The sequence below is a fragment of the Miscanthus floridulus genome, chromosome 4, assembly GCF_019320115.1.
Source record: "Miscanthus floridulus cultivar M001 chromosome 4, ASM1932011v1, whole genome shotgun sequence".
Lineage (NCBI taxonomy): Eukaryota > Viridiplantae > Streptophyta > Magnoliopsida > Poales > Poaceae > Miscanthus > Miscanthus floridulus.
Genome location: NC_089583.1, coordinates 25,705,146 through 25,834,745, shown reverse-complemented (window position 1 = coordinate 25,834,745; position 129,600 = coordinate 25,705,146). Strand labels below are relative to the sequence as shown.

Here is a 129,600-nt window from a genome sequence, read left to right as displayed (position 1 = left end):
AGGGATCAGACCTCACTCGGGGGCCAGCATGAGATCGTAACATATGACATATGTAATACAAGTATTACGCTTGCAAAAAATTCCTATGTTATACTTACAAACATTCTCTAAGTTTTCCATTCACCTCATAAATGAGTCCCAAGGGCTAAGATCTTGGGAACCAATTCTGAATACAACTGGTAGGACTGCGAGACACCCACGCCCCAGTGGCTACAACCTCTTTGCTCACCAGTTCAATCAGAATTAGTTCACCCATGTTCCTAGCTTCTTATGACTTAGACCATGAGAAGGGTTGGAAAGCACTAAAATCATTCCTACAGAAAGGAGGGAAGATAAAAATTGCTTGCCATAAGCAAAGGATGTAATTTTGTTCCTTTTTTGCACAAATTCGTCACTTACAAAGCGATTTCATTACGAAAAGGAACAATATACTTATAAATTCAGAGGACTATTTGCTCGGGGGCTTCCCCACAAAGTTATTTCATTACAGTCTCTGCTTAGCTCTACTACAAGTACAACTGCGGTCGCCGTGCCACGCTCTCCATCGGCGATGCCCAGGGCATGTACACGGGCCAGCTCGTCTACTGCGGTCGCCGCGCCATGCTCTCCATCGGCGATGCCTAGGGCATGTACACGGACCAGCTTGTCTACTGCGGTCGCCGTGCCATGCTCTCCATCGGCGACATCCTAATATCCCGCCGCTTCGCTGGATCCTCGAAGGCGCCACCATCTGCGACGTCTCCGCCGGAGCATCCGGGGACTACGCCATCGTCGTCAGCCGCAACCTCGACAATGACGCCACCGCTAGGGTGTCTGGGGACTACGCCATCATCCCCAGCCATAACCCTGACAATGGCGTATGGGCAGGAAACGCCTCCCGCCAAAGGAGGAGCACAGCGGACGACGGCGCAGTCGACGATGTACGACGCCCACCGGCGCCTCTTCTCCTTCGACAGCAGCGACTCCTCAGCAAGGGCAGTACGCACCATCTCATCTACGTTGGATAACCTCTAGCTCGACATCACACGCCAGACTCGTGAGCAAATTTGTGAGTTCTCTCTCTCTCTCTCTAGCATTACTCTTCCTCACTCAGGAATTGCCGCGATGCACGGACGCGTTCGATGGAAAGGAAGAAGAAGGAGAGATAGCGGCTCGGAGGCAGAAGAGGAGGTGGGATGAGAACTCCTCTCCCCCTCCCTATTTAAAGAGGAGGTGCGGTAGCTAAGGAAAGGCGAAAGGTTGGACGAAAAACCCTCTCCCTTCCCCTCTTTAAATACAGAATCAATGCTGATTGATATCTGAGGGGACGCACCGAAACTAACGGGTTGCACCCTAGTCGACAAGGCGTCCCTCTTTGGTCAAACTGAGCACTACCTAGGTATGGCCCTCTACTGACCCACTCCGGACGTGGCAATTAAGGCGCCCACGTAGGTAGACAACCCTTCACCTCCCCATGTAGGACCACGGACGATCCGATGATAGGACCTTTCGGATCTCCTAGGCCGGTCGTTTGGCCTAGAAGACACGACGAACGAACGTCCAAAGAAAGATAAGCCTCTCAGCTTTCTTACTTTATGCGTTAAAATTCATTCACGAGTTTCCGACCCCGTCAAACGGCGGGGACACAAACATCACTCGGAGGCTACCGAGGATGACTACCAGTCTAGACATCCTCTTCACCCGACCCCTCCGTACGCTTGAAATTGGGAGTACGGGATACGGGCATAGAACTTTGAGTAAAACTGGATGAACTGGAAGACCCTATGCCTCGGTGGCTACGGTGTTTTTGTTCACCAGAAAAACCATGCTCAAACACCCCTCGCGTCTCCGACTTCAACGTCTGCCTTCTCAAGAAGGGTTTGGAGGGGTCCACCTACAGAGTGTCTCCCAAAGGAGAAGCTGTCAGGTTCCCTAAGTTAATTAAATGGCTCGGATCGCCATCGAGACACGAAAAACCAAGAATAGCAATTCTTATGCAGGTAACTCCAACCTCATCGCGAACATCAGGGTTCAAACCCCATGCGGACACATTTGGTAAGAGCCTTTCGTCACTCATACCGCCAAGGTAACGTTGCCGACCCTGCTTTCATTTCAATTATATTATACATAGGCAAAACATCCCAACGCTTTGTGTTGCATCATGAAACGGCCGTCGCCTCATTCGATATAGGTGACCATAGGCCAAGGTTTGAAGGTCGGCCCGCGAAGGGCTTGAGGCCGCCTCATGCCGAATAGAGCCAGGGAGAGATAACTGAGACAAGCCCCAGCGGCCCTGCCTGACCCCGCTCAGAAGCGAACAGGGACGTCTCAACCTTCTCTTGTTCGATTCTAACCCCAAGCCAAACCCACAGAATCTCCATCGAGGAGAGGCCATCGGGCCTCCTGAGCTTATCGAACGACTCAGGCATCTGTCGGGAGGCGGGTTAAGAAGTTGTGGAGTGCCACTAGAGGGCTCTGCCGACCCCATCGGCAAATGATGGACCCGGATTCCACATGAACGTACCCATTAGTGAGCTCATTGAGCACAACACTCGAACCATCGAGGCAAGTGTTGTTCACTCAGCCCCTTCGATTGCGAAAACCGAGGACAGGGTAACATGCAAATAATGGCCGACCCCTATTAGACCCTAACAAGGCTCGGGGGCTCGAGCCAAACAATATAGGGACACATGTTCGAAGGCCCCACCTTGTCGAGCCCATAGAGTCCCCAGTTGGGGATTTCTGTTGGAAGATAGGGCGGGGAATATTGCGATGACATCCATGGACTTCGTCGACCCTGTCACCAAAACCACAGTTCCGATCTCCAGTAACCCCCGACCCCAGCAAATGCAGGGGGTCGGACCTTACTCGAGGGCTGGTTAAGGTACGGCTACCTCCTTTCTTTCTTTTGGAACAATCTCCTCGCATTATAACCAGCGGCATAATTCAGGGGAACAGATTGGTAAGATCGTAAAAAATCAAACAAAACGAAAATTATGACGCAAAATCACGAAAAGCGTCCAGACTCGAAAAAAAACCGACACTTGTCCACATATTACACATAAGTTGTTCTTAAAATTGTTCGACTAACTACTCCCGCGAAGGGAGAACCACCTCTTTCAGATTGTCTGCCAGGTTCTTCGCAAGGGGAGCAACCATCTTCTCCATTTCCTCTAGCTCTTCATCCTCGTAGGTGGATGGGAAGCCTTCGCTCTTCACCTTCAGGTTTATTTCCTTCTCGTAATGGGCGTGGGCGATGGTGAAGGCCTGGGTAATCCCGACGTGAAAGGCACTCTCCTCAAGCTGGCCCACCCGAGCCATGATACCTACGACACGAGCCGCGAGTGGGCTGGTCTCCACCAGCTCCGTCACGTTCAGGGCATTAAGGACCACCCTGACCGCAGCTTGTAGAAGATCGTGCTCATCACTCTCAACCTGAAGGGCCCTTCACGCATAGGCAGCCTCTTTTTCTAGCTTGGTGGAGACGTTCTCAGCTCTCAACCTTCGGTTCACCACGTCACCGAGCTCCGCCCGAAGAGAGCGGACCACCGCGACATCCTCATCCACCTTCTGCTGGAGGGCCATGGCCCTACTCTCAGCCTCCCACCGAGTTCCCGCTCCATCTCTAGCTTCTTCAGGACTTCGCCGGCCTTCTCATTGACCGCGGCATTCCTCTGCAGCAGCTCGTCTCGCTCTTTCGGAAGCCTGGCAATCTCCTCCCCATCCAGCTTAGACCTCGCCGATAGATCCTCAAACATCCCATGAGCCTCCTCCGTGTCCTGACGCGCCTAGGCCTCCCGCTCCTGGGCGGTAGCAAGCTGGGCGGTCATGTCTGCTCATAGTCGGGCCTCCTTGAAAAGGCGATCCCTCTCCGCCTTCTGCTCATGGAGAAATTGGGACTTTTTCCGGCTACGAGCAACAAGAATCTAAAGAGGAAGAAGACCGGTATCAGAAAAACGAAAACACAAAAACATGCGCAGAAAGAAGATAGCCCAGCAAATACCTGAGTAGTAGGAATAACAATCTCATGCAGGGCTCCTCTGGCCTAGTCTAGGGCATTCAGCATGGTTGAGATCCCGATGTCAAGACCCTCCCGCTCCATGCTCTCGGAATGATCATCGAGCGAGAAAAGGGCCGACGTTGGGTCCTGAGCAGCCATCCACTAGAGCGGCGGCTCCCCCCGCATGGGGGAGTGGTCTCCTCCCGACAAAGGGTCTAGGGGCGGCTCCCTCCTGACCCTATGCTGCACCACTGCCGCGCTCGAGGATCCTCCGACTAGATCCTCCTCCATCTAGGCCACTTTGAGCGCCACGGGCGGATCCACCTAGGCCCCCGGTGGCGCGGATTGCACTACGCCCTCGTGCGCTACCATGGCCATACCTGGCTGGTCCAGGCTTGGCACAGTCACGACCGCCTCCACCGGCAGTATACGGCCCTTGGTCGGCTGTACCACGTTCGCCATGAAGGAAGCCGCCTGCTTGGTAACCTCCGCGGGCATGGGTGCCACCATAGACACCGTCGGGTCAGCCAACGCGGCCCCAACGTCAGCATCACTCCTGCCCGAAACAGGGGTGATGGTAGGCGACGCCATCTGTCCCACTTGAATGGCGAGGCTCTTCTTGGGCGCTAGCCCTAGGGGGTGACCCATCTGCAAGAACCTACACAAAGGTAATAACCATTAAGTCAAAATAAAAATGGAAAAAGGATGAAAATAGAGGAATCAGTAGCTTACATTGACGTCCTCGGCCGGCGGAAGCGTTTTGGGGATGGATCCCCAGATCCCTACCCTGACTCATCTAGGCGGGACCGTTTCATGCCTGCCCCCTGCTCCGGGGCAAGGGGGTTCATCTCATCGGGCGCGGCACCAGAGTTGCTCCCCTCCATCGTCTTGTCGGGCGCAGCACCAGAGCCGTCCCCCTCCATCGTCTCACGGGGTGCAGCACTGGAGCTGCTCCCCTCCATTGTCGCCTCGGGGATGGCGGCGGCAAGCCCACCCTCCCCTGTCCACCGGTCCTTAGCCGGCATGCCGTGCGAAGCGGCGGACTCGCCGGCCTCCACTAACCTCATCGATCTACTTCCCTCCGCATGGAAAAGGAAGGGCCCCTGCACGGATGGGTGGCCACTCATCAGCGTGTCCTCGTCCTCCAGGATGCCCCAATCCACGCCGACGGCTACCTCATCATCGTCATCATCATCATTGTCATCGTCGTCGTCCTCACTGCTCACGTCCTCTCCCCGATCCCGTGCCTCCTGCTTCAGTCGTTTCGCCTTCTTCATCTCTTCCCTTGCTTTCTTGTCCCGCTCGGCCATGAGTCGATTCGCCGCCGCCACGACCTTGTCCTTCGGCAGTGGAACCGGGCTGTCCTTAATGACCAGCACCCTCGGCTGGTCCCAACGTCATAAAGCAAGTGTTAAAAATGGAGATCCAGGAAAAAGAAAAGAGCACGGGAGAGGAGGGCTTACGAATTCAAAGAATCTAGGCTCCAGTCGCATTGGGGGGGTGTCCGGGCACCGAATACACAATGTCGAGGACCCTGCCTGCAGAATCCTTCGTCGGCTCTATCACCTCCTTGATGCGCTGCGCCACTTCCGAGTAAGGGAGCGCCTCATCAACAAGCACCGTCCCCTCGAACAATATCCCGGGCATCATCCGATGCAGGGGAAGCACACGCGCCATCAGGGGCGCCACCATCCTAGCATGGTAGGCACCGATAATCCCTGTCCCCTTTACACCCCGACCCTTTAGGGCTTGGAGGGCAGAAAAAAGGTTGGAGATGTGTTTCTTGTCTTTAGACTAGACGCCCCAGCCCCACAACTCCGGAACGTCCACAATAAGACGTCCAGTATACTTCGGTAGGGTGGCACTCGCATCATCCCTAACATAAAACCACTGTGAGTGCCATCCCTTGTTGGATGTCGCCAGATGCATGTATGGGTAACCCTTCAACCGGGTATGGCGTAGATGAATGCTGGCACATCCCATCGGCGCATTCACGTCTTTCCCCCCAATCTTCCTCTTTGACTGACTAATGTTAAAGAAATACCGCCACAGATCAAAATGGGGATCGATCCCCAGGAAACCCTCGCACAGGGCAACAAATGCTTCCATGTGCTAAATCCCATTGGGAGTTAGATGCTGCAGCTCTACCTCATAGTAATCCAACAGCCCTCGAAGGAATCTATGCGCGGGTACCCCGAATCCCCGCTCATGGAAGATGGCAAAAGAGACGACATACCCTTCAGGCGGCACTGGCTCACCCTCGTCGCTAGGTAGCAACCACTCCTGGACGGCGGACAGTGGGCGGAGAAGGCCACGGCGGACGAGGCCCTCCAGACGCCGGGAGGTGATGCTTGATCTGCCCCACAACTCCATTAAAGCAGTAGGAGGGAACGGCAGGCACGAGCTTGACGATGGCTATAACACGAACGCAGGCCAGTCAACAGTGGTGATGCGGGCGCGAGAGGCTGGGATGATTGGCGGCGGATGTTTCAGAACGCAAAGGCAGGGGAGCGAAATATGGAACTTTGGGGGTGAACCCCATGGTTTTATAGGGGGCGACGAACACGAGAAGGGCAACCGTCTGCCTCGATCTACAGGCCTACCATGCGCGCCACCGCGTCACGTCGCGGGACACGCGCCCGCAGTCCCTATCCTCTCACCCCAAAAATCTCGGCGGACGGTTCGCCTTCCCCAGGCAAATCCGGACTCTCTACCCACCTAGGAAATGCAAGCCACGAAGGCTTGTTCTTTTCTCTTTGGCCCACCTAGGGCCCAGAAGCTCGCTGGCCGGCCCAACTAAGGAAGGATCCACGAACGATCTGAAATCAAGGGCAGAAGCACCAGTTAGGTCAGCCCCGAATCAGTTCCCAGCGAACGGGATGCCATGACCCACTCGGAAAAATATCCAGTTGATAAAAAACTCAGTCCTTCAGCCTTACCTACGAAGGGACCGATACAACCCCCCGGGCGACTCTACTCGAATCACCTGGGGGCTCGGGGGCTACACCCATCGGGTGCGCTCGCGCGCACCCTCTGGCGAAGTAACTTCGACGAAGTCAAAAAAACACCCTCCAGGTGGTTCTACTCGAATCACCTAGAGGCTCGGGGGCTACTATCAGGGACCTAATACTAGGGTACCCCAGAAGGTGGAACCAAAAACCGCCAAACGTGAAAAACTTCTGGACGCATAAGGGCGCCGTTTCATCCCTCGTTCGGGTAAATAGGAGTATGGTTCTGCCTCGCCCGACGCCTTTGGGAGATTACTCTGCCTCACCCGAGGGCTCAAGGTTAATCTCTGTCTCGCCCGATGCCCTTGAAGACAGGCTTGGTCTCGCCCGAGGGCCAAGGGATAAACTCCATCTCGCCCGACGCCTTGAAGGCGGGCTTGGTCTCGCCCGAGGGCTGAGGGATAGGTTCCGCCTCGCCCGACCCCAGAGGGGCGAGGTCGGTCTCACCCGAGAGATAGGAATTGGTCTCCGTTTCACCCGACGGCAAGGAACGAGTCTCACCCTGCTCCATATCTAAAGATTGGATTCATCCTCCCTGACAACTTCTCCCCACTCCCTCGAGATGATAAGTACAGGGTAAGACAAGACATTCGGGTCAACCGTGGCTCCAAGGACCATACCCTGCGCCCTGGCAGGAAAAGTACTGCTAGGGGATGACAGGACAGGTGCTTTAGACCCTTCCGGGCACCGCAGAGCCTAAAAGGTTGTACAGGTGCGTGCTCCTCGCCCTTTAGAGTTATAGGCGCCGCCTTCAGCCCTAGGACACGCAACCCGATGAAGATATGCAACAACCGCTATGCTCTAGAAAAGGACTTAATATCTCCACGCACGATGGACATTCCATCATCATACTATGGACCTAAGGGAGCGGAACCCACTTCCCGACCCCTCAGGTCCGCCAAGTCAGAAGGCCTTGACCACGTCGTCGCTCCGGACCCCGACCCCTTGTCCCTCCGACGAAGACTCATAGGAACCAGAAGGCGTGCGGAGCAAGGCTGGGAGAGGCCAATAAGTCAAAACCACAGTACTATAGCCCACACCCTACGCAGGGCAGTATTCTGTAATCAACCTGACATTCTACAGAGACTTCAACAGTATTGTAGGCGCCTATCTTCCTTCGCACTCACCAGAATGAAGGAGGAGGATTGGGTAGACGTGAGCCACAAGACTAAGTAGAATATACATCCTTAACCCTCGCCCTTGTAAAAGCCACCCCCTTCCTCTATAAAAGGGGATGCGCTTCCTCCATCAGAGGGACGGACTCAGAAGACCAAAAATGAGACCACGCACTCATACACACAGTCAAGCGGCTATGAAGCTCTTGACCTCCTTTCAACTCTTCCATCAAAGACTTGGGACCAGTTCCTCTCTCGATGGTTTGTACCCCTTACTACAGACCGTTCACGATGCTAATAACATGAGCAGTAGCAAACTGGACGTAGGGACATTCGGCCCGAACCGGTATAAATCTTGTGTCCTTTAGCGCACCATCTGAGCCTAACGTGTATTACTATAAATTTACTTGCCGGTGCTTGTACGAAACACCAACATAAATTGTTAGGGATTCTGTTAACTATCGGCAAAAGTTTCGCCGATGGCTTCTAGCGTGATTGTTTCAAAACTATCGGCAAAACTTTTTGCGGGAGGTTATCTGTCGGCAAAGGTGCCCTTTGCCTACAATAGAAAGTGTCGGCAAAAGTATGTTATGTTATAGTGAATAACTGCCTTGACCTCTCTTTCTTCCTGTTTGTTGTATGGTATACGACTAATTCCAATGAATCATTATTAGGCTAGGTGAACCTGAATGAATGAGTAAATGAAGGGAGAGTTGCAGTGCAGGTTGTGTGCAGAGTTAGAGTATTTGAAGGAGCAATGACATTAATGTGGTCATGTTTCCAAAATCCAAGTCTACGCTGGAGGGGATCTCAGCACCAGAATTGTTGATGATGCGGTTGTTTCCTACTTATCATATCTCTCTCTGTTTTTCTCATATGATTCTGGATATAAGTAGTCACAGTCGGCGTGTCCTTGATATTGTTTAACCTCTAGATGACCACTTTTGAGCTGTCATAATTTTAGAGCATGCCATTTAGGTGTCGTTCAAATACTATATCATTTGCCTGATCGTAAAGAATATTGGAGCCATTTACAATATGCAAGAATATATGAATTTTGATTTTATGATACATGATATATTATTTGTTATTAGCAGTGTGATTTCCATTGTTACATTGGGCATATTCTCATATCTTAGGCTCTATCATTATATGAGGAAAGCTAATCTCCGTTGTTATTAGTACATATGAATTTTAATTCATACTATGCATGTGGCTTACATTAGTTTTTTCCATGGACATGGATTCATGGGCACCATGGAAGAGACCTCAGGCTCCATTGATGTTCTGAAGCTTGTCTTTGATTCCCTATAACTCTTTCAGCGCATTGCTTTGCATGCCATCTGTCCATGTAACCCCTGCGCATAAAATTGAAGTATCATATATGCAATCTAGAGAAAACCACTTTCTGTTATGATTCAGTATAAACATATAGTATCTAAATGTTTTTCATTTAGAATTGACTGTTGACTAATCACTGACAATGTTCATTCTAATGCAGTATATTACCACAACCACCGAGCTATTGGAATAGTCCGGAGCAATGACTACCAAGATGTACTTTTTAACCTGGAAATTCCATTACTCGTCTGCCATAAGGTCGACAGTGACAAAAACATTTACAGAGTCTAGGATGGAGCTTGAAATCAGCTCTTCCCCTTCAAAACACGCATACCCCAACTCAGCCAAAGCATGAGCAACTCTATTACATTCCATTCACTTGAAAAAACAAACAAAAAGGAAAAATTCATAGAAGCTCACGACTTCAGTTCTTGCACCAGCCCTCCTTTAGGTTTTGCACAGAACGCCTCTGCTGCCAACTCTTGCTAGAGTGTGAGCGCATTGGTCTCCAGGGTTAGTCTGCTAACCCCCAAGTTCAGTGTCGCTTGGACACCTTGTAGAGCTGCTATTACTTTAGCATGGAAAGCACTCAGCAAATGATTGGCGTAGTAGTGAAAGTTTTTTTTGGAGTACTAGAAGATATTGTAATGTGCTTGGCTATTTGTGACAGCTAATGTTTCTCAATGATCCATTATTTTAGGAAAAATAAGAATCATCTTCTATAGTAAATAAAATTGTGGAAGATAGCCAATAGCAAGAGTGGAATGACTCCCTCATCACACTTAGAGAATTGTTTTTTTTATAATAGTCAAACATCAAATATGAAGAAGGGTGGCTTTGGTATACGAAGCAAATTGATAATTCAAAGAGATGGTTAGTTCTAAAAGGTTGAGGAATCACTTAATCTTGTTATGATGATATGAACTTTTATGTGCGTATACACAAATGTACAATACTATAAATGCATATTGCGATGATTGCAAGCCATCACTGAGAATTTTAGCCATGCACAAAATTTAATTTGTAATATTGATATTCCAAACATCACGCTCGCATTATCGTTTTTTGTAACAATACAACACGTTCATGCTCAAATTATCAGGGCATTATTTGTTCCTGTTGCAACGCACGAAAAGGTCTATATGGTAGAGTTGGTGAGCCTACGAGGCTGCGCTCTCCGTGATTGTGTTAATTTCATGAACATTGTTTTTTATTTAAATACCACTTAAGTCGGTATTTAATTTCACTTATTGTTATCTTATCATGCGATCTGTGTGTTTTTAGTACAAAAGTTTAGTTGTCACGTAGCAACGCATGGGCACGCTACCTAGTCTTAGTAAAAATTGTAAAAATGTTGTGGTGCCGGTGTCCTTCCGTTTGGATGCCGCGTTTTTAGGCCTCATGTTATTAGGCCAATAGATCTGCTCCTCTCTACCTTAATTCTTTCATGGTGGTTTCTCTCCAAAAAAGGCAGCGATATTTCCCCACTCGTACGGCCATCATGGCGTTCCCTCGCCTTCTCCCGCCGCTCGTCTTCTCTAGTGGTGACCAGCTCTGCTTCCTTCACCCTAGGGCCCTTGCTTGCCTCAACGACACCAGGCTCCGCTATTGGAGTCGCGCCTGCAGCTTGCCCTTGCCCTTATTGTCGGAGACGGCACTAACGTCCTCCTTGTCACCCCCTCCTGTGGCTGGAGACGACGAGGGCATCGTGGCCATGTCATACTTCATGCCTGTCTCGAGGCTCCTCGTGCCTTGGTGCCCCGGTGCCCCAGAGAAAGAAGCTCGAGGGGCCAAGCCCCTGGTGCTCTTCGCTCTGCCACCAAATAGCCTTGATCTGCCCATCGAAGCGGTTATCGAGTTCCTCAATGCGCCTGACATGGTGGTCGCCGCCCACTAGAGTGTAGCGCATGATATGTTGCAAGCATATGTTTAAAGTGTTTCAGATGTTCCAAAGGTACGTTACAAGTGTTTCATATGAACATTGCAAAAGTAGATCGGGATGTTGCGTAAGTTGTAATGGTTATGCATGTATGTTGTAGCAGTATGTTTCAAATGTTTCATTAATTTTTTCAGACGTAAGTTGCAAGTGTGTTTTTTGGATATTGCATATTTTTCACAGATATGTTTGTAAGTGTTTCATCTGGGTGTTGCATATGTTTGCAATGGCTTTCAAGTGTCTTTCAGGTGTTTTGTAAGTGTTTTAGACATATGTTGCAAATGTTTCATCTATTTTAGACGTATGTTGCAAGTGTTTTATGTGGATGTTGCACAAATAAATTGGGTGTTGAATATGTTAGATATATCATGGGCTTGGCCCATATAATATTTAATAAATCAAATAAAATTCTATGGTCCATAACATTAAGCGTTGTATAGTTTAATACCGTACGGAATTTTGACTAAACGTTGACTCAGCTTATTTGGTTGGAAATTGAAAGGATCAAGATGCCCAAGAGGGGGGGTGAATTGGGCTAATTCTAAATTCTCTTGCAATAATCAAATTCTACGGATAGCCCAATTAACCCCTTGTGCCTAGAAAAGTATTTATATCAAACTAATGCACAACAACCTCGCAACCTAAGTTCCAAACTTACTCTAGCAAGCAATTCTATGGATGTAAAAACTAGTATTGAATTGCTCAAAGTAAATGCTCAAAGTAAGTGCTCAAAGTAAATAGAGAGAGAAAGGAACGTGGTGATGTTTTGCCAAGGTATCGGAGAGTCACCACTCCCCACTAGTCCTCGTTGGAGCACCCGCGCAAGGGTGTAGCTCCCCCTTGATCCGCGCAAGGATCAAGTGCTCTCTACGGGTTGATTCTTCGACACTCCGTCGCGGTGAATCACCCAAAGCCGCTCACAACTTGAGTTGGGTCACCCACAAGCTCCGCCGGGTGAACACCAAACTCCCAATCACCACCAAGCCATCTAGGTGATGGCGATCACCAAGAGTAACAAGCACGAACTCTCACTTGACCACGCGAAGCCTAATGAGAAGATGGATGCACACTTTGCTACTCTTGATTTGCTAGTGAGGCTACTCTCTTGGATTCTCAAATCACAAACACCTCACTAGGACCTTGCTCTTCTTGGCACTCACAAATGTGTTTCTCAGCTATTGGAATGAGCAAAAGATACTCCACTCATGAGTGGAGCTTCTATTTATAAGCCAGCCTAAAAAACGAACCGTTATGAGCTTCTGCGGGACGACCGGACGCTCCGATCGCTATGACCGGACGCTCCGGTCAGTTCAACCCGCGAACAGTTTTCAAGTGATGACTAGACGCTGTCAGGGTCCGGTCAGTACCGACCGGACACGTCCGGTCGCTCTTGGATGCTTACTATAAACGACCGGACGCTGGATACTCAGGGTCCGGTCACACTGACCAGACGCGTCCGGTCACTCTTTCCTAAGTCTGGACCCTTACTGGAGTCGACCGGACGCTGGCCCTCAGCGTCCGGTCACATGACCTCCCAGCGTCCGGTCACACCAGACTTGATCCCCTTGGTCAAATGAACTGACCGGACCCTGCGGCTAGCGTCCGGTCGCACCGAAGCCAGCGTCCGGTCAGTGTTTGACCCTCCATTCACTTCCAACTTCCGAACATATGTGAATGAAGTTTGCTTCAAAAGATCTTAGGCATTCATAGGAGCTACCTAGAGCTAGTTTTAACAAGTGTGCACCACACCTAACTCACTAGACTTAACTAGGTCAAGCTACCCGTTCATACCCCCCTTCATAGTATGGCCAAAGGAAAAACAAAGTCCTAAACTACTCTAAGTGTCTCTCCAACTCCAATTGACACTTAGAACTAGTTATCCTTAACCTTGTCGTCCATCCTTTGAAAACCGAAACGATTTCCATCGTAGGGGCATGACAACCTCGATTGCCCAATCGATCTCCATTACCATGACCTAACTTAATTGCCTCTGCAAAACACACGTTAGTCATAGTAATCTTGTATTGACATTAATCACCGAAATCCAACTAGGGGCCTAGATGCTTTCAATCTCCCCCTTTTTGGTGATTGATGACAATACCACAATACCACCTCGAGTATGTTATGGAGTGAGGTTTTTGACAGGCTTGGTTCATATAAGCTTTTGTCAATAAGAACAAAAGAGTTAGTCAAGCTTATATGACCCAAGCCAACACAATGTACTTAAAGGATATCAATTAAGCATGAGTACAAATAACAAAGCTCATTTGCTTCGAAGTATAAACGCGGAAGCAAAAGCAAATGAGCATTACACAAGTGATATGACATATAGATAAAGCAAAGTAGAAGTCACACATGTCAAATATCACAATCACGTAGATAACACTATCACATATATATAATGGTATGCATGAAAGTAAACACACGAATGCATAAGTAATAGTGTATCACACAAATAAAACTCCAAATGTATATAATAAGCTAATACTAGATAACTAGCTCCCCCTAAAACTCGCTCCCCCTAAGTCTACATACTCAAACCCTCTCCCCCTTTGGCGTCAAACACCAAAACCTAAGGGTCGGACGGCGGGGCTGCAGCGGACGAGTTGGGCGTGGAAGTACGTGGAGCAAGATGGAACTGGGCGCCATCATCATCTGACCCTGAGCTCTGAACTGACTGACCCTCTGAAGCAGGAAGTGTCGCTGAAGCGGTCTGGGTCTGAGCTGGGGCTGGTGCTGCCTGTGAAGCTGCAAGTATGTCTGTCATAGGATCTGACGAGGCGATAGACGAGGGGAGCCTCTGAGAAGTCATGATAGCTGGAGCTGCTGTAGATGGACCGGCAGTATGCATGTAAGGCGGAGTAGGCATGCCGGTCAACTCGCTGAATGATGCTCCAAGACTCCTGGAGACTGACAACTCAGGCACGAATAGTGAGGAAGTCTGCTCTGGTGAGAAACCTATGTGATAAGGAGTGAACTGCGGGGCTACACCAGGTGAGGCTAACCACTAGGACACCTGTACAGGAGGTGAAGGAAACTGAGCTGGAGGCTGTCCCTAACTCTGAAGCCCGACGGGCTGTACTGCTGGAGTCGTCGAAGTGGCAGGGGGCTGTGCAAGCTGGGGCAAAGTCTGTGGCAGTGGGATCCCAATGGCTGTCACTACATGCTGCATGAATCCCAGGAGCTGCTGCTGCATAAGTAACTGCTGGTGCTGAAGAAGCTGCTGCTGCCGCTGAAACTCATCCTGACGAGCCTGAAACTGTGCGAAGTTGGCAGCTATCTCCTGTGCCTGTCGTGTCTGATCCTGCTGCATCTGCTCAAGAATAGCAATGGGAGCAGGGTCTGTCTATGGAGCAGGTGGAGCAGAACTAGAGCTACCTGCCTCTGCATCGTGTCTACGTGGAGGCATCTAAGGTATAGGCTGGTAGTCGTCATCAGAGCTGTCACTGTACTCACTCACCTCCTGTTGTGCCTCTAGCTCCTCCTCCTCAGTGGCTACAATCCCTCTGATGATCTCATCCTGCTGAGCTGCAGACTCTGGCACATTGGGGCAACGGCTAGGCTGACTGGGTGCCTGAGGAGTGGTGTGTCTAATTCTTTGTGACAGGTTGTAAGCCGGGAACTCTGTGGTGGCACCTGTATACTCATCCATCATACCAGGGGGCTTATCAAGCACTATTCTGCGGATGAGGAACGTGATCCAGTGAGCATAGGGAAGCTGCCTGCGACCCTTGAATCCCTCAGCTATGGTATCCTCCATCTCTGAAAGAAGGAGGTCCCAGATGTCAAAGACTGTCCTCTGCATAATGGCATTGAGAAGCCAGAGCTATAAGCGAGTCAGGCCCTCCCTGTATCCCAACCTGGGAAGCAGTGTCCTCCTGATAATGGCCTCAAGTACTCTCACTGTAGGAGTCAAGTCACTGGGGTTCCTGCTCGACCCCTCACCAAAGGGCTCCTTGAAGCAATGGCGCACTAAATCTGTAGGGGGCACCAACCCTCCATGGAGGACGCCTGGGAGGTCCCTGCTGTCCATAACAGACCTCATGCATCTTTATAGGCTGCTCCTGTAGCCTCAGTATCTCTCTGACCCTGCTACTCGTCACTCGATAGTCTTTGCCTCTGAAAGCAAAGTGAATGAATCTGTGATGTGGATCGATGAAGAGTGAGGCATAAAACTGACGGACCCAAGAAGGTACATATATCCCTGTCCGTCTAATCAGATCTGACAGTCCTGGCAAATATGACAAGTATGGCCGAATGCTCTCTCCGGCTACTGCCACAATAGACTCTATCTGACAGACCCTCTGAGATCTGAACACTGCCCCACTGTTAAGATATGCATTGTAGAAATCCTCCTATAGTGGCGTGTAGAACCCCTCAGCTGCTCTCTCATCCCTCCTTGGAGGAAACCAGACCTCAAACTCAACAAACCGTAGCTGTTGAACCTGCCTGGTTATAGCGGCCCTCTAGGTGGAGGGCGTGAACCCCTGCACTGTGTAACTGGCCTCGGTGGAACTACAGCACTGGTATGACTTGAGCGGCGTAGCTGAGGTGCCGGCTCGGTCTCCTAACTCTCCTGAGTCTCCTGGGCTGGCTGAGGCTCTGCTGGTGGGGGCTGCTACTGTGCTGACGGACCCTCCTCAATGGCGACCCGTCGTCCTGCAAACGTGGCAGTCCCAACTGGACTACCGTGACGACGCTCAACCTCCTCAATCGCAGCTTTGACTGCGGGTGAAACTGGCTGATCTGCAATGACAACTCCGCTACGGGTACCACCTCTCTCGGCACGCTCTGCGGCCTCTGCAACAGCTGCTGCTCTCGCTGTCTCTGCATCGGGGTACTTGCGCTTCTTGGATGTCAACTGCTTGGTTGACTTGCCCTTAGATCTGGCTGGCTGGCGAGGCGGAGGCCTCCGATCATCATCACCTGGGCCACCACCAACATTCTTGGTGCGAGCCATCTGAACTGACAAGATGGTGAACTATCGCTGATGAAGATCAACTGTCAAACTACCGCTTTCGAGGCTTGGCCTCGATCCTTACTTGCGAGCTTGGCTCCGAGTTAACTACCAACTGCCAGACGAAACACAACGGAACCGACTCGCTGACGATCAGCGATCCGAGAATAGATAAGATGTCACGTGGGGGATCCTCGGAACCGGGCTAGGGTTAGGGTAAAAGTCCAATCAAGAGGATGGTAGGGCTAGGTCACTCCAGCGTGAAGATCGGGCGCCTTGGCGACGGTGGAGCGGTGAGCTTGGGCGTGAGGTGGCCGACGCAGTGCTGCAGAGGTGAGGCAGGGCTGGAGCTCGGCGGCGCTTGGCTGGCGAGGGGGCCGAGCGCGGTGGCGGCTGTCGAGCGAAGGAGGCGCAGGAGGTGGCGGCTCGGTGAGGCTGCGACGGCATGGCTAGGTAGGGGCACGGAGGCGCGGGCGTGAGGTGAGGTGCGAGGAGGCGGCGGCGAGACAGTGCGGCGGCTCGGGCTAGGGCACGGCGGCGCTGGTTAGGGGAAGAGGAACACGGCTTGGATAAATAATCCCCCAAACGCGACAGAAAAGGAAACCAAAAAGAGTCCTTAAGACGCGCGAGATCCACTGACCGGACGCTCCGGTGGTAGCGACCGGACGCTACCACCCAGCGTCCGGTCGATTCCAGAGAGGTCCAAATCCTCTAGAATCGGGACCGGACGCGTCCGGTGGTCCATGACCGGACGCAGGCAGGGTCTGGTTAGTACAACTTGATCATCCTTCGATCGACCGGACGCTGAACCCTTCCTGACCGGACGCACAGACACAGCGTCCGGTCACTCCTTCAGTAGCAGTTCACCTCCTGTGAACTGACCAGACGCAGAACAGCAGCGTCCGGTGCAGCGTCCGGTGCACCTTTTCTAGCAAACCTTCATCCTTCCTTCGCGCTGCCTCTTCCCAATCAAGTCCCAACTTGAATAAGACCCAAATAAACACCAATTGGGACTGATGTGAGTGACCTCTCTCAAACCCTCATATTTTTCAAAATATTTTGCCTTAGGCTATAATTCTTTTTAAGAAAATAGGCAACAAGAGGGCAAATGGAACAAAACGACAAAAACAACATTCATGCATATGTAATACTTGTAAGTAAATCTAGTTGCTTGTCAAGTTTGATCCAAGGTTAAGCTTCTTCACACGCTTTTCGGCGGTTATCTTAACCATGTTAGACAAGCCCTATATGCATTGCCACAAATTAAACATGTTGTATATTACAATGAATGCAAGGGACAACACAAGCTCAATTTTTAGTGAAGTTACTAAAATCAAGTACATTGAGCTCGTTCCGCAATCTACAAAATGTAGCCTCATCTAGCGGTTTAGTGAAGATATCCGCTAATTGATCTTCGGATCTTACACCTTCTAGTGATATATTATTTTTAGCTACATGATCTCTTAGAAAGTGATGGCGGATATCTATATGCTTGGTGCGAGAGTGTTGAACCGGATTATTTGCAAGTTTTACCGCACTTTCATTGTCGCACAAAAGAGGTACTTTCTCTAGAACTACTCCATAGTCTAGTAAAGTTTGTTTCATGTATAATATTTGTGCACAACAAGCACCCGCGGCAATGTATTCCGCTTCGGCGGTGGACAAAGCCACACTATTTTGTTTCTTGGAGGACCAAGACACAAGTGATCTACCAAGCAAATGGCACCCTCCGGATGTGCTCTTTCTATCAACTTTGCATCCGGCGTAATCCGAATCGGAATAGCCAATTAATTCAAATAAAGCTCCTTTGGGATACCAAAGGCCAATGCTTGGCGTGTGCTTAAGATACCTAAGGATTCTTTTTACGGCAATTAAATGTGTTTCCTTAGGACTAGCTTGAAACCTAGCACACATACACACACTAAACATGATGTCGGGCCTAGATGCGGTTAAATATAACAAGCTACCAATCATAGAACGGTAGAGAGTTTGATCAACCGAGTTACCTCCCTCATCTAGGTCAAGATGTCCATTGGTAGGCATTGGGGTCTTGATTGGCTTACATTCATCCATCTTGAATCTCTTGAGAAGATCTTTTGTGTATTTCTCTTGAGAGATGAAGATGCCTTCTTTCATTTGCTTGACTTGAAAACCAAGAAAGAATGTAAGCTCACCAATCATTGACATCTCGAACTCCTTAGATATCAATTCACCAAATTCTTTGCATGAGTCTTCATTTGATGATCCAAAGATGATATCATCAACATATACTTGACAAATGAAGATATGCCCATCAAGCTTCTTGGTGAATAGTATGGTGTCGACCTTCCCAATGGTGAAGCCCTTCTCAATAAGGAAATCCCGAAGGCGCTCATACCAAGCTCTTGGGGCTTGCTTAAGCCCATATAGTGCCTTGGACAACCTATAAACATGATTAGGATATCTAGGGTCTTCAAACCCGGGAGGTTGATCAACATAGACTAGTTCATTAATAAAGCCATTTAAGAATGCACTTTTCACATCCATTTGATATAGTTTCATTTCATGATGTGATGCATATGCAAGAAGGATACGGATGGCTTCTAATCTTGCAACCGGTGCAAAGGTTTCTCCAAAATCTAAACCTTCAACTTGAGAGAACCCCTTTGCCACTAGTCTTGCCTTGTTCCTCACAATAACACCTTGATCATCTTGCTTGTTGCGGAACACCCACTTTGTTCCAATCACTCTTGCACCTTTTGGTCGCTCTTCAAGATTCCAAACTTCATTGCGAGTGAAGTTGTTCAACTCTTCATGCATGGCATTGATCCAATCCGGATCTTTTAGAGCTTCTTCTACCTTGGTAGTCTCATAGCAAGAGACAAAAGAGTGATGAGCAATAAATGAGGTAAGTTTTTGAGATCGAGTCATCACCCCCTTTGTTGGACTCCCTATGATGAGATCTTGTGGATGATCTTGTAGGAGAGGTGTATTTCTTCTATTGACCACTTGAGGAGGAGGTTGTGGAGCATCAACATCTTGTGCTTGTACCACCATTTGCTCATGGGAGATATGAGTATCTTCATTTTCTACTCTCCCAACTTTTTCACCATCTTGTGGTACATTTGATAAAGAGGGTTGGTTAATGACTTGTACATCATCTTCATCATCTTTTGGCTTGATGTCTCCCACCGGAATATTCTTCATAGCCTCCCTCAATGGTTCATCACCTACATCATCAAGATTCTCATGTGCTCCTTGGGAGCCGTTAGATTCATCAAATTCTACATCATATGTTTCTTCAACCAAGCCGGTGGCATGATTAAATACTCTATATGCTTTGGACTTCAATGAGTAACCAACAAGAAAACCTATATCACAACGCCTTTGAAACTTCCCTAGGTGTTGCCGCTTCTTGTAGATGTAGCACTTGCAACCAAACACCCTAAAGAAGGAGACATCCGGCTTCTTCCCATTGAGCAACTCATATGGTGTCTTGACAAGGAACTTTTGAAGAAATAGGCGGTTGGATGCATAACATGCGGTGTTGATTGCTTCCGCCCATAGAGCTTCGGGGGTGTTGTACTCATCTAGCATTGTCCTTGCAAGAGTGATCAAAGTCCGGTTCTTCCTCTCAACTACACCATTTTGTTGAGGAGTATAGGTTGCGGAGACTTCATGTTTGATTCCAACTTCATCACAATAAGCTTCTATGTTTGTGTTGTCAAACTCTTTGCCATTGTCACTTCTTATCTTCTTGAGCTTCACTTCAAATTCATTTTGAGCTCTCTTGGCAAACTTCTTGAAACAAGATGCAACTTCGGATTTGTCATGAAGGAAGAACACCCATGTATATCTTGAATAGTCATCCACAATCACAAGACAATAGAGATTTCCTCCCAAACTCTTGTATGTTGTTGGTCCAAATAAATCCATGTGTAGGAGTTCTAGCACTCTTGTGGTTGACATGAAAGCTTTGGTTGGATGAGTGTTCGCAACTTGCTTGCCGGCTTGACATGCACTACAAAGCTTGTCCTTCTCAAACTTCACATCCTTCAATCCTCTCACCAAATCATTCTTCATAAGCTTCCTGAGTGAGCTCATCCCAACATGAGCAAGCCTTCTATGCCATAGCCACCCAAGTTTTGTTTTGGTGAATAGGCAAGTCTTCAAGTTTGCATCTTCGGAGGTAAAGTCAACTAGATATAAATTGTTGTATCTAAATCCATTAAATATCACTTGATTGTCATCTACCTTAGATACAACCACCTCCTTCTCGGTGAACAAGCATTGGAAGCCAAGATCACACAATTGTCCAACGGATAGCAAGTTGAAACTCAATGAAGCAACATAGAGCACATTGGAGATGGAATGATCATTTGATATTGCCACTTTGCCCAATCCTTTGACCTTGCCCTTTGAATTATCTCCAAATGTTATTTTCTCTTGTCCATCTACCTCTTCATCTAGTGAGGTGAACATATGAGGATCACCGGTCATATGTTGAGTGCAACCACTATCAATAACCCAATGACTTCCACCGGTCTTGTAGTTCACCTACACACAAGAGATTCAAGCTTTAGGGATCCAAGCTTGTTGAGGGCCCTTCACCTTCTCAACAAGTGACTTAGCCACCCAAATTTTCTTAGGCCTACTCTTATTGGGGGGACCTAAGAACATGACTTTCATCTTTCCACTCGAATCTTTTCTAAGCATGTAGTGAGCATTGAAAGCAAAGGGTCTAGCATGCTTGGGCAAGGGTTGTGGTGGTGGAGTTTGACACTCATGAGCAAAGTGGCCTTCTTGTCCACACTCAAAACATCTCTTTGGCTTTAGCTTTGGCTTTGATTGTTGGTGTTGAGCTTGAGCCTTCTTCTTCTCTACATTTGCCATATATCCAATGCCACTTCTATCCATCTTCATGACGGTATTCATGAGTAGCTCACTTTGGAGATGCTTGCCTCTAGCAAACTTGCTCAATCCCACCTTGAGATGCTCTTTCTCCATCTTGAGCTTCTTGTTCTCTTCCTTGAGAATATCATTGTTCTTCTCCTCCTTGAGTTTCTTGATCTCTTCTTTTAACTTCTCATTCTCAAGGATCACCTCTTTGTCATGATCAAGAGTTTCTAGCACAATGGTGTTGTGACTTTTCATCTCTTCAAGATCTTTCATGAGCTTCTCATTGTTACTCTTGAGCTTGACATACTCATCATAGTCATTGCACTCAACCACTTGCTTGCCCTTGCTACTAGATCCATGCTCAATGCTTTCATCAATTAAATCATCACATGAGGTAGCTATATCAATCTTAACAACATGGTTAGTAGCATCATGTGGCTCATTTGGTAAGAATTCTTGGGCAATAATAAGGGTATCATAATTGATCTTTAGAGTTGTATATTCATCTTTTAGCTTATTGTGACTAGTGATAAGCTCATTGTGCACCCACTCAAGTTTATCATTTTTATCTTTAAGCTCTTTCTTAGAAGATTTGAGCTCCTTGAGTTTGGATGATATAGAATCATTTGTTTCTTTGAGCTCATCATTAGCCTTTTCTAATGTATCACACTTAGCTAAGAGTGAATCATTTTTAGCATCAAGTTTTTCATTTGTAGCTCTACTTTTTCTAATGATCTTAGTATATTTTCTTAGTATTTTGACAAGATCATCATATGTAGGTGAGTCATCATCATTGCTATCACTATCATCATCACTAGCATGTTCATCATCACTACTATCATCACTCTTAGTTACCTTGCGTTCACCTTTGGCCATAAGGCATAGGTGTGTAGAGGATGATGGCGATGGTGGCGGTGAAGATGCAAGATCAATAGCAATGGCGGCCACCTTTTCATCGTCACTATCATCATCGGATGATCCACTTGATGAGTCAATGTCCGTGAGCCAATCACCGACAATATAGGCCTTGCCACTCTTCTTCTTCTTGTAGAACTCCCTCTTTTTGCCATCTCTCTTCTTGTATGGCTTGTTCTTCTTCTTTTCATCTTCATCACTTGAATCATCTTTCTTGCCCTTGTTCTTGAACTTGTCTTTCTTGGGCTTTGTGCATTGATGAGCTAGATGACCAAGTTTGCCACAATTGTGGCAATCCATCTTGGAGATTGGCTTTCTTCTTGAGCTAGTGAAGAACTTCTTCTTGCCATCAAACTTGATGCCACTCTTGTTTAGCCTTTTTAGCATCTTGGTGGTCTTCTTCATCATGAGGGCAAGGCTTTCTTCATCATCTTCATCACTTGAGCTCTCATACTCAAGTCTTGCTTTGCCCTTGTCTTGGCTAGCTTTGAATGCTAAGTCCTTCTCTTTCTTCTTTGTAGAGGATGAGCCATCTTGTGGTGTGATGTGCATGTACATCTCATGAGCATTGATCTTTCCCAAGATTTGTGTCGGTGTAGTGGCGGAAAGATCACCTTGATGTAGCACGGTCACAATGTGCCCATATTTGTCAATGGGGAGGACACTCAAGATTTTTCTCACAACGTCGGATGGTGACATTTGAGTGAGTCCAAGCCCATTGACTTCCTCTACAAGAATATTTAATCGAGAATACATCTCATTAGCACTTTCTTTGGGAAACATCTCAAAAGAATTTAGCTTTTTAATCACAAGATGATAGCGTTCCTCACGCTCACTCTTGGTTCCCTCATGGAGTGCACAAACGTCCGACCATAGTGCATGGGCGTCTTTGTGGTTCCTTACACGATTAAACACATCTTTGCAAAGGCCTCTAAAGATGGTGTTGCGAGCCTTTGCATTCCATTTTTCATAATTCACTTCATCGCCTTGAAGTTGTGCGGCATTCCTAGGTGCTGGGAACCCTTGAGAGGCGGCTTTAAGAATTCCAACATCTAGAGCTTCTAAGTAAGCCTCCATGCGGATTTTCCAATATGGAAAATCATCTCCCTCAAAGATAGGAGGAGGTCCATCCCTGTGAGACATCTTGCTCTAAGCGATTAAGCTTAAAAACGTGAGCACGAGGCTCTGATACCAATTGAAAGGATCAAGATGCCCAAGAGGGGGGTGAATTGGGCTAATTCTAAATTCTCTTGCAATAATCAAATCCTACGGATAGCCCGATTAACCCCTTGTGCCTAGAAAAGTGTTTATATCAAACTAATGCACAACAACCTCGCAACCTAAGTTCCAAACTTACTCTAGCAAGCAATTCTATGGATGTAAAAACAAGTATTGAATTGCTCAAAGTAAATGCTCAAAGTAAGTGCTCAAAGTAAATAGAGAGAGAAAGGAACACGGCGATGTTTTGCCGAGGTATCGGAGAGTCGCCACTCCCCACTAGTCCTCGTTGGAGCACCCACGCAAGGGTGTAGCTCCCCCTTGATCCATGCAAGGATCAAGTGCTCTCTACGTGTTGATTCTTCGACACTCCGTCGCGGCGAATCACCCAAAGCCTCTCACAACTTGAGTTGGGTCACCCACAAGCTCCGCCGGGTGAACACCAAACTCCCAATCACCACCAAGCCGTCTAGGTGATGGCGATCACCAAGAGTAACAAGCACGAACTCTCACTTGACCACGCGAAGCCTAATGAGAAGATGGATGCACACTTTGCTACTCTTGATTTGCTAGTGAGGCTACTCTCTTGGATTCTCAAATCACAAACACCTCACTAGGACCTTGCTCTTCTTGGCACTCACAAACGTGTTTCTCAGCTGTTGGAATGAGCAAAAGATACTCCACTCACGAGTGGAGCTTCTATTTATAAGCCAGCCTGAAAAACGAACCGTTATGAGCTTCTGCGGGACGACCGGACGCTCCGATCGCTATGACCGGACGCTCCGGTTAGTTCAACCCGTGAACAGTTTTCAAGTGATGACCGGACGCTGTCAGGGTCCGGTCAGTACCGACCGGACGCGTCCGGTCGCTCTTGGATGCTTACTATAAACGACCGGACGCTGGATACTCAGGGTCTGGTCACACTGACCGGACGCGTCCGGTCACTCTTTCCCAAGTCTGGACCCTTACTGGAGTCGACCGGACGCTGGCCCTCAGCGTCCGGTCACATGACCTCCCAGCGTCCGGTCACACCAGACTTGATCCCCTTGGTCAAATGAACTGACCGGACCCTGCGGCCAGCGTCCGGTCGCACCGGAGCCAGCGTCCGGTCAGTGTTTGACCCTCCATTCACTTCCAACTTCCGAACATATGTGAATGAAGTTTGCTCCAAAAGATCTTAGGCATTCATAGGAGCTACCTAGAGCTAGTTTTAACAAGTGTGCAGCACACCTAACTCACTAGACTTAACTAGGTCAAGCTACCCGTTCATACCCCCCTTCATAGTACGGCCAAAGGAAAAACAAAGTCCTAAACTACTCTAAGTGTCTCTCCAACTCCAATTGACACTTAGAACTAGTTATCCTTAACCTTGTCGTCCATCCTTTGAAAACCGAAACGATTTCCATCGTAGGGGCATGACAACCTCGATTGCCCAATCGATCTCCATTACCATGACCTAACTTAATTGCCTCTGCAAAACACACGTTAGTCATAGTAATCTTGTATTGACATTAATCACCGAAATCCAACTAGGGGCCTAGATGCTTTCAGAAATTATCCATCTTAATTGAGAAGCTGAGAAAAGAACACATGAGTGCCACATGTGCGCGCACACGCCGCCGCCGTCGCCGGTCGGGCCGGGCCGGGCCGTGGGCGTGGCAGGCACGCAAGCAGGCGGCAAGCGGACGGGCGGGCTTGGCCAGGTTTTGCCACTTAATACACATAATTACGGGAGTTTCTCTCTCTTTTATGATGGAGGCGAGTTGATTGCGCCAGTTACTGTCTCTTCGTGTCTCCGTCTCCTGAGTTCCTCGGCTGGCTTTCTCCCTCCCCGCCGCAGGCATAAAAATAGAAGTCCCCCATCAGTCCAATCTCTCATTTGCTTCCGAGAGACCACATCTCAGCTGCGTGCACGGAGGAACGAAAGAGCAGGTGCCTCTAGAACCCTCGTCCGCCTGTGAACCTTGCACGGGGTGTGTGGCGATTAGGTTTTTGGGAAGCAATTTCGTGACTGCTCATCCACTTAGCATACGTCTTCTTCTTGGTGATCGCTCATGGAACAACAAAGTGTCTTCTTCCTGGTGACCGTTCATGGGACTACACTGCGAACACTTTCCTGCATCGACTGTGATCCATGACTTCGAGCAATGCACTATATCTGGTGTGAATGGAGCCTCCGATGCTCTCGGCATGGGACCCTCCACTGGGTACACTCTTAACTCTCTGATTACCGTACTTTGCGTACTTACTGTATCGATCGATATGTCATACTTGTATGATGTAGTGTTTGTTAGTGATATACACATACACATATATGTCGTCATGAACCTGCTGATGTTTTATTTCTAGATTAAATTGACCATGAAAATGCCTAATTATCTAACAATCCAAAAACCTAATGTTAGGTAATTTTCTGTCAATGGTTTTGCTGGTTTGAAGCCAAATAATTTTGATGGCAAGAATTTCATGATATGACGTGCCAAGATGGTGTTGTGGTTGACTGCTATGAACTGCTATCACACCGCACAGGGGAAGCCTGAATAATTTACTCCTGAGGAGGAGCAAAAGTTCTTGGCTGCCGATAACCGGTTTTGAGGCGTTGTGATTAGTGCACTTCATAGTAAGTTTGAGAAAAACTACATATCTTGCACATCAGGCAAAGAATTATGGGATACTCTTGAGGCAAAGTTTGTAGTTTCTGATGTTGGTAGTGAGCTGTATCTTATGGAGCAGCTATATGACTATAAAATGGTTGAAAATCATTCTGTAGTGGAACAGACTCATGAGATACAGGCGCTAGCAAAGGAACTAGAATATTTTCCATGTTTGTTGCCTAACAAGTTTGTGGCCGGTGGTATAATCGCTAAGCTGCCACCTTCTTGGAGGGATTTTGCTTTTTCTCTAAAACACAAGAGACAAGAGTTTAGCGTGGCTGAGCTTATTGGATCTCTTGATGTTGAGGAGAGGGCGAGAGTAAAAGACAACCGTGGAAAAGGAGTTGAGTCTTCCGCTGCCAATATGGTGCAGAAGAAAAAACTCATTTGCATCCTATAATAAAAAGAAGAACATGCAAGAGAACAACAATACAAAGCCTAAGCAAATTGCTCAGTTTAAGAAGAAGAAAAACAACAAAAAAGGTGGAGGTTGTTTTGTTTGTGGGAGTGATGAGCATTGGGCAAGTGCGTGCCCAGACCGCAAATATAAGCAAGAAAAGAAATCAGCAAACATAGTGATTAGCGAGAATGGAGGAGGAACACCTGGGTATGGTAATTCTTTACCTTTTGTTTTTTTAGTTTGTCTTTCACCTAAGTGGTGGATGGATAGCGGTGCTAATATTCATGTGTGTGCTAATATTTCTTTGTTTACTTTCTATCAGGCCAGCGGGACTAGAGCCTTGCTGATGGAAAACGGTTCTTATGCGCGTGTTCTTGGTGTTGGTACGGTCGTTCTGAAGTTTACTTCGGGAAAGACGGTGCTATTAAAAAACGTGTAGCATGTCCCCTCCATCAAGAAGAATCTTGTTAGGGGTTCTCAAATGTGTCGTGATGGCTTTAAAATTGTGTTTGAGTCCAATTAGTGTGTTGTGTCAAGACATGGAACATTTGTTGGAAAAGGTTATGATTGCGGAGGCTTGTTCCACTTATCTTTGCTTGATGATGTGTGTAATAAAGTAGTGATCAATGTTAATGTTTCGGATGAGTTGAATATATGGCATTCACGACTTTGTCACATTAATTTTAGCTGTCTCACGCAACTTGCAAATTTGAATTTAATCCTGAAATTTAACTTAGTCGAAGATTCTAAGTGCCAAATGTGTGTGCAATCGAAGCAACCGTGCAAGCCTCACAAGGCTGCTGAGGAGAGGAACTTGGCACCATTAGATCTCATTCAGTCTGATTTATGTGAAATGAATGGTGAGTTGACTAAAGACGTTAAACGATACTTCATGACATTTATAGATGATTGTATTAGATTTTGCTACGTGTATTTATTGAAAACTAAAGATGAAGCGTTGCATTATTTTAAAGTCTATAAAGCTGAGGTAGAAAATCAACTTGAGAAGAAAATCAAACGTTTGCGATCTGATCGCGGGGGAGAATATTTCTCAAATAAATTTTCTAAGTTTTGCGCGGTGCATGGAATTATTCATGAGAGGACGCCACCATACTCACCACAGTCCAATGGGATTGCAGAGAGAAAGAACCACACTCTAACTGATTTGGTTAATGCCATGTTAGAGACTGCGGGACTATCTAAGGATTGGTGGGGTGAGGCTATATTGACAGCGTGTCATGTCCTGAATAGGGTGCCCACAAAGAACAAAGAAATTACACCATTCAAGGAATGGAAGAAGAAGAGATTAAATCTCTCTTACCTACGAACTTGGGGTTGTTTGGCAAAGGTGAATGTGCCAATAAATAAAAAGCGAAAGCTTGGACTAAAGACTGTTGATTGTGTTTTTCTTGGTTATGCTATTCATAGCATGGGTTATAGATTTTTGATTATACATTCTAGTGTTCCTGAGATGGCTGTTGATACAATCATGGAATCTAGAGATGCTACATTTTTTAGAATGAATTTTCCATGAAAAATGCACCTAGCACGACTGGTCATGAATTTATAATTCCCCATGAGCATGAAATTTTTACTTTGATAGAACAAATTGAGGAACCCTATATGCAAAATTCTGAGGAGGATGAAACTATAGTCACTAGAAAAAGTAAGAGATAGAGGACTGTAAAGTCTTTTGTTGATGACTATATTGTGTACCTTGTGGATGGCATACCAACGATCATTGAAGAGGCATATTCCTCTCCTGATGCTGACTTATAGAAGAAAGCAGTACGGAGTGAGATGGATTCTATTATGTCTAATGGAACTTGGGAAATAGTTGATCATCCTTATGGGTGCAAGCCTATAGGGTGCAAATGGGTGTTCAAGAAAAAGCTTAGGCCTGATGGTACTATCGAGAGGTACAAGGCAAAACTTGTGGCCAAAGGTTATACTCAAAAGGAAGGTGAGGATTTCTTTGATACTTATTCACCGGTTGCCCGATTGACTACAATTCGAGTTTTGCTTTCCCTGGCAGTCTCTTATGGTCTTATCGTTCATCAAATGGACATTGAGACAGCTTTTCTAAACGAAGAGTTAGAGGATGAGATCTATATGGATCAGCTGGATGGGTTTATAGCAAATGGTCAAGAAGGCAAGGTGTGTAAATTATTAAAGTCATTATATGTCCTAAAACAAGCTCCCAAGCAGTCGAATGAGAAGTTCGACAGAACTCTAACATCTGCTGGCTTTGTTGTGAATGAAGCTAACAAATATGTGTACTATCGGTATGGTGGGGGTGAAGGAGTTATTTTGTGCTTATATGTTGATGACATACTGATCTTTGGATCTAGCCTCAAAGTGATTGAGGAGGTGAAGGAATTTTTATCTAATAATTTTGAAATGAAAGATTTGGAAGAGGCTGATGTTATTCTTAATATCAAGCTTTTGAGAGAAGGTGATGGTGGGGTAACTCTGTTACAATCCCACTATGTGAAAAAGGTGCTGAGTCTCTTTGGGTTTAGTGACTGTGAACATGCTCCTACACCTTATGATCCTAGTGTGCTATTGAGGAAAAATCAAAGAATAGTAAGGGATCAATTGAGATATTCCTAGATCATTGATTCGTTCATGTATCTTGCTAGTGCAACAAGACCTGACATCTCATTTGTTGTGTGCAAGTTGAGCCGGTTTGTGTCAAACCCGGGAGATGATCACTGGTGTGCTCTTAAAAGAGTGATGCGCTATCTAAAAGGCACTATGAGCTATGGTATTCGTTATACCGGACACCCGAAGGTGTTGGAAGGCTATTGTGATGCCAACTGGATCTCTAATGCTGATAAGCTTTATGCCACAAGTAGATATGTGTTTTCACTTGAAGGTGGTGATGTTTCCTAGAAGTCTTGCAAGTAGACTATCTTAACAAAGTCTACAATGGAAGCTGAACTCACAGCATTAGACACCGCAGGCTCTGAGGCCGAGTGGCTTCGTGATCTCCTTATGGATTTACCGGTTGTTGAAAAACCCATACCGACTATTTCTATGAACTGCGATAACCAGATTGTGATTACGAAGGTTAACAGTTCTAAGGATAACATGAAGTCCACAAGGCATGTTAAGAGACGACTAAAATCTATCAAAAAATTGAGAAACTCCGGAGTAACAACGTTGGACTATGTTCACATGTCTAACAAACTGGTAGATCAATTCACTAAAGGTCTATCACGCAATGTGATAGAAAGTGCATCGAGAGAGATGGGTTTGAGACCGACATGGAATTTACTATAGTGGTAACATGTTCTATGTGATCGGAGATCCCGTGAAGTAGGATGGTGAAACAAGCTAGTAGTAAATTATGAGGAAAGATCATTTGGAAGACTCATTTCTGATGCATATCTTTCCTTTCTGTAAGACAGGTTGGTTTTTACCTTAATGTGTTCCAAGTGGCTTGTTAAAGTAAAGATGTTGTCCTACAGAACATCTTTTGAGGAACACACCTATATGAGTCAGACTGCTGGTCACAGTCTATGAGATTTTGGTGATCTCTAAATACTCATAAAAAGGCACTGGAGTATGACTTATATGTTTTAAATAGAGGGGATGCCTTTTGCAGCCTAGTATCAGCTAAGGACTTTAGTGACATTCACCTCACACAAAACTGTCAATTCAAGACTTAGTCCATTGTTCAGTTGTGACTGAGTGAAACTATTGCTCTAGATGGATTTCCAACTTAACAGTCTCCATCGAAACACTGGTATATAAAAGAAATATGGTTCTGAGACTACTTTGTTACAAACCCTAGAGTTTGGTGGAGATTGTTAGATATATTATGGGCTTGGCCCATATAATATTTAATAAATCAAATAAAACTCTATGGTCCGTAACATTAAGCGTTGTATGGTTTAATACCGTATGGGATTTTGACTGAACGTTGACTCAACTTATTTGGTTGGAAATTATCCATCTTAATTGAGAAGCTGAGAAAATGACACATGAGTGCCACACACGCGCGCACCGTGGGCGTGGGCATGGGCGTGGGCCGGGCCGAGGCCGTGGGCATGGCGTGGCAGGCAGGAGGCGAGCGGACGGCCGAGTGTGGCCAGGTTTTGCCACTGAATCCACATAATTACGGGAGTTTCTCTCTCTTTTATGATGGAGGTGAGTTGATTGCGTCAGTTACCGTCTCTTCGTGTCTCCGTCTCCTGAATTCCTCGGCTGGCTTTCTCCCTCCCCACCGCAGGCATAAAAATAGATGTCCTCCGTCAGTCCAATCTCCCCTTCGCTTCCGAGAGACCACATCTCAGCCGCGCGCACGAAGCAACGGGAGAGCAGGTGCCTCTGGAACCGTCGTCCGCCTACGAACCTTGCACGGGTTGTGCGGCGATTAGGTTTTTGGGGAGCGATTCTGCGACTGCTCGTCCACGTAGCTGACGTCTTCTTCCTAGTGATCGCTCGCGGAACAGCAAAGTGTCTTCTTCCTGGTGACCGTTCGTGGGACTGCACTGCGAACACTTTCCTGCATCGACTGTGGTCCACGACTTCGAGCAACGTACTATGTCTGGTGTGAATGGAGCCTCCGATGCCCTCGGCATGGGACCCTCCGCTGGGTACGCTCTTAACTCTCTTATTACTGTACTTTGCGTATTTACGGTATCGATCGATATGTCATACTTGCATGCTGTAGCGTTTGTTAGTGATATACACATACACATATATATCGTTACGAACCCGTTGATGTTTTATTTCTAGATTAAATTGACCATGAAAATGCCTAATTATCTAACAAAATATGTTGCAATGCGCGTGAGAAGCTGAGGGAGCGCGAGCGGTCCCCTCATGCGGTCTGGTGGCGCGGGCGATGTGGACAGTGAGGGCCTCATGGAATGCAGGCGCGAGCGTGGAGTGCTGGCACAAGAGCGGGAAATAGAGTGCAGCTTGAGCATCCGTATGCGGGCGCTGGACGTCCGAGCCCTAGCACTTGCCTAAAAATGTGGTCAGGTACATTTTTTTTGGACGAAGAGGTCAGGTACAAACATGTCAGCTAATAGAGCTGCTAACTGTTAATTAGGTTCCAACTAATGTTAACTCATTAGCTAACCAAGCACAGCTAATATTATCAATATGGACAGCATCAGATTCTCGGTATATTACTAGTCTAATAATCATCACCATATTTAGGGGTGTTTGGACCAGGGGGGCTAATAATTAGCCTCTGATTTTGAATACCAATTAGAAAAGGCTAAACACGAGCCAATTCTAGGCTAATAAGAACTAGGTGGTTAGAGTCCATTATCACTTATTAGCCGATAACTAGCCCATATTTAATTTATTTTAGGATTAAGTCCACTTTTCACCCCTCAACTATTGTGTTGATCTAATTTTAACCCTCAACTACAAAACCATCTAGTACCGGTACCCCAACTGTCAAAATCGTTCACTTTTAGCACCTGGGCGGGGGCAAGGCTGTTTTGACCGACATTGAGCGGTTTTGACCACGCCACGCTAACGTTGACCACCATGTAGGACGCTGGCCTGCATCTCAGCGACATGTGGGGCCCGTGTGTCACCCACTCATTCCCTCCCTCTCCTTCCTCCAGCTCCAGTCAAGCACGGGCGCCTCGCCCTCGCCGCACAGCCGCGTCCTCTCCGCGGTGACGTTCGACCTGACCTTCACCCTGCAAGCCTCGTCGTTCCGCTTCACCGTCTCGCGGTGCTCCAGCGACGATGTCCTCTTTGACACCTCCGCGGCGCTGGTGTTCAAGGACAGGTACCTGCAGCTGACCACGGCGCTGCCGACGGACGACCGGGCGTCGCTGTATGGGCTGGGCGGGCACACCAAGCGCACGTTCCGGCTGCAGCGCAACGACACGTTCATGCTCTGGAACGCCGACATCGCCACCTCCAACGTGGACCTCAACCTCTACGGCTCCTTGACGGTTGGGACGGACATGGTCGTTTCTATCTAAGTTATCCAGATCCCGTGCACTTGCTTGCTTCCGCGCGTGCGCCGTGACCATAGTGTCGCCCTACACCGCCGCCCGCGTCGCGTGCCGCCGCCTAGCACAGCCGCTCGCCACCACCACTCGCGGATCTCGCGCATCGTCGCCATACGCGGACCTCGCTCGGCCCCGCAGAGATCGCCCGCGTCCACCCATCCAGCCCCATAGAGGTCATGGGGAGCTCGCCATCTCGTGCCACCGCCTAGCGGGGAGCTCTTCGTGTCCGCCCGCCCAGCCCCGCGGGGAGCTCTCTGCGTCCGCCCGCCATGGACCTGACTCGCGCGGCCAGCGTGGACCTCGCGCAACCGCCGCGCCCACTCGCCGCTCACGCCACCACATGAGAAGAGAGAATGAAAGGAGCAGCAGCGTGGGCGTCGAGGTCTATGGCATCGATGCCGGGTACCTGGCGGACATACGAACCGCAGCAGCACGATGTTCGGCGCCTTTCTAGCCTTGTCCTCCGCTGTCAACTGCTCGTGAGCTCGCGCCGCCCCTACAAACTTAGCTGCGTTGAGCGACATGCAGGAGTTCGTCGTGCTCCTCGGTGCCGGCCCCACCTCAACCTGTCGCTATGGAGAGGACGCGGCTGTGCGGCGAGGGCGAGGCGCCCGTGCTCAACTGGAGCTGTTGGAGCCGAAGGAAGGAGAGGGAGGGAATGAGTGGGTGACGTGCGGGCCCCACATGTCGCTGAGATGTAGGCCAACGTCCTACGTGGCGGTCAACGCCAGCGTAGCGTGGTCAAAACCGCTCAATGTCGGTCAAAACAGCGGCCCCAGTCTAGGTGCTAAAAGTAAACGGTTTTAACAGTTGAGGTACCGATACTAGATGGTTTTATAGTTAAGGGTTAAAATTAGACCAATACAATAGTTGAGAGATCAAAAGTAGACTTAATCCTTTATTTTAATGTTTAGCTCTAAGATCCAAACATGCCCTTAAAACGCTGAGTTAAAACAAGGATAGTAAGCAAAGCAACCGAATTCCTTGTACTGCTGCAAGATATCAGGATTTGAACCTATGGAAGCTCGTGAAATTTGAAACCAAATCGTAATTTCTTTTCCAACATTATACACTATACCCTACATTGTGCATTTACAACAGCCATAGCTTCTAAAAGAACAAGAGGCAGCCATCTCCTCACCTTTGGAACAACCACAACTCAAAACTGGCATACTAAACAACACGTCGAGCAATCAACATTCAACATGTACATACAAAAGTCACCACAATGAAATATAGAATGCACCCAGAACTCAATCATCCAGCTGATCATTCGTTTGTGCGATCGACCACAAGCCCTTGAAATAACCGGCAGACTGGAGGGAGAAGTCCGACACAGTGCGGAACAGCTCCGGCAGGTTTGACCTGAGAAGATTGAGGGATTTATCCCTTACTACCTTACATTGGGTCTTATAACTATCTTCCAGGTCCTTCAGTGCATTCTCCACTTTATCTACCACGGCTTTCCGTTCAGCTGCTGGATCAGCACGTGCGGGATTGTCGCCATCAGGAATACTTGCTCCCCTGTCCCAATTTTTCTGTGCCCAATCATCGAACTGCCTTCTCTTCTTCTCAAAGTCCCTCCTAGTCTCATCAATTTTCATCCTCAACTTCAGTTCTTCATCCTGGTGAACTAGGATTGTGCTCACAACTTCTGCAAATGTGTGTATAGCCTTTTTCGTTTCATTAACAGGGAGCTTCTCAAGGATATCATGCCAAGCATGCAGCAACCTCTTGATTGGAGGTGTGGTCTCATGTGGCTGTGACGAATTAGGCTTCAGGTTGGAATCAATAGGGATCACATTTAGCTTGATCCAGCTGTAGAGACTTCCTATGTACTCCTTCTGATATGTCATGAACCTGTCAAACTGCACATGCCACTCCTGAACAATCCTCCACAACTGCAAAGTTCGGTCATGGTGTTGCCCACTTGTTTCCCGTGTAGTAACCGAGATATCAGACGCTTTGAGCTCTGTAATGATCCTGAGCTGCGCTTTGTGGTGAGCGTACATGACATCCCACATGTGTGACAATCTGTCAGTGTGAAACAAAATAATTCGTTACTTGCAATATGCAGAAGTGCAACATTCACTTGGTAATCTGGTTCTTCCATTAGATTTAGAAAAATCCCAAAAATGCCAGAGGGACAGGCATAGTTGGCATGGTTTCCATAGTACATAATAGAGTGTTAGACTGATGTTGGGTGACCCAAGTCCTACTTTTCAGTGTCACAACTAGCAGAATATTTCCATAACTAAAATCATGCTGAGAAAATATGTGGAAGGTACACTATGAAAGATGTATAGCACTTCTTCAGATGCTCCCTCCATTTCAAATTACAAGGCTTAATTTGCTTTTTTAGGGCAAGCCTTTCACCAACAATAGTCATACAAATTTTTGAGACACAAAATTGATGTTCTTATATTCGTAATAAAAAACATTTATGACTAATTTTTGCGTCACATGAATGAAGTACCAATAGAGTAATTGTCAATCAAAGCCTTGACCTAACGAAATATAATATGCCTTGTGAAAAAATGGAGGGAATAGTGATTTATGTAAAAGAACATCTTTCTATAATAAAAAAAGATAACAATGTCATTTGATGATATAGATCAAGCTAGCAGGGAATCACTTGTTGTAATCGACTAAACAATGAAAAAAGAAATGAAGGTCCTACATGTAAATAACTAAAACAATGAGATGATAGCTACAAGGAAACCATATAACAAATGGAACAATAGAGGTTGGTGGTTGGTACTTAAAAGTTAAAAGACCTTACCCCTTCACTAGTTCAAGGAGTTTTGGGTAAAGCTGCTGATCTCTTAGGCGGTCAATTTCTGCAACTGTTGACTCCATTGTTTGTAAATCAACTATATATTTTGTGTGCAAGTGACTAACAATGGACTTGGTTTTCTCAATTGATGAAGAACTAATACCACGTTGCTTCTTTTTGTTAAGAACAGCTAGCTTTCGTTGATATGTCACTTTGATAACCTCAAACTCCTGTGCCAAAGGTAAATATGTACCATCAAATGTATGAACAAAACAGGTTAAAGCAATGAAGTACAATGATGAAGCCCGGCACATGGGTAGGAAATGATCATGGACTAGTACAATGGTCCCTGACTTAACAATAATATGACTACAAATGTCCCTGGACCAGTTGAGGAGTGTAATGATGAGAAGGTGACAAACAATTATCAAAGGTAAAATAACTGAGACATTAGTGACACCTTCTTCAATTTTTGTGAAAATGAAACGGCATGTATGCATGGTTCTTGATATCAACGCAGATAAAACTGAAGAGAAAATGTATGAGAAACCAATAAACAACAAAATAAATCATTTTTTTCTTTTTGGTGAAAGAGAACACATTGAAAAATGTGTGCTTCTAAGAGAGAACGATTGAAACAGTTTATGTTCTAAACTACTGAATAAGATCTACATATTTTACCTTCACTTCATGGCATAGTTTTTTCTCCCATGCCAGCAACTTATTGAGCACGGTAGCATGTGTTTCCCATTCATCATCATCCAACTCATTCTTCACATTTTCTGGTTGGGGGATCCCTTTAAATGAGCGATTCCAAGTGATGACTTGCATCACTCTTGTAGAATGATCCACAAATCCTAATAAGACAAAAGACATATGCCATTAACTGAAGTAATATAAACAGATACACCATTCGTATAGACTATTCCACATGCATATAACAACTTTAGCTGTACCCCTCAAAGACAAGCAAGATATAGACTGCTCAACTGAAGTTTAAAAGAAATCATAGAGTGAAGATAATCACCGCCTAAGTGTAGCCCCAACGCCATCTCGGTCCCCAAGAAAACCATACTTAATTTAATAAACATTCCCCTGTGCCTCACTGAACCACATTCCATTAAAAACACAACATCCACCTCAACAAAGGCATAATAGGAACACATAATAGAGCCAGAATACTATCCCTTTTAAATAATTAACAATGCAGTCAAGTAAGGCACTCAAATATTAGACTATCATGTGGAACAGTTGAACTCCTCCAATAAGTATCAAGCAAACCATATGCTATCTATCTTGCACTTCTCCCAAGAATCTTGTGTATCGTGTTTTGAAGTTTATTATGGCTCTATGGTGTATGTACGAGTGTTATGCAATGTTTGTTGAGCATCTTCATCCAAGAAAGAATTTATTAATTATTGAAGAAACTTAAAAAGGATTCGTCTTTCCTGTAATCCAATCGAACAATCGAACTCTAGCTCAGAGGCTGGGAGCAGAGCAGGCATGGAATGGAAGGTACCTCGCTTCTCAGCGAAATTGGAGTGATAATGAAACCTCGCTGCCTCCAACAACTTGGACACCTCGTGCGCGCTCTGGGACGCCTTGAGGAAGTGATCGTCGAGCTTGCGCAGGACGTCGCCCAGCCTCGCCGTCTGCGGCGGCACCATGACGACCCTGCCCTTCTTGCCCTCCGGCTTCCTAGCTGCCTTCTGCGTCGCCGCCCGGCGCGTGACGAGCTCCGCCGCGGGCTTCTTTCCCTCGGCGATCTCCTCGGCAGTCGGCACCGGCTGCGGCTGCTTCGGAGGCTGTTGGTCGGTCTCGGGCGGCGGAGGAGGCGGCGCGGGCATCCTCCGCTCGGCCGCCCACGACGACTCCGCGGCGGCGCTGGCGCTAGGGTCCAGCGTGGGCGGCGGCCCGGGCATGGCGTCGTGGGAGCCGAAGAAGAAGTCGTTCCACGAATCCCCCGCCGCCGTCACCCGCTCGCGGTTCGCCTCCGCGGCGGCAGGGACAGGCGGCGGGGAGCGCGAGGGCGGGGGAACGTTTCCCGGCGGCGGGGGAGGCGGCGGCGGCGGATCGTCGTCCTCCCGGCGCCGCCCCGCGTCGTCCCCGGGAACGTCGCCGCCCTCGCCCTCCTCCTCCTCCATGATGGGCGCCTCCCCGGAGCGGCCCTTCCGGATGGGCTGGATGTCGGGCGCGCTCATGGACCTGTGCAGCGGCGCGACGGGCCCGCCGCCGCCGTCGCCGTCGTCGGCGCCCGGGGGCGGCGGCGGCGGGAGCACGGCGTCGAGCGGGGACGGCAGCGCCTTGACCACCGTGGCCGCCGTCCCCTGTCCGGCGGCGAGCGCGGCCGCGGCGGAGGCGGAGCGCGGCACGACGACGGCGTCGTGGCGGTCGGTCTCGCCCGCGGCGTAGTCGGAGAGCGCGGCGCCGACGTTCTTGAGCGCGGCGGCGTGGCCCGCGTGCGCGCCCGCCAGCGCGTGGCGCGCGTGGACGGCCGCGCTCAGCAGGTGCTTCCGCTCCCGGCACCGCGACACGGCGCCGCCCTCCGCGTCCTCCTTGGACGGCCCGCACCCCATCGGTGGAGGCGGCGCCTGCTCCTCCTCCTATCGCTCACTCTCCCTCTCTCTCTCGCCAGTCGCCAGTTGCAGCGCGCGCGCGTGGACGCTTGGTCGTGGCCCCGGCCGGCGGGGGTTCCTTCGCGCGGGGGGTTTGCGAGGTCGTGCGTGCTGTCGTGTGGTGCGGCCGTGCGGGCGATGGATGGGCGAATGTGGTTTTGATTTGATTTCGACGGGAATCGACTTTCTTTCGGGGTGGAAGGTTGGATGCTTTTGCGCTTTGGAATAAAGCAGGGGGCGCCAAAAGGAAAAGACCCCCGTCCGCCGTGTCGCCGTCGCCCAACCGGCCGGGCCACCGGGCCGGATCGGATCTGTTTTGGTGGTCGTGGAGGTCCACGCCGACAGTCGTCAGACTGTCATTTGCTCTATGATAGTATATGGAATTGAAATTGACTGGTCTAGAAACTTGTGGGATTGAATTTGATTCTTTTTTCCAAAATAAACGAGAGCTGCCGATTAGCGCCACGTTAGGCTTCATTTATAAGTCATACTTTTTCAGCCAATGAATATTATTTTTCTCTCATAATAAATCAACCAACAATATTTTCAGCTATGGTTTATCAGCCAAACGAATAGAGTATAAGAAGAAGGCTCAGAGCATCTCTAAGATTTCCTTAAATCTCTTCCTAATTATTTGTTTTTAGCATTATAAGAAAAAAAATCCTCTTCGATAACTTCTAATCCATTCTCTAATCTTTTAGAACTTAGAAAAAGTCACCCTATTCTACGTAAAGTTACGTGCTTTCGAGTCGCGCATATCTTTTAGAAATTTAGTCGTTGTTCCATCGGATATTTGGACATATGCATGAAATATTAAATATAGACTAATTACGAAACTAAATGTACATATTGAAACTGTGTTGTGAGACGAATTTTTTAAGCCTAATTAGTCCATGATTTGACAATGTGGTGCTATAGTAAACATGTGCTAATAACGGATTAATTAGGCTTAATAAATTCATCTCTTGGATTACTAACGAATTCTGTAATTTATTTTTTATTAGTATACGAACACCTCATACGACACCCCAACGTGACACCTCCTAAACTTTAGTCATCGAATCTAAACACCCTAGGTAAAAAGTACACCTAATAAAAATTAGTGTAAACCGTCAAAATCATAGAGCTGAGAAAGTTTGAGGAAAACTAACTTGAGGTCGAACTTCGTAATTAAAAACTTTTAATTGTATCTCTCTCTTTCCTTAGGCCCTGTTCGGCTTATTTCACATTTAGTTTGTTTTTTTAGTCGAAACAGTATTTTTCTTTCACAATAATTTAGTCATAACCGTATTTTTTAGCCAGTTTAAGTCGAGATTCGGCGAATCCAGCGAGCCTAAAATTCTCGCCGCCAAAGTAGATTATGGCCTTGTTTAGATCCCATCAAAGTTCCAAGTTTTTTCACTCTCTCTCCATCACATCAATTTTTAGCCGCTTGTATGAAGTATTAAATATAGGTAAAAAAAATAACTAATTACATAGTTTAGTTGAAAATCACGAGATGAATTTTTTGAGCCTAGTTGATCCACGATTAGACAATATTTACCAAATAAGACGAAAATAGTACTATTTATCAGGTTGAAAAAAGTTACAATCTAAACGAGGCATATGCCTCAGCTTGGAGACACTAGACAATTCTGGAATAGCGCGTAGCCCTAGACATGTCTACTCGGCAGTCGGCAGACAACCACAGGCTGGTGGAACCTACAAGAAGACAAAAGAGGTTTGCTAGTAGGTGCCTGCTGAGTTGCATGGAGCCATCGCCGTGTTCGGCTGGGGCCGGCGGGCTGGCCAGCCCCCATCACATAAATACTGTTTTAATAAATCAGGCAGCAGTATTTCTCTCTCACATAAATGAATCAGCAATAATACGAACCAGTCAACTGAATAGGTCCTCGTTTTTCCTTTTTTTCGTTTCTTAAAACTGTCTCCAATGACCGTGACCTAAAATATAAGAGTCATTTATTCTTTGGATAGCGCTATAGACAAAGGGTTTAATACCTATTTTTTGTCTTCTCTAATAATAAAATCTAAAAGACAACCCTTTCTGTAAATAGGTTTTTAGGACCGAGGATACTTAGATTTAGGTTATGTCTCTCCCAACATCTAAAATAGATGTTTTATATAGGTACTTTGTTAGAGGTTATATGTATTATATCGAAGACCTATTTTAAATTTGAGTTTAGCAATCGGTCGGCCAAAGTAACACGTCCCCGCTCCCCACTGCCTACCAAGCTACAAAGGTGACTGAAACGTGTTTCGCTGGCCTTGTGGGTCCAATGCTGTCTGCGCTCGCTCGGATTATGCTAAGGGACCGTCCCGTTTGGTTCTAGCATGTTTCATTATATTTTGTGTCCTTATGTTAAAAATCCACAAAAATCTAATATGTTTAGATGAAATTTTAGGATTTTGAGATTTTTTTATGCGGGTTCTAAAAATCATATAAGAAGGTTCCGTTTGGTTTCTAGGAGATTTTTAGAATCTAGATAAGAAAATATAGCGTATTTTATTGGATTCGGTGTTTGTGTGTTAAGATCCACTAAAATCTAAGCGTCTGTTTGAGTCCTCCGGATTCTACTATCCAGATAAACAAAATCCACATAGCTTCCAAACAGAAGAGATAATTTGAGGCATGCAAAAAAATCTGAACCCAAGATTGTAACAATCCCATAGTTCACCCGAGCCTAGATAATATGTGATACTCCTCCCTTCCAACGCATGAAAAGATGTTTTGCCCTCACCTTGTCCTCTTTCTTTCATCATGCTCTGGGTATTATGGACAATATACCCATTCTAACAACCATAATTCCGATCTAGAATCCTAAGATCCAAACATCATATATTTTTATTATCTAAAATCTGGATTCTAGAAATCCTACAAAGAATCTGATTCCTATAATCTCTAGGGGATGTAATCCGGACCTTAGGTACGCAAAAATGATGTTCTATATGTGCAAATCATCTTCACGAGAGGAACACAATGGCGAAGTCTAATTTACAATTTGAGCAAGTTGGAAAACAGACCGGCCCAGATTGATTTATGTTGTTTGAAGTGAAATCTTCCCCAAAATTGACAACACAAGAGACAAGTAATACAAACAGCTTTGTTGTTAGTTTGGCTGTAAAAAATATATCATTATTTAAGTCACTAAAGTGCATCTGGACTTGGTGATCAACACTAAACACATCTTTGTAGCTACTTGTGTTGCTAGTTGCAAGAAAAATTACACAACTAATATTTATGTGCTTGCAACATTTAGGTCAATGGACATATTCACAAATAAATCACAAGGTGTCCACAAGTCGAAGCAAATAAACAATAATATTGCTCGTCAGTAAAATATGATGGCTCTTACAACCAAGTTCACATGTCGTCAGATAGACTAAGGACACACGCAAACTTAAAAGCTTAAAAGGAATAAAACATGGTCTACAATGCAACTAAAACTCCATAAATGAAGGCTACTATCGTGAGCAGCTATTACACTAATGACTTAGAAATAAATCTAGCATCCACAGTTTACTAATTTATTTAGCCACATCTCCTTATAACCAGCAGTTGTCGATGATACTCAGGTCTAGGAAGGCACCTATAAGAAATTGACCAGTATGTTAACAAGTGTGGTACAACCAACAATAATAAGCCTAATGAATTGGGATCGAGCCGTAGCTCGAGCGGTAACGCTCTAGGTGGAGGAGCGGATGGTCGTGGGTTTGAGCTCTGCTTGACTCACAATTTCCACCAGGGTTTTCTCTCATATTAACGGTGTAGCCTCTCTCGTGTGAAGCCACAAAGGGATAGCGGTGCGCCCGTCACCTATGGAGTCTTGGATGGTTTCGGTGATCTCTTTAAGGACGCGATCTTCGAATCTATGTGTAGCTGTAGAATCTGTTTGTGTACATGGGTATGAGTGAGGTGTACATGTGTTGTGTTGGTGTGTCTATTCATGAACAGATACTACAGTTGTACTTAGATGCGAGGCGTAAAAAAAACCCTAATGAATTGTTATATCTTACATGTAAAAGAAAGAGGACATTGCAGGCACACTAATTATTTCTCCTATTAGCAAACTTTTGCCAAATACTCCCTCTCTTCCAAATTATAAGTCACTTTGACTTTTTTGGTACATCCATTTTACTATGTATCTAGATATAATAATAATATATCTAGATACATAGTAAAATGGATGAACCAAAAAAGTTAAAGCGACTTATAATTTAAAATAGAGGGAGTATGTTTAATTAAGTCTTCTTTTTCAGTTGGGTATGCGTTGGTTGATGATGGATATCGGTTCTTCTACGTAAAATTTCAGAGAAATTTGGGCCACCACCCTTTTGTACTTTTGGAGGTAGAGCAATTGATGATCTAATTTTTTTTGAAACGAATTGATGATCCAATTTCACCATCCTTTTCATTTGTGGAGTATGACACAAGCTTTCATTATTCTTCCAATGCTCCTCCTTTTCCACAGTGTGATGGACGATCCCCCACCCAATCCTGCGTGCACCACTCATCACTGCCCGCTCACTCATCTAGTCATCTCTCCTCCCCCGCCACCCCGCCAGCAATGGCCTTGTGCGCCGCCGCGGCCTCCACATCCACGGCCTTCGCGTCGAGCCGTCTGTCGGCCTCCACCACGCGGCCGCGGGGCCCCTCCTCGACGTCGCTGCCGTCCTTCGTCGGCGCGTTCCCGCGCGCTGTCGCCACGAGGAGGAGGCGGCGCGCGGCGGCGCCGGCGGCGGCCCGACGGGCGGGCATCACGGTGCGCGCGGAGGCCAAGAAGAAGAGCGTGCTGATCGTGAACACCAACAGCGGCGGGCACGCCGTCATCGGGTTCTACTTCGCCAAGGAGCTGCTCGCCGCCGGGCACGCCGTCACCGTGCTCACCGTCGGCGACGAGGGATCCGACAAGATGAAGAAGCCCCCGTTCTCTCGCTTCTCGGTAACCTGACCTCTGCGGCGTCGGTGATATGTTTGTCGAGCTTCCGATGGACAACTGTTTGTTCGCGGTGCAGGAGCTGACGAGCGCCGGCGGGAAGACGGTGTGGGGTGACCCGGCGGACGTCGGCGCGGCCGTGGGAGGCGCGTCGTTCGATGTCGTCCTCGACAACAACGGCAAGGACCTCGACGCCGTCAAGTACGTACGACGTTCTCCTCCTGACTCTGCTTTTCCGCCCCGGTGTCATTCGCTTCACGACGCAGACATGGTGACTGTGCGTGCGTGCGTGCGCAGGCCGGTGGCGGACTGGGCGAAGTCGGCCGGCGTGGGGCAGTTCCTGTTCATCAGCAGCGCCGGCATCTACAAGCCGACGGAGGAGCCGCCGCACGTCGAGGGGGTAATGCACGCCCACGCGCTCAGCCTCAGCGTGACACACGAGCAGAGTCAGAATGGATGGACCTTTCGTGACTGACTGACTGACTACCAAATAAACAATGGCGCACGCAGGACGCCGTGAAGGAGAGCGCCGGCCACGTCGGCGTGGAGAAGTACATCGCGGAGCAGTTCGGCAGCTGGGCGTCGTTCCGGCCGCAGTACATGATCGGCTCCGGCAACAACAAGGACTGCGAGGAGTGGTTCTTCGACAGTAATAACAATCAGCAACACGTCACTCGATTCAGTTCAGTTTTTTTTCTCTCTCTTCTCCGACTCCGACGATCTCCAATTGCAGGGATCGTGCGGAATCGGCCGGTGCCGATGCCGGGGAACGGGATGCAGCTGACCAACATCGCGCACGTCCGTGACCTGTCGCGCATGCTGTCGCTGGCCGTGGAGAAGCCCGGCGCGGCGGCCGGCAAGATCTTCAACTGCGTGTCGGACCGCGCCGTGACGCTGAGCGGCATGGCGAAGCTGTGCGCGGCGGCCGCGGGCGTCGCCGCCGTGGAGGTCGTCCTCTACGACCCCGCCGCCGCCGGCGTCGACGCAAAGAAGGCCTTCCCCTTCCGCAACATGGTAACTAATAAGCGATTTCTAGCGTCTATTTTTCACTCACCACGACGGCGTCTGAACTGTTCCGCGCGCGGTAGCATTTCTACTCGGAGCCCCGGGCGGCGAAGGAGGCGCTGGGGTGGAGGAGCAGCACCAACCTGCCGGAGGACCTCAAGGAGCGGTACGCCGAGTACGCCGCCAGCGGCCGCGGGGAGAAGACCATGACCTTCGACCTCGACGACAAGATCCTCGCCGCCGTCGGCAAGGCGCCGGCGAGCGTCGCCGTATGATATAAGCTCCGGCGGGCACCGGCTGCAGCGCCACACCGTACCGTCGTCGTCGTATATAATAAAGGGGCCAAATTTTGTTGATCTACGCCAACACCTCTTCTTGCCATGCACGTCGCAAACGGAGCTACAAAATACGACAAACATTTTTTTGGCCTTGCTTTGCTTTGTACAAGGACGAATGAAGAGAGGGAATATGTTTGTTTGTCCATGACTGTTTGTTTGTGGAATGTGGATGGGCAGATGTCTGCAGATAGATAGGGTCTCGTGCGGGTCCACATACAACAACGGGGTGGTGTCGCAGATGGCTAGCGCGTAGGTCTCATAGCTGAAATGCGACGACCCTCTCTCACCCCAGCCAGAGCGATGACAGATTGATTCCTGCGCTCACCGTGGTTGGTTGGGTCCATCACTACAGACGATATGGCGCGCATCTGAGCTCAGCTTTTTTTTAATTGTTTTTCGTAATTTATATATACACCTATTCAAAAACTTAAAATTTAAATTCGTTACACCACCTCAAAGCTCACAATGTACTTTCTTTCCACATCTATGTTTGTAGAGAAATCTAATTCCGTTGAACTGATTATATGGCAATCTTTTTTTTTTGTGAACAGATTATATGGCAATCTGTGTCTGTGCTTTCCACATTTATGTTTTTAGAGAACTGATTATATGGCAATTCGTGTCAAACATTAGTGCGCTACAGCAGTCCTAATCACAAAACCATCGACTGTTTTCCATAGCCAAGAAGCCATCGAAACTACTTTAGTGCTTCACAAAACCCATAATGTTCTGGCCTCGCTTCGCCACACGAAGCAATTTGCTCCTCGACATAAGAAACTCATCCGGCCCAGGCATCCATCCAATCATCAGCCAATCATTTCTTCCTCTCTTCTCTCGATCCCTCGCTTCATCAGCAAAATCCTCTCCCTCTGTCTGGAAGATAATACAATTATGAGATCCGTACCGATTAAAGTAACTAAAATTTAATCGAGTTTATAGTTAATAATATTAGCATTTATATCTTCAAACAAAATTTATTATAAAAATATATTCTATAACTAATCTAACGATACTTATTTTATATCATAAATGATAGTGGTTTTTTATATAAATTTGATCAAAGTTCAAACCGTTTAACTTATCGAAAAGCGAGAATTGCATTCTTTCCAAGATAAAGGGAGTATATGACAACATCTTTAATGCTATGGAAACAATAGGTTGCGAGTGCCCTTATTACTCCTACATCTAAACTTCGTCATTTCACATCTATACTTTGTTACAAATACATGGACAAAAACTAAATAGAACAAGATACAAACTATAGGCACTTAAACTTCTAATTTCCTACATCAATCCTCCAACTGCATCCACCCTGAAATCTATCCCCAAAGATTTTGGACGGGCATCAAGCTTCAAGCTGTACGACGTAACCCATGCCCATCTCCACTGCAGCATCAATTCCTGCTTCCCAAGCTTTACTTATGTATTTATTTCAAATAAAAGCTTTTACTTATGTAAAACGGCAGTGCAAGCATCCGAACGTCGAACAGATGCCCACACTGCACTCCCATTTCTCGGGCTAACGCGCCCCGCCCAAGCCTGGATTTCGCGCGTCCACACGGAGCCTGCGTCACCCGAAGGACGCTCGGGCTACCTGACCGCACGTAGGGACCGCTGAAAGGTCCTAATATGGCTAGAGGAGGGGTGAATAGCCTATTTAAAAAATCTACAAATCAAGTAAAGCAATTTAATTAGTATGACAAATAGCAAAATACAAACTTGCTCTAGCTCTATAAGGGTTGCAAGCTACCTATCCAATAATTCTAGTTGTAAAGATTACTAGGCACACAATTTACAATGTTACTACTCACTGAGAGCTCTCAATCTTGCTACTCTAAAGAGCTCCACTAGATAAACTTAAAATAACAAAGCAAGCTCTCAATTCTAATTACACTAAAGAGCTTGTCACAACTAGTTTGCAAGAATATAAATGAGTGAGTAGGGTGATTATATCGTCGTGTAGAGAAGTGAACCAATCACAAGATGAATACTAAATCAATCACCGAGAGAATACCAAAGGGCAAGAGACAACCAATTTTTCTCCCGAGGTTCACGTGCTTGCCGGCACGCTAGTCCCCGTTGTGTCGACCAACACTTGGTGGTTCGGCGACTAAGAGGTGTTGCACGAACCTCGTCCACACAATTGGACACCGCAAGAACCTACCCACAAGTGAGGTAACTCAATGACATGAGCAATCCACTAGAGTTACCTTTTGGCTCTCCAACAGAGAAGCCACAAGACCCCTCACAATTACCACGATCGGAGCCGGAGACAATCACCAACCTCCGCTCAACGATCCTCGCTGCTCCAAGCCGTCTAGGTGGTGGCAACCACCAAGAGTAACAAGTGAATCCCGCAGCGAAACACGAATGTCAAGTGCCACTAGATGCAATCACTCAAGCAATGCACTTAGATTCTCTCCCAATCTCACAATAATGATGAAACAATGATAGAGAAGAGTGGGAGGGCTTTGGCTAAGCTCACAAGGTTGCTATGTCAATGCAAATGGCCAAGGGTGTGAGCTTGAACTAGCCATGGGGCTTAAATAGAAGCCCACACGAAATAGATTCGTTGTACCCCTTCACTGGGCACTGATCAGGGTGACCGAACGCTCCGGTCGGATCGACCGGATGCTGGCCCCAGTGTCCGGTCGCCCGATGACAGACACGTGTCCCTCTACGTTCAACCACAGCCAGACGATCTCAACGGTTGAGACATGACCGGACGCTGCGGCAGAAGTGACCGGACGCTGAACCCCCAGCGTCCGGTCGTTTATAGTAAGCTCCTAGAGACGGCAAATCTTGACCGGACGTGTTCGGTCGACCTTGACTGGACGCAGCCAGCGTTCGGTCAGTCTCCTTGATCTCGGTAATGCTACATCGGCTCTGACCGGACGCTGCCTTCTAGCGTCCGGTCAGTCCGAGACCCAGCATCCGGTCACAAGACCGACGCCAGGTCTTCACTGCCACGCCTGACCGGACACGCCGGTCCCCTGAGACCAGCGTCCGGTCACTTTGTGAAACAGCGAGACTGACCTTCTTTTATCTCTATCTTCTTCACCCTTGCTCAAATGTGCCAACCACCAAGTGTATCACCTTGTGCACATGTGTCAGCATATTTTCACAAATATTTTTAAGGGTGTTAGCATTTCACTAGATCCTAAATGCATATACAATGAATTAGAGCATCTAGTGGCACTTTGATAACCGTATTTCGATACGAGTTTCATTCCTCTTAATAGTACGGCTATCAATCCTAAATGTGATCATACTCACTAAGTGTCTTGATCACTAAAACAAAATGGCTCTTATAATTTATACCTTTGCCTTGAGCCTTTTGTTTTTCTCTTTCTTCTTTTCCGAGTTTAAGCATTTGATCATCACCAAGCCATCACCATTGTCATGATCTTCACCTTTGCTTCATCACTTGGAGTAGTGCTACCTATCTCATGATCACCTTGATAAACTAGGTTAGCACTTAAGGTTTCATCAATTAACCAAAACCAAACTAGAGCTTTCAATCTCCCCTTTTTGGTAATTGATGACAACCCTTACACAAAGATATGAATTAAAGTTCAATTGAATCCATGTTGCTTGCCCAAGCATATTTACCATGTGTAAAGGATTATGGAAAAGTTTCATGAATTCCAAATGGTAGCAATTGCTCTCCCTACATATGTGCTAAGAGTTTGAATTGTAGCTTCCACATATGCTTAGATAAGAAATATAGGAGACAATTTCTACCAAATGATGCTAAGGTATAAGAGATGGATCTTTGAAGCGTGATACCAATCGGAGTGCACCAATATACCATCCTTAGCACCATTAGTAACTAGACATACACAAAAACTAGAATACCACGTGAGATCAACATTAGAAGTACGGGTCTAGTTTCCATAAGAAGAGCATAATTCTAGTTACTTTAGCTCAATATCACTTGGAAACTCTTGAGATGAAATCATTAGATAACCTATGCATGCTAGATTTTCATTTCATCATTCCAATCTTACAATTAGCATACACCACACAAGCATGAATATTGAACTTTAAAACTTGTGCCACGTAAGCAAACATATGTAATGCACATTCAAATGCACCATACAAGTTCATGAGCTTGCTCCCCATATTTGTATGCTCAAAATTTTAATTGATCCCCTTCCTTTGTCATATCTTATCTCTCCCCCTTTGTTCCTTTATTGTCTTTTCACTATCTTTGTACACTATTTCTCCCCCTTTATCATCAATGACCATAAAGGCGTAAAGTATAGATAGGTTAGGATTATCAATGTCAACAATTTGCACAAAAGGTGAGCTCAAATTATAGATTGGTTGGGGAGAAACCATGTGAAATGAGGATCATTTTTCTAATTTGGTTCAATCTAGATTACTTGCAAAAGATATTTAGCTCGGTTTGATCCAAGGACAAGCTTCTTCACACCTCTAAATAAGGGTTATCTTGTACCATGTTGAGTTAAACACTTGTAGCTTATTTTCTAGATCAAACACTAGTTTTACAAGCCCACAAACATGTCATATGCTACCACTAGATCATTTCAAACATACAGGCAATAGTGGTACCATACAAGCATCAAATTCATTTGTTTTCATGACTGAGCCTATTCAAATGTGAAATATATCTAGATACACTAAACATGTCCTCAGCAAGGATGTATGCCATGTCAATCAACTTTTACCTTGAATTGCTTGAAGGAGAGGCATGTCATATAAATTGGGGGATGCATCAACACATATTGGAGAAGTCAAGTATGTTCAATTCATTCCTTAGCTTGCAAAACCTCTTTTCATCAAGTGGCTTGGTGAAGATATCGGCAAGTTGATCTTCGGTGCCCACACTCTCAATGCAAATGTCCCCTTTTTGTTGGTGATCTCTTATAAAATGATGGCGGACATCAATATGCTTTGTTTTTGAATGTTGAACCGGGTTATTGGTGAGCTTTACGACACTTTCATTGTCACATAGCAATGGCGTTTGCTTGAATTTGATTCCAAAGTCACTCAAAGTAGCCTTCATCCAAAGTAATTAAGCACAACAACTACTGGATGAAATGTACTCCGCTTCGGTGGTTGAAAGTGCTACACTATTTTGCTTCTTTGATGACCAAGACACAAGTGATCTTTCTAATAGTTGACATGTGCCCGATGTGCTCTTTCTCTCAACTTTGCATCCCGCATAATCGGAGTCCGAATATCCAATTAACTCAAATCTTGCTCCTTTGGGATACCACAATCCAATATTTTGTGTATGCTTTAAGTACCTCAATATTCTCTTTGTTGCCTTCAAATGACTTTCTCTTGGTGAGGCTTAAAATCTAGCACACATACATACACTAAACATCACATTCGGCCTTGATGCGGTCACATAGAGTAGGCTTCCAATCATAGACCAATACATCTTTTGATTCACCATGTTGCCACTAGCATCACTATCCAAGCTTCCACTTGTCCTCATTGGTGTACTAATAGCTTTACTATCATCCATTCCAAACTTCTTGAGCATGTCCTTGATATACTTGCCTTGACTCACAAATGTACCATTCTTCATTTGTATGATTTGAAGACCAAGGAAGTAGCTAAGCTCTCCAATCATGGACATCTCAAACTCACTTGCCATCATCTTGCCAAACTCCTTACAAAAATCTTGATTTGTTGACCCAAATATGATATCATCAACATAGATTTGTATTACAAATAAGTTATTTCTAAGCTTCTTGGTGAATAGAGTGGTGTCAACCTTTTCCATTTTGAATCCCTTAGAGAGTAGGAAATTCCTCAATCTCTCATACCATGCTCTTGATGCTTGTTTCAATCCATACAAAGCCTTTCTCAACTTATACACATGGTTAGGTTTCTTTTCATCCTCAAAACCAGGAGGTTGCTCAACATACACAAGCTCATTGATGTACCTATTGAGAAATACACTCTTCACATCTATTTGGTACAACTTGATGTTGTGGGCATAAGCATAGGCTAACAAGATCCTAATTGCTTCCAATCTTGCAACCGGGGCATATGTTTCTCCAAAGTCAAGACCTTCAACTTGAGTGTAACCTTGAGCCACTAATCTTGCTTTGTTCCTTATTACTATCCCATCTTGATCTTGCTTGTTCTGAAAGACCCACTTGGTTCCAATCACATTATGATCCTTAGGCCTCATAACTAACTCTCATACTTAATTTCTTGTAAAGTTGTTTAGCTCTTCATGCATAGCATTGACCCAATTAATATCCTTCAAAGCTTCATCTATCTTCTTAGGTTCAATGGATGACACAAATAAGAAATGCTCACAAAATGAAGCTAATCTTGATCTAGTTTACACACCTCTTAAAATATCACCAATGATAATGTCCAAGGGATGATCTCTTATAATATTGGTTGGTTGAAGCACTTGCACTTGATTGCTTGCATTTGATAGATCACTTGGTTGAGATGATGAACTAGCCATTTGTTGTTGATCTTGCACTTTGTCATCACTAGTTCTTGCTTGAACTTGATCATGAGAACCACTAGCTTGCATATTTGAGTTAGAGAGCACTTGATTCTTGTCATCTTCAACATCAATCACCTCTCTAGGCCTTATATCACCAATGTTCATGTTCTTCATTGCATTGACCAATTGAGTGCCTCTTATATCATCTAGATTCTCATCTTCCTCTTGGGAACCATTTGTTTCATCAAACTCCACATCATGAACCTCCTCAAAAGTACCACTAGCCAAATTCCAAACTCTATAAGCCTTGCTAGTAGTAGAGTAACCAAGCAAGAAACCTTTATCACATTTCTTTTCAAACTTTCTCAATCTAGTGCCTTTCTTCAATATGTAGCTTTTACAACCAAAAACCCAAAAAGTATGCTATGTTGGGCTTTCTTCCATTCAAAAGCTCATAAGGTGTCTTCTCCATCATGGGGTGACAATAGAGTCGGTTGCTATAATAGCAAGCCATGTTGATTGCTTTGGCCCAAAATGAATGACTCACACTGTACTAACTCAACATTGATCTTTCCATGTCAATCAAGGTTCTATTCTTTCTTTCAACTAAGCCATTTGATTGAGGAGTGTACTTGGCCGAGAATTGATGTCTAATTCCAAATTTATCACATAACTCATCAATTCTAGTGTTCTTGAATTCACTACCATTATCACTTCTAACTTTCTTGATGGTTGTTTCAAACTCATTATGAATGCCCTTGACAAAAGATTTGAATGTTGCAAACACATCACTCTTGTCAACAAGAAAGAATACCCATGTGTATCTAGTGAAATCATCCACAATCATAAATCCATATTTGTTTCCACCAATGCTTATGTATGTGGTTGGTCCAAATAAGTCCATGTGCATCAACTCAAATGCCTTAGATGTGCTCATCATGCTCTTCTTAGAATTTGTGTTACCAACTTGTTTTCTGGCTTGACATGCACTACATAGCTTATCCTTCTCAAATGTGACATCTTTCAAGCCTCTAACTAAGTCATGCTTAGTCAACTTGTTCAATTGTTTCATTCCAACATGACCAAGCCTTCTATGCCATAACCAACCCATGCTAGACTTAGTGATCAAACATGTTGTCAATTGAGCTTCTCTAGCATTGAAATCAACCAAGTATAGATTTTCATATCTAAAACCTTTGAATATCAAGTTAGAGCCATCTACACTTATAATCTCTACATCATCCACACCAAATATGCATTTGAAACCATGATCACACAATTGAGCTACCGACAAAAGGTTGAAGTTCAAGCTCTGTACTAGTAGCACATTGGAAATGCTCAAGTCATTGGATATTGCAATCTTACCAAGCCCTTTGACCTTGCCTTTGCCATTGTCACCAAATGTGATACTATCAATCCCATTGCTCTTGTTTTTATTGATTGAATTAAATATTCTTGGATCACTGGTCATGTGTTGTGTGCACCCACTATCAAGCACCCAATGCCTTCCTCCGGCTTTATAATTGACCTACAAAAGAAGATCAATTCTTTTAGGTACCCAAACTTGCTTGGGTCCTTGAAGGTTAGTTACCAAGGTCTTTGGCACCCAAATGACCTTCTTCTTTGGGCCCACAATTGGTGTACCAATAAACTTAACCTTCACACCATTGGCACCCTTAACAAGCATGTAACAAGAATCAAATTAATCTAATTGAGGATACATTAGGTTGCTTGTTCTTGTTAGTCTTGTAATATTGCTCTATACGCCCAACTTGCTTGCATCTATTGCAAAACCGACCATTGCTCTTCACAAAGCTAACTTTGGGAGTGACAAAGGCCGCCTTGCCTTTCTTGGGGGTATAGCCTAATCCCTTTTTGTTGAGAGAAAACCTTTGGTTACCCAAGCGCTTTAGCAAGCGGGCATCTCCACCATAGGCATTGCCTAAAGCACGAGTGAGCTCATTCACCTCCTTCTTGAGGGTATCATTTTCCACCATTAGTGAGGCATCACAAGTGAGACCATCACTCAAAGGTGAAGTAGAAGTAATAGTGCTACAAGAAGTGTTAGTGGGAGCAACTATAATGGGCTTATAAAAAAAATTATCAATAAGATCACATGTTAGTCCCACATCACATGATACAATCACTTGCTCCTTCTTGACTTGCTCGACGAGAGAGGAGTAAGCTTTTTCAAGCTTAGAGTGAGCTTTACCAAGCTTCTCATGGGCTTCCATTAGCCTCTCATGAGTGGCATTGAGCTCATTAAGAGATTGCTCAAGAAATTTGACTTTCTTGTTCAATTCTTTGCACTTCTTTCTCTTTATCTCAAAGCAAGTGTGCACTTGCTCACATATGTCCATGAGCTCCTCCTTGGAGTACTCTTCGTCATCATCATCACTCCTACAAGCATCACTTTCATATTTATCATCATCACTCACATCATATTTTATGTTGGTAGGCTTTGCCATGAGGCATGTCAATAAAGTGTCGAAGATGGAGGGCTTGTTGTTGATGGCGATGCTTGCTAGTGCTTTCTTGATAGATTTCTTGTCATCATCACTAGAGTCATCGCTATCCGAAGAGCCATCACTATCCCAAGTGACCACATAGCCTCCACCCTTCTTCTTCTTTTGGAAGGTCATTCTCTTCTCCTTCTTCTCCTTCTTTTCTTTCTTATCCTTCTTGTGCTTCTTCTTCTCATCCTCATCATTTTCACTATTGTAGGGATAATTTGCTACAACATGATCGGGACTCTTGTAATTGTAGCATCTTCTCACATATTCTTTGCTTTTGGTGTGATCTCTTCTCTTTCTTGCACTATTGTAGGGACAATTTGCTACAACGTGATCGGGCCGTAGAGCAGGAGCAGCGGGGCGCCCAACGGAGCAGGAGCAGGCGGGGTCACCGTCGACGTGCGGAGTAGAGCGGAGCAAGTCTCTCGTCTCCTTCTCCTTTTCTTATCCAACAGGAGCGCAATAGAAGAGACGGACGCATATACTATAATAAAAAAAACGAGTGGGTGCAAAGCAAAGGTTTATTGGGCTGGTATACATGACCACGAAAGGGGTGTTCGGACGGACGAACGCCCTATACGTAGCATCGTGACCAACTTTAGTTCAGATCACATAATCACATAACCACTACTACAGAATTGGACATTATTGCCGGCCTCGTCACTGCCGGATTTTGACAATTTGATGATTTTTTATATATTTGAATTTTGAATTTTGAATTTCAAAAAATGGCAACTTCAAACGTCATTTTGGAATACTAAATGATTTCAACTGAAAAAGTCACGAGCATAGAAGTTGTAGAACTTATCAAGATTTATAACTTTTTTTTTGATCATTTCTTCATCTGATAAAGTGGTAGTAACAATGTTCATAAATGTTACATATCCCTCTTATAGTTTTATTGTTCACAAAATTTACATATCTCTCTTATAATTTCATAAACTATAAGAAGGATATGTAACATATGTGAACAATGTTACTATCACTATGTCAGATGAGTAAATAATCAAATGACCAAAATAGAAGTTGTAGATCTCGAAAAGTTATAAAACTTTATAGTTGACAACCTTTTAATTTGAAATCATCTGCGTAAGGAAAACTACGTTTGAATTTCTAAAATTTGAGATTCAAATTTTCTAAATGACCTCGGATGGAGAAACTACTAAAATCAAAGTTGTAGATCCCAAAAAGTTACGAAACATTGTAGTTGACAACTTTTTTATTTGAAATCATCTTGTTAAGAAAAACTATGTTTGAATTTTCAAAAATTTGAAATTTGAATTTTTTAAACGACCTCGGATGGACAAACAACAAAAACAAAAGTTATAGATCTCAAAAAGTTATGAAACTTTGTAGTTGACAACTTTTTTTATTTAAAATCATCTTGTCATGGAAAACTACGTTTGAATTTCTTAAATTTGAAATTCAAATTTTATAAACGACCTCAGATGGAGAAACTACCAAAATGAAAGTTGTAAATCTCGAAAAGTATAAAACTTTGTAGTTGACAACTTTTTCATTTGAATTCCTTTAGGGTCCCAAATACTCATTTCAAAATCAGATGAACATAAAATGTCTAGGACAAAATTCTCATTTGGACACAAGCAACTTGTAGGTGGAGTGTTAGGGGCCGAAGAAGCGAAGCAGGAGGTCAGAGGTTCGAGCGTCGGTGGCCACGAAGCGCGCATTTTTTGCACGAAAAATCGAGCGCCGGTGGAACCTCTCCCGGTATTAATTTTTTTTGTATTTTTTCATTGTATTTTTTGGCTTTCCACATCACTGCCGGTTTCACATCAGAGTCGGTTTATAAGAACTGGTAGTGATGTTAACTCCCATCACCGTCGGTATACCACTGTTGGTTCAAAATCCGATAGTGAAGATGTTTTTTCAACTGACAGTGATGTCAAGATCTGGTAGTGAACCCCAAACGCCATAGCCCATATGCAAGGCGCCTTGTGCTCTTGAAAGTACGACTTCAACATGTAAGCACAAAAATACTCCCTTTTCAGCAATGACGCCAGACCCGTTTTGATGCGACCAGACCAATCTATTCTGATACACGTGGATTGACGTGTATATGAATGTATCAAACAAGCCTTTATCTGTGCACAAGTGATTAAGTGATTAGTTAGGTCCACCACATCCGTCTGATTATACAGAAGACAGCACGCACATCTCATCTGAGCTCTGCATAATCTTTTTTCTATTTCAAAAAAAAATCTTTTTTCTATAAAATCAAATTCACCTGCTCATTAAGCACTACTAGTATAATGCTCGTGCTAACGCTATGGCACACTACAAGAGATTGAACCTTCTATGACAATTTTCATATGACAAAGCACTTAATAGTCATAGAAACAATGCATTCATGACAATTTTTCAATGGATGACAAGCGTTTGTGACTAAAATGTGATTTAGTCATAAACAACCGTCACCATGTGCCCTTCCCAACCTTTATGACAATAGCTCATGACGAAAGTGATGGAATGTGATGGTCATAAATTAAAAATCATTTTTTTTGTAAAAAAACACCTTGGTACAACCACGTCGTAGCGTGGGACCCACGTGTAAGTTAAATGTGTCCTAGCTGGACAGGTGGGACCCACGTGTCAGTGGAATGTTAACTACAAAATATTTAGAGTAAATTGCATCCATTATACAACAACTTGTATGGTTGTATCACTTTAGTCCAACAACATGTAAATTGTGCAAACTACTGAATAAACTTGTTAAATGTGTGCGTTTACGATCATATGTATGCCGTGAAGCGTGTTTCCCGGTGGACAAAAAGGGGGCTACGATTTTTGCCGAGGATGGATGGCAATCAGGTGCAAGATCAAACTGTCGAGGCAATTGACATGACACAGAATGCACCAACTAACCTCAGTCAGATAGAACCTCAATAATAATTTCGTGCTTATTCTGTGACTGTAATGAGCTACACACCAGCATGTTACTGGCATAGTATTGTCAATTGTGCCACTGCTACTTTCTAGGAATCATTGAAGTTTGTTCTAAATTTTCGTTTAGATTTGGATTCATCTTAATCTTTGAATTTGTAGGTTCAGTGCTATAATTATTAGTTCAAGTGAATTTAAGCTTTGTTTGATATCTGAATAACCCATAAATAGGATGCCTGAATCTTCAGTTTAAGTGCTCAGAATATTCAGAGGTTTGTTTTCACTTTCCATTTGTGTGTAGTAAGGATTCACTCTGATGATTGGTTTCATTGATTCCGTGGTGATATTAGTAAGTGCTTTATGATCACAAGCATAGCATGTCAGCTCTAAGTCTTTGATTGAGCGCCACAAAGAAAGAGAAGAATGCATCATGAATCTTTCAGGGAAGATAAATAACAGGACTGTGCATGCAAGTTCTGTGGGCTGCAGCGATCCGTGCACAAGCACAAGGAGATGGAACGGCTTCAGTCTTCAGGAATGTCAAATTGTTTAACCCTCTACCTCCTAAAATACGAACACGCTTCAGGAGTTAATGATCGCTACAGTCCACGTAGGTCTCTACCATGGCAAAATACACTCTGTGGCGTACATGACTGTACACGCACACATTTAACAAGTTCATGTATTAGTTTGCACACTTTGCAAGTTGTTGGACTAAAATGATACGACCATACAAGTAGTTGTATGACGAATGCAATTTACTCAAATATTTATAGCCTCTATTGTAAAAAACTTCAAAAAAACCATAAAAAGATTTCAAGGTCTGTCCACTTTTTTTTCAGATTACAAACATCATTTGAAACGATTGTCTTGTTTTTCCCTTTGATTTATGATGATCTGTGACCTGTAATCCTGTATGTGATGACTCAAATTTAACCTATCGCTGCATGTGTTTGCTCAATTACAAATGACAGCTGCGGGCTGACCCGTGTACTGTGCTACTGCAAAGTACTAATTCTTGATTCCCTCCACCACTAACAATTCTTCAGACTGATTAGTGTTAAATGTTAAATGTTCTGCAGTTTCATCACAGTAAAACAGTCTTCTAGTTATCTTTTCTCTCTGTATTGTCTAATTCAGCACTATGACAGAAGCGACAAGTGTTAGATTGATTAGTGTTGTTTCCTGAAATTCTGGATTTGTTATTAGGAGTTGTAGCTTTTTGTGTTCTTTTTTATGCAATAGATCTCCTGAGCTTTCTGTGCAAGGTGACACCATCATGAGCTTTTCGTGTGCGGTTTTATGCAATAGATCTCCTGAAATTGATTGTCCTGAATATGTGAATTATATTTGTGAAACTATGACATCTTATTCTCACTATGAGTTGAAAGTTGCACTTTGTAACTTAGTTATATTTATCATTCTATCATTGTTTTTCAGGAACTTAAAGGTGATACGGGGCAACAACTTGTTAGAAACAAGTCGACCATAATGTTAATGGATATGCAGCAAAAAAAAAAAAAAGTATAGCTAGCTTGGATGGTTGGTGAATGGTCAGATTGATGTATGTCTGCCACTACTAAATGTTGTATGAACCATTAATTATGGAGAAAATGATCTATTTGGATGTCTAATTATCATTGTTATTAAATTGAATGTGTTTTATTATTTGTGACGATTTTGTATATGGGCTTGGGCCATAATATCAGATACAAAGTGGCCTAGAATATTGCTGGGCCTGTACGGCAAAAAACTAAAAAGGCTGAAAACAATTGTGCCCAAAGTGGTCAGTCAGCCCATGGGCTAGTTGGGCTTTATTTGAATTATAATTGTAAAAATTAGCCCATGATATACGGGCTAACTAGGCCAAATTTATTTTTATGACAACTATTTTCGTCATACTACCCATGCCTAGGGATGAAAACGGATCGGATACAGACTGATATCACTGATATTATATTTGTTTCATATTTCTGTCCGGATTTGGATTCGAAGACAGATAGTGTCAACCATGCCAGATAGGATATGATTGAATATCGACATCATAAATATGCAATTTGAGTATTCGGATACGGATACGGTATTGGATGTTAAATATCCGGACTCAGATACAGACATATCAGAACCTCTCTAAACGGATTCGGTCTCGAATACGGTCAGAAAATATCCGTACCGTTTTCACCCCTACCTATGCCACGTCATACACTACGTCAGCACATGGACACTTCATCATCCCATCTAATATATTATGACAAATGTAGTGACAAATACCGTAGTCATAACCTGGTGACAAACGTGCAATGGTCACTAAGATTAGTGACAGTTGGGTCCCTTAGTCACAGAAGGTGTTTTATGACCCACCTTCTATGACCACTGCCATATAGTTACAGAAGGGGTACAATGACAAGAAAAATGCTGTAATTGTCACAATTAGTTAGTCATAGAAGGCCTAACTGTCAAAGGGCCTCTTGTCTAACTGTTTAGAGCATCTCAGCGGCACTCCTCAGGTTCTAGGTTCGACTTTTCGTGGGAGCGAATTTCAGGCTGGGGTTAAAAAATCCCCTCGTGTGTCCCACGCCAAAGCACAGGTCTAAGGAACGGCCCTGTTCTCACAGGGGTACGGTGCCGCTGTGTATCGGTGGGGCAGCCCTGTTCTCACAGGGGTACGGTGCCGCTGTGTATGGGTGGGGCAAGGGTTCGAAGATTTTCTAGACTTGCGTGAGAAGATTATTCTTAATGCAATGTCCGGGGTGGCTTTCCCCCGCTGGTCCATAGAAGGCCTAACCTTTTGTTGTGGCAGCACATAACCATCAAGTACTTATTCTCAACTACGAGACTGCCATTGTACCACATATAAGAAAAAAAAATCACCCAAACAAACTGAAGTAGAGGATTAGGTGCAAATTGCATTCCCATTTGCTGCAACTTAATAACCCACAGTTTGATTGGTGTTTTTATTTCCCAAAGGCAATTTATTTCAATACGAATATTTTGTAACAATCTCAATTGGAAAAACAAGTTTAAAAGTCTCAATTTATTCCAAATTTCCAATACAAATATGACAAGTAAACAAGATTAAATCAATAGACCCATAAGTCCATAACATCTTTCCTTCTCAGTGACCCCTAACAGTAACAGAGTAAAAAAAAACATGAGATCAAAAAGATCTACAGAATCCTATTCTCTGGTAACCATTTGATAGCAAGTTCGCCAGCTGCTAAGGGAACGCCAAAATCAAATTCACCGGCTCATTAAGCACTACTCACAAGTATCACTTTCAATAAAAATCTAAACAGTAGCTCCAGAAAATTCACACGTCCTCTCTTTTGGTTCAGTTTTACGGTTAAATCCATTCGACATAAAATGCCTGGCCGAATACATCCGAAGGGCGTGGAATAAAATCCCCAAACAGACCTTTCAACATAGGAATTCTCATATTTGAAATCTTACCATTTCCATCTCCTGTGTACTTGCACATAACATGCTCTCAAGAACATGTTTCCGAGGGTAAGCAGAGAGTTGCAATTGATCAACAAGAGGACTAGCAATATTGTCATTACAAACACACTCCCATAGTAAGGCAACACGACACATATGATGGACAATGCTTGTTGTGTCAAGACTCAATACAAGAGTTAAATAGCTGGCGACCGCAAGAATCAGCAACTTACAATTCCAACAATCCTCGGGTCAGTTGATGACACAGATTAGATTGTTATCCTGAGGATGGGTGAAGGAACAAAGTCAACAAAACTACTGAGCATCAGAGAGCCCTCATGTATTGTCAGGTTCTGGAAATTTAGTCCAAGATACAAAGGGAACACCAAGAAATAGCAGACGCCCCCCTGATGCTTAAGGTGGTGTCATCTTTCACTTCGATCCACACGGCCACCACCATTCCTCCAGTTCTCAAGCCAGGCAGAGAAGCCTGTCACAAGGGCTTCTTGCATCCATGGGTAACGACTCTGCTCTGCCGCCTCAGGAACAGTAAGCCAGCTCCTCTGCCGGGTGTTCTGTTCAGCTTCGGGTTGCTTGCTCTTGAAATCATAGAAGCCCAACAGTTGCTTATGCACAGAACAAGTAGTCCAATCAGTAAAATGTGATATCAGGACATATGCAAGCAAATAAGAGCTCTTTAGCAAGAGCATAAAAACATTGCTCAGAAAGTAAAAAGTCAAACAAAACAACTATCCAAGTCCAGTTATATCTGCAGGGAATACCTAATAACTAGATGGAGACACGTCGTTTGCCTAGAGCCCTAGACTTGCTAGGACTCTAGGAGCCTAGGATGCAGACACGTAAACGAAGGCAAGTGGCCTTACAAATGCAAAACTACAATTTTTAACTTAGCTTGCATTTCTACATAAAATTGGTCAAGAAAGTTAACTGACGATCCAAGTTCCAAAATGCCAAATAAATTCATCTGCTGCGTACTTTTATTTGATATTATTCATGTTTCACTGGTTGGAGTGTGTTTGTTTATAAATAACTGCAAACTATTTTCAGCACCAACATATGGAAGTGACATAACTAGATAGAGAAATAAGCACTGATATAGTATTAGACGACAGAACATGATATAAAAGCACGGTTCAGGTCTACATTATGTTAACTACAACAGAATCCTCCTTTAAACCACTAGTCAACTCCCACTATTTATGGCAACCGAAGTGCAAAAATGCTATTACCTCTATCCTTAATCGATGTCATTCTACAATGTCTATTGTCTGAAGCTAGACTTAAAAACCTTAATCATTGCTACACACCAAAGTATTAAGATTTCACACGAGAATGATATTAGCTGAATAATTATCAAAAGGTATATACATATCACTATAACTCTAGTAAATTTAGTGGCCTAGTATTCCCTCTGTTCCAAATTACAAGTCATGTGTCAAAATACATAGTAAAAGCTATGTACGTAGAAAAGCCAAAATGACTTACAATTTGGAACTGAGGGAGTAAACAACAAATGAAATCAAGAGGACTTTAGATGCTAATAAGCTAAGCTATCCTTGGCACTCTGTTCTTAAAGTCAATGGTCCTCGATTTGAAAGTGTTGAATTGCCAGCTAAAGAACAAGTGGGGACTAGCATCATCAATATCAACAAATGGGAGAGGCATCTACCAAAGTGGACACATACCAGCTGTCCGTTGAAAATTCATATAGTTAAGGGTTTGAGATCAATTCTTAACCATTATTATCATGCTAGACTGCTGGTACTGTTGTGTCAAGAAAATTTTGTTATGTACTATGTGTTAGATTGATCTCCTAACCAATAAGCCCAACGGCTTATTGGGCCTTGGTCACGCGCCCTGATCGGGGGCGCCCAACCCTATATGGTTGGTGGGCCCCCGTCGCACTGCGCTATATAAAGAGGTGGGGGCCGGCGGCTCAAAGCACGAGGTTCGCCGTGAGCCGCAAACCCCACCGACAAACCCTAATTCCGATCTCGAAGAGGGCGCGCAGCCAGCGACGGGAAGCCGCCACCATCATCACTGTCATCCCATCGTCACTGCACTGCATCACCGTCTCCACTGCGTTGCCCCTCTTCACCGACCGTCGCTGCCCATGCGCAGCCTACATCGACAAACCTGATGGAGGCTACTGGATCCTCCACCCCTATGGTCTCAGGTTCGGTACCCTTTCCCTTTCTCTCCCTGTCTCTCTGTAGACCGTTTTACATGTCCTAGGATCTACCGTTTTACATGTTATACCGAATAGAACAGTCAAAGTCTAGATCTATGATCCTACAGTCTTATCAATGGCATCGCGACGCGCGCGGGCAGCCGTCGGATGGAGATGGACGGCCACGAGCGACTGGGCCAGCGCCGCAGCCCAGGCAGGAAAGGGCGCGAGGCTGATTTCCCGGCCCAGGCCCAGGTTGCGGCCTGGGCGTGGGGGTGCGCTGGAGCGCGCGCGCGCGTGAGCAGGCCGTGGGCCGCGCGTGTGCTGGCTGGGCCGAAATGGCCTAATGAATAGAAATAGCTCAAAGTTTTTCTCTTATTTTTCCAGAAATATATATATTTGATGAATTTCAATTGGAAGCTGATGCAAATCTTTGTGCAATTTTTGTCCAACGACAATTTTGTTCAGAGAACAGTGCAATATTTAAGAGTTTCTAGAAAAATAATTATGGGCATATTTAAATTTTCCGCTGCGTATTTAAAGTAATTATGGACTTTTAATTAAATTCGAACCAACGGGAGAATTTGATTTTAAGAGCCAAGAGAAAAATATGAGTTGATTATGATATTGTTATTTTCTGACCAACGTTGTTAATAGCAATATTATAATTTTAAATGATTATGCATTATTTCTATTTCTGCCCAACGATGATGTAGATTTAATGTATAAAATAATTGTATGTTTTAATTTTGACCAACGTTAAACTAAGGCATGCAATTATTGTTGTTATTTCTGTTCTCACACTATTTGAATTGTGTTTTCAGGGGGATACAACTTAATGAGTTGTATCAAAGAGATCCCCACTCTAAAAGGTGATAACTATATTGAGTGGAAGAAAAAGATAGACCTGGCCTTTATCCTCGCTGAGGTGGACTGGGTTGTCACCACACCGTGTCCCAAAGAACCTGTGGCACCGGTGAGGGAGACAGATGAGACTGATGCTGCATGGCAGAATAGAGAGCGGGATTTTGCTCCCGTAAAGATGTCCTATGACCTTGAGCATAGAAAATGGGTCACTGCCAACAAGAAGTGTTTGGCAGTGATAAAGAACACCATTGAGTCTGCTATTGTGGGCTCAATTCCAGACTGTGACACGGTCACAGAGTACCTAGACAGAATAAAGAGTCAGTTCACTGGCTCTTCAAAGACATATGCAACCCAGCTGATCAAACAGCTGGTTACAGAAAGGTACTCTGGTGGCGGCAGTGGCATTAGAGAGCACATACTGAGAATGAGCAATCTGGCATCTAAGCTCAAACCAATGGATTTGGCACTCAAGGATGAGTTTCTTATTCATTTGATTTTTGCTTCTTTGCCCAAAGAATTTGACACCTTTGTTGTTAATTACAACATACAGCTTGAAAAATGGGATTTAGAAAAGCTCATAGCCATGTGTGTGCAGGAGGAGGAAAGAATAAAAGTTTCACAAGGTGGTTCTGTCAACTACCTAAAAGATAAGAAAAAGAACTATAATAACAGCTCTTCCTCCAAGTCATCTGGAAAAGGTCCCATGCAATAGTCTCAGAACCAGCAATTCCCAGTGGCTAAAGACCAGTGTCTCCACTGCAAGAAGACGGGACATTATAAAAAGAATTGTCCTGATTTCTTAAAGATGATTATGAAGAATAAAGGTGAGAACATTATTACGTTCGTAAATGAATCCTTGTATGTAAAGTTTTCAAAATCTACTTGGTGGATTGATTCAGGTGCAACTATTCATGTTGCTAATTCATTACAGGGATTCTGTTCGATGAGAACTTTGCAAAGAAGCGAAAGTTTCATTAAAGTCGCAAATGGAGTACAAGCAGATGTTGAGGCCGTTGGAGATCTTCCTCTAGAGCTTCCAGATGGCTTCATACTTTTTCTTAGAGATGTTCTTTATGTACCTTCTTTGCAAAGAAACCTTATTAGTGTATCAAAGTTGGACCATGATGGTTATGATTGCTATTTTGGAAATGGCAAATGTCAGATATTGTTTAATAATAAATATGTTGGTCTTGCCTTCCGACAAGACGAGCTTTATTTGTTATCACTTCGTGAAAATGTGAATTCCGTATGTGATGTGAATGAAAATGTATCCTCATCAAACAATAGAAACAGAAAACGAAAGAGAGCTCACGATGCATTGTCGAAATTATGGCACTGTCGTTTAGGCCATATTTCGAGGGGGAGAATAGAAAGACTAGTTAAGAATGATATTCTTCCTCCATTAGAGCTCTCAGAGTTAGAACAATGTAGAGATTGCATAAAAGGAAATTATGTAAAGAAAATTAAGAAAGATGCCAAACGAAGCGCAGGAATTCTATAGATTATTCACACAGACATATGTGGTCCTTTTCCTGTGAAAAGTGTGGATGGTTATGATTCATTCATAACATTCACAGACGATTACTCTCGGTTTGGCTACATTTATCCAATTAAAGAAAGAACAGAAGCGTTGGATAAATTTAAAATATTTAAAGTAGAAGTTGAAAATCAGCATGATTTAAAGATTAAGATAGTCAGGTCTGACCGTGGAGGAGAGTACTACGGTCGGCATACCCCATATGGACAAGTTTCTGGACCTTTTGCAAGGTTCTTACAGGAGAATGGTATAGTCGCCCAGTATTCAACACCGGGCGAACCTCAGCAGAATGGAGTAGCTGAAAGGCGTAATCGTACCCTGATGGATATGGTGCATAGTATGATAAGTTACTCCACTTTACCCACGAGTCTGTGGATGGAGGCGTTAAAAACCACCATTCATATTCTCAATAGAGTACCAAGTAAGTCGGTGCCCAAAACACCGTATGAGTTGTGGACAGAAAGAGTACCCTCACTTAACCACTTGCGTGTGTGGGGGAGCCCTGCTGAGGCTAAAGTTTTTAACCCAAACATTGGGAAGCTAGATCCCAAAACAGTGAGTTGCCATTTCATTGGCTACCCAGAAAAGTCAAAAGGTTTTCGTTTCTACTGTCCTAACAGACATACAAAGTTTGTGGAAACGAGACATGCTGTCTTCCTAGAGGATGAAATGATTAGGGGGAGCATGGTAGCTCGAGAAATTGACCTTGAAGAGAAGCGGGTGTATGCACCCACTCCGATTATTCATGAGCCATTTTTCTCACTACCTGATGTTGCTGCACCAATAGTACAAGACACTGTGGTGCCAGCACCTGTTGTTATCCCGCCTGTGGCAACAATGAATGATGATGAGGAACCTATCCCTCAGGATCCTATAGAACCTATTGCCACACATGAGGGGGAGCAGCAACAGCCTCAAACAAAAAATGTGCCAATTGAGGAGGCCCCTAGAAGGTCTCAAAGAGTTAGAAAATCAGCTATTCCTGCTGATTATGAAGTGTACAACACTGAAGAATTTCAAATGGAGGATGATCCTACCTCATTTGAAGAAGCCATGAAAAGTGATCATTCATCAAAGTGGCTTGAGGCCATGGAAGATGAGATGAAATCAATGAATGCAGATAAAGTTTGGGATTTGGAGATAATTCCTAAAGGAGCCAAAACAGTAGGCTGTAAATGGGTCTACAAAACAAAACTTGACTCTCAAGGGAATATAGAGAGATATAAAGCCCGACTTATGGCAAAAGGCTTTACACAAAGAGAAGGGATTGATTACAATGAGACCTTTTCTCCAGTCTCATGTAAGGATTCCTTCAGAATCATAATGGCATTAGTGGCACATTACGATTTGGAATTACATCAGATGGATGTAAAGACGGCATTTCTCAACAGAGACTTAGAAGAAAATGTTTACATGGCACAACCGAAAGGTTTTGTCATGGAAGGAAAAGAACGTTTGGGATGCCGCCTAAAGAAATCCATTTATGGATTAAAACAAGCTTCAAGACAGTGGTACTTGAAGTTTGATCAGACAATAAAGAATTTTGGGTTTAAAGATAATGTTGAGGATAATTGTGTCTACGCAAAGTTTAAGAATGGGAAGTTTATTTTCCTTGTCCTGTATGTGGATGATATCTTACTTGCTAGTAGTGATGTCAGTCTACTACTGGAAACAAAGAAGTTTTTGTCCTCAAAGTTTGATATGAAAGATCTTGGTGAAGCTTCGTTCGTTCTAGGGATCGAGATTCACCGAGATAGAAGTAAAGGGGTATTAGGACTGTCACAAAAGGCATACATAGAAAAAGTCTTAAAGAAATTCAGTATGCACAAATGTAGTCCCTCACCTGCTCCTATAGTCAAGGGCGACAGATATGGGGATTTTCAATGCCCCAGGAACCAATATGAGATCGATCAAATGAAAGTGGTTCCATATGCTTCAGCTGTCGGAAGCTTGCAATATGCTCAAGTGTGTACGCGCCCTGACTTGGCATTTGTTACCGGGTTACTTGGCAGATTCCAGAGCAATCCAGGAATAGAACACTAGAAATTGGTAAAGAAAGTCTTGCATTATTTGCAAGGAACGAAAGGCCTCATGATGACGTATAGAAGATCTGATTCACTCCATATAGTAGGATATTCAGATTCTGATTATGCGGGAGATAATAGAAAATCCACGTCTGGATATGTGTTTACTCTCGCAGGGGGAGCTATTTCATGGAAAAGCTCAAAGCAAACCGTCACTACATCGTCCACAATGTATGCCGAGTTTGTAGCATGTTATGAGGCAACGGGGCAGGTGAACTGGCTAAAGAAGTTCATACCCGGTTTGAAGGTGGTTGACGACATCAATAGACCACTGAAATTATACTGCGATAATAATCCAGCAGTACAGTATGCTCACAACAATAGGTCAAGTGGTGCTGCCAAACACATTGACATAAAGTATTATGTTGTGAAGGATAAAGTCCGGGATCAAATGATAAGTCTTGAGCATATAAGTACCGAAAAGATGCTCGTGGATCCGCTTACAAAAGGCTTACCACCCAACGTATTCAGAGAACATGTAGCCGGCATGGGTTTAAGGGAGAGCCTATGATTCCTGGACTATAAAGGGCCCAAAAGTTAAAATAACTATTTCAGATCAGAGACATGCATTGTAGCTGTTAAATCTATCGGCGATTGACCGTGACGATGAGACATGCTCTATGCATCATCTGTGAAGAAATGAGTAAGGATAAAAGGATTGAAGTTTTAAAGTTTAAAGATAAAAGTAATAGTGAGATCAAGGGGGAGAATGTTAGATTGATTTCCTAACCAATAAGCCCAACGGCTTATTGGGCCTTGGTCACGCGCCCTGATCGGGGGCGCCCAACCCTACATGGTTGGTGGGCCCTCGTCGCACTGCGCTATATAAAGAGGTGGGGGCCGGCGGCTCAAAGCACGAGGTTCGCCGTGAGCCGCAAACCCCACCGACAAACCCTAATTCCGATCTCGAAGAGGGCGCGCAGCCAGCGACGGGAAGCCGCCACCGTCATCACTGTCATCCCATCGTCACTGCACTGCATCACCGTCTCCACTGCGTCGCCCCTCTTCACCGACCGTCGCTGCCCGTGCGCAGCCTACATCGACGAACCTGATGGAGGCTACTGGATCCTCCACCCCTGCGGTCTCAGGTTCGGTACCCTTTCCCTTTCTCTCCCTGTCTCTCTGTAGACCGTTTTACATGTCCTAGGATCTACCGTTTTACATGTTATACCGAATAAAACAGTCAAAGTCTAGATCTATGATCCTACAGTCTTATCACTATGAAGAAATTGTAACAAATTCATAGCCTTTAGAGGTGAAAGTTTAAGACTCAAGACTAAGTTCTAGACTCCAGACTGTTTGAAGGATTCCAAACTAAATAGTTCTCAAAAGATAGACAATGGATCTGATCCTCCACAAAGTTTCTCTTGCATGTATTTTCCATAAAAAGGCGATAGGCCATATATCAATAAAAAGGTATGCCATTTATGTCTTGAAGAGGACGGAAGGATACACTTACCCCCAACCCATCCCCACACACTTTCTTTTTCCTTTCTTCTTGGGGGTGGAGGGGGGACTAATGTTGTATCAAATAAAACGTAGAAACAATGTCTCACCACTAAATCTCCTCGAACTCCAGCTTCTTCGATAGCTTCCCTTGCAGCTGCCTCTTCAACAGTTTCATCATTCTCCCAGCCTCCCTGCATCAACAAATTACAAATGTATATTAACCAAATAGGCACTATCGTGGTCATAAGAGAACTGCGTGCAACATATGTGACAAATGGGTAAATGTAGAGGTCGAAATGCAAGAGCATCATAAGGTTGGCATTTGGATATCTTCCAGAGATACCTGAATGACTTAAGTGATCGCTCATTGGCACCTGTCTTCTTAGTATCTAATTAATCACAGTAATATGGGCATGACACCAAACAAAAAAACTCAACAGAACTGATGAAAAATCTCTATAGCCTAACAAATTTCATATAAACTATTTTGTTAAGCTAAATAACAGAAAAAATATACTCAGATTTCTGATTTTCCATACATCATACTGTGACAATTATGTGAATGTCTTTGTGATATATGTTTAGTCATTTATTTACATTAATCATACCTTTGGAAATAGAAGACCTGGTCCACTTTGGGAGCTGATGATGAGAACTTCAACAAGTTTCTTTTGTTCATCATCAGAAGCTTCATCATTAATCTCTCTATATCTGAATGGTATGCACCTATATACAAACAAGGAAGAAGCATGAGACAAGTAAAAATTGCAACATTCACATTATTACAAGAAACTGGGCCTACAACCATAAGACTCGAGATTACAAGGTATTGGCAAAACCCCCAAGGTATATTTCTTGGTGCAGCGTACGCATAACCACGCTGAAGCAAAAACAGATGCTTTCTATATACTGTAGAAGATGGTACCATTGATTACTTCATAGCAGTAGAAACTAGAAACTTAAGTCCTTTGTTTGCAGTGCTCAGTAGACTGCATATCAACTTATGTTTGTATCAAGGAGTAAAATTAGAACAGAGTTCAATACAAGAAGAATAAACTAAGCGATGGTTTTCCAGACACCTTGGTAAAATATTGGACTAGTGCTGCAAAAGATTTGTACTCTTAAGTCTATAGCCACTTTTTTTTTTTTTTTTTTTTTTTTTTTTTTTTTGCGGGGAAGTCTATAGCCACTTGAAAGAATAAAAGTATAAAACAACGAATGCTCACATCACCAACAGGAAACATTAATGTAACAAACAACAGCGACATTTGCCATTGCATTAATGGTCAGAAAACAATGAAGCAGCAAGAAGACAAATAAGCTGTTCTACCTGTTTTTTATGTAACCTCTCATAAAAGTACCTAATCGTACTCATAGGAACAGGAAGTCCCAACACACTACAGGGCCCTTTCCATGGTCTAACTGATGTCTTCCATTTGGCTCAAGTTGCGCATCTATCTTTGTATTTTAATTTAGAAATATGTCTATTTCTTTCAACACTGTTTGTACATCACAAAATTTGAAAAAAAGAATGAGCTTCCTTCCTAAAATTTACTGTAGAATTTTAAATAAAACGGACATAGTAGGACGGAACATGACATACTGAGCTTATGTCAAGCTTAAAACTATCCGATCACTAGCCAGATTTGCACATCACTGTCGGCCTCATCACTGCCGGATTTGTGAGAACCGGCAGTGATGTACCTTCACTGCCGTTATGAGCTTAAAAATGAAAAAATAATTGGTGCTAGGCTAAAACCGGTAGTGAAGGACCACATCACTGCCGGTTTTTGGTTTCAACCGGCAGTGTTTTGGCGGGCACTCATCACTACCGGTTTAAGCCAAGAGCCGACAGTGATTGGGCTCTATCACTGTCGGTTCTAGCCAAGAACCGACGGTGATAAACCTACAACATAAAAAGGCTGCAGCCGTCCTCTCCTTCCTCCTCTCTTCCATCCCGAGAACAGAGGCACGTATTTGGACCCTTCCCTCCATTGTTGCGGCTGCTCTTCACCATGAAGTTAGTGCTTGGATTTTGAAGAATGGCTTGATCTTTTTGCTTTAAGGTTAGTTACAAACATCCACTTCTTTGATTTTGTTGCTTAATTAGCTTTGTTTTGATGGCTACATTGCTTGATTCTCATTCTAGTTCTTTCTCCATTCTAGAATGCACTTTTCTAATTGGACATTTGTGCAAGGCTCAAATTATGGTGAATTCATCATCCAAAAGGTTGGTGTCTATGAACACGTTTAAATTCCTAGCTAATTATTCCATGGTGGTCAAGATCATCATTATTAGTATGTGATGCTATAATTAGTTCTTATAAGTAGAGTAGAATAGTTGTTCTTCAATATTGTGCAATAATTATTTTTTACTACGATTTTCAATTTATAGGGCCGGGGCTACCAATTTCAAATTTTCAATAATTAGTATACAATAATATTTTCCAAAAATGGTACTTTTGAGCTATAATTGTTGTTCATGAAGCTCAATTTTTTATTAATTCTTTGTAATTACTGTCTCAGTATTTTTTTTGTGTAGAGATGGATCGAGAGTGGATGCATCTGTCCTGAAACGGACAAGCGGAACATGCATGACGTCAGCCAGTTTATCACCGATGCCAAAGCCCATGCTGGGAATGGGAACCCTATCTTCTGCCCATGTAAAGATTGCAAGAATCATAGGAACTTTCGTCAAATTGAGTCTATACGATCGCACTTGATTACCAGGGGGTTCATGCCAAACTATACGATATGGACTATGCATGGTGAGGTTGATGTGAATGTTCTGTAGGGAAACGATGATGATGTGGACATGCCTGACGTAGCCATCCACGATGCTGACGAGGAACCCGGTGTCACCACAGAACCTATGGCTATAGTTAATAATGTGTTTAGGAACACGCTAGCTGACGACACCGAGAATAACAATGGCATTTCTTAGCTGCTACGTAATGTAGAGACCAGATGTCTTAGTGAAAGACAGCTGAGAAAGCTAGAGAAAATGAGACAAGATGGCAAAACACCATTGTATAGGAATTGTCTAATGAGCAAACTAAAAGCTGACATCATGCTGTTAGAGTTCAAATCGACAAACGGATTGAGCGATAAATGCTTCGATCAGTTGTTAGGTATAATAAGGAAAATGCTACGAGAAAAAAACGAGTTGCCAGAAAAGACATACTTGGCCAAGCAAATGATCTACCCCATCGGCCTCGAGGTTGAAAAATCCACGCGTGTTCCAATGATTGCATATTGTACCGTGGAGAAAAATACAGAGACTTAGACAAGTGCCCCAAGTGTGAAGCTCCATGGTACAAGGAAGGGCCGTCAGATGAGGGTACCAAGACCAGAGGAGGTCCCGTAAAGGTCGTTTTGTATTTCCCTATAGCTCCCCGGGTGCATAGGCTGTTTGCATGTGCAAAGTCAGCCAAGCTGTTGCGCTAGCATGGCGAAGAGCGTAAGAAAGATACAATGATGAGGCACCCCGCCGATGGACTTGACTGGAGGACTGTCAATACTATGTTCTATAAAGACATCGGTGGAGAGGTAAGGCACCTTTAGTTTGCTTTGAGCATAGATTGGATGAATCCTTTCGACCAGGTTAGAAGCAATCATAGAACGTGGTCAGTGATGCTCTATATATACAACCTTCCACCTTGGGTCTGTATGAAGCGGTCGTACATCCAGATGCCACTACTGATCCAAGGGCCAAGACAACCTGGGAATGACATCAATGTGTTTCTGGAACCAGTGATCGATGAACTAGTGGAGATGTTTGAGAAGGGTATGCCGAATGTTTGGGACGAGTACAAAAAGGAACATGTCACGATCAAGGGAGTACTTATCGCTACAATCACCGACCTACCAGGTCGAGGTTCGTTGTCCGGAGAGAAGACAAAAGGCTATACTGGATGTGCCGAGTGCTTGGACGACACCAATGTGGTAAATCTGCCAAATAACTCAAAGATAGTTTATATGGGACATTGTAGGTTCCTACCTAAGGATCACCTTTACCACAGGAACAGAAAATATTTCAACGGTACTATTGAGAAACGCTTAGCTCCAAAGGAAGAAAAGCTACATCCTGTGGAGCTGCATCCTGTGGAGCTAGAGAATGGCCAGTTCGAACTTCCGGTTGCGTCATGGACATTGTAGAAGGAAGAAAAGTGTGCACTTATTTCTTTCTTCAATGAACTCAAAGTCCCGACGGGCTACTGTGCAAACCTGAAGAGGCTAGTGAACATGAGAGAACTCAAGTCTACCCACAAAAAGATCCGGAATGGTACCAAACTTTTACACAGGCTCTAATGTGCCCTAGGGATAAGAATTTTGTGGAGGTGGATGAAAAAATCTATTGGGTCCAAGATGAAATTCACCCTCTTTTGTCTCATTCGGCATAGAGAAAAATATAATAAATAAAAAAATGATCAGAAAAACCTCAGATCCTATGTGGGGTCTTAATTTGGGTGTACATGCTTATAAAAAAATTTAAGCCATTTTGAAATAGGCGGAGTATACATGCTTCACAGAGGTACATGTGCCCTTTCATCGAACCATGACTATACACATAGGTTATCAAGGTTTCTGTGGTTCATAGGCATTCCGGTGTCGTATTGGTCTCAAAATTATTCTCAGGCTTGCACGTGCCACGTGTAAAGGAAACACCAAGTTTGGGATTTTTTGGAGATGGTTTGCTACTTTTCTGAGGTTTAATTGAATTTCCGCGTGATGACACCGTTTAATTATAGGTTGAACTGAGTCTATCCACGAAAAGATCTGGAATGCTGCCAAACTTTTACACAGGCTCTAATGTGTCTTAGGGATAAGAATTTTGTGGAGGTGGATGAAAAAATCTATTGAGTCCAAGATGAAATTCACCATCTTTTGTCTCATTCGGCATAGAGAAAAATATAATAAATAACAAAAATGATTAGAAAAACCTCAGATCCTGTGTGGGGTCTTAATTTGGGTGTACATGCTTGTCAAAAAAATTCAAGCCATTTCGAAATAGGCGGAGTATACATGCTTCACAGAGGTACATGTGCCCTTTCATCAAACCATGACTATACACATAGGTTATCAAGGTTTCTGTGGTTCATACTCATTCCTGTGTCGTATTGGTCTCAAACTTTTTCTTAGGCTTACTCGTGCCACGTGCGAAGGAACCACCTAGTTTGGGATTTTTCGGAGATGGTTTGCTACTTTCTGAGGTTTAATTGCATTTCCGCGCGACGACACCGATTAATTATAGGTTGAACTGAGTCTACCCATAAAAAGATCCGTAATGGTGCCAAACTTTTACATAGACTCTAATGTGCCCTAGGGATAAGAATTTTGTGGAGGTGGATGAAAAAAATCTAGAGTCCAAGATGAAATTCACCATCTTTTGTCTCATTCGGCACACAGAAAAATATAATGAATAAAAAAATGATTAGAAAAAACCTAAGATCCTTTGTGAGATCATAATTTGGGTGTACAAGCTTGCCAAAAAATTTTTAAGCCATTCCGACATAGGAATACATATGCTTCTATTTATTCAGTATATAAAAGATTTTTTTTAATATATATAAACATCACTGTCGGTTTCAAAAAACCAGCAGTGATGAGAAGAAACCGACAGTGATGCTGGTTATCACTGTCGGTTTATTTTAAAAACTGGCAGTGATATATAAAAAATGAAAAAAATTGTGCGAGCCCATGGGTTTGAGCTCGGGTCTTGGGTTGCAGAGTTCAGAGACTTAACCGCTGCGCTAGTATAGGATGTGTGTCAAGGTTTATTTTATTTTTTCTTTTTGACCTTTAGATCGCTTAATAAATTATAAAATTAAACCAAAAAAATTGGGTCACCCGGGATTCGAACACGGGTATCGGGGGCTAAGTTGCGGGGTCTTAACCGTTGAGCCAGTAGGAGGTATTCGAAAGAAGTAGAAAAGATAACTTACTTATACTGGGACCGCTACACGACAATCACTGCCGGTTTAAAAAATGGCCCGGCAGTGATATTTCTACATCACTGTCGGTTTAGACTTATAACCGGCAGTGATGCTCCCATATCACTGTCGGTTTATAATTAGAATCGACAGTGATAAGGTCTGGTATAAAAACCCGGCGCGAGTTGAAATTATCCAAATTTCAACTCCGCGCCAACCGTTCCCAGCCCCACGCTCCTCTTCTTCAACGCCAACGCCCGTGCACTGCCCCACGCCGGAGCACCCATCCACCGCTCCCTGCGCCGCCGTTCCCAGCCCCGTGCTCCTCTTCTTCGACGCCGACGCCCGTGCACCACCCCACGCCAGAGCACCCGTCCATCACCCCCCACGCCGCCGTTCCTAGCCCCGCGCTCCTCTTCTTCGACGCCGACGCCCATGCACCACCCCATGCCGGAGCACTCCCTAGGCCAAAGCACCGCCGAGGCCTTCAGGAACGCGCGGACAGCTGCTTTCCCACCCCCACGGTAAGTGCATGGCTCACTGTCAACTAAGTGTTTGATGAAATGCCCCACGATTGTTGTCTTCCTAATAGCAGGCGATTCCTATTCGATTAAGTTACATGCCGTTACTCCTTGGTTTAGCTATCCTTGTATGTACATGATGTTACATAAACCGATTAGTTTTTCCCTAAAGAGATTATGCTACCTACTGATTTGTTGAGGACCTAGTAATCATGGCCCTAAACTGTTTGTACCAGAAAAAAAAGTTAAAAACAACTTTTAAAATTGGCTATCGATTGAGTGTTAAACTGTTACTCCTTGGTTTAGCTATCGATTGAGTGTCAATTGATTTTGATGGAATGTATAGCATGCTTAAAAAAACATCTATAGATGTTTGTTCCAGAAAAAAAGTTAAAAACAACTTTTAAAATTGGCTCGGCAGCAGCAGCAAGTATGATTACTAAACCACATTGATCTCCGAATAATAAACACTCCAATTATTGAGGTAATTTTTTTATCATGTCAAGGATAAAGAACATTAAATAGATTTAGTTTGGCCATATAACTTGAATAATAACTCTTGTTCAGTGAGTTACCATTACCACTTACCACACGCCTAATTTACTTAAATATATAGGCAACTATGGTATGGTATGTAGTGCATGTTGGTCACATGCCTGGGATTTATCAAACCTAGGAAGATTGCTATGCTCAAGTCAATTGCTACCCTGGTAATTTGCACAAAAAATACAACACAGAACCTAAAGCTTTGAGGGCCTACTATAGTCATCCGACCTACCTTGCAAATCATGGGCAACCAGCCTACTATGGTCCGATGAATGCAAACCATGGCCATCCGCTGGCACTAGAGATCGAAGAGAAGCCACCCGCCGGAGATATGAAGATTAGGAGAATTGCTCCTTGGTCTTGGAAAGATGTCATGCTTTTTATTTATAGCTATGGTCATCACTTTTCTTATTTGGAAGTTGATGCATGCTTAGTTTCGTAGAACAATAGGTGGACTTTGTTGTATGTGGTGAATCAAACAATGAATTTGTTCTAGGTGAACATATGCTATTATTTGACTTTGTTGTATGTGGACTTATTATTAGACTTTGCATTAAACATATTATATATATATGAACATATGCTATTAGTAGTTGTCCGTGGCCAAAACTAACCATGATTGTGTCACAACCATGACTCATCGTCGCCTGTTACCCCATCACCAAAGAACAGATTGGCAATAAGAAGCGGCTGATATCGCTGGGATGGGAGAGCCGCATGATCCGACAAACGGTGACGGTGTCAATCAGGTCGGTGAGAACGAGTAGCCATGGACCCCGTCCGGCCTACTCGATCTGGGTCAAAATGACCAAGATGGCTAGGTAACTTTGGTATCATGTGACTATGTAGCCATACACACTAATCAATTGAGAGGGTCATAGCTTACTTGGTGTCTCTAGCAGGAGCCTCCGCCGGCCGAGGAGCCAGAGGGTTCGGGTAGCAGGAATGCTAGATCCAAGCGAGGCGTGTCAAAGATTCCTGTTGGTAGGAATGCACACTAGCACATTACTGAGTTTGATGAATTCAGGGATCCACTCTCACTGCCTATAGCTTTGACCAAATACAAGACTATCCTCGGGTTACTTGTTAGGGACTTCATCCCGATTAAGTACAGGAAGTGGATTGAGAAAGATGATGTCCGATGGAGGGTTCCCGAAAGCAAGAAGGATTACATATGGGATGTCAAGATCCCAAAGTATTTCACTTTCCTAGCCGAGTATGATAGTGAGTTAGTCAAGAAAAAAGCAAATGAAATCATGGGGACATGCTTCAAGAATTTCAAGGGGACATTGTACAAGAATTTTGTCCTCCAAAATAAAGAACCAGATTTCGATGGTGGACAGTTTAGCAAGCAGAAGGACTTCTAGCAGGATTTCAAGGAATACATGTTATCCGAGGAGTACTTAGAACTGAGAAGGAAGAATAAGGAGAATTCACAGAAAGCGATGAATTCTCATCATCTCGGCTCTCGTGGCTAGGCCAAAAAGATGCCAAAATTTGAAGCTGAACTTCAAAAGATGGATCGCCTTGCTAAGGAAGGCGTTGAGGTTGAGACCACCGATTAGGAGCCTAGATCGGTATTATACTGTATGGGGAGAAATGTACGGCACGCCGAGGACGGGAGCTTTAGGTCCTCAAATCAACCCATGAGCGAACTCATCCAGAGGATCTCCCAGGTAACTAAGGAGGTGAGGCAAGGGACTCGCACTTATAATAGGAAGAAAGACGTTCTCACCCAAGCACTCGGAACCAAGGAGCACACTGGTCACACTAGAGGAACCTGTGTTGTTCCTTGGAAACTAGCATTCCCCCAAGAATCTAACACTTACTGGAGCCGCTCGAGGGGTAGAGCGGAACAGGAGGCAGAGTATTTGAGGAGACTAAAAGAGATGGAAGACAGAATGGAAGCATGGATTGAGGCGACCGTTGAAGCGCGAGTTGAGCAAATTTTGCTGTCCAAGGGGTCAGTAGTACCACAAAACCCTACTCCTACTGCCTTTAGCCCACAGTTTAGGGGTCACAGCAGCTGCGGATCGACCCCGCTCGACAAAGAAGAGGCAAATGTGTCTCATCCAGTGGACGACATCAATGAACCCATCAATGTAAGGTTGTACATCTGTCAGGAATGGACAAAGGACAAGGTGGCGCTCGGCCAGGCCAGGCCTACGGGAGACAGGACAATTAATGGCCACCCAATTCCACTAGGGTATGCTCGTGTCACCATTGACAGAATACTTGATAAGAAGTTTAACAAGATACCCATTGAGTACCCCGTAGCGGAAGACAAGCCGAAACTTGGTTAAAACAAGGGCTCTCAAATGGCCTGGCGCAAGCGCTTGATTAAGCTTGACCATCAATTGTCTTCTGATGATGAGGACGACTGCGAGTCTTCGCCCACCCACGATGATCACTCACCATCTCCCAATAGAGATCACCCCCTCCTCATCCAGAGCCATCACCCCTAAGAAGATAGAGGTCTCCTTCTATTCCTCCTCGTTCGACTCCATCTTCATCAGCCCCAAGAAAAGAGACTCCTCCTCCTCCTCCCCCTCCTCCATCTTCATTAGCACCGGGAAAATAGAATTCTCGTCGTCATCCTCCTCCTCCTCCACCTCAGCCCAAAACAAGATCAAGGACATCCTCATAGTCATAGAATAGGTCCTTGGATTCGATCGCTAATGCTCCCAAAGTGGACAAACAGAAAAGAAAAAGGCCATTCAGTGGCAGCGTTACCACCTTGATGAAAGAAAAATTTACAGCATACATCTCGAAGGAAGATTGTGTTAGTTTCTTCAATCTCTATGCCTCACTGCCTTCATTTTGTTGAAGTCCGAATTTGAAAGGCAAACACAGAATAAATACGCTACAACAAGATACGAAGAAATACACAATAAAGATTTAAGGAACATACAGAAGTACGTCGAAGACAACCTAGGACTAACCATAGAAGAGGCCGCGACCATCTATTATGATGTATAAGGGACGGCAACACCGGCAATGAAGTATGAAAGGGGAAATCTTTTGGTTCCTGATGAGGAGTATAAAAATCTGACAACATATATGCGCCAGTTGCATGAATATTACATGGCCCAAGCAACAAAGACAGATGACTTTGGTTTTGAGATTATTATCCGTTCGCCACATGTTTTCCATTATCCTAAAGAAGAGAAGTTTGATGTCGAGTGGGAGTGCTTGTTTCAGCTATACCAGAAACGCTCTCTCGATGTTCAAATGTTGACGCTGTGGACTATGTAAGTACCCTACACGCATGATATTACAATTAACTACTCTCTCTTGACAAATTGTTAACTTTCGAGCGCTTCCCATGGTTTTATGTAGGTGTATTGCAAAATTTTGTATTGTAAAAAGCAAATGGGATTACATAGGCTTCTTGGACCCCTTGCGAGTCAATGAGAGGACATGTCTAGGCCTCTATGGATGTGACGTGGAAGACCTAAAACAAAGATTGATTGCTATTTTCGACGAATTCACGATGAAGAACAAAACCCACATACTTCTAGCCTACAACTGCGAGTATGTGTTCTCGGTTTTTAATTTTATGCTTCTTTTTTCATTAAGATTATTCGATAATTAGAATTCTGTGATTGTAGCAACCATTTCATCTTCATTTGTGTCAATCTTGCCAAAAAACTGATCGAGGTGTGGGACTCGAAGAAAAAACCATTTCATCATCTGGATGCACCGGTGGCAGTGCTGAATTAGTAAGCGATCCTAATAACATATTATTTTCTAATCACACATACTGCTTTCTAATGTTTCTCCCCTTAATGTTGCTCAGTGTCCGAAGAAGACATATCGGTGGGACGCCGGTCCCATTCAAGGTTGTCGAAATGGAGGGGAAGTACCTATCACAACCGGCGGGAAACAATGAATGCGGGTTTTACGTAATGTGGGCAATGCTTCGCTACATCGGCGGGAAATCAGAAGAAGCTGATAAGTTGGTGTGTATAATCCCCATTTCATTTATGTATGTTAATAATTTAACAAAATGATTTAATGTTCCTCTTTGGATATCATCTTTTTTGAATGATAACGCAAGAAATATAACCACCAAAGGCCGTTAGACATGGAGATCATCGCACTGCACTCGGAGCTCGCAAAATTCATCTTAGCCGAGGTATTGGAAAAAGATGGAGTATTTTCCACTGCACAATCCATGAGGTACAAGGACCAGTATGGCCTAGAGCGGCTCGCCAAATTATTGTAAGAAGTCCAATAAGCATGTGTGAAGTCCAAGAACATTTCTTTTTATTTTGAGGGATTGAGATGTGGATAAGAACATTTCAATTGTAACCATAACATTTGTAATGTTTAATATTGATGTACCTATCGTCTACGTAGCGTATATAAAGAGAAACCCAATTCCATGAAAAAATATAAATTAAAATCAATTATAAAACAATAAATTGCGAACGTGACATCACTGTCGGTTATCAGAAAACCGGCAGTGTTGTCGTAAACATCATTGTCGGTTAGCAACAAAACCGGCAGCGCTGGCACTGCCGGCTTGGGCCACAAACCGGCAGCGTTGGCTTAGCCATCACTGCTGATGCTTGTCATAAACCGGCAGTGATTCTTACTACAACACTGCCGGTTGAAACACAAACCGATAGTGTTGTTGGAACTGAGCTCTACCGTGTGGTCTTATGAACCGACAGTGTTGGTGGAAAGAAACATTGCCGGTTGAGTAAAGAACCGGCAGTGAAGTTGAAGAAAACTGCCAGTTTGTAGGAACTGACAGTGATAGCTGACCCTCGTCACTACCGGTATGGTTGTGCCGGTTCAAAATCCGGCAGTGATGGGGTATTTTGAACCGGCAGTGATGTGGTATTCTGACGTAGTGGATTGTGCCAACCTAGAATAAGAATCCACTACAGGGAACATATGCCTAAGTTATCCAATGTCTAACTAACTCTTCTACACAACTACTTCTGGTAGGTCCATCAGCCCACAAGTGATTCCTTCTACAATTTTGGACAAAACAATTGCCCCTTATGCTGATAGTACCTTGTCATCACATGAAATTTAGTGGTGCACAAGTAGCGAAGAATAAAATGGTAAACAAGTGGCGAATGGGCCCTTACATGGTAAGCTGCCAAGAAACTAATGTACTAATAACTAATGACACACAAAGAGGCTACTATTCACCAATTATGACCATCCTAGGACAATTAGTTAGCTAGAGAGGTCGACCCTGTAAAGTAATTGCTGCTCCCTCGTCTGTACGCACAGCAGGGGCAGGCTTCGAAAGTCTCTCCTGCCGCACTATAGCCACAGCAGGGGCAGGCGCCAAAGTCAGCCCTATTGTCACATCTAGTCATTGTAGCAGCCTGGTAGCGTGACATGTCTGTGTACAAGGATTAGATATGTAGAGTTGTATATATAGCTTTCCACTACAACTCAGTAAAGTTGAGCGAGTTCAGTTTTGCCATCTCTTCTGTAGAGCTTCGACCAACGCTAGTGCTTGTGTTGTGTGTGCGCGCGCTCTGTTCTCCCTCCCTTCTTCTACCTCCAGCCATAGTGTGTATGGTCAATAATGACGGTGAGCGGTCTGCTCACCCATGCCAGAGATCTCGGGACCAACAAGTGGTATCAGGAGCGGCGTCTTCTCGCGAAGGTAAAACGCTCATGTAATTGATTGTATCTGCTCGACTTGAAGGTGGAGCAGCCGGTATGCTTGGCAGCACGGCACACCGAGGAGCCGTGGCTGTGGCATGCTCAATTTAGCCATCTCAGCTTTGACGCACTCAGTCGGCTAGAGAAGATGGTCCGAGGGCTGCCCCACATCAAGCATGGAGGCGAGCTATGTGACAGTTGCATGGCTGGGAAGCAGAGGAGGCTGCTGTTCCCAAAGGCGGTCAACTATCGTGCGGCGGACACTCTTGAGCTCGTCCATAGCGTTCTCTGCGGGCCAATCATGCCAGACACAAATGGTGGCCAGTGGTACTTCCTCCCTCTCATGGATGATTGTAGTCGCTATATGTGGCTACAACTCCTGACGAGCAAGGACGAGGTAGTGGAGGCGATCAAGAAGTTCAAGGCACGTACAGTGGCGGAGAGCAGCAAGAAGCTACGCATGCTGCGGACTAATCGTGGTGGCGAATTCACTTCGGTGGAGTTCGCTGCGTACTGCACAGATCAGGGTGTGGTGCGATACCACACCACATCGTACTTGCCATAGCAGAATGGCATGGTGGAGCGGTGGACCAGATGGTGGTCGGCATGGCTCGATCCATGATGAAGGCTAAGAGCATACCAGCAAGGTTCTAGGGTGAGGCGGTGACCATGGCGGTGTTCATCCTCAACCGCACGCCCACCAAGGCCCTGAAGGGCAAGATGTCATTCGAAGCTTAGAATGGGCGCAAGCCGAGCATGTCCTTCCTCCGGACATTTGGTTACATTAGCCACATCAGGAAGACGAAGCCGGTCCTCACCAAGCTAGAGGCCAGGAGCACACCAATGGTGCTCCTAGGCTATGAGGAAGGTACCAAGGCGTACTGGCTCTACGACCCACATGGAAGCAAGGTGGTTGTCTCGTGCGACGTCGTGTTCGACGAGACGATGACCTGGGACTGGGATAGTCTAGGCATGGGGAAGCGGGCTGCTTCACCAGCACATTCGTCGTCGAGCACTTAGTCATCCACAGTGGTGGAGACACTGGAGAGGAGGTGCTGACCACTCCAACAACAGAGCCGAGCACTCCTGGGGCGGTGCTGAGCACTCCGGGAGGGGTGCTGAGCACTCTAGGAGTGGTGCCGAGCGGTCCTATAGTGGTACCGACCACTCTAGGATGGGTGTCGAACGCTCCTATAGCAGAGCCAAGAGGTCTTGTAGTGGTGCCAACCACTCCAAGACTGGTGCCAAGCACTCCTGTAGTTGTGCCAAGCACTCTAGGAGTGGTGACGAGTGGTCCAGTAGTAGTGTTGAGCACTACAGCCGAGGTGCCGAGCACTCTAGGTGCTATGCCGACCACTCTGGCGAAACAGGAGACTCCATTGACGTCGATCGAGTTCACCTCACCTCCAAGCGACATCACTAAGTTCATGGATGCCTTCTACAACGGTGAGGAGGTGCGGTGATGTAGGCTGGACGACATCGTCGGTGGCACAGGTTCCTCAGGCCTAGCGGGTTGGCTGCTCAATGACCTAGAGTTTCTTCTCGTCAGTGTAGATGAACCACCAATGTTCGCGCTGGCCAAGCACGATGCAAACTGGCGATGGGCGATGCTAGAGGAGATAAAGGTGATCGAGGAAAACGAGACTTGGGAGCTCATCGATCTACCTCCAGGATGTCGTCCGATCGGCCTGAAGTGGGTGTACAAGGTCAAGCAGGACGAGTGTGGCACCATTATCAAGCACAAGGCACGCCTCATCGCCCAAGGCTTTGTCTAGCGCGAGGGCATTGACTTTGAGGAAGTCTTTACGCCGGTAGCGCGCATGGAGTCTATCCGACTGCTGCTGGCTTTGGCAGCAGCGAAGGAATGGCACGTTCATCACCTAGACATAAAATCGGCCTTCCTCAATGGTGAGCTGGCAGAGATGGTCTTTGTCAGACAACCTCCGGTTTTGCCATCAAGGGAGCGGAGCATAGGGTGCTCTAACTGTGCAAGGCGCTCTACGAGCTATGGCAGGCCCCATGAACATGGAATGCCAAGTTTGACACCATGCTGTGCGAGCTTGGGTTCATGCGGTGTGCAACCGAGCACACGCTCTACACGCGGCGATGGGGGGAAGGAGGAGCTTATCATCGGCATGTATGTGGACAACTTGATCATCGCCGGCGCGCGTGCGGAGGACATTGGTAGCTTCAAGCGCGAGATGACAGCTTGTTGTTGAATGAGCGATCTCGACGCGCTCTCCTATTACCTCAGCATCGAGGTGAGATAGGGGAAGGAGGCACTCATGCTCGGTCAGAGAGCGTATGCCTCAAAGCTATTGGAGCGGAGCAGCATGGCTGAGTGCAAGCCGTGCGTGACTTCGATGGAGGAGTGGCTGAAGCTGACGAAGGCCAGTACCACGGCGAAGGTAGATGCAACACTCTACCAGAGCATCATTGGAGGTCTATGATACCTAGTTCACACTAGGCCAGACATTGCGTTCACCATGGGCTACGTCAACCGCTTCATAGAGGATCCCCGGGAGGATCACTAGGCCATGGTGAAGCGGCTGCTGTGCTATGTCAAGAGGAAGGTGGATCAGGTGATCGTCTTCACCAAGACATGCAGAAGTGGGTTGTAGCTCACTATGTTCAGCGATGCAGACATGGCAGGGGACATCGACAGACGGCGGAGCACCTCTGGCGTGCTCATCTTCCTCGAGTCGGCTCCAACCTCATGGCTATCGCTGAAACAAAAGGTGGTGCCGCTGTCCACATGCGAGGTAGAGTACATGGTGGCGGCCATAGTAGCGTGCCAAGCTATGTGGCTATGCCAGCTGCTGGGTGAGCTGACCGGTGTGGAAGCTCACCCACCACTGATGGTGGACAACTAGCCCGCCATTGCCCTCACAAAGAATCTGGTTCTCCACGATCGGAGCAAGCACATTGACGTTAAGTTCCACTTCCTCAGGGACTGTGTCGATGGAGGGCAGATCGTCATCGAGTTCATCAAAACTGGTTGGCAACTCGCGGACGTCCTCACCAAGCCGCTCGGCCATCTTCGGTTCATAGAGCTGAAGAAGATGATCGGTATAGTGGAAGTTCTAGGGTTAGCAACAGGATTAAAGGAAGAATTGTAAAGTAATATGCTGCTCCCTCGCCTATACGCGTGGTAGGGGCAGGCGCCGAAAGGGCTCCCCTGCTGCTGCATTGTAGCCGCGGCAGGGGCAGGCGCCGAAAGGCTCTCCTGTCATACTGTAGCCATAGCAGGGGCAGGTGCCCAAGTTAGCCCTACTATCACATCTAGTCACTGTAGCAGCATGGCAGCCTGGTATGTCTATGTACAAGGATTAGAAAGGTAGAGTTGTATATATAGCTTCCTGAAGGGACCATGACGCCTAAGAGGGGGGGGGGGGTGAATTAGGCAACTTAAAAAACTAACTCTAAACTATGGCCTCTTTTTCTAAACCTAGCAAAAACATATGCAAAAGGTAAACTATCTAAATGTGCAACTACGGTTTTGCTAATGTGTTGCTATCTCTACTGTAAAAAGGAGTAATATAATCAATGTAAATGCAGAAGCTAAAAAGCAAGGTAGAGATATGCAAACTCCCATCGACGACTCCGGTATTTTTACCGAGGTATCGAGAAGCGTGCAAGCTTCCCCCTAGTCCTCGTTGGAGCCCCTCGCAAGGAAGCCCTCGCAAGGGCCAAGCTCCCGGTCGGGTAACTCCGTGGATAGCCTCGGGCCTTTCCCACGCACAAGTGAGTCTCTGATGTGCCTTCCAGCAAGCCTCTCCCGGATGCTCCCCGCCGTCTTCACTATCAAGCTTCCGGCCGAAACGCCGAGGGCCTTGTTCCCTCCGATACACGGTGGCGGCCACACCACAAACACGGTTGGTGTGATCTTACAAGACTACAAGCCCCTCCAATGTACAACAATGATGCTCGCAAGCACCGAGTGGTAAGAGGTATGCAAACTTCACTAAACACTAGGCCTAAACCTAGAGCAAGAGCATAAGTGGTGGTCTAATCAACCTAAGCACTTCGCAAAGCACCTACGCTAATCACCTAATGAATCACTAAGCACTATACAAGTGGAGATCACTAAAATGGTGTATCAACACCCTTGGTATATTTCCTCACCTCCACACACCTCAAATGGTGTATCAACACCGCTGAGAAAGTAGCCGTTGGGGACGAAATCCCGCTTTTCTGCTACTGACTGGATGTTGATCACGTCCTGATCGGACGCGTCCGGTCGTCCCGACCGTTGGAGCCGCGATCCACTGACGCGTCCAATCGCATTTTTGCCGCTCTGGAACCTCTTTGTACTCGACCGGACTCTGTTGTCCTGTGTTCGGTCAATCTGCCACCAGCGTCCGGTCGCGCCTGTTGCCGAGCCTCTAGATCGGAGCGTCCGGTCACTTTCCTCCAGCGTCCGGTCACCTCTGTGAGCTCGTTTCTTCGCGATCTTGCGTACGGCTTGGTTCCTATGTTCGTGCTTGGACTTTGCTTGATATCTTGGGTCTTCTCTTATGCTTCTAGGGTCTTGCTTATGGTGTTGATTATCGGATCATCACGTCGCCTTCATCCAAGTCTCGTCTTCCATCCTATTGAACTACAAAACAATCACTTGCAAATTCATTAGTCCAATTTGTGTTGACCATCAAACACCAAAATCCAAAGTAAATGGGCCAAGGGTCCATTTTTCTTACACTTCCCACTGCAACTCAGTAAAATTGAGCGAATTCAGTTTTGCCATCTTCTCTGCAGAGCTCCGACCAACGCTGGTGCTTGTGCTGTGTGTGTGCGCGCTCTGTTCTCCCTCCCTTCTACCTCCAGCCATAATGTGTGTGGTCGGCAACAACGGTGAGCGATCGGCTCACCCGTGCTGGAGATCTCGGGACCAACAGACCCTACTCCCAATAGAAGCAGCAGTACAACACGGGGATAATCGGAGCCCAACAAGGCCACATGCATCCATTCCAGTTGCTAACCAAAACGATCCAAGCATAGCAAACCTTTAAGCTGCCCAACCAAGCAAGCAGCGCAACCAAACTGACCCAATGAGATCGAATCGAAGGCAGATAAAAATGCTTCATTTCTTTGGCGGTGGGGATGCGAGAAGGTAGAGAGGGAGGAGAGTTGTGGTGGTTGGTGTGGGGAAGGGGGGGCTCCCCCCCAACGGACGCACCCGGCCACAAGGCGACGGCTGTTCTCGTAGCGCTGCAGGTGCCGGCCCGTGCGGGCCACCAGATCGCACATGCCCCCCTCCCCCTCTTCCTCCGATCCCACGGCGAGATACAGGCTGCCCCTAGCCAGCACCCCCGCTTCCTGGAGCCTCTTCCCTCTCGCGTCAGGACAACGAGTGCCGGCCGGCAGTGCGCGGCAATGCGGCGGAGGCGGGGCTGGGCGGTGGGTGGCGGTGGCGGTGGCGGTGGCGGAGGTGAGGAAGTTGTGTTATCGTGGGGCTTGCTGCGCTGTGGGGCTTGGGGCGCTTGGCCGCTCGCTTCCTCTCTCTTTTCCTTTTCCTTTTCTTTTGTTTCCTTTGCTTTCTCCTTTGTGTTTTTCTATTTTGTGTGGTGGTTCTTTTCATTATTTTTATAGTTTTTGATGGTTTTTATTTTTTTATAATTTTTTAATCATAATATAAATACATGAATATACATTCACTCTTATAAGTACATATATATACACACTCTACCTCTATAAGCACCACTAAAAGATTGAGCCGATAGAGTCAAGTCGATACCTTGGATAGGTTCTACCGTAGTGTTAAAAGGTAAATTTCTTCCGTCCCTCATTTCATTGCCCCTCGTTCCCACCCTTTTTAGTTCTACTCGTGTTGATGACATTTTCTTTCATCTACCAGTCCATCACCTCTTAATCCCACCCTTCTGGCTTTCATTCCTATCAGAGCTGGCTGTATCATCTTCTTACAAGACGTCGATTATAATATGCTTCACTCATGTCATGGTTTGGCCGGTCAAGTCTGAGCTTATTCATATCACGACTCAGCGCATATGGTACCATATGGCTAGTTTTTCTATCTTTGTTAACCTCACAAGTAGTAAACACGATAGGCACCCGTTTAAATTCAATCAATCTCCAACAAAATTTGCATGTGAGATTAATTCTACATTACATCTAACAATAATAGCTACACTAATATTTTTAGTACTTGTATGTCTAAATTATCAATACTTATTTAGCACCATATCTCTCGGGCCTAACCGATAACCGAAGACGTTCAAATATTTACCACGGTATCTCATATTTACGATGGAGAGTCAGTCATGTCACTGATTTTATTATATGTCTCATGCTAACATGCTTGTATGTCTACGTTACTGCTGTCCAAAAGCTAAAGCCTAGCGTTTGGAGTCTTAAACAACAATTTATGTGCGCATCAGTCCAATTTCATACATAGAAACACAGAAACTGGGGGAAATTCCCGTGTTCCAAACAGCACCCTTCAACTGCCATCGCCACCGCACCGCCCATTGGCCCGTTGCCGGCCCGCAGCCTACTCGTGCGGCTCGTCGAGCTCACCCTGCATGCCCGTGCGCCGCCCCAGCTCACCAGTGCGCGCGACCATGGAGGAGCGCCACCCGTGCTGCCCCTGCAATTGCCTCTGGGTGCGGCCATGGAGGAGTGAGAGGAATCAGGTGAGTCCAAGTGGGAGAGAAAGAGGATAGGACATTTTGCACGCTACTGATGCCACACGGCAATTCTGGTCACAAGGCTCCCCCAGCAGCGGAACAGGACGCCTGGCCGTCGACCGTCGAAGCGATTCCTCTCTCGCTGGGGCACGGGCGGGCGTCCTCGTATCGCCCTCCTCGCCTCCTCGGCGTGGGGAGGGGATCCGTCCGGGCTTCGATCGGTTGGTTCTCCGCCGGGTAAGGACTAAGGAACCCTAACTTGGCTTGTTGCTTGTATGGATTGATTTTTTCCCCTATGCTGCGACCGGTGAGAATCAAATCCTGAAGCTTAGTAAATTTTTGCGAAGAAATTAAAATTTGCATGCCAACTGAAGTTAGGGGCTGAACTGGATCCCCCACGGCTACACGTTCTTGGCTGTGCTCGTGATATATTGTTCTTGCGGTGCGGCAGCATCTTCGTCTTATGTAGTATATGATAGAGTTGCTCTATATGTGGACGTTACTAGTTTGCTACACAGTTAAAAGGCTCAAAGGACCAGTTTATGCTTTATTACCGCAGAATGCAGCGAATTCTAGGTTTATGTTAAGTGGAATGTGTCTAGATGTCCATGCCTGTTGACCTATTTTGTGACAAATTGCTTATTGATTCATATGTAAATTGACTTATTTTTGCTTATTGATTCATCCATGCAAATTGACCTATTTCATGACAAATTACTTATTAATTTGTCCATGAAAATTGACCTATTTCGTGAAAAATTGCTTTATTAATTCATTAATTCATTTCTGATCACAAGTCTTCTTTCATCACAACTAGCACCACCAGTATTAGTTATTTCCCAAAATTTGGGGGTTTCAAATTAAGCCCCTGTGCCACATTTGATACTTTCACTCTTGACTGTTGACTTATTGATGAACAGTAATATTTTTGGCTAATAATGCTTTAATAAGCTTTTTTATCGGGATGGAAGCATATATATGAGGCACCTCTACTCTATTACACTAGTAGAGAAACTGGCTCTAGTCCCAGTTTTCAACCCCATTTAATCCCGGTTTTGGAACCGGGACTATGAAATCGGGACTAAAGGTCTTGATTTTTAGTCCCGCTTCCTTCAACCGGGAGTAGAGATGTTTATTGGGTGAAAAAAAAGTTGCAGCTATAGAGATTCAAACCTACGACCTCCCACTTCAGCTCTTGCACGCGTTACCATCTCACCTACAACCACACATCTTACTTAGATAAGATACACTTTCCTTTTAAATTCAGTTTGGAGACACCTTTAGTCCGGGTTTGAGACATAAACCAGGACTAAAGGTACCTTTAGTCCAGGTTCGTGTCTCAAACCGGGACTAAAAGTCACACTTTTAGTCCGGGTTCATGTCTCAAACTGGGACTAAAGATTCTCGCACTGACGTGCCTCTGACACACCTCGGTAGCTGTTGGGCAGGGATCTTTAGTCCCGGTTGGAGCACTAGTAGAGAACAGACCTTTGATCCAAGGGCCAAACCAGGCTCTAGTCCCGGGAAATATTGCGCCCGGGACTAGAGAGACCTTTAGTCCCGGTTGGTGGCTCCAACCGGGACTAAAGGTACGGCTCCTGCGCCAGGCCATTGTGGCAGGGGACCTTTAGTCCTGGTTGGAGCCACCAACCGGGACTAAAGGTCGACCTTTACTCCTGGTTGGTGGCTCCAACTGGGAGTAAAGCTCTTGTCCCGGCTAGTGGCGTGGCCCGGAACTGGAAAGTGACCTTTAGTCCCGGTTGGATACACCAACCGGGACTAAAGGTCCCCCCTATAAATCCTGCTGGCCATCTTCTTCCTCCCCGAGCCCGCCCGAGAGCATCAGTTCAAATTTAAGCAGTGTTCTTGCTCTTTCTCCATCCATTCTTCGATTCCTCCATCAATTTCTTCGATTCCTCCGTCGATTCTTCGGTTCTAAAGGTTACCAACTCCATACTCTCATGTTTCACCATTGTCTTATCTTATTTTGTTCACTATATATATATGGTTCTTTATTGTGGTTTTTTCATTTGTAAGCAATTTGAGCTCAAAATCACTTCAAGCTTGCATATTTACACGAAGGAAGGTTAAAGTAGCTATTAAAAACTAGTATTCACCGTTCATTTGTAGCATGCATAGCACACTTCATTGTTTAGAGATATAGAGAATTTTAGAGTTTTTTTTTAATTTTATTTGTTTATAAAATGAGAAATTTATAGTGTATTAAAAAATGAGTATAGAGAGTAGATGGCAACTGCTTTCGGGTCCTCGGCCTCTCATGGGTTTCCAAAGCGACTTATGCCAGGCCTCCCACTCATTGCATGTGGCAAGTGTTGTGATGAGATGAATATTGTGATGGAGTACCGAGTGAAGAAGGAGGGTCCCAATAAGGGTCGCATTTTCTACAAGTGTCCGGATCGCAATGTGAGTTATTTTATCGTATTTAATGACTATGGTTAGTTTATACCTATTTTCATGATGGTTGTGATTAAAGTTCTAATTTTCTGTTTTAATTTCAGTGGGATGGCACTGGATGTTCAGGCTTCTACTGGGAGGAAGAGTAGGTTGAACTCGTGCAAAAATATATTGCACAATAGGCAGATATGGCGGCTAATGAGGCAGTGATCCAGCCGAAGAAGCCCAAAGATGTTGAACAAACAGGAGATCTGTCTATTTTAGTTAGGATTGGTCGCGAAATCCTTGTGCTGCTGAAGTGCATTTTAGCTTTAGTGTTTTTAGTGGTAGTTGGGATTGTCTACATTGTAGCGAGGCTTTCTTAAATTTATAGCTTTTGTGGTGGTATGCATATTGTATAATTAACAAATTATGTTCTAGGTTTTAATACGGTATTTATGTCATGTAATGCAGATGAGTCGGCATTGGATGTAGAATGCTGATCGTCGCTCCCAAGAGTTCATGGACGGCGTGCATTCCTTGTTACGTGCGGCCGAGGCAAACAAACGCGATGGTTTCATGTGCTGCCCATGTGCCGTATGTAAGAATACGATGGAATATGCTAACTCAAAGACTCTTCATTCACACTTGTTCAAGTCAGATTTCATGCCAAACTATATTTGTTGGACGAAGCACGGAGAAACTGGAGTTGTAATGGAAGAAGGTGAAGAAGAACAATGGAGCGATGATGACATTTTTGCTGAATATGGTGCCTTCAATGATACTGCAATGGGGGAAGCTGAAGAAGAGGTGGGGGCAAATTAGAAGCCCACTGAAGAAGAGGTGGGGGCAGAGGAGAAGCTCGCTAAAGAAGAGGTAGGGGCAGAGGAGGAGCCCGCTGACGATCTTGGTCAGGCCATTCGTGACGCACAAAGAGAATGCGAAAGTGAAAAGGAGAAGATCAAGTTCGACCGCATGCTAGAGGATCACAAGAAATTGCTATACCCAACTTGTGATGCGGGGCTGAAAAAGTTAGGTACCACATTGGAATTGCTGCAATGGAAGGCAAAGAATGGTGTATCTGACAAGGGATTCGTGGAGTTACTAAAAATCCAAAAGAAGATGCTTCCGAAGGATAACGAATTGCCCAGCACTACGTACGAAGCAAAACAAGTAGTCTGCCCTTTAGGATTAGAAATCCAGAAGATACATGCATGTCCTAATGACTGCATCCTCTACCATGGCACGGAGTACGAGAAGTTGGATGCATGCCCTGTATGTCACGCGTCATGGTATAAGATCAGGCGAGATGACCCTAGTGATGTTGAGGGCGAACATCCCAAGAAGAAAATCCCTGCCAAGGTTATGTGGTATGCTCCTATAATACCACGCTTGAAACGTCTTTTTAGAAATAGAGACCATGCAAAGTTGTCGCGATGGCACAAAGAAGACCATAAGGTAGACAATATGTTGAGACACCCTGCTGATGGGTCCCAGTGGAGAGCAATCGATAGAGAATTCCCCGAGTTTGCAAGTGACGCAAGAAACTTAAGGTTTGCTTTAAGTACGGATGGTATGAATCCTTTCGGGGAGCAGAGTAGTAGTCACAACACTTGGCCTATTACCCTATGTATCTACAACCTTCCTCCCTGGTTATGCATGAAGCGTAAGTTTATTATGATGCCAGTGCTCATCCAAGGCCCAAAGCAACCTGGCAACGACATCGATGTGTACCTGAGGCCACTAGTTGACGAACTTCTACTTTTGTGGAACAAGCCAAGTGTACGTGTGTGGGATGAGCACAAGCAGGAGCACTTTGACCTGCGAGCATTGTTGTTCGTAACAATTAATGATTGGCTAGCTCTAAGTAATCTTTCAGGACAACCAAACAAGGGATATAATGCATGCATGCACTGTTTCAGTGACATGAAAGGTATATTCTTGAAAAAGTGTTGCAAGGTTGTGTACCTTGGGCATCGACGATTTCTTCCTACAAATCACCCCGTAAGAAAGAAAGGCAAGCATTTTAAAGGTAAGGCAGACCACCAGACCAAGCCTCGCAACCGAACTGGTGAGGACGTCCTCGATATGGTCAATGATGTGAAAGTAATATTTGGAAAGGGACCTGGTAGCCAACCTGTTTCGAAGGAAGCCAACGGTCACGCACCCATGTGGAAGAAGAAGTCCATATTTTGGGAGATACCCTATTAGCAAGTCCTAGAGGTCCGCAGCGCGATCGACATGATGCACCTGACGAAGAATCTTTGTGTGAACCTGCTAGGCTTCATGGGCGTGTATGGGAAGCCTAAGGACATAATTGAAGCACGACAGGACCTGCGGTGTTTGAAAGAATGAGACAACCTGCATCCAGAGAAGACAGATGATGGACGCCAGTACTTAAGTCCTGCCAGCTACACTCTTAGCAAAGAAGAGAAGGACAGCTTGTTTGAATGCCTAGATAGCATTAAGGTACCATCTGGATTCTCCTCAAATATAAAGGGTATAATAAATGTGCCAGAGAAGAAATTTGGACACTTAAAGTCCCATGACTGCCACGTGCTCATGACTCAATTGCTTCCAGTTGCATTAAGAGGAATTCTACCGCCAAATGTACATCTAGCCACCGTGAAGCTATGTGCATTCCTGAATGCAATTTCTCAGAAGGCAGTCGATCCAACGGATCTAGCGAAACTACAGAATGATGTGGTTCAATGTCTTGTCAGTTTTGAGTTGGTGTTCCCTCCTTCCTTCTTTGATATCATGACACACCTCCTAGTTCATCTGGTCAAGGAGATTACTATTCTCGGTCTTGTGTTCCTACACAACATGTTCCCCTTTAAGAGGTTTATGGGAATCCTAAAGAAATATGTTCACAACCATGCTCGGCCAGAAGGAAGCATCGCCAAGGGCTACGGAACAGAGGAGGTCATTGAGTTCTGTGTTGACTTTATTCCCGATATTAACCCGATTGGTGTTCCTAAATTGTGACACGAGGGGAGACTAAGTGAAAAGGGGACACTAGGGAAGAAAACATATATTGGTAAGGGTGATGATTATTTCAATAAAGCACACTACATAGTTCTATAGAACTTCTCCTTGGTAGATCCGTATATCGAGACACACAAGAACCTCCTCCGATCTGAGTTCTCAGGGAGGTCTGAAGCATGGATTACGCGTTAGCACATGGAAACTTTTAGCGACTAGTTGTGAAAAGAATGTTAGGGAGATCAGAGTATTGATGAGGAGCTGTATTTGTTGGCTAGGCAGCCATTGTGGCATATCCTCACATACAAAGGGTACGAGATAAATGGGAATACATTTTACATAGTAGCACAAGATAAAAGGAGCACCAACCAGAACAGTGGTGTCCGCATAGATGCCACTGACCCTAGTGGGAACTAGCAAACATACTATGGCCGCATAGTGGAGATATGGGAACTAGACTATGCATCTCATTTTAAGGTACCTTTGTTCAAGTGCTAGTGGGTAAAGATGACTGGAGGCGGCGTAGCAGTCGACAACCAGTATGGAATGACAATAGTGGACCTCAACAATATTGGGCACAAAGGTGAACCATTTGTCCTTGCAAAGGATGTGACTCAGGTGTTCTATGTCAAGGACATGTCTACAAAACCGAAATGAGGGAAAAACGACAACCACCCAATCAATGATGAGCCAAAGCGCCACATAGTTCTTTCAGGAAAAAGAAACATCGTCGGAATCGAAGATAAGTCAGACATGTTAGAAGATTATGAAAAGGATGACCGAATTTCACCCTTCACAGTAAACAAAGACCCTAGCATCCAACTAAACGATGAGGACACTCCATGGTTACGACACGATCATAACCAAGGGACATACATCAAGAAGAAGTTCATTACTGTGCCCGCTTGATATATATATTGATGTTCAATAGTGTGTCTTAGAGATATTATGTAATAATTGTGAATTTATGTTTGATGTTGAATTATGTCACATTGAAATGATGTGAAAACAAATTTATGTTTGATGTTGGGATTATGTTACGTTGAAATGATGTGAAAACAAATTTATGTTTGATGGTGGGATTATGTCACGTTCAAATGATGTGAAAACAAATTTCTAGTCAAAACACAAGAGTTTTTTTGAATTTAATTAAACACTATATTTTTGCATTATCGAAATAGTAATTTAAACACTATATTTTGTTTTAAAACTTGTTAAAAAAATTAAAACTTTAGGTCACATAATTTTCCTGTGTGCAATAAAGCAAAATAGAATCTATATTTTTTTCAAATATTTTTATGTCTTTTATTTAATTTTCTGTGTAATTAACTATCCTTTTATCATTTGTGTAAAAATAAATATATTAAAATCCTAATAAATTGGCGGGCAGCAAAACTGCAGTTTGGCTGCCCACCAAAAACCTTTAGTCCCGGGCGCCACCACTAGCCGGGACTAAAGGTTACCTTTAGTCCTGGGCGCCACCACCAACCGGGACTAAAGGTGTGACCTTTAGTCTCGGGCGTTAACAGGGCCCGGGACTAAAGGGCCTTTAGTCTCGGCTGGTGGTGGCGCCCGGGACTAAAGGTCCTCTCCCTGATATAGCCTCTGCGCCCGCCTTGGCCCCTCTTCTTCCTCCTCCCTACTGCCGAGCCAAGCCCTAACAGACCCGCCGCCGCTCGTCCGATCCACCACCAATGCCGCACCTCACGAGCGCCCGCACGCACACCGGTGCCCCACCACCCCGACGTCACACGCCCCAACTAAGCACGCTCGCCGACGCGCTGCCCCCCGACCACCCCGGCCCGACGCCTCGACGCCCCACCGCCCCGACGCTCGGCCCCAACGCCACACTATGGGCTGGCCCGACGCCACGCCGCCCCTGACGCCGCGCCATGCCCCTGACGCCGCCCTTGACGCACGCCGCCCCTGACTCCAGATGCCACGCCGCCCCTGGCGCCCGATGCCACGCTGCCACTGACGCCGCACGTGTGGCCCTGACGACTCCACCCTGGCCTGGCCGGCCACAACGCTCACACCGCCACCGATGCCACCCAACCCAGCCACCGACACCGCCCTCATCATCACCACCTCCGGACGCCCATCACCGCCGACCCCTACGTACGTCGATCGTCACCGCCGACCCCTACGTACGTCGATATGTGTTTGTATGTGATATATGCAGAGGAACGCCTCGTTGTGTTGTATGTGGAGCAACACCGTCGTTGTGTTGTATGCGGAGCAACGCCACTTCGTTGTGTTGTATGCGGAGCAACGCCACCTCATTGTGTTGTATGCAGAGCAACGCTGCCTCGTTGTGTTGTATGCGGAGCAACGCCGCCTCGTTGTGTTGTATGCGGAGCAACATCGCCCCGTTGTTGTATATGTGGAGCAACGCCGCCCCGTTGTTGTATATGCGGAGCAACGCCGCCCCGTTGTTGTATACCCTAGCGAGAACGACGATTCGCCCTAGCGAGAACGACGATTCGCCCTAGCGAGAACGACGAATTCACCCTAGCGAGAACGACGAATTCGCCCTGTCGTTCTCGCTAGGGCGAATTGTCGTTCTCGCTAGGGCGAATTCGTCGTTTATATGAGTTTTTTACATATATGAATTGTTTATATGACTTGTTTACATATATGACTTGTTGACATATATGATTGTTTACATATATGAATTGTTTATATATATGACTTGTTTATATGACTTGTTTATATATGTGACTTAGATTTATTTTGTATATGACTTATTGTACATATATGACTTGTTTACATATATGAATTATTTATATATATGACTTGTTTATATATGTGACTTATATTTATTTTTATTTATGACTTATTGTACATATATGACTTGTTTACATATATGACTTGTTTATATATATGTGACTTAGATAAATTTGTATATGACTTATTGTATATATATGACTTGTTTATATATATGAATTAAATTTTGTTAAATTTGTTAGATATGGCTGCCCCGGGAGACAACATGGAGGAAGAAATGATGAATATTATTGGGAATGCTGGTGAGCAGGATGTTGATGACGGAAGTCAATACTGAGCTCTTGAAAATGAGCAAGAAAATGTTTTGCAAGAAAATATAGGCGAGGTATATATACTAAATATATATTATATGTAAATATTGTATATATTTCTGTGTACAAAAGATATTTATTTATTATTTTTTATATGTAGCCCTCTGGATCAGCGACCACAATGGCGAAGAGCAAAAATGTTCGAGGACCAAAGAAACCACTGGAGGGCCGGTACATAATATTAGAATTCAACATCGAGACAGGCGAACCACTTGGTCCACATAAAAGGAAATTCGTGGAACACTATGGGTACCTTGTAAGGGACAGAATTCCGATCAGTATCCGTGAATGGAAGAAAAAGATCAACGAGCCTGATGTTAGTTTTGTGTCTGATGTTGACAAGAATTTGCTTTGGAATGATATCCTTGCCCATTTCACGTTGCAAGCAGATGATTATGATGATATCAACGATGATGAATTGAAGGAGCTAGTTCGATCGTGGGCTATGAAGAAGATGGCCACACAATTCTAGACTTGGAAGAAACACCTATACAACACATACATCTAGAAGAACGAAACGCTGAATTTCAATACTGCTATGGGCCCAATCTCGAAATAGAGGCCCTATTGGAATGATTTCGTAGAGTACAAGACATCAGCAGAGGGTGAGGCATGGGTGAGAAGGAACCAAGAGAATGCTCGAAAAAGGTATACCACCATGACATGGGATCAGGTGGCTACGATACTGCCATTCCGAAGTGGCAAAAAATGGAAGCGAACATTATTGCCAAGGGGATCGAACCAGAATTAGCCAAGTGGCCCCCACGCTCGAAGAATTGGTTTTTTGGTCATGGGGGAAGACTCGACCCACAGACTGGTCTGGCAGTGTATGGGCAAAAACTCAAAACAGCAGCACGCTGATTGGCTTTTGCTATAGAAGCTAAAGAGATTGGTATGTTCAACCCAATAGAGAGAAGGATGAGCTGACGTATGCCATCGGAACTGCTGAACACACTGGCCGAACTAGAGGCTTAGGACGCAACACTCCATGGGTTCATGGTTTCCCTAATGACAGGGAAACCTACCAAAGCCGCTAGAGAAGCAAGGAGGAGCAAGCAGCGCGGGTGACAATGTTGGAGGAAATGGTGCTTGAAGCAAAGGAGCGAGAAAAAGCAATGGAAGTAAGAATGTTGGAAGAAATCAGAAAGCAAGTGCAGATAGCAATGAGTGCCTAGAGGCAGGCATCAGAGCCAGGAATGAATGTTAATATTAGCCCCCCTGGTCAGTTGAAAAGCAGTTACGCTTCCACTGAGCTGCCAAAGCAAGATGACGCAGCGCTGCGCTTCCCCGTGGATGATGTCACTACTCCAATGACATCAATTGAGCTACATGTTCCAAGGGAGAATGACACAATCAAAGTCACTGTCGGTGTTTTTTCTCCTCTAGACCCTACCAAGACACCAAGAATCCATGGGGCACCAATACAACTTAGATGTGTTAGGGTCGCAGTGGATAAAGTGAGCAAAGGTTATGAGGATCTAGCTCTTGACATTCCTGGAGGTGATGGAGAGAAGACTCTAGGAGAAGCAGAGAAGGCATATATACTATGGCGCAAGTGCTACATCATTATCCCTGGGGCGTCTGCTCCACCGCCAGTAGACATTAGGTGCGGACAAAAGTTAACAAAACAATTTTTTGATAATTTTCTATGGGCATGACTAATAATAAGCATTTACTTATATCTCATTATTTTTTGTACTCACAAAGCAGGGCCTCCTGCCAACCAAAGTCCAGTTGTTGCTTCTCCCGACCATCATAGTGCTCAGGGCAATGATGACGCCTTCGAAGGCACTGCTGCATCCCCACCTATCTCTAACTCCTCCTGCCGCCTCTAAGGAAGTCCACAACTCCTCCTGCGGAGGTCTCCAATGCCTCCGCCGCCTCCAAAGTCTGCACTGCCTCCAAGGCGGTCTCCAACTGCCTCCCCCGCCTCCAAGGAAGCCAGCCCCTAAGAGGTCCACCCTGCAAACGAAGCCGTTGCCTTGCCCGCCGGCAAAGAAGCAGAAAGCAAATACTCATCCAGTTATTCTCCAAAAACTATCTTATGAGAAAAGTGAACAGGAATTAAATGATGTAGTACAAAAAGAAGTGATAGATTTCTTTGAAGGTGCAAAACAGGCATGGCGAGCAAGGGAGAACCCAGAGCCATCATACTTCTTCCTACCTCCAGATCAGCTAAGAAAGAAGTTGGAACAAAAAAAATGGGATTCTCTTAAGAGCGCCGCAAAACAACCGATATCGGACTATGACCGCTCTCTCACCAAGTCATATGAGGCGGCGCAAAAAAAGAAGAGAGTAGAGAAAGGTGTTGCACAACTCGGACAACAATCGCAACAATCAAACCCCCCCCCCCCCTTGTCATTCCTAACGAATATGGTTTAAACTTAAACTTAGTGGAGGAGGTAGGCGGCTATGAGTCGTTTCTTCGGTTTTATGAGGACACTGGTTTGAACCTTGCTGAAGTGCTCGCTGAAGGACCATTTGCTCCGGAAGTGGATCCTTACAAGAAATTTGTACCAGGCCAGAGTCTATACAACCCAGAGAAATTAGGTGAACTGGGTACGCAAATGTACCTGCTGAATGGGTGGTACATGCCAGCGTCTGATGTAGGGACAAATCTATCTTTCTGTCAGAATTAGAAACCACCATTACTTCTGTGGCAATGACATTATCTATGTCGAGCTTCCAGAATTACACCAACTATGCCACTTAGACTCTCTCGACAAAAGTGTCATTAACTGCTATTGTCTATAAGTGTGATTATTTTCTACTATATTCACAATTTCTTTATTATATATTCACAATATATATATTCACAATTTTCATGTATGCAGATATGAGATGACAGAACTTAGAAAGAGAAAGGATAATGATGTTGGGTTCATTGACCCGTATGTCGTATACAAACACCCTAACCCCCCGAAGGATTATAAGCCTCAACCTGAGAGAAATCTCATGAATTTCTTAGTGAACCAACGCGATAAGAAGGAGATACTCTTCCCCTACAACTTCAAGTGAGTGTTATTATAAGTAATTAATGTCGATCATATATATAGGGACATCAATATTTCCTTACTAGCTAGTTACCTCTCTCTCTCTCTCTCTCTCTCTCTCTCTCACACACACACACACACACACACACACACACACACACACACACACATATATATATATATATATATATATATATATATATATATATATATATATATCACTGGATATTGATGGTCATCGATATGGCCAATAGTAGATTAAAAATCTTAGGACTCGTTGAGAAAACCGCAAACATAGTATCAAGACATGATAGATATTATACAATGGTAATTAATTTAGTTTCTCTATAACAACATATATATATAATTGCGCCGATCTCTCAACAATTATTAAAGGTTAAATTATTTTTTTATTTTATTGGGAGCAGGGTTTGGAAAAGGTTCATTGAGGAACAAAAAATGAAACATTGCAAAGCGCCTACTGGATATAATTGCACACAAAGTAAGTACTATAACTACACATTTATATTCAATTAACACCATATGATGATTTCAATTCAACCCTAATTGATTTTTTTGTCGTAAAAGTGGGTTCTAAAGCAGGAGCAGGGTAACAATTACTGCGGATACTATGTTTACGAGTTCATCATGGCATACTCAACAGAGAACTCCTAAAGAGCAACTCAAAGTACGTATATAAATACTTTTTCCTTTATATTATTTCGATCGTATATTTATAATTTCTTTATTGCTCTTATTTGTATAAGTAATTACATGAGCAATACAGATACATATATATATATATATTAATACTATTTCCTTTAACTTTTATTGAAGACTGAATGGTTGAGGGAAAGAGTCATATGACTTGACCAACTTAAAGTAATTCGAGAGACTATAGCAGGATTTCTAAATGACCAGGTCATCAACCCCAACGGCGAGTTCTACAATGACCCGAACAAAACGTGGATGCCAAATCTGGAGGAGTGAATTGCTAAGGACATAAACAATTTATATAGCATACCTTTGTAATATATATATATATATATATACATATATATGTATGCACATATTATATGTACATAAAATAACGTGTGTATATATATGATCATCATATATATATGCATGTACGCGTATATTCGTTTGTTATTTATGTACAAAGTTCGAACGAAAACTTACGCGTGCGAAGTACACATATATTACTATTAGCAGTGTATTCGAAAATGTATTTTAATATCAAAACTAATCATTAAATGAAAAAAGAAACAAAAAATAGAAACCAGAAAAAGAAAAAAAAAGTGGGACATTTAGTCCCGGTTGGTAACACCAACCGGGACTCAATGTCCTGCCCCGTGGCGGTCCCTGGCCAGGCCTGGAGGCCCCCTTTACTCCTGGTTGGTGTTTTCAACCGGGACTAAAGGTCCCCCTTTAGTCCCGGACTGTCAAGCTGGGACTAAAGGAGGGTACCTTTAGTCCCGGATTGGTGCTCCCGGTTGAGAAACCAGGACTAAAGGGGTTTCCCAACCAGGAGCAAAAAGCCTTGCTGCACCAGTGGAGTTACCAACCGAGACTAAAGGTTTCTCTAGTCCCGGGCGCGAAAAATACCTGGGACTAAAGCCAAATTTCGAAGTGGATCAAAAGTCGTTTCTCTACTAGTGTTATTGTTTGTAATTACTCATTAATGAACTGTTTCTGGAATATCTATTTTTTAGTGTCCATGTTATAATATTTTTTTGGTGAGTTGTATTGGATCCATGTATGTTTGGATCATTTGTAAAGCTATATTTGTGGTGTTCACATTAGTACATAACCTGATAACTGATGTGGCATACTCCAAACAATATTCTGTACTGTTCCTCTGTGTATCTGTGCATCAACCTTGTCACATCACTATGGTGAATGAGACTGTTTGAATCCTTCACCTTCGCACCTCGATAATGGCTGTGAATGATATCCAATACTTTTGCATGGTCTACGAAATCATTGGGGTTTGCATTATAGTATACGCTCTTTTATTGCCCTAGCCGCGTTACCCCTATGGCTGAGCAAAATAATAGAGGTAGGCACATTATTATCGATTATATGATGGAAATCTAGAATGTTAATGTTCCTTTATTTTTGCTCTATCAAACATTAATGGAGTGGAGTGGTATGACAAATTTTTTTGTTTGTTGCTTTTGATGTTATCTTATGTTTCCAATTACTAAAGATTTCATTTCTGGATTGCCAGCTATCACTGGTAGATAACAGAGCTTTACTCCCGGTGAGCAAGCATCCGGGACTAAAGGGGGGTCCTTTAATCCCGGTGGGTAACACAACCTAGGACTAAAGGTGCCTCCTGACATGTCACGATGGCCGGCACCTTTAGTCCCGGTTGGTAATACGAACCGGGACTAAAGGTTTTTTTTCTTTTTTCGTTTCTTTTCATTTTTTTGTTTTCTTTTCAAAATAGGTTTTCGAAGTCGTATTGTACGCTGCTAATTATACATTTATACGCGCGTATAGTATGTTTCGGTTCAAGCACAATGAACGTATTAAATCACACAATACAAGCATAGAAATATATATATATATATATATGCATGCATGCATCATATATATATATATATATATATATATATATATATATATATATATATTTACATGCATGCATGCATATGTGTATTTTACATTATATTATTTCATGTGCATATATTACAAAAAGATTGCATTACAGTTGTTGTGATATAACAAGTTTTCTCTCATCCTCTAGCTTGGCTTCCATGGCAGTGTTGGGTCGAAGTAGAACTCGCTCTTGGAATCGATGATCTGCTCATTAAAAACTCCGGCTATAGACTCTTGAATTGCTTTGATTTGGTCTTGCCGTATGACCTTTTCCTCCAACCATCGAGTCTACAGGTTTGAATTAAAGGAAAATAAATTAATATATGTACATATATATATAAAGACATAGTAACACGATCAATAATAATAATTAAATGAATATATAGTGTATTTTTAATGTACTTTTAGTCTCTCTGTAGGAGTTCTTTGGGAGACTACCTTGATAAACTTGCAAACATAGTAACCACAGTAGTTGTTCCCCTGTTCCTAGCCTCAGACACCACTTTACGAGAAAAAGATTTATCATCCAATCTGGTGATCCGGTGAAAGCTATATGTTTAATTAATAAAGATGATGCGATTTAGGGGACTTACTTTCAAAGGGATTACATTCAGTGGCGCTTTGCATTTTCCCATGTGTTGCTTCTCAATAAAGGTTTTCCAAACACTGCCCAATAAAAAATTTGCCACGTCATCAGATATAGTTAATCATCATGTTTGTGTGTATATATAGTTGCTAGAGATACCGAAATTACCTCTGGATAATATCTATCATATCTTGGTAGTCTTGTTGTGGTTTTCTCATCGAGTCATAGATTATCAAGTGACTTTTCACCAGATCGATGTCCATCAATATCCAGTGATTGCTGCATGTGTTTATAGGATATAACGCATAACACTCATTAATTAACTAGAATCAACATATGAGCCATTAAGGATGATCGACATTATTAACACTCACTTGAAGTTGTAGGGAAAGAGTATATCCTTCTTGTGGCGTTGGTTCACTAAGAAGTTCATGAGGTTACTCTCTGACTCAGACTTCTAATTAGTCTTTGGAGTAACTGGGTCTTTGAAGACTATATGGGGATCAACAAAACCAATTTCATTGCAGCCTTCCTTTCTGAGCTCTGTCATTGTAAATCTGCATATATATAGTACTTGTTAGGATAATTTATATGCATATACACACATATGATGAGTTTAATAATAGATCGAAAGAATTATTACTTACAGGCAATAGCAGCTAATGATAACTTTGTCCAGAGAGGTCAGGAGGCATAGTTGATGAAATTCTGCAAAGTCAACATACATAACATCATCGCCATGGAACCAATATTCGTCTCTAATTCTAACACCAATGCAGAAGTCTCCACCGGTAGACGCCTGCATGTACCACTTGTTTAGCAGGTACATTTGCGTCCCCAGATCAGATAAGGCTTGAGGGTTGTATAGACTCTGGCCTAGTACAAATTTTTTCTTCCAAATATCAACCTCCTGCCGCACTCTCAATGTTTCCATCACCAAACATCTTGATTCTTTTTAAGTTTGTCATAGAATCTAGACATATCTTTTTAAGTACGGTTTCTCCGGGTTTCTCCTTGCTTCTTGCTTCTTGATTCTTTTTAAGTTTGTCATAGAATCTAGACATATCTTTTTTATATGCATCAGTTCCTTATTCCTTCTCTTCAGATATTATTTTGGGAATAGCCCTTGGTTTCACGGTGGCTTTCTTTGCCGGCGGGGACTGGTTCTTCGTTTGCTGGGGCTGGCCTCTTGCTAGGCTTCTTGGTAGGCAGGGGGCGAGGGAGGCATTGGAGACCTCCTTGGAGGTGTTGGCAGCGGCGTTGGAGACCTCCTTGGAGGTGGCAGGCTGCGGCGTTGGAGACCTCCTTGGAGATGGTGTGGATGCAGCCTCGCCTTCCAACACAATGTCATCGTACAGAGCACTATGATGATCTGGCGATTGAATAATTGGATTTAGGTTGGGAGAGGATCTGCTACAAAAACAGGAATGACATATTATTATGAGCAGATTGTTAATTATTTAAGCCAATACAAATGAATGATGTAGTGTTTTCATCCGCACGTACCTATGGTGAGGTAGTTCAGGAGGAGGTGGAGCCGACATCCCAGGAATGATGATGTAGCGCTTGCGCCATAGAATGAATGTCTTCTCCGCTTCTCCTAGAGTCTTCTCGCCATCACCTCCAGGAATGTCAAGAGGCAAATCACTAAAACCTTTTCAGCTTTATCTACCGAGATGGTAGCATATCCTTCTTGGATTATATTCCCATGAATCCTTAGTGTCTTGGTTTGGTCGATAGGATTAACAAGACCGATAGCCACCTTGATTGTGGAATTCCCCTTCGGAATGTGTAGCTCACACGATGTACAAGGTTTAGTGACGTCATCCACAGGGAAGCGTAGTCCTGTGTCCCCTTGATTTGGTATCTCCGTGGAAGCGCAACTGCTTTTCAACTGAACAGATTGGCTAATGTTGATTCCTGGCTCTGATGCCTGCTTGCTTGCACTCACTGCTATTTGCACTTGCCTTCTGATTTCCTCCTGCATTCTTGCTTCAAGGTTTTTTTACCCGCTCCTATGCTTCACGCACCGCTTCCTCCAACCTCTGGAGCCGCTGTGCCTCTTCTTCCTTCTTTCTGTGGTGGCTTCTGTAGGAAGGTCTGTCCTGAGGGAATCCATGCTCCCACGAGACACTTCCTTTGCCTCTAGTTCGACCACCATGTTCAATAGTCCTGATGGAGTATGTCAGCTCATCCTTCTCTCTGTTGGGCCTGAACGCACCACTAGCAGTAGCTCTCTGAGCATAAAACAATCTTTCTGCTGCTTCTTACAGTCTTGCACCATAAACGCACTTCCCTATCTCCTGGTCCAGTGTTCTCCCATGAGCGAAAAACCAATTCTTTTCATGTTCTCCCCACTCGAGTGATTCTGGTGTGATACCCTTGGCAAGAAGGTCTGCTTCCATTTTGTTCCACATCTTAATGGCAGTTGGGTAGCCACCTGATCCCAAGTTATGGTGGTATGTCTTCTATTGGGCATTACGTTGGTTCTGTATCACCTGACTCACACCCTCTTCCGAAGTCTTGTACTGTACAAACTCATCCCAATAGGGCCTCTGCTTTGAGATCGGGCCTGGAACAGTAAAATCTGGTGCTATGTTCTTCTTGACATACGTCGTGTATAGGTGTTTCTTCCAAGTCTAAAACTAGGTGGCCATCTTCTTCATTGCCCAATCCCTAACTCGCTCCTTCAATTCATCACCATCTATTATATCATCATAACCATCTGTTTGGAGCATGAAATGTACCAAGACATCTTTCCAAATTAACATCTTTTCACGATCGGAGACAAAACTGATATGAGGAGCATTGGTCTTCTTCTTCCATTCGTGGGTACTGATCGGGAGCTGGTCCCATACAAGGTAACCACAGTGGTGCACGAATTTCATTTTATTCGGCCCCCCCTGGTTCTCCTGTATCCACATTGAATTCCGAGATGATGGAGCGGCCCTCCAATGGCTTTTTGGGACCTCAAACATTTTTACTCTTCGTTGTAGTTGTTGATGTCGATCCAGAGGGCTACAAAACATAAACATTATTTTTAATGTCATGAGCACACATAAGACATATGATAATATATATAGCTAATAATAAAAAATATATACTTGGCCAATATGTTGTTGCTCATTTTGTTCAAGAGCTAAGTACTAACTCCCATCATCTGCATCCTCTTGCACATTATTTTTAGCACCATCATCGCCGGCAACTTGAGTGCCAGTGTTGATCAAATTCATCATCAACTCCTCCTCATCCATGTTTCTTGGGTCGGCCATCTAGCTTCAAAAAACAAAACCAATATATAGTACGTCAAATCTTTGCTTACATGCGTAAAATCTTCCACCGTATAAACCCTAAACCCTAAATGAGTAGGTTTTGATGGGTGATGGTTGGTTTGTATGATAAGAAGAATCAGGAAGCGAGTAGGTTTTGGCAGTGATCCCGCCTGAAACAAAAGGGGGGCGTCGCTACGCATTAGGTTTTATTAAACGGAAAATAGCGAGCCTCGCCTGAAAGAAAGGGGGCATCGTTGTGCGTCAAGTTTCTGAGAACAATAAACGATGAGCATCGCCTAAAAGAAAAGGGGGCGTTGCTGCAAACCAAAGTGACAACAAAATTCGCACTACATCCTGACTCGTCGAGTAAACAGCTCCAAATAATGTTTACAATGATTGGAACCCTCGAAGAGGTTCACAACAACACGCCAAATTTACAACAAAACCACTTCAAGCACACTCTTCATAGACTGAGCTATATCCTTCATAGACTCAGCTATATCATCCACAACCACCTGCAAACCAACCTTCACCCACCAAAAATGATCGAACGAGGGCGGCGTAACCCCAAACCCTAGGGTGAACGAGGGCGGCGGTGCTCCGCCGTATAAACCCTAGAGCGAACGAGGGCGGCGGTGCTCCGCCGTATAAACCCTAGGGCGAATGAGGGCGGCTGGTGCTCCGCCATATACATAGAAACACATGGCACTTATACATAGAAACTGCATGGCGCTTATAGATGGTGCGTATACACTGGAATTTTTTTCGATCTGTTCCTTTGGCGCTTTCTTTCTTATAATAGTTAGCAGCGACTAGAGAATAATGCCCGTCTAAACGCCGTGTGCGACGTGCCATGAAAATTAGCTAAGTATACATTTGGGTTTGTGATCGATACACACATTTGTTGACATATGTACATATGCAAGTGACAACCAACAATGTTTCGCTACGGTATCAAAGCATGCACGTAGGAATAAAAGAAAACATGAACAACATGTACGTACGATTACCATGATCGTTGCCTAAAACATATGTACGTAGTGTTTCATGCATGGAGATCGATGGTAGGATCGGAGCAAGCATAGCCGTATATATGTTTGTACACATGGGTGAACGAGGGCAGTGGTGCTCCACCGTATACATAGAAACGCATGGGCGAACGAGGGCGGTGGTGCTCCGTGACATATATATACATGCATATGAATACAAATGACATATATATACATGTCGGCGCGGTGGCCGATGTGCTGACGACGACGTATATGATTCGCCAGTAACAATCAAGGAAATGATTCGCGCGCCGCAGCTTCGAGAGGCCACCTACCGTTACCAGGATGTGGATGATGGCTCCCAAGGCGAGCGACCCTTATATCTACGGCATGGTTACATGCTCCCTAGCTACCAATAGAAGGCTTGAACCTTAAAAGGCGACCTTGTTGAAGGACGGTGGCAGAGCCACGCAGCAGATCGATGTCTCTAGGTAGGAACTTGTTGGCCTTTTCCATGCCCTTTAGGAATGCCAAGTTGAGCATGGCGTTGCTTCCCCCATCTTGCTGGGCGCTGAAGAACGTCGAGGCTAGTGCGGCGTGGTCACCATCGACGGCTGCAAGCATGGTACGGTTGGCCTTTTTCTCCATCTCCTCCGCGGCGGCAGCGTCACTCCGGACGCCAGCATCCCCTAGCTACATGCGAGGTCGTCGGAGGCTGGGTCCTTGCCCTCGCCATTGCCGTTCGGGCAGGGCGTCGGGGGCAGGTCGAGGAAGGTGGAGGGGGAGAAGGGCTTGGCAGGGTCAGCCACGAAATCCTTCGGCGAGGCGGCCATGGCTGCCTGGCTGGGTAGTCTGGGTTGGGTGGGATAAAAAAATGGAAGCTTTGAGTGTTGTGGAAGCTCTCGTCATTGCTAGCGTTGTTAGCGTTGTCTAGCTCACTGATTTTTGAAACCCGGCCAGTGGCCATGACAGCCGTGCGCCATTGCCACGAAAGCCGAGAGACGAACTCACCTCGGTGGGCACGGTGGAGGGCCACGAGCGCGTGCGGTGGATGGCCGCACAAGGTCATCGGCGGTGGAGGGCCGCACGAGGCGAGGCACGGGCTCCGGTGTCATGGAAGATGAATTGGCGGCGACGCGAGGAAGAAGAGGGTGGCGGTGTTCGATGAGGAAGAAGAGGAGGGGATCGATCTACGCCAGGCACTGGCGGTTATATACCAGGGAGATTTACTCCCGGTGCCAGTCACCAACCGGGAGTAAAGGTCCTTTACTCCCGATGCATATTACCAACCGGAAGTAAAAGTCCCTTTACTCCCGGTGTATGTTACCAATCGGGAGTAAAGGTATACCTTTACTCCCGGTTGGTAACACGCACCAGGAGTAAAGGGTTTTTTTTGGCGGGCCACGAAACTGCAGCCCACCTTTACTCCCGGGTGGGCTTCCAACCCGAGAGTAAAGGTGGGTTGCAGTTTCATTTCCCGCGTGTTTTAAGCAATAGTCTTGTTAAATACAATAGAAATGCAATAGTTTTTGTTAAATACATAGTAAATTAAATAAAAGGCATAAAATTATTTTGTTAAAAATATGGATTTTCTTTTTCTTTATTGCACATAGGAAAAATCTATAACCTAACTTTTTTTTATTTTTTTATTACAATTATAAAACATAATGTAACTAATATTTATTATTTCGTTAATGCAAAAATATAGTGTTTAATTAAAATTATTAAAACTATTGGTTTTGGACAGGAAAATTTGTTTTCACGTCATTTTAACTGTTAATATTTTAATTTTTCATCACTCAATATCCTAATTTACCTTTTTGAGAGAGAAATCCCACCAAATCAAACATTAATTTAATTTGAAACATGACATAATAAACATCTGAATTCACAATTATTACATAATATCTCAAACACACACTACATTAAATCACTATATCATTAAGTGGGCACTAGCAGTGAACTTCTTCCTGCTGATGTTCGCCCTCAACATCACTAGGGTCATCTCGCCTAATCTTATACCGCGATGCATGGCATACCGGGCATGCATCCAATTTCTACGTACTCTTTGCCATGGTACAGGATGCAGTCATTAGGACATGCATGTATCTTCTCGATTTCTAGCCCCATAGGACAGACAACTTATTTTGCTTCGTAGGTAGTGGCGGGCAATTCATTGTCCTTTCGGAAGCATCTTCTTTTGGATTTTTAGTAACTCTCCAAATCCCTTGTCAGATACACCATTCTTTGCCTTCCATTGCAGCAATTCTAGTGTGGTTCCCTAACTTTTTCTACCCTGCATCACAAGTTGGGTACAACAATTTCTTGTGATCTTCTAGCATCCGCTCGAACTTGATCTTCTCCTTTTCACTTTCATATTCTCTTTATGCGTCACTGAATGACCTTGACAAAGATCATCAGCCGGATCATCTTCTGCGGCTATCCTCTTCTTCATCTTCTCCCATTGCAGTATCATTGAAGCACGCACCATCAGGGAATAATATCATTGTCGTCCCATTGTTCTTCTTCACCTTCTTCCATTACAACACCGGTTTCTCCGTGCTTCGTCCAACAAATATAGTTTGACATGAAACCCGACTTGAACAAGTGTGAATGAAGAGTCTTTGAGCAAGGATATTCCACCGTATTCTTACATATGGCACATGGGTAGCACATAAAACCGTCGCGTTTGTTTGCCTCGGCCGCACGTAACAAAGAATGCACACCATCAATGAACTCTTGGGAGCAGCGATCAGCATTGTACATCCAATACCGGCTCATCTGCATTATATGACATAAATACCATATTAAAACCTAGATCATAATTAATTATTTATACAACATGCGTGCGACCACAAAAGGTACAAATTTATGAAAGCATCGCTATAATGTAGACAATCCCAACTACCACTAAAAGAACTAAAGCTAAAATACATTTCAGGAGCACAAGGATTTCACGACCAATCTCAACTAAAACAGATAGATCCCCCGATTGTGCAACATCTTTGGGCTTCTTCGGCTAGATCACTGCCTCATTAGTCGCCGTATCTGCCTGTTGTGCAAGATATTTTTGCACGAGTTCAACATACTCTTCCTCCCAGTAGAAGCCTGAACATCATCCACTGCCATCCCACTGAAATTAAAATAAAAAATTAGAACTTTAATCACAACCATCATGAAAATAGGTATAAACTAACCATAATCATTAAATACGATAAAATAACTCACATTGCGATCCGGACACTTGTAGAAGATACGATCCTTGTTGGGACCCTCCTTCTTCACTCGGTACTCCATCACAATCTTCGTCTCATCACGACACTTGCCGCATGGAATGAGAGGGAGGCCTGGCCTAAGTCGCTTTGGAAACCCATGAGAGGCCGAGGACCCAGAAGCAGTTGCCATCTACTCTCTAAACTCATTTTTAATACACTATAAATTTCTCATTTTATAAACAAATAAAATTAAGAAACTATAAAATTATCTATATCTCTAAACAATGATATTTTTAATGGTCATTGTGTTCTCGTCTTTTACTGCGGCAGGTAAGTAATTCACATGATATTTCCGCAAATTAACAGAAGAATGGGAGTGTACACACATAACAATCGATTATCGTTTATATTTATATATATACTACGTTTGGGTACGGTGATTGACAGACTACCGCGACGATATTGGGACGCGTGAATAAATAACCATCCGTACTAGTTGACCTTACTTACATGATCATCTCGGCGAGCATTTCTCCACCGGACGGCACCGTACTTGGCCACGGAAGAGCTCCAATTCTACGAGGAAGGGAACACGGTCTTCCACGACCGTTGCCGCTCTCCCTCATAGAATCAAAGCTCCTCCTTGACGTCCGTTACCACTCGGCAGAGAACATGCTCGCCGAAATGAACACGGTCCGCTAGTTCAACTAGTACGGATTTTCTATAATTTTCTAACTATTTTCTAAGTTTTTAATTTCATAAAAAGTTAAAATAAAAGTACGGTGATTGATAGACTACTGCGACGATATCGGGACATGTGAATAAATAACCATCCGTACTAGTTGAACTTGCTTACGTGATCATCTCGGCGAGCATTTCTCCACCGGACGGTACCGTACTTGGTCAAGGAAGAGCTCCGATTCTACGAGGAAGGGAACACGGTCATTCCACGACCGTTGTCGCTCTCCCTCGTAGAATCAAAGCTCCTCCTTGACGTCCGTTACCGTTCGGTAGAGAACATGCTCGCCGAAATGAACACAGGTCCGCTAGTTCAACTAGTACGGATTTTTTATAATTTTCTAACTATTTTCTAAGTTTTTCATTTCATAAAAAGTTAAAATAAAAAGTACGGTGATTGACAGACTACTATGACGATATCGGGACATGTGAATAAATAACCATCTGTACTAGTTGAACTTGCTTACGTGATCATCTCGGCGAGCATTTCTCCATCGGACGGCACCGTACTTGGTCAAGGAAGAGCTCCGATTCTATGAGGAAGGGAACACGGTCTTCCACGACCATTGTCGCTCTCCCTCGAAGAATCAAAGCTCCTCCTTGATGTCCGTTACCGCTCGATAGAGAACATGCTCGCCGAGCTGAACATGGTCCGCAAGTTCAACTAGCACGGATTTTCTATAATTTTCTAAGTTTTTTATTTCATAAAAAGTTAAAATAAAAAGTATGGTGATTGACAGACTACTGCGACGATATCAGGACATGTGAATAAATAACCATCCGTACTAGTTGAACTTGCTTACGTGATCATCTCGGCGAGCATTTCTCCACCGGACGGCACCGTACTTGCCACGGAAGAGCTCCGATTCTACGAGGAAGGGGAACACGGTCTTCCACTGACCAGTTGCCACTCTCCCTCGTAGAATCAAAGCTCCTCCTTGATGTCCGTTACCGCTCGGCAGAGAACATGGTCGCTGAGATGAACACGGTCCGCAAGTTCAACTAGCTACTTTAACCTTCTTTCATGTAAATATGCAAGCTTGAAGTGATTTTGAGCTCAAACTGCTTACAAATGAAAAAAACCATAATAAAGAACCATATATATATAGTGAACAAAATGAGATAAGACAATGGTGAAAAATGAGAGTATGAGATTGGTAACCTTTACAACTGAAGAATCGATGGAAGAAATCGAAGAAATCGACGGAGGAATCGAAGAATAGATGGAGGAACTAATGGAGGGAGGAGGAAGCAAGAACACTATTGCAGTGAGCTTCAAAATGTGCTGAGCTCGGGCTCGGGGAGGAAGGAGACGGCCAGGGATATAAAGGGGGACCTTTAGTCCTGGTTGGTGGCTCCAACCGGGACTAAAGGTAACTTTCCAACCCCAGGCGCAGCCACGGCCCGGGAGTAGACCTTTACTCCCGGTTGGAGCCACCAACCGGGACTAAAAGTATACCTTTAGTCCCGGTTGGTGGCTTCAACCGGGACTAAAGGTCCCTGCCACCTCTGTCTGGCGCAGTAGCCGATGGGCAGGGACCTTTAGTCCCGGTTAGAGCCACCAACCGAGACTAAAGGTATCTCTAGTCCCGGGCGCAAAAAATTCCGGGACTACAGCCCATTTTGGCAGAGGATCAAAGGTCTGTTCTCTACTAGTGTATTGCCAGCTATTGTAACATTAGGTTTTGAGCAAAATATTGAAATTTGTTTATGGAAGGGCGGGCATGGTGCAAGCGGTCGCCTGTGACCGGAAGGTCTTGGGTTCGAGTCACGGTCTCCTCGCATTGCACAGATGAGGGTAAGACTTGCCACTAACACCCTTTTCCAGACCCCGCACAGAGCGGGGGCTCTCTGCACTGGGTACGCCCTTTATTGAAATTTGTTTATGCTACAAACCTTTCCATATGTTAACTATTTCCCTGGTGTTAACATATCAACAATTGTTGCTAATATATTTACTTGCTGTTCTGTTAGGGCGAAGCGAGGACGTGGGGCTGTTGGTTTGTAACACCCTAAAATTTGCGCCTTTTGAAAATATGTATAAAATGATTTATTTCTAAATTTTATGCTCATAAAATATAGGAAAATAAAATTTTTCATTAAATTAAAATTCATCATAAGGTTTAGCAACATGTTTGTGCATACATGCTGGTGCATTTGTTTCTTTGAGTGGTGTGGATTTGATTCAAATTGAAAATATGCTAAAATGTTTTTGAAGTTGGCTTTGAAGTAAAAGAAAAGAAAATTAGGAAATCAAAGCATTTCAAAAGTTGTATAATTTATTTTTGGAAAACTTACCAAAATGGCTCATTTTTATTTGAGTTGAAAAGTATATTCAAAACTCTATTTGAACTTGATTTGGCTTACATTCGAAATTGGTTTTGAAAACAAAATAGAAAAAAAATTGGAAATTAGGAAAACTCCTCCTCCCCTTCCTGGCCCGAAGGCCTGCTCGGCCTGCTTCTCTCCGCGGCCCAGTTCGGCTTCCTGCTCCCCATTTCCCCTCTTGGCTTTTGCTTCCGCTGGCCCATCTTCGCCACCAGCCTAGCACCGGCTTGTTCCCTCCCGCGTCCGCTCCGCGCTGGCCAGTTCGCTGAAGGCCCAGCCGCGCCGTTCTCCTCTCTTCCCTCCCCGCTTCCCTCCCGCTCGGCCCAACTCGCGCAGGCCAGCCCAGCCAGCACACCGACGTCGATCGGTGGGACCACCCTATCGGCTCCATCCCCTCCACCAGCTCGTGACCCGCTAGGACTCCACCGACGCCGCCGTCCGAGTCCGCGCACGCCCCGCGTCGTTGCCGTGCACGCCAAGCAGCCCGATCCCTTAAATACCGGATGCCCGTGCCCGCCGCTACCAACCCCATGCCCTATCTCGCTCTGCCCTCGCCCCGAGCCAGCCTAGCACTGTCGCTCGGATCCCACCAAAGGAGCTTGACGCCGCCGAGCTACCTCCGTCCTCTCCATGCCGCCACGGACCCACACTCCTCCGCGAGAAGCAGTTAGGTGAGTTCGCCGTTCCCTTCTCCACCTCCCCAAGCCTTTCGTTGAAGCAATCGACGCTAGAATCACTGTTTCGGCGAAGCTAAACTGCTGGCCATGGCTTCCACCATGCCGGCTACTATTCCGGCGGCAAGCCTTCTCCCTCTCTCTTCCTGTTTTGATCCTAGCCGTCCAAATCTAGATCAAGGGCTAGGATTAGAACTTACCTCTTCGCGTGGCTTTTTTACTAAAGAGTCCCCACGCTTTTCAACAATTGAACCTACAGTCCAAAATGTTTTCCCTGAGTCCGTTTTCTTCTTTTGAAAACGTACCTTGTTTCGGTTAGATTAAAATATATTTTCACTTATTTACAGATTTGCCACTGATTTATTTTAGCCATAACTTCTCCGTTTTAACTCCGATTTGACCCGTTCATCTTGCGTTAGGTTTGTAATTTCATAATCTACATGTTCATACTACTGTTAAGTATATTTTTAACTTTTAAAATTCGAGATTAGATTTAATCTATTATCTTAATAAAGGAAATCTTGTTTAATTCATATCTTCTACGTTTTAGCTCCGTTTTAACCCATTCAAGTTGCGTTAGATTCATAGCGACGAGATCTACGCGTTAGTAACAGTGTTTATCATGTTACTAATTCTGGAATTCCATGGTTTAAATCATATCTTGATTAATAATTATGCAATAGGGGTTTTATAAATAAAATATAATTTGTTTTACTTTAGTTTTATAATTCAAATCTAAATTTGTCTTAATTCGATTTATATTATTTATAAAAATATCTTCTCTATATTTCAAATGAATGAAGCCTATGGTTTTCTTTTCCACGTATAAAGTAAATCTTTCGGTAGATGTATCTTTTTCATCCGTAGCTCCGATTAGTGTGCTTTTCGCGTCTGTGTGTTCGTAGCGAGACGTAGATTCGTTTTACAAACTTTTCATCTTGATTTTATATTTGGTGTACTGTTCTAATTTAGATCTATTATTTGCTTCGTGTATAATTGTATGGATGTTTGTGTGGTGTTCTACGATTACGTCTAGTCGGTGAGATATGCGTGGTGATCAAGAAGAAGAGGAACAGTTGAAGATTAAAGCTTACTGAAGGATCGATGTTTAAGGCAAGTATAGCACGGGATCTTCATTGTTGTCCTATTCACCTTAATATTATTTAATTCATGCTGCATGTGTCTACCTTGACTACCACTAAGGATTTCCTAGTACTTTGTTACCTTGTACCTTGATACCTTTGGGGTATTGCATTGGAAAGTATGATGCTAGTGCTCAACTACAACCATGATCTTAAACTGGACTAATGTAATATGCAATAAACACTAAAAAATGCTTTTTAGCAACATGGAACAAGGGGCTAGAGCATTGGACTATTTTATGGTGCTTCTAAATTCCTCTCCCTAAGGACTTATCTGTAAGTGATTTATCCGGGACTTACAGTACAGCTGTGAGAGCTATATGGCTCTGGCTTTAGCTCAGTATGAGGACCTTTTTTAGCTTGTTAGTGGTTACCTTTATTGACGTAAGAATGGCTTGCCGAATTGGGTATAGTGCAGCCTCTGTCCCTATGTGTATAGGCTGCGCGTCAATGTGTCATCGGGAAGGGGGGCTCTACATCTGTTTGCCGAGTGAATCTAATAGACCCTAACTTGTTAGATGAACCTTTGAAAGGCTTCATAGTGAACCCTGCCGATCTTCCTTGGTAGTGGGTCAAGAGGCTGATCACCTCGGGCGAAAGGGTAAATCATGACTCGCAGTGAAAGTGTACAACCTCTGCAGAGTGTAAAACTGGTATATCAACCGTACTCACGGTTACGAGCCGCCTTGGAACATTTACGGAATAGATGATGAACACTGATGATAAAGATGCTCACTAATAGTTAATTATTTATGCTATTCATTATTCATGTTTACTTGATCATGTGTTTATATGGGCTTGTGGATAAACTTGTTGCTACTCCTATGCTAAAATCATGACTCATTAAAAGCTAATCGCAGTTAAACCAGTGTCAGCCTTTTGAGCCTCATGAACCCCATGTTATATTTGTTGAGTACAACATGTACTTACGCTTGCTTTATATTTTTTAAATATTTGGATGAAAATCCCTGGATAGGGTACCAGATTGCTAGAGTTTGGAGGAATTAGGTTTGTGGTCAACCTAGTCAGTTGTCCCTGTGGATTTGGAGTCTTCGCCTAAAGATTGGAGTTGTTTTTCCGCTGTCTATACTCTGAGGTTATAATCTTTATACTAATACGCTATGTACTTAAACACTGTCTTTTGATATTACCCTTATTTGTAAGCTATATGTGAGATTTGACTTCCTACACTTCACATATGGTGTGTATCTGATTTTGTTCTTAAAACCGGGTGCTACATGGCTGCAGGATGGACGAGCCTGGTCCATACCTTGATTCTTTGTCCCGTCATCAGGACAACGGACCTAGTCCTGACATACGTGTGGAAGAACGATGGGAACGCAGAGTACAAGGCCCAGAGAAGCCTTTATTTTTGGGATGTAAGTCTCTTGATGATCTTTGGCATGGGGAGGCCATCAAGCTCTGAACCACAGAGCAAAAAAGAAAAGAAAAGTAAGTCAGAGAAAAAAAGATAAGATAAAGAAAAAGAAGGAAAATGACAAGAAGAAATCCAAACATCGCCTCCACCACCATCACAGAAGCAGCAGGAGTGAATGAGTGATGTTGCCTGTGAACAAAAAAATGTAGACAATGCTTCTGCCCTGAGATAAGCTAGCTGACTGTTGCTGTAACTTGAAACCTGTATTGTATGGAAAACTCGATATTGTGTAGAATGGACTATGGTTCTTATAATACAATGTTGTGACGTCACATCGTTTGTTGAAGATTTTTGTCACTTTGAAGTAGCAGGATTAACATATGCAACAAGAGTTGTTCTTTTCTTTCTTTTTCCTACTAACATTGGGCCTCTAGTATTGGAGTTGGAGGAGCCTGCTCATCAAGCTGGGCAGTCTGTCAGTTCGGGTAGGAAAAAATCTACATAACCCCCAGCTATTCAAGGTTGATTACTTCAACCCCAAACTATAAAACCTGATATTCTGCCCCTGAACTTTTCAAAACCTGGTCAAGGGGTTTTCGGTGGTGGTTTTGCCACCGTGGGTGCTGATATGGACGACGGCGTGGCGATGGCCCACATGTCAGCCTACCCCTCTCTCTTCTCTCCCCTCTCCCTCCCACCGGCGCCCCCTCCCCTCACCTCTCCCCACTCTCCCGTGCCTCCCTCTCAATCTCCCTCTCCCTCACCAACAACCGATCTGGAGGGGTAAAGTAAAATTTGCCCCTAAGGGCACATGCACTGTGGACCAAGAATATTGTCTCTCCTGCTGGGCACGAATCTCAGCATGAATCTTGTGGTCTAAAATAGCAGGGCATGTGCCCTTAGGGGCAAAAAAACCATGTTGGATCTAGAGGAGCTCGCGGGCGCGGCAGTCTAGCGGCAGGGCGGTGCGGGCGAGGCGGGTGCGGCCGAGGCCAAGGCGGCGGCGCAGGCATGGGCCCAGCTGAGGCGATAGTGCGGGCGAGGGCCCGGCCGAGGTGGTGGCGCCTCCTCCCTCGAGCTCCTCCACCGGCGGTGCTGGCTCCTTCACTGTCGTCCCTCTCTGCCCTGCCACAGACCGCTCTAGCTCAGTCGGCAAAATTCGCCGTGGTTGCTCCACCTTTGCCCAATTGCTTGCGTCTCTAGCTTCGCCTCGTCCTTGTGTCTTGTTTGAGCCTGGTTGGGTCGTCTCTTGTTGTCGGAGTCATCCTCGTCGTCGGTTCCCACCGCCTGCAGTTCGCCATGGCCGCCACAATCTCCTCACTGTGGCCAGCTCTCTCCGGTGAACGTCTCGCCCTCTCGTCTTTAGTTTTGGTTTTGTCTCGATTCCGTGTTGCTCATTGGCTTGTCCGTTTGGTCGCCGGAGCCTAGGAGATGCCAGGAACGCCGCCTCGACTACTGGTTCATGCCGCCGTCTCTGCCCTCAACATCGGCAGCCCTCTTCGCTTCGTCTCTGCATCAGCCGTGTAGTCGAGCAAGTCGCTGTGAGCTTCGCTGAGCTAACCGTAACCCTAGCTAGGTCCGTCCGAGCGTCAGAGCGGCCGGTACACCTGCCATGCCCTGTAATGGCATGGGCACAGAGGACAGAGGAGAGGAGAGAAGAGAGAGGGGTGGCTAACATGTGGGCCATCGCCACGTTGTCGTCAATGTCAGCAGCCACGGTGGTAAAACCACTATAGAAAACCGCTTGGCGGGTTATTTGCACAAGTTTTGGAAAGTTCAGGGGGCAGAATATCTGGTTTTATAGTTTGAGGGGAAGTAGTCGACCATGGATAGTTGGGGGGTTATGTAGACTTTAACCGTTGGGGTATGTAGCTGAATAAACCTGTATATGAATGAGTGGACCATCAATAGCTTATAGACATTAGTGCACATTTTCAAGGAGTTGTCAGGTTCCATCGAGCATTGATGACTGAGCTGAAAGACAAATTATTATGATATCTAATAGTTCCGACCAAAATGGACCTAAAATTCACAACGTGGACCATTCTCCATTGAATTTGTTTAAACCCAAGAATTCATATTGTTCATCAACATGAATCAATTACTTAAAGGCTTTTTGAAACTTCTGCCTTTTCCAATTTTTGAACCAATCTTTCAGAATTCAGGTAGGCGTTTATATGTAGTGTCTTCTTCAGGAACAGTTCGGGGAATCCAGAGCGTTTGTTGTTACTGCTAACAAGCAATGGCATTTGGAGAATTGGAGCCAGTGTGGCGGCTCCAGGAAAAGATGTCGTCACACCATTTTCAAGAATAAAAAATATTAAATATGAAAAAGTCAATTTTGAAATTATTTTACAGGACTATCTATGCCACTGAAAGTGCATCACATATTTGTTCTTGGGTGATTGCACCAACACTTTCAACATTGCCACACACTCCAAATTCCTAGAAACAAAAGAAAGTCATCCTCAACTTCTGAAGGCTGAAGCCACCATGCAATCTATGGTCTCTGTACAACATAATGCCGTGTATGAATGTACATGTACTGGAAAGAAAAATATACTATCTGGCTATCTGCGAGACTGCAACAAGGCATAGATCATTACATAAAGTTGTAAAGAAGACTTAACTAGCAACATGTTGAAAGAAACATAGTGCCTTCGTGTTGACATTATTGACATGCAAACAGCACAGTGAAACGAAATTTGTTGTTAAAGAATGCTCAAGCTATAATGAAGACTTCTTTTCATACAACCAGAATGCCCTCGACAGTAGCAAAAACCATCAAATGCACAACTGATGCTGTATCAAATATAAAGATGGGCTCAGCAAAAATGTTGAGAACTAGTTTATATTCTAGCTATTTCAGCTTCCTCCACTCAAAGTCAGAGAAAGTAAGTGTTCATTGAGGTCAATCCGGATTCAAGAGACATTAATTTGCCTCTTCTTTTGCCTCTTTGTAACTTTGTTGCTCTGTTCCTTTCCTTGTTCTTTTAATATATGTCAGTAGGGATCAGCCTTCGATCCCTCCTGTTTTCTCAAAAAAAAAAAGAGACATTAAATTGAAAATGTTTTGTTTTTTTCAGGGAACAAAAAATATTGGCATTGTTTAGCCACGGAAGCTTAGTAGGAGTAGCTAGCTATTTTTAGCTTTGTGGATAATTTGGACAACTCGTTACCATTGCAAATGAAAACAAAATTTTAATTCACATCCAATGCAGATAAAAAAAAAATTAAGCACCTATAAATATTTCCCCACAGATATTTGCTTCCCCCCTTTTTTTAAGAACTTTGTACATTAGTACTATACGATAATACCAACTAACGAAAACATTTGAAATGTCAGGATAAACAACAGAAGAGCGGTGAACAACAGGATAGCAGGAACTTGTGCAAGGAAAAGGGGGAAACAAAAGAGCCTATATAGAGTTCTAGAAAGATGGCCTTGCAGTCATCATCGTGTAAAGAAAGGCATCGCGATCTGCAAGTTTCCTATTCTTCAGAGCCCAGAGCTTGGAGGTAGGGAAGACCTGGGCCGATCTCGCCGCTGCGCATGCCGTGGGCGACCTCGTTGACGATCACCAGGCAGGTGGATACCCAGCCGGCGAGCACCGCCCACACCATGTCGAGGATGAAGGCCGCGCCCCCCCACGGCATCGTCATCCTTGCTCCCTCTCCCCAGCCGCCTCCAAGGAGGCAATTCAACGAACACCGTCCCTGCAATCCAGAAGAACAAACAAAGCAACCGCGGTTGAGCCCAGGAGACAATTGAATTCCGAGATCATTAGAGGAGAACCCACCTTTGTTGCCGACCAGCAAATTCCGATGATTAGCGCCCGACCTTCAAGTTCAATCAACCATGGCCATGAGAGGGAATCAGCTAGGAGCCTACGCACCAGCAGTTGGCAAGATAGATTCGTTCACAAGACGGTGCCTCACAAGAGATTGGTATGGATTCTTTGATCAGGACCAAACTTTTTCAGCACAGTTAAATAGACTTGAGGCTTAAAGATTTCTTGATTGGTTTCCACATCTTCTTTGCCTTCTATTCCATAAGACCTATCACTTTCACAGTGTTTGTTTTTGCCAGGTACGGTTAAAGATTCAAGAAACAACTGGTAACTACTCCAACCACAGAAGAACCAACTGGAGATTGCCACCAAAGAAAGAGCTCACTCTATGTCGGACTCTGCTCGCTGTTAACTTTATCCAGTCATGCGTGGTTAGATTGCAGGGTTAGTCAGAAGGATCTGAACAAAGTCCTGGCGTTCAACATGAGTGGCTCCGGATTGGCAGGTCTCTCAACATCTGTCACCTGCTGCATAGGAATAGGGCAACCAACGGCCGTCTGAGCTATAATGGAGCCAAGTGTTGCAACTTTTCTCTAGCTCCAAGGGTGGTGCTTCGATCAAACCAAGAGAAACAAAGCATTTTACTCTCAGAACATTGGAGAAACAGAGGACGAACAAACTCATTGGCTGCCTACATTTTATTCTCGGCTCAGCACAAACAACAATGTATTTTCACATATTTATTGACTACATGACAGGCATCATGTCTAATATGCTTCGTGCGTGGTAAATTATAATGAAAGGGAAAGAACAGAAAGAGCAAATGACATTGGGTGGAAGTTGATGCGAGCAGCTTTCAGGAAATTTCCGGGACCATGACGTAATCTTGCTTTGGGGCCGGTATCATGTCTGGATGGCCTTTTCATTTTCCGTTTACAGTAATATTATGGAACTGCTGTAAGTGTTTAAAGTGGGTGTTGTTTACCTTTGGATTGATGCCTCTTTTTTGAAGAGGCCTGAAGCTGGAATTTTCCATTATCTAAAAAAAAGCTCACAACCACGACTCGGGCTCCTAAAACCTAATCCATCATGGGCATTTTTGTGCTTATTGGGATATTGCACGAAGTTAGGTGGAAGCAGAAACAATTACAAAGGCTTTATGATATGCCAACAACATCAAGAATTGGATAGGATTTATCAGTTTTACATTTCTAAGCTGAGTACAGATTGTCAACTCTTTCAAATGTAACACTATTGCACCCTCGCATTTATATGGGAGATATTATATGCTGATATATCCTCCCTTTGGGGCTATTATTCAATACAAGTGCTTTTATATCTTCCAATAATACCAGGTGCTATATAGCCATATCTTCCTGCTAGTTCGCTCCAGTTGGATGAATCAGGTTTGAGCATCGTTGCTATTCCAAAATCTGAAACATAAGCCTTGAAAGCTGCATCTAGCAAGATGTTGTTGCTTGTTATATCACGATGGATTATCGGTGGGTTGCATTCATGGTGCAAGTAGTAGATAGCTTGAGCAACGTCTCTTGCAATGGCTACTCGCTTCTGCCAGTCCAACTCTTTTGCAAAGTCTTCATTTTCCAAGATAACATGAAGGTTTCCTCTCTCAATGTAATCATACACTAAAAATTTGAACCTTGGATGAGAGCAAAATCCATAGAACTTGACAATGCTTCTATGTCGTATCTTTATCAGCACTTCAATTTCACTAAGAAATCTCTTCTCATCACTAATCCCTTCTTCAATTGGGTGAAACTTTTTCACCGCAACTAATCTCCCTCCTTGAAGCCGTGCCTTGTAGACTATGCCAAACCCCCCTGATCCAATGATGTATCTATCATTGAAATTTTCTGTTACCCTAGTGATGTCCTCAAACACTAGTTTCCCATCAAAATTCCACACCGAGAGAACATCTCTTGTATCTGTAACTGTTGTAATTTGTGGTCTTTTCCTTTCGCGAAGGATCATAACTAACACAACAATTGAGAGAATAATAACTATGCACACTGGAATAAAAGCAACTAGGACCAAGTGGTGAATTCTAGCTTTGTGATATTCCTTTATTGGAATTGAAGAGCATGTGGGCAGGCCTGAGATATTACCAGAGTCCTTTGTTGTGGAGGAACCATTTTGCTGAGGCATTGTGGAATTGATGTCCTATTGGAAGAGGCCCTCCCATGTTGTTGTATGACACATCAATTGTTGACAGACTAGCCATGCTACCAATGGAGGAAGGAATGCTTCCACTGAACTGATTGTGGGAAAGGTTTAGGACCTCCAACATCACCAAGTTCCCAAGTTCTGCAGGTAGGTTGCCCATGAGTTTGTTGCTGCTTACATCCAACACCATCTGTAGCCCTCCCAATAGTCGTCGGCAGAGGTCCACTCAAGTTGTTGTTGTTAATCCTTAAGGATATTAGCATAGTACAACTCCCAAGCTCTTGTGGTATTGGTCCACTCAATTTATTTGCAGATATATCGAGGTATTGTAAATTTTTCAACTGACCAAATTCAGGTGGTATAGTGCCTGAAAGTTTGTTGTGTGATAAGTTGAGCAAGTACAGGTTGGCAAGATTGCTTAATTCTTTTGGTATACTGCCAATTAGGTTGTTGGCATGTACGGTAAGTACCTCCAATTTTTCAAGGTTTGAGAGCTCGGGAGGCAAGCTTCCGGTTATCATGTTTTCTTCCATAGCAAAAAAGGTCAAATTGATGTTTGAAGCCCAGGTTTTGGACAAATACCCGGAAAAGTTGTTTCTATCCAATTTTGCTTTGATAAGTCGTGGGTATGGCCCGAAAGATGATATATCTCCTGTCATTTTGTTGGAACTGAGGAAAAGAAACTTCAGGCTCCTACATGTTTCAAGGCTTCTAGGAATTGGGCCAGTGAACATGTTGTTCCTAACGGCAATCCTTTGAAGATTCCCACCTTTTGCAAATGTTAGAGGGCAGTTCCCCTGACAGAGTTGTCTGTCAAATCGATATTTGTTAAGTATGTAAAATTAGCGAATTATCGTGGCGATAAAGGACCTGACAGCTTGTTCAAGTGAAGATATTGGAATCTTATGCTTGTGAGGTTCGCGAAAGTTGCTGGGATGGAGCCAGAAATCTCGTTTTGGGATAAAGACAAGGTGTGGAGATGCACCAAAGCGCCAATCTCTGCGGGGATGGATTCGACGAACTGGTTTTTACCGAGGCTAAGATGGTTTAGCGTAGTAAGGTTCCCCATGCTTGGGGGAATGGGGCCGCTTAGCAGGTTAGAATACAAATCGAGATCGCTTAGATTGGGAAGCAAACAAATCCCTTGTGGAATGAACCTTGACAGATTGTTACTGAAAAGGTGGAGGAGCACTACTACAAAAAGCATTTCTAGAGACGGCTGGTAATCCTTTGTAGGGGCGGTTTGTCCAGCCGCCCCTACGCAAGGGTCTCTACAAATCATGTATTTATAGGGGCGGTTCCCAGGCCACCCCTACAAATCAATTTGTAGGGGCGGCTCGTATTACCAGCCGCCCCTACAAATCTATTTGTAGGGGCGGCTTGTATTACCAGCCGCCCTACAAATTGATTTGTAGGGGCGGCTGTAGTACCAGCCGCCCCTACAAACATGTATTTGTAGAGGCGGTTCAATCTAGAACTGCACCTATAGTATATTTTCCCGCAAAAAAAATTTAAATTTACAATTCAAAATCGCGTTGCCGAACGTCTCACGACTAACGTTCCGAACCGCATTCGCGTTGCCGAACGCCCCGTGACCAACGTTCCGAACCGCGTTCGCATTGCCGAACGCCCCGCGACCAGTGTTCGCGTTGCCGAACGTCCCACGACCGCGACTACAAGCACAAGAGTATTCTATAAACTACAATTACAAGTCCAATTCACAAGAATATATACAATCCATCATTAAATATATAAATTCCATACACATTGTTATCAACGTCCGAGAGGTAGCCTTTTAGTCTCACAAAGGTGTTGGTACTGAGGATTTGTACCTAACTCAGACTCTCGGTCATGGTAGACGCCTCTGACGTGTACAATCTAGTCCAATATAAAGTTGCAAAGGTCGCCGACGAGCTCGAAGAGTTGGTCATCCTTATATGAGTCTCTTCTCATTCCTTTCTCTTCTCTCCACTATAAGAGAACAAGTTTTGGTTTAGTATTTCATACCATGTACGAAGTTTTTATACTACGGATGAAGAGGTTCAAACTTACCCTTAAGGGGTGTCTCATGTAGGCACCGGTGTTACTCATCATAGAACATATATAGTATCCACAATGTACACTCCTAGGCCTCTGCTTGGGGCACTGTGTGTTTTGCATATGAAAATATTAAGTAATGCTTTTGACAGCCATGTAACGGAGTACTGAAGAAGTAAGTTACACTTACCGCACATAGTGTTTTTATAGCCAGCTTTTCCTTCCTTGCTGGATCATGCCTTCTATGATGATTAGTGACATAGAACCTAAATGCCATGTTTGAATTATTTTAGCAAATACAACTTGTTAGTATCCAAAAGTGAACGTTACAAGTATGTATACAAACATATAAGCTAATGAGGATTATCGATATGTATATGTCTTGAGAATCGATATGAAGTCTTTGTATGTCACCGTGTCCCTATCTAATGAATCAAAGACCCATGCCATGCTCCTCCCGACATCGACGGCTATACAAATCCAGTGGTTGTTGCATGGATTTAATCATAGAACTAGATAAGCCCTTTTGCATTGAATAAAATATATCGAACAAAGCTTTAAGTATAGAGTTGAACTTACTCGAAGTTGTATGGTAGCCATATAGTAGAGTGTTGTTGGAGATTTTTGAAAGCCGGGGCAATGTATGTCGCAACCTTAAGGGACTCTTCCCTTAGTTTCGCCGTACGGATGCGCTCTTTCTCCTGAAGAGTCTTTGCAGCAGCCAGCTCTTTGGCATCCAGTATCCACCGTTTAGGGTAATTAAAATTTGTTTGGGCTATAGCTTGAGGGTCTACATACCCGTCTTTCACACTTGGCATTTGTTTGACAATGTGCACTTGCATTCTATAAATCACGGCGTGGGTTAGTTACAACAAAATTTAAAGATTACATTCATATCATATCGGGAGGACAAGGACTTATAGGCACCACGTGCGAATTAGATTCATCTCCATTTCTCCTAGGTGAAAGCATGTGTGCATGTCATTGAAGTCAAAGACAATTTTTCTGGCTAGGCTTCCAAATGTGCCGGTGGGGAAGCATGCTTGTATGATATCTATGCTCGTTGGGAGAACACGCAAGTACCAATCATGGAACCTTTCCATTCCAAGTGGTAGGCGCTGGATGTCCCGGTTTGGTAGGAAGGGCTTGCCTCTTTCATATGTTTTCGGGCAATCCCTTGACCATTTGATGGCATCAACATTTGGATACTGCTTTGCAATTTGGTAGAGTTTGCTAGTGACGGCCTCCTCAGAACCCCGTGATGGGACTTTTTAAACTTGGTTCTCAGGCTTGAACTGGTCATGGGAATACCACTTAGACACCGGCGAGACGTCTTTGATCGAAACATAAACTGGCCTTATGTTGATTGGAATCTTCTTTCGAAGTTCCCATTTAGGCACGTCCTCATCTTCTTGTGCATCATCTTCTTCAGGAGGCACTCGTTGTTCATGTATCGGTTATGCATGTTGAGAAGACTGTGGTATCTCATCATGCACTTGCTCGGTACGAGCTGGAGAAGGTTGTGGCATCTCATCATGCACATGCTCACTAGGAGGTGGGGAAGAATGTGGCATCTCAGGAATGTGGGGGTCATGAGACGGTGAAAATATCTCCCCGACCTCAACAACTCGCTCCAATTTTGGGAGAGGGGGACTCGGCAAAAAAACAGTCAATATAATGTCCTGTTTGTCCCAGAGGATGAACTGCCCCATAACATCTTCGAGTAACACCAGCCCCTCGGGAGTTGTGTAGTCTATCCTCCACTACATGAACTTGGGCTTCACTGTATGTACCTCGACCCTAGTGTAGTCCAGCGGTATCTTATTATTGTGGTGTAAGCCACCGGGAGGATGTGCCACACTCATTGCCACCTCCATCATAGTGTTCTGTCGGCCACTGAGAAACGCCAAGGTGCAACTAGTTGGTTTCCATATGCGATTGACTGGGGTTGTGGCTGTAGTGAAACCTTGGCTGCTAGGAACTTTCAAAGGGCTGCCAACTAATGCCAGTTCTCCCGGTGGCAGTCACTAATATCCATGGCTCCGTAGACAGTCCTTGCTCCTCCAGCGCCTTCGCAACTAGAGCCTTTACTTGGAGCTCAAGACTAGTCTCCCGGTCTCGGCCATGTTTCTTGTACATGTGCCTGTCCTCTTCGAATCCTTGCTTCTAGGTCGTCCTTTTCCCTAGCCCCCTGGTGCGGCCTGTGTGCTGCTTGTTTCCTAAGCCAAGGCTAAGCTCATCCCTCTCTCTGGAAGGATTGAATGAGCCCTTCTCCTTATCTTCATCATATTTCAGTATCCTTGATACCGCCTCTTGGGTCTTCGGCTTATCAAACTTAAGATTACTGCTGGATGATTCTGTACTCCTCGCATATATCCAGTTCCTTGAGCGTACCTTCAAATTCGTCACATCGATAATTCCAGCAGTTGCGGCCTCTTCGTCCATCTTCCTAAACTGCTCTTCCTTGGCATAGTAGCCACCGGGGCCTAGATGATGGTGGTGTTTGTTCCTCTTCGCTAGCTCGGTGTTACGGGCACTGAGCTCCAATGCCTCCGGTGAAGTCTTCTGAGCCACAAGCTCCTCCCATTGACTAGGAGTTATTTTGCTAAACTCGTTGAAGGGAGTTAAGCCCTTTTGGATATACTTCGTGTTGAGCTTTGACCTCAAACGTCGGAATGACTCTCCCATCATCCTGATAGCATTTTTTACCAATTCGTGCTTACCCTCCGGAAATCTAAAATTGACCTTCAGCTGTATATCCCATAGTGCATTCTTTGTGTTCTCTAGTACCTCTTTCCAGTTAGGGTTTGCTTAGTTTAATTTATCTCTTAATAGGGCCCCGATCGCATTACGGAATTTTCCTCTTAATTCCTTCGGCTCAAGGATCTCTCCTACTGGCCCGACCTCTGTTATCACATAGCATGCCTTATCTGGATATAGATTTCCTTTTATATCCCCTCATTTCCTCTTAGGCTTGGTAGTCGTGGTTTTGTCTTGAGTTTGTGGAGCAGAGGCATCATGATCCGTCTCTGTGGCTAGTTGCCTCTACTCTCCTTTCCTCTACGCCGTCTTATCCAGCGAGATGTCACGGACGTCGACATCGTCTTTTACAAGTTTCAGGAGGGACCTATATATACGACAGGTCAAAGTGTTAACAGAGATAATACAGCCAAAGCTTTAGCAAAATTTACAAGCTAAGGCTTTTTCCCTACCTCCCCGTTTGGGTCAAAATCCTTGTCCAAATCTTCCTCCGTTGGCCTCCTTCTGGCTTCATGTGGGAAAGGATCATCGGGACTTTCATATCCCTCTTCTTAGTCATCATCATCATCATCCTCTTCTTCTTTGCCTTCAGCAGCCTCTCCTTCGGGGCCTTCCTCCTCGTCACACTGCTCCTGAGTAAGCTTTACTTCTAGATTCTTTTCTACCTCGTTATCGAACTGTTCCTGAGTAAGCTGGTCCTCTAGTGCTTGCTCCTCAAGGGTGGGCTGCTCATCAGGCTCAGGGCATCGGGCTGCACTGTCTGGTGTCCATGACATTATTTCGCGCTTTGTTCTAATAGATACAAGAAAGTGTGCTTTAGGTACGCGAGAAGGTATAAGAAATAAAAAAGGTCTATAAACCAAAGTAGTCCTATAAAACAACAATATATCAAAAAAACAAGTAGTAGCAGTAGTAGAGGCCTCAGAAACATGTCAATCATCATTTGATCATGAACTTGGAGCATCAAGGCATCATAACAGAGAAGAGAGGAGAAGGTAATGTAAGGGCGGCTGCTAATGATGCCAAGTTCCTCACAAGTTCTTGATCATCAGCTCATATTCCATATAATGTATGGACTTGGACAATTTCATCATCGACAAAACAAAGGAGAGGAGAGGGGAGATTTGGCAAAAAAAGCAGGTGGTGCTTCCAAAACATAGAGGATAGGAAATGTGGCAACAAATAGAGGAGAGGGGAGATTTGGCAAAAAAAAAGTAGGTGCTGCTTCCTAGAAAAAGCAACATGACAATGTAAGAACATCATATGCTTAATATCTTCCGAACCTGATAAGCAGATCGGACAATCAGAAGTAGTAGACAGTTGTAGTAGGGAAGTAGTAGAAGTAGCAAAAAAAGCAACATCTGCTTAGGAGAGGAGAGGAGTAGAGTGGAGTAGAGGAGAGTAGTAGTAGTAGAAGAGGAGTACAGAGAAGACAGCAAGTACAGAGAAGATTAGTAGCCACCGGCCACAATAGTGTATTTTTAATTTTTACTAAAACTTGAGGATCATCGTAATACTGACAAATGACAATGTAAGAAGAATAATATAAATGCAAGGATTATTTCTACTCAGCAGATATTTATTCCCAAAAAATGAAACTAGATGAATCGAAGTCCCACTAATTAAACAAACAAAGGCAAGGCTGCAAGCATATAATGAAAGAAGAGCATCAGAGTGTAAACTGACCGATAAAGATGAACAGGCACTCACATTCAAAACCACATTCTGCTGAATACTAGTGACATAAGTTTTTTCAGCAAAGAATGCATAGTACCAGCATAACAGGAACTCCATACATTGCATTGACTCTCAGAGAAATTTTAGAGGAAGCCTGGCTATTGGGCATGGCTTCGGGTTAAGGCACTAGAGGAGTCTAGGGCATCTATTTAGGCAGCTTTGGGTCATTTTTTTTCTCTTCTGAATGTAACAGAGAACCAAACAGGGTCGGCTTGTATTGGGAGATAAATTCTTTTTCTTAATAAGAAGATGTGTGGCTCCTGCATATTTGCGGAAAAAGGGCATAACAGGGAACAAATAGATTGTAGTGATTTAGCCATTTAAAGGACACCTAATATGCAGTTCATGATTTCTAAATGCATCATAGCTCTTCGCAAACTGGTGATCACTACATTCGAGATAATGATCAGCTGTTAAGGCAAACCGAACCTAGAAGAGACTATTGAAATTTGGGAGCCTAAAAAATATTATGTAAATCTCTACTACTTAAAAATTCCGCAAGGTTCCTGTCCTCGCTTCTCTCGTTCCGCTCGCCAGCCTAACTGATGTCTCCGCTAGGCTCCCGGACCCACCCCACCCCACCAATTTACCCATGACTCCGGTACACATCCGCACTCCGCTACACATCGATTTATTTAGTACTTCTTCCATTTTTTGTTCTAGCAAAATTAACCTTATCTAAAGTGTATATGCACCCTATTCGAAATGCACATCTACAATTCTCTTTATTTCCAGTTTTGCTGCTACCCTTTGGTGTCAGTATAGTGTCACTGAACTAAATAAGAAAGATATTGTAGTAGTCAGCTGTGGAGTCAGCAAAAAAAGCATGGTGCTGGGAAGGGGTAACAAAAAAAATTTCATCAGCTGGACCAAGTTTAGCACATCAAAACACAACCTCCTTATACTCTTACAACCAGGCCAAATCTGGCCATGGCTAACTTCTACCTAGGCTTAGGTTAAGTCCAGGAACCAAACACACCCTTAACCTCTACACATGAATGGGGTAATAACATCTAAAACCAGCAGCTGCTTGGATGTTGTGCCAATTCAATCTTCGTATGAGATAAGCAGGTGACAAAGACAGCATAGCCAACAAATTGGAAACATTTGACCTGATTTGACTAGAGTGACCCATGAACTGCAAAAGACCAATTATTGATGCAACTAGATAAATCAAATGTACCAAACATAACTCCAGCTAGATATGAAAGACATGGTAAATTCTAAAAAATGTGCTATTGAACCAATCAATCAATTTGACAAGTACAATGAGGACTCAGGGTTCGAGACTATGCCAAAAGATAAAGGAACTAGAGATAAAAATTCGTTTATGATCTTTAACTATAATAAGATATCTACTCTTACAAATCAAACAAAGAAAATAGACAGAGGAAACCATTTCACTCCTTCAAAATAAGTACCTTATCTTTTCTCAAGAAAATATCATGGTGCATGTTACCATCATGGCTCTAAAAAGGTGCAATACCTATCAGCAAAAAAATAATATGCACCTGTGAATAATTAACTTCACTAGGACATTTTTATTTCATGGCCCAATATGAACACACGCAACTAGAGTTTTTATTGCTACAGTCCAATCCTAAAGATCTTCCACTTCAAACACTGCATATCATCGCAACAGCCTGAATAATCTGAACCAGGATGACTCAACCCAAACTTGTGAAACTGAACCAGGATGACTCAACCCAGGAAATTGCAGAACGAAGTTCAAAAAAAGAATAGCTACTTTGTTTGCTACTATCTAATCCATAAATCAACCCACTGTGCAATCCAGGATGACTCAACCCAGGCAATCAATCTCATGATAATCAACAAAACTAAATAACAGTATCACATGAGAATAGCTACTTTGTTTGCTACTTTCTAATCCATAAATAAGAGAGGGAGAGGCACAGGGAGAGAG

At 44.5% G+C, this 129,600-nt stretch overlaps 4 protein-coding genes across 4 annotated transcripts; 1 reads left to right on the top strand and 3 right to left on the bottom strand.

The window, feature by feature from the left end:
• Window positions 1–33,424: 33,424 nt before the first annotated feature.
• On the bottom strand, window positions 33,425–37,974 carry LOC136549555 (protein ALTERED PHOSPHATE STARVATION RESPONSE 1-like). Its single transcript, XM_066540864.1, has 4 exons — window positions 36,690–37,974; window positions 35,852–36,027; window positions 35,177–35,400; window positions 33,425–34,428 (listed from the first exon to the last, which is right to left on the bottom strand). The coding sequence occupies exons 1-4, from the start codon at window positions 37,744–37,746 to the stop codon at window positions 33,648–33,650; spliced, it is 2,238 nt and encodes a 745-aa protein (XP_066396961.1). The 5' UTR covers window positions 37,747–37,974; the 3' UTR covers window positions 33,425–33,647.
• A 4,280-nt stretch (window positions 37,975–42,254) lies between these two features.
• LOC136551190 (chloroplast stem-loop binding protein of 41 kDa a, chloroplastic-like) lies at window positions 42,255–44,207 on the top strand. The gene is made up of 6 exons (XM_066542763.1): window positions 42,255–42,725; window positions 42,799–42,920; window positions 43,017–43,119; window positions 43,230–43,368; window positions 43,453–43,733; window positions 43,808–44,207. Exons 1-6 carry the CDS (start codon window positions 42,351–42,353, stop codon window positions 43,997–43,999), a joined length of 1,212 nt encoding a protein of 403 aa, XP_066398860.1. The 5' UTR covers window positions 42,255–42,350; the 3' UTR covers window positions 44,000–44,207.
• A 15,237-nt stretch (window positions 44,208–59,444) lies between these two features.
• On the bottom strand, window positions 59,445–85,374 carry LOC136551189 (nudix hydrolase 16, mitochondrial-like). The gene is made up of 4 exons (XM_066542762.1): window positions 85,304–85,374; window positions 68,099–68,216; window positions 67,598–67,681; window positions 59,445–59,988 (listed from the first exon to the last, which is right to left on the bottom strand). Exons 1-4 carry the CDS (start codon window positions 85,372–85,374, stop codon window positions 59,788–59,790), a joined length of 474 nt encoding a protein of 157 aa, XP_066398859.1. The 3' UTR covers window positions 59,445–59,787.
• Window positions 85,375–120,272: 34,898 nt separating this feature from the next.
• On the bottom strand, window positions 120,273–122,211 carry LOC136548276 (MDIS1-interacting receptor like kinase 2-like). The gene is made up of 3 exons (XM_066539870.1): window positions 122,013–122,211; window positions 121,085–121,367; window positions 120,273–120,933 (listed from the first exon to the last, which is right to left on the bottom strand). The coding sequence occupies exons 1-3, from the start codon at window positions 122,209–122,211 to the stop codon at window positions 120,273–120,275; spliced, it is 1,143 nt and encodes a 380-aa protein (XP_066395967.1).
• Window positions 122,212–129,600: the final 7,389 nt, after the last annotated feature.

Coding starts and splice junctions, on each gene's coding strand:
- LOC136551189 (XM_066542762.1), bottom strand. CDS start 85,374: ATGTGCGATCTGGTGGCCCGCACGGGCCGGCACCTGCAGCGCTACGAG. Junction 68,217..85,303: donor AGCCGTCGCCTTGTGGCCGG/GTGCGTCCGTTG, acceptor GTTTGTATATAG/GTGCATACCATTCAGATATA. Junction 59,989..67,597: donor GAGTTCGAGGAGATTTAGTG/GTGAGACATTGT, acceptor TCTGTGCATAAG/CAACTGTTGGGCTTCTATGA.
- LOC136549555 (XM_066540864.1), bottom strand. CDS start 37,746: ATGGGGTGCGGGCCGTCCAAGGAGGACGCGGAGGGCGGCGCCGTGTCG. Junction 36,028..36,689: donor CAATTTCGCTGAGAAGCGAG/GTACCTTCCATT, acceptor TTGTCTTATTAG/GATTTGTGGATCATTCTACA. Junction 34,429..35,176: donor CTCCTTGAACTAGTGAAGGG/GTAAGGTCTTTT, acceptor TCACACTGACAG/ATTGTCACACATGTGGGATG.
- LOC136551190 (XM_066542763.1), top strand. CDS start 42,351: ATGGCCTTGTGCGCCGCCGCGGCCTCCACATCCACGGCCTTCGCGTCG. Junction 42,726..42,798: donor CCCCGTTCTCTCGCTTCTCG/GTAACCTGACCT, acceptor TTCGCGGTGCAG/GAGCTGACGAGCGCCGGCGG. Junction 42,921..43,016: donor AAGGACCTCGACGCCGTCAA/GTACGTACGACG, acceptor GTGCGTGCGCAG/GCCGGTGGCGGACTGGGCGA.
- LOC136548276 (XM_066539870.1), bottom strand. CDS start 122,211: ATGGGGAACCTTACTACGCTAAACCATCTTAGCCTCGGTAAAAACCAG. Junction 121,368..122,012: donor TCACTTGAACAAGCTGTCAG/GTCCTTTATCGC, acceptor CAACAACTTGAG/TGGACCTCTGCCGACGACTA. Junction 120,934..121,084: donor CTCCACAACAAAGGACTCTG/GTAATATCTCAG, acceptor CCTTCGCGAAAG/GAAAAGACCACAAATTACAA.